Genomic DNA, 120,413 nt, shown 5'->3' with positions numbered 1-120,413 from the left:
AATTATAGTCCAAATTAAAATTAGGGCAAAAATATTTTTAAAATTTTGTATGATTTAATCTTTGAAAAAAAATGGTGGGATTTTCATTTTGATTTCCGAAAATCGTTTTCTATTCTCAGAGAAGGAAAATAATTTTGAAAAAAATTTGTTTGTTTTCTACTCGCAAAAAGTTATAGAAATTTTCTTCTATAATTATTGCAGAACCAAAATCATAGGCTTTTTTTTTTTTTTAATGTTCTTGACAATTTCTCTTATAATACCTTTTTATTTCTCTTGAACTTCGATCCAAACCTAAATCAAACTTTTTTGCTAATATTTTTCTTCTCCATTCTCCTTTAGCCACCAAACCTTCACCTAAGCTTTTTTCTTCACTCTCAAAGACCCTTTTCTTTAACTTCTCTAAGTTCCAGGTTGCCTTAATATCTTCTATGGAGAGAGTATTTTCACCATACATCATGATATCCAGAAAGTGCACACATAAATTTGGTAGGGAGCAATTTAAAATTATGGCTTAGTTTTCATTATCAATTCTAACATCACTATTCTTCAAATCTATAATTAAAATTCATAAATGTGGTCTTTGATGGATGTACTTCATCTGGGGAATGAACAACCGCTTCTTTAAATATAAGTGAATTATAAGAGACTTAATCATATATAGACTTTCTAACTTCAACTATAACTTGGCAATTGTATCATCTTCTGGAACTTTCTAAGTACCTTAGTACCCAAACATAATAGAATAACATTATGCATTTTCTCCGGAAGTTCCTTAGTCTCTTCATCATATATTATTGTTAATAAAACCTTTCTACCTTTAAGCACTTTGGACCATCCTTATTGAACCAACAAGGCATGTATCTTAATGCAGTATAAACTAAAATCATTTTTTGCATCAAACCTCTCAACCTTAAATCTTGTTGTCATTCTAGGCTTAAGATCATAAGCTCTAATACCACTTTGTTATGACAATTGAGGCTTTAATGCATACAATATGTTAATAGAAGAATACAAAGATAAACAATTCATACACAAATGTACATCAGATTTTAACATGCAAGGTTTGACTAGCCACGTCTACATCCATAAAATAAAAAAATCATTCCATTATACTATAGAGAATATTACAAAAGAAAAACTAGACATAACTATTAAGCCCTAAAACATCCCCTGTTTCACTTTTTGTATCTACACCTTGAATTATGAGTCTCTACTCTATCGGGTGTTTCCCATTCTTTTCCACATTTCTATGTACCATTTATAATCTTCATAAACCCATTTCCATCTCATGATTTTTCCCCCTTATAACTTAGAATATTTATAGTGACACTCGTGATAAATTTTTTTGATTATATAAGGGAATCTAATATGATAATGACATCAATATAAAAAATATTCTCTACAATATTATTCTTTACCAAAATATATAAACATATGCTAATTAGGAACAAAAACATATACCAACATCTAGCAATTAGGAATTTGAAACATTTTCCAACAAGGTATACATGCCTAAAACCAAAGGTAAGACAATTGCAGGAAAAGTAAAATGTTTGAAATTGCACTAATCAGGAGTTCACATACCATAAGAAGAACTAAATTTATATCTGAGACGAAAAAATCAAAGATCACAACATCCTGAATAGACTGGGTAAAAGGTTGCACCCTTTCACTTGGCATCTGTTACCGATTACTCCATCAATACTCATGGAGTGTGCTCAGGGTTCACCCACGAGTTTGGTATCACCTATTGATACCTTCATTGATGAACTTGCAAAGCCCGGCCCTATAGACATTTGGTACCACCATTGTTTTAGTCCATGAGCTTCCAAAACATCGGATGAGGATGAGTTCTCGCTAATAGTTAGATATGCTTTTGGAAGTAGATGTACGGGTAGTTGTGAATCTATCCCAACTGCAGCTCTTAATGCACTCCTTATTGAACGTATCTCAGATTCGATCTTCCTATTTCCAAAATGGTCTATATACCCTGAGCAAAAAGGATCGTCTTTGTTCACAAACAGGTTGGGGATCCAAGGAGACAATTTATTAAATTGGTGATGTCGTTCCTGCCACGAATGACCACCCCCAACAAAAGAGATCCCAGCTTTGAAAACATTCTTTGTTGAGCAGATTACATTCTCCAAACGTGGACTGTTGATATTCTTTGAGAAGACCTCAAGAAAGGCGGATTGAAAAGGAAAGTTTTGAGATACTTCTCCTGGGCCATGGATTTTCCAACCAGCATTGCAATGGCCGACCCCAGGGAATGTCCTGCTAACCAAATATTTGCAGGCTCAGCTTCTTGAACAACTTCTTTGACAGCGTCCAGCGCGGGTTTAAAGCGAGAGTTGTCCTTGTGAAGTTCAGCAGTCAAGAGCTTGATATTCAACTTCATATCCTGTTTTGCGGATCTAGATTTGAGGATTGTTCCACGAAAGGCAATCACACACTTTGGGGCGCATTCTGGCAAATTGTTGGGGTTTGTGTGCTTAAATTCATAAACGACACCGTAGATGGATGAATCTTTATCATCTATGAGCACACGTTTTACCTCAAAATGAAAGAAGGACCACCAACGGGAACGCTGAACTTTGGGATCTTGGGATTTCTGGGGATTACGTTTTGAATTGTATGCTCCCTGAACCAGGCTGGCAGCAACTGCCCGGCAGTGATGATTATTTCTCCTGCAATGAGAAATAGAAAATGAATCCTCATATCTAATCTACCCCTTTGATAAATACACAGCAGTTAATTTATCTAGAAAATCTTGTCAATGCTGATCCTCAGGCTACCTAATACACCTTCAAGATGCATGCCGGGGCAGAATTCACCATTTTCTTAATAGGAGTGTTGGTTCGCATTTAAAAACCGGTAATATTACTTTACTTTAGATTGGTTTCTATGTGTAATCAAGCACAAACCCTGAGCCTCACAGATTCAGTTATCCAATTTTCTTTAAGCGTTTGGGTAAGGGTCTCATGGATCGATCCCATTGCTTATTCTCTAATGTATATATTGAAAAATGGTAAAACTTAATGCATTATGTGTACTGAGTATTGTATGTAGGAAAATGGTTGTACCAGTCAACAACAGCGAGCTGTTTCGGTCCTGTGAGGTCGAAACCTTCCAATTCAGGAGCCATTAGTGATTGTGTACCTCTACTGCCCTTCTTCCTTCTGTTCTTGAAAGGAAATATATATATTCTGCAGGGCACATAGGAGAAAAAAAAAATCCAGAAAAATACCAAGATGAAAGGAGTGGAGGTTAATCAACAGATACAAACTTAAAAGGCATGAAACTTAAGCTTTAATGTCATGTGTACCAGTACACTACAGGGAGTAAAGTACCATATCACTAATGATGGGGCCTCCATGGGAATAGTATCGAAACTTATATATGTAAGAACACTAACAATCTAAGCTTTCATTCAGGGGTATGTGCATATATATCCTAATACAAAGAGGAAGGAAACCAAAATACTCACATTATACCAAAAGAGACCTTTCAAAGCCTTAATTTTATGCTTGTTGTCTGCTGCTAGAGGGTGAGATGTCAGGGTTCAAAGTATCGGCCGAGTCCGGTACAACTCGGCCGAGTCGTATCTGCCTCGACACCTGCCGCGACGAGACAGATACCAGATACAGTATAATGCACGAACTCAGCTAGGAATCGGTAAAACTCGGTTGACTCGTCTGAGTTTCCGAGTTAACTCGGTTAGGTTACAAAGAATTTTCAAATTTTATTTCCAATCACAATAAAACATCAGAACATTTTCATAAAAAAAAAAAAAAAAAAAAAAAAAATCAAAGATTGCCCTTTCAAAAGCAAGCACATATTCTGAAATTTTAAACCATCAATGAGAAGATCAAAGAAGACGAAGAAGAAATAATCCAACTCGTGACCCGTTCGGAAATAAGTGGAGAAACCACCGAAGGATGAGGGCATGATATAGGATTTACTTACCTGATTTTCCTCAAAATCGAGCATTACCAGAGGGTGGAGCTTTGGTGTTGATGGTGGTGACTCGTTAAGTGGACTGGATCTTTCACCGGCGACGTCGACGAGACAACCCCTTCACAGTCAGATTGCTTCCCCTCCCATGTTGGGTCTTGCACGGTTGCAAATTTGCAATTGCAGGTGGTGTTGTGGGTCTTGAGACTCAGACTTAAGTTTCCTCCAAGTAGTTACATGTGTTTTATTCGTCTGTCATAGAAGAGATGGTAATACCTTACCTAGCTCTGCAGTTTGGTGGCTAAGAATGTCGGAAAAGAAAATAATTCAAAATTTTGAACCAACACTTTGTCATTCTTGGGAACCCACATCAATGAAATATCAAATATGAAGTGAGCTTAATGCAATTCTTCAAATTGATAAATTATAGTTTTTTCATTCATACTTTCATTCGTTCATGTACAGAGTATATATAGAGGGTAATCACCATTCTAAGAATGGGAAAGAATGATACAAGGAAAGAATGATATAAGGAAATAACAACTAATATCCTAATATCTCAACTTTCCTAATATCTCAATATTCCTAATATCTTAATATTCATAATATCTCAACTTTCCTAATATCTAAACATTTCTAATATCTCAACACTAAATGATATAAGGAAATAATGATATAAGGAAAGCATTCCTAATATCTCAACACTTCCCCTCAAGTTGGTGCATAGATGTCACACATGCCCAACTTGTCTAAAAATTTTGAGAACACTTGACTTGAGACAGCTTTGGTAAGGATATCGGCCAATTGATCTTCTGATCGAATCTTAGGCAATTCCACAATCTTATCATCCAACTTTTCCTTAATGAAGAATCTATCCACCTCGACATGCTTTGTACGATCATGTTGTACTGGATTATGAGCAATATCACATGCGGCTTTATTGTCACAAAACAATCGGATTGGTTGCCTAGATAGGTAACCTAAATCCTGTAAGAGGAGTCTTAGCCATAATGCCTCACAAAGTCCTAGAGCCATACCTCTAAATTCCGCTTCTGCACTTGAACGAGCGACGACATTCTGTTTCTTACTTTTCCATGTCACAAGATTACCACCTACAAAGGTAAAGTAACCAGATGTAGATCGCCTATCATCCACTGCACCAGCCCAATCAGCATCAGTATATACTTCTATACTCTGATGATCAACATTTTTTGCGAATAAAATTCCCTTCCCAGGAGCATTCTTCAAATACCTCAAAATACGCATGACTGCATTCATATGTTGTTCTCCAGGATTATGCATGTATTGACTCACTACACTCAATGCATAAGCAAGATCTGGTCTTGTATGAGCTAAGTACATTAATCTCCCCACAAGTCTTTGGTATCTTCACTTATCGGTTGATACTTGATTAGGCTCAACACACAATTTCAGACCTTCTTCTATTGGTGTATTAATAGGTTGACATCCCGACATTCCAGTCTCCTGTAAAAGATCTAAGGCATACTTTCTTTGAGACAGAAAAATTCCTTCACTTGATCGAGAAACTTCAATCCCAAGAAAGTATTTCAGAGGACCTAGATCTTTCATTTCGAATTCTCTAGATAAATAATTTTGTAGAGCTTTTCTTTCTTCAGGATCATTTCCTGTAACTACCATGTCATCCACATATACGATGAGTGCCGTAATCTTACCATGTTGCTTTTTTAGGAACAAAGTGTGATCTGAATTACTTTGACGATAGCCAAAAGCTCTCATTGACTTTGTGAACCTTCCAAACCATGCTCTCGGGGATTGCTTCAACCCATACAATGACTTCTTCAATTTGCACACCTTCTGACATTGCTTTTCTGACACCATGCATCCTGGTGGAAGATCCATATACACTTCTTCGGATAACTCGCCATGCAAAAAGGCATTTTTCACATCAAATTGTTGTAATGGCCAATCTAGGTTTGCAGCTAAAGATGGTAATACTCGAATTGTGTTGATCTTAGCTACAGGTGCAAATGTCTCTATGTAGTCAATTCCATAAGTTTGAGTGTACCCTTTTGCTACCAGTCTTGCTTTAAATCGTTCAATACTACCATCTGCCTTGTACTTCACAGTATAGATCCAACGACACCCAACTGGCTTCTTTCCTGGTGGACATTCTACGAGTTCCCATGTTTCATTCTTCTGCAATGATTTCATCTCTTCATTCATGGCTGCTTTCCACCTTGGATCAGCTAAGGCTTCCTGCACACTGTTAGGAATAGCTATAGTAGATAATTGATTTACAAATGACTTATTTGATTCAGACAAACGATGGGTAGACACATAGTTGCTCATAGGATATTTGACTTTAGTAGACAATTCAGGTTCATATGTGGGTTTAGGAATACCTCTATTATGTCGATGTGGTAACCGTTTCATGAATGGATCAGGCTCCAAATTAAGAACACCCTCAACAGACGACGATTGGTTTGGTATTTCAATGAAGACATCTTCGGATCCAAATTGTTGACCACTCATATCCAACTCACCCACTTCCTGGTTCACTAGTTCAGATTGTCCAGATTCATCTTCCTTAAAAATATGATAATCATAATCGAGAGTCTGAATTTCCTTATGGTACTCCCCCTGAAGTTCAGACTCAGATGAAAAATACATTGAATCTTCATGAAACACCACATCCATTGTAATATACATTTGTCGAGTTGGAGGATGGTAACATCGATATCCCTTTTTGTGCAATGCATATCCAACAAACACACATTGCAATGCATGGGAAGTTAACTTGGTGCGTTGGTTCTTGTGTAGATGCACAAATGCCACGCAACCAAAAACACGAGGAGGTAGATTTGGGACGGTTGGGGCAACTACGGCATTAGTAAGAGCTTGGAGAGGTGTTTGAAAGTTAATTGAGCTAGAAGGTACCCGATTGATCAAGTATGCGGCAGATGTGATTGCTTCTCCCCAATAAGATATTGGTGTTTTTGCTGCTATCAAGGAAGCACGAACAACCTCTAACAAGTGTCGATTTTTTCATTCAGCGACTCCATTTTGCTGGGGTGTATTGGAACAAGTAGTCTGATGAATGATGTCACGTCCTTCCAAATACTTTTGAAGATCAGAACTTTGATATTCTCCACCATTATCACTACGCAAAACCCGAACCTTTGCATTGTATTGAGTTTCAATCATTTTATGAAATTTTTGAAACAACAAGTTCACTTCATCTTTGGTCTTCATCAAGCATAACCATGTCATTCTGGTACAATCATCAATAAAAGTAACAAACCAACGTGAGCCACTCAAAGTTGGGACTTTGGATGGGCCCCAAACATCAGAATGTATAACCATAAAAGGAAACGGACTTTTATTCAAAATTAACGGAAACGAAGCACGATGACTTTTAGCCAATTCACAAATATCACAACGGAAACCAGAAATATCACTCTTTGCAAACAAACTAGGAAACAATTTTTTTAAATAACCAAAGGAAGCATGTCCCAGACGTCGATGCCACAACCAAATTTCAGACTTTTTCTTCTCCCTCTCAAATCCATCTGCCATCAAGGCTTGTTGCAACTTATTTGAATCCTTTGACTGCAAGTCCAAGTAATAGAGTTTTCCCCGTTTAATACCACAACCAATCGTCTGTCTTGTTTGGATGTCCTTAATCACACAAAATTCAGGCCAAAAAATGACAATACAAGATAAGGCTGTAGTGATTTGAGAAACTGACAAAAGATTGTAATCTAAAGATGGAACAACTAAAACAGAATCCAAATTCAAAGTATCAGTAAGAGTTAAGGATCCTTCCCCAATAACTGGGGTTGTGTTACCATTGGCTGTGGAAACAATTTTTTGTGAGGAAGGTCTAAGGGGTGAAACCTGTCTAGAATCAAAAGTCATATGATCTGTAGCACCAGAATCAATTATCCATGTACTATTAATAACAGGTGTAAAAGTATTTAAAAACTTACCACCATGATCAGTAGCGGCTACCAATGCAGAGGCTTTCTCAGCAACATTAGCCTCTGTTTTTATTTCGGCAACAATTGCAGTCGAGGTTTTCTTGGAATCCTTCTTTCGTTGATCACGATTATTATAATTAATAACAAAGTGTTGATAGCCTAAACATGATCTAAAGGTCCATGGTTCAAACCCTCGGTTCCTTATTGTTTTCCTAGTCATACCAAGAGTCGTTGTTTTGAAATTGTGGGATATCCAGACTGGTGGGACCAGTCTTATTGCAGTGAGTGCATTTTTGAAGGTTGACTTATCAATATTAGGGCTTGTCTTAGGATGGTTGATCGCTGTCGGACTACCATAGCGACAAAATATCCAGGATTTCAGTTCCATGGCTCTGATACCATCTTCAAATTGATAAATTGTAGTTTTTTCATTCATACTTTCATTCGTTCATGTACAGAGTATATATAGAGTGTAATCACCATTCTAAGAATGGGAAAGAATGATACAAGGAAAGAATGATATAAGGAAATAACAACTAATATCCTAATATCTCAACTTTCCTAATATCTCAATATTCCTAATATCTTAATATTCATAATATCTCAACTTTCCTAATATCTAAACATTCCTAATATCTCAACACTAAATGATATAAGGAAATAATGATATAAGGAAAGCATTCCTAATATCTCAACAACAATTACATGGCTTAATTGATCTGAAAATTTCTATTTCCAATTCTTACAACATAAGAAACATGATAGTCAACCTTTCCTTTTCTCAGCAACCAAGTAGAATAAATGATCATTAATTTTTATTTTGCAAGCCGCAACTTTTGGGAAGATGCAGTTGCAACTTGTGAAAGATTTAAAAGACAACGATCACAACCTATTTTTGAGAAGCAAATAATTAATTTGGTTACAAACTTCTTCAATCAATTCATACTTGTTACAAATTTCTTGGATCAATTTATTTTTGAGAAGTAAATTTTGTTACAAACTGTCTTCTGCTGCTTCTTCTTCTTCTTCTATTATTATTGTTATTATCATGTATAAACAAAAGTGCAATGACAAAAAAATACATAACCATCCTGAAGGTAGAAGTAGATTTGTGGAATTGTTCTTACCAGGTATTGGAAACCCAAAAATTGTCTTCCTATGTATCATAACATCGATAGCCCAGCAAACAGCATAGCGTACATATAATAATAATCACATGAATTCATTAGCACAAGAATCTTTAGACACATATACACCAATTGTATGAAAATGTTGGCAAAAATCCGTACTTACCGGTTCACCCACAAACTTCTGTAGATATCATTACACCAAAAAAGAGGATCAAAACCTGGCTTTATCAAATGCTTTTAATCCAAAGGAGGCCTTCCAAAGCCTTCAAATGAGACTTTTTTATATAGTTGTAGCTTCTTTTTTCCATTCCCTTCTTAATTTCCTCGTCTTTTCTCCCTATTTTCCATGATCCTCACAAAGTCAATTACAGGATTTAAAATTTATTGAGTTTTAGCTTCTTTTTTCCATTCCCTTTCCTCGTTCTTACAGGATAAATGATTCTGTCTTCCATTCCCTTCTTTCCTCGTCTTTTCTCCCTATTTTCCATGATCCTCACAAAGTCAATTACAGGATTTAAAATTTATTGAGTTTTAGCTTCTTTTTTCCATTCCCTTCTTTCCTCGTTTTTTCTCCCTTGTACTTTTCCTCCTATTTTCCATGATCCTCACAAAGCCTAAGAGCATTCTTACAGGATAAATGATTCTGTTTTTGTGTTGCTGAAGAGAAAAAAACTATTCTTTGATATTTTGCAGATCATAGAAATGAACATGCATTTTTAACAATCTCTTACATTATTGAACCATGCCATGGTCTTCCTTTATTTTATGAGGTTTGTTATTTCTTAAAATGAGAGATATGGCTCGTAATTTCTTCATCTGTGAAGACGTGTATGAGTTGGCTTATTATTTTCTTGTTTATTCTTTTTTTCTCATCCCAGTAAGAATTTTAAAAAAATTATATTTTATTTTAAGGTGTATTTGATACACAAGAATAAGAATGAAAATTTAGGTGAATTACAATACCAAATGAAACAAAGTAATCAAAATTCTTATAATTGTAAATTAGTTCCCATTAGAGTGATTTTTTTTTATTCCTATTCTAATTTCTTATGAGTATGCCAAACACATTTATTGATGAGAAAGTAAATTGATTTTCTGATCTGATTCTTTATTCTAATATTTCAAATATGTTCTAGATGAAACATAATTGATGAACGAGTCTCTTTATCTAAATACTTGTAGAAATTTTCTTAGAAATTAATGCTATACACGTATTAATAAGCGGGTTTTGCACACTGTTCTCTTGGCTGAATGATATCTAGATTATATAATTTTCCAAGGGCAAACCCAATCTACACACCTAGAAGTCAAGTAGAATAGAAGTTTAAATGAAATTGCAAAAAACCAAAAAAAAAAAAAAAAAAAAAAAAAAACCAAAACAAAAAACAATGTTAAAAACCCCCAACAAAAACAATGCTTAAAATATTTGGATTATATTTAGTCTCCAAAAGCCAATGAGAATATTTTATTGTAAATGGTTATTTTAGCCAGTGAGAATATTTTATTTTTAATGGTTATTTTAGTTTTTATTTCTGAGCAGTTAATTAGGAGTTTTTATTTAGTTAAGTGTGAAAATTAATCTATAAATAAAAGATTATGTAATATTTGAATAAGCGAGAGTTGTGAAAGACAATAAAGGTTTATTTCTTCCCATTTTTTTTTTTTATCTTGAAATTGTGTCTCTCTTTTAACCTTGTTACTTCACCAAATTGGTATCAAAGCTTTCGTATACCCAACGGAACCTACATGGATATGCACCAATAAGATGGTGAAAATGTACAAATCAAACCAAGTGATAAACAAATAAGGGAGGAGACCAATTTAGAAAATGCCTTAACTACCGGTCACTCTAGAGCCATTTGTATAATTTCTCAACATTATCTTGCTTAAAATTGTGTCTCTCTCTTTTAACCTTATTACTTCACCAAATTGGTATCAAAACTTTCATATACCCAAAGGAACCTACATGGATATGCACCAATAAGATGGTGAAAATGTACAAATCAAACCAAATGAGAAACAAATAAGGGTGGGGACCAGTTCAGAAAATGCCTTAACTACCAGTCACTCTAAAGTCATTTGTATAATTTCCTAGCATTATCTTGCTTGAAATTGTGTCTCTCTTTTAACCTTATTACTTCACCAAATTGGTATCAAGGCTTCCGCATGCCCAATGGAACCTACATGGATATGCACCAATAAGATGGTGAAAATGTACAAATCAAACCAAGGGAGAAACAAATAAGGGTGGGGACCAATTTAGAAAATGCCTTAAGCACCCATCAATTCTCTAGACTAGTCATTTGTATAATTTCCAAGCATTGTCTTGTTGAACCCAATCTACACTCCATCCCAGCTTGCATGGTTCAAACACTCTAGCATAACCAAAATTATATTTGGGTTATCAAGAAGAATACCAAGAAAAATAAAACATAACCAAAACCATATTCTTCATTATTTATGTAAAGGGGTAAAAAAGAAAAAACAAAAACAAATATGAAAAAATTGTAAGAAAAATTTATTGAGTTTTAGCTTTTTTTTTTTTTTTTCCTTGATTCCTCATCGTTTTTCTCTTTTTTCTTTCCCCCCTATTTTCCATGATCCTCACAAAGCCTAAGAGCATTTCTACAGGAGGTTAGGTTGGAGAATTTTGAGTGTCTTTTTTTAGAAGTTTCTGTTATAGACTTGTTAATAAGTGGATCTTAGCACCTTTTTCCCTTGCCTGAATATTCTACACGCTCAAAAGTCAAATAGAATATATAGACAACAAGTAACACTCAATATATGGACCCATAAAAAAACCCAGTCCACACAAAGCTAGGATTTATTTAAGGTCTCCATCTAGATTTTGGGAAACCAGAAAGATTAGATGAAGATCTATTAATGATAAATGCTGAAGCACTTTTCATATAAATCGGAGGTCTAGCTGATCTTAATTTCATCCAACAACTCATTAAAGCATATAAAGCTTGTGAGACCAATTCAGAAAATGCCTTAACGACCAGTCACTCTAAAGTCATTTGTATAATTTCCTAGCATTATCTTGCTTGAAATTGTGTCCCTCTCTTTTAACCTTATTACTTCACCAAATTGGTATCAAGGCTTCCGCATGCCCAATGAAACCTACATGGATATGCACCAATAAGATGGTGAAAATGTACAAATCAAACCAAGGGAGAAACAAATAAGGGTGGGGACCAATTTAGAAAATGCCTTAAGCACCCATCAATTCTCTAGACTAGTCATTTGTATAATTTCCAAGCATTGTCTTGTTGAACCCAATCTACACTCCATCCCAGCTTGCACGGTTCAAACACTCTAGCATAACCAAAATTATATTTGGTTTATCAAGAAGAATACCAAGGAAAATAAAACCTAACCAAAACCATATTCTTCATTATTTATGTAAAGGGGTAAAAAAGAAAAAACAAAAACAAATATGAAAAAAATTGTAAGAAAAATTTATTGAGTTTTAGCTTTTTTTTTTTTTCCTTGATTCCTCATCGTTTTTCTCTTTTTTCTTTCCCCCTATTTTCATGATCCTCACAAAGCCTAAGAGCATTTCTACAGGAGGTTAGGTTGGAGAATTTTGAGTGTCTTTTTTTAGAAGTTTCTGTTATAGACTTATTAATCAGTGGGTCTTAGCACGTTTTTCCCTTGCCTGAATATTCTACACGCTCAAAAGTCAAATAGAATATATAGACAACAAGTAACACTCAATATATGGACCCATAAAAAAACCCAGTCCACACAAAGCTAGGATTTATTTAAGGTCTCCATCTAGATTTTGGGAAACCAGAAAGATTAGATGAAGATCTATTAATGATAAATGCTGAAGCACTTTTCATATAAATCGGAGGTCTAGCTGATCTTAATTTCATCCAACAACTCATTAAAGCATATAAAGCTTGTGAGACCAATTCAGAAAATGCCTTAACTACCAGTCACTCTAAAGTCATTTGTATAATTTCCTAGCATTATCTTGCTTGAAATTGTGTCCCTCTCTTTTAACCTTATTACTTCACCAAATTGGTATCAAGGCTTCCGCATGCCCAATGAAACCTACATGGATATGCACCAATAAGATGGTGAAAATGTACAAATCAAACCAAGGGAGAAACAAATAAGGGTGGGGACCAATTTAGAAAATGCCTTAAGCACCCATCAATTCTCTAGACTAGTCATTTGTATAATTTCCAAGCATTGTCTTGTTGAACCCAATCTACACTCCATCCCAGCTTGCACGGTTCAAACACTCTAGCATAACCAAAATTATATTTGGTTTATCAAGAAGAATACCAAGGAAAATAAAACCTAACCAAAACCATATTCTTCATTATTTATGTAAAGGGGTAAAAAACAAAAAACAAAAACAAATATGAAAAAATTGTAAGAAAAATTTATTGAGTTTTAGCTTTTTTTTTTTTTCCTTGATTCCTCATCGTTTTTCTCTTTTTTCTTTCCCCCTATTTTCATGATCCTCACAAAGCCTAAGAGCATTTCTATAGGAGGTTAGGTTGGAGAATTTTGAGTGTCTTTTTTTAGAAGTTTCTGTTATAGACTTATTAATCAGTGGGTCTTAGCACGTTTTTCCCTTGCCTGAATATTCTACACGCTCAAAAGTCAAATAGAATATATAGACAACAAGTAACACTCAATATATGGACCCATAAAAAAACCCAGTCCACACAAAGCTAGGATTTATTTAAGGTCTCCATCTAGATTTTGGGAAACCAGAAAGATTAGATGAAGATCTATTAATGATAAATGCTGAAGCACTTTTCATATAAATCGGAGGTCTAGCTGATCTTAATTTCATCCAACAACTCATTAAAGCATATAAAGCTTGTGAGATTTAATCTAGACAAGTATAAAGGACGTTTGGTCATTTGTGATCCACACCATCCTCATCTTGTTCATCTACCTTTGGCGTTCTACCATTGTCTGTGGTATGCAAAAAAATTTCGAGAACCAAACATAGCTTAAAGAACCCAAATTCTCTATTTGGTTTATCATAAAAATATCAAGCAAAATAAAATATTACCCAATTTATTTAAAAATGTAATTTAATATATTTTTTTCCTCCTTAACATTCTTCCCTTTCACTTTTCCTTCTACTATACTTTTCATGATCCTTATGGGGCCTAAGAGTATTTTCAGAGAATTAATTTTGAGTGTCATTTTTGAAATACTTCTCTTTTTAAAGCACTCATGTGTCATGTCTCCTCGTTTTTCTTATCAAAGATTTATGATATTTGTATACCGTTAAGTTGAATGAGAAGGAATACTTTCTGATATTCTGTAGATTATAAAGATAAGCATGCATTTTAAAGTATCTTTTACATTGATCAATCACGTCATGGTGTTCCTTTAATGACTTTTAAGAGGTTTTCTTCTTCTTACAAGGATAAACACTCATGGATTTGTTTTAAGAATTCATTCTAATAGAAAGAAAAAAAGGAAGCCAATTTGCATTTGGGTGTGTTATAAGTGGAGAGATTTTGTAAAATAGAGCAAGCTTAATCTTGGATTCCTTGCCATCTTCCTAAATCGTCGACCTGATCTTGTCTCATTAACCAAAGATCATTTTCAGCATTTTTGGACCATTATTTTCTTCCATGGACATGTTATCGTTTTGTAAAGCTAGTCTTGCTGGCTTTATTCCACATGACAGAGAGAATTAAAAGGACACCATTTCAATGGCTCTCCCATATCAGTTGATCTCTCACCGTTATTTCCATCCAACTGACCAGCTTTAGGTAGATTCCCCTCGTGGCTTTTAAATCTTGTAAGCAACTTGCATGCATTGCATTGCATGCTTATAAATAACTCCCCTCATTCGAAGGCTTTGCAAGGCTTCCTTTGGATTCGAACTATTTGGTACGAGTAAGGTTTTGATCCTCTTCTTTTTTTCTTACTATGATATTTGCAGAAGCTTGTGGGTGCTCCTTTAAGTATGGATTTTCGCCAACATTTTGATACAGTTGGTGTATACTATGAACTGTTATCATTATGATGTTGTGATGTACGTTTGCAGATTTTTGTGAGTGAGAACGTCTAAATATGAACTTTTTGCTAATATTTTGATACTATATATTGATGTGTATGTGTATAAAGATTCATTGCTAATGTTATGATACATAGAAAGATAATTTTTGGATTTCCAATATTGACGTGGGTTCCCAAGAATGACTAAGTGTTGATTCAAAAGTTTTGATGTTATTCCCATGGAGGTTCCATCGTGCCTTTAAGTTTGTTTCTGATGATTAACCTTCATTTTCGGGATTTTTTTTCTCTATGATTTCATCTTGGTATGCCACTCATTTTCTGGATTTTTTTCGCCTCCTATGTGCCCAGCAGTATTTATCTCGAAACTTGAAAGGGAAGCACACACAGACAAATGGCTATTGAAAGGGGAAATTTCGACCTCACAGGACCCAAACAGCTCACTGAAGTTGACTGGTACAACCATTTTCCTACATGCATACTCATTTCACATAATACATAAGTTTTTCCATTTTTCAATATATACATAAGAATAAGCAATGGGATCGAACCATGAGACCCTTTACCTAAACGCTTAAAGAAAATTGGATGACTGAATCGGCGAGGCTCGGTCTTTGTCCTTGGTTACACACAGAGACCAATCTAAAGTATGGTAATATTACAAGTTTTTAAATGTGACCTAAAACTCCTATAAGTTAATTGCTGTATTTGTGGAAGGGTAGATTAGATATGAGGATTCATTTACCATTCCTCAATATTGCAGGACAAATAATCATCACCGTCGGGCAGTTGTTGCGAGCCTGGTTGAGGGAGCATACAATTTAGAATATGATCGCCAGGAATCCCGAGATCCCCAAGTTCAGTCTTCCCGTTGGTGGAACTTCTTTCATTTTCAGTTAAAACGTGCGCTCGTAGATGATAAAGATTCATCCATCTACGGTGCCGTTTATGAAATCAAGCACACACACCTTAACCATTTGCCAAAATGTGCCCCAAAGTATGTTATCGCCTTTCGTGGCACAATCCTCAAACTGAGCACCGCAAAACGCGATCTCAAGTTGAATATCAAGGTCTTGACTGATGTACTTCACATGGACAGACACCGCTTTAAACCCGCACTGGAAGCTGTCCAACAAGTTGTTCAAGAAGCCGGGTCTGCAAATATTTGGTTAGCAGGACATTCCCTCGGGTCATCCATTGCGATGATGGTTGGAAAATCCATGGCCCAGGAGGGTAAATGTATGGAGGCTTTCCTTTTCAATCCACCTCTCTTGGGGAATGTCCTCTTGAAGATTATCGGCAATCAATATTTGCACGATGCAATGCGCTTGACAGAGACTTCGTGTAATTTTGGGACCTTATTTGTTGGAGGTGGTCATGTGAGGCAGGGACAATATGACCAATTTAATGCATTGTCTTCTTGGATCCCCAACCTGTTTGTGAACCGACACGATCCTATTTGCTCAGAGTATATAGGGCATTTTAGAAATAGGAACAAAGTGGAGAAGCAGTTTGGAGCTGGGATGATAGGGAGGGTTGCTGTACTGCAGCCAACATTGGGTGTATTAAAAGCTGCAGTTGGGATGGATCCACAACCATCCACACAGCTACTTCCTAAAGCATATCTAACCATTAGCGAGAGCTCATCCTCATGCAGTATTTTGGAGGCTCATGGAGTAAGACAATGGTGGTATCACATGTCTCTAGGGCCAGCCTTTGCAGATTTATTAAGAAAGAAATCAATAAGTGATCCTGTCCTCATGGGTGGACCATGAGCACACTCAATGAGTATTGATGGAATAATCGGGTGCTTGAACCGATATAATAAATAAAGAATAGATACCAAGTGAAAGGGTGAAACCTTTTGCCGAGACTATTCAAGTTGTAATCTTAAATTTTAATGTCTTCTGCAATTTAGTTCTGCTCATGGTATGTGAAATAATAATTAGTGCAATTTCAAACTTTCTATGTTTCTTGCCATTATGTTACATTGGATTTAGGCATATACCTTCTTACAAAACTGTCTTAAATTCCTAACTAGTGTGTGCTTATATATTTTTATAAAGAATAATATTGTAGATAATATTTTCCATATTGATATGTCATTGAAATATTACATCTCCTTACAAAATCAAAAATTTATTACAAGTATCTCTATAAATATTCTAGGTCATGAGGGGGAAAAGACATAGGAAGGGAATGGGTTTGTGAAGATTATACATTGTAGCTAGATAAATATGTGAAGAAGAATGAGAGACACTTGATAGAATGACGAGGTTCGTAGTTCAGGGTGTAGACATAAGGAGAGGGAAAAGGTGAAATGTTTTGAAACTTAATAGTTATATTTGATTTCTATCATCTGTAATATTCTCTATAATATTAGAGTGGAATAATATTTTTCATATATGCATTCTAACAAATAACAGTAACAATTAATTCATCAATACAAAAATCTTTAAGTACATATATACCAATTGTACCAAATTGTTAACAAAAATCCATACTGAAAAGTTCACTCATAAACTTCGGCAAATATCATGATACCAAAAAAAGAAAAGGATCAAAACCTTACTATATCAAGTCCTTTTATTCCAAAGGAAACCTTGCAAAGCCTTCAAATGAGAGGAGTTCTTTATAAGCATGCATTGCAACTTGTAAAAGATGTTTGCTTTTCTCACATTCAAGATCCAAAGGCTATCATTCGGGGTTTTCAGTGTTTCTTTTTTGACCCCTACTTGAGCTATGATAAGATCAAAATCAACATAGTTGGTGATGAAAACAATAACAGTAGTAGAACAGCTTTATGTCGTGACTAAGTCCGTGACATTTAGCTCTGGGGATATGGAAAATGAGGAGACTAAAGCAGTGTTTGAATAGAAATAGAAATGTGGACCAAAATGCAAGTTTTTCAAGTTGCTTACTTGGATGAATAGTCTCTAGAGTCCATTTTCCAAGTCCCGTCTCCATGGTCCACAAATTCTTATTTGTGTAAATTCCATTTCCCATGTCTTGTATGTATAGCGGACAACTTGTATGACTTGGAGAGTCCCTATCATATTGATGTAGAAGTCTTAGATGCCAACGTTGTCTAGTTGAACTTGGACCTTGTCTGATTAACCGTATCTTAGCTTACATGGTTCAAATAGTATAGATACATCATCCTAAAGTTTCTATCGCCTCCCTACATGAGTACCAGCAAGCAATAATCGCTCTAAGTAATGTAATGGCTCAAAGCAATGTCTTCTCTATGAGCACATTCTTAGGAAAATAGCAATGTGTTCTCGAGCACATTCATACAAACTTGAATCTACACTTGGTGCTCTTAGTTTTCATTTGAGAATCTATATATAAAGAATCATATCTTAAACCAAGTCCTTAAATCAAACTTCAATTGTCAAATATATAACATGGATATAGGACTTGGTTCCGGATAATCATGAAAGCTAATATGGAATAACGCAATCTCATAGTTATAGCCTTATGACAATTCTCACATAAGTGCATACTCTAATGGTATATGTGACCTATACCTTCTACAATTTTCTACCCTAGACTCATTCAAGTAAAAACTTTTCCTAGCATCACATCAATATCATTGTCATCATAAAAATGGGGAAGAGACTCTCCTCAAAATTAGTACTATGTACGAGTTATGAAGTGAGGATTGTTTCATAGAATTTTGGAAAGAAAACTAAAATGACCACTTAAAATAAAATATTCTCATTGGCTTTTGGAGACTAAATATAATTAGCACCCGCCATCGGTGGCAATGATGACACTATAGTGACTTTTAAATCTTGCAAGCAACTTGCGAAATAATAATAGTAGATATATAGCACTTGGTTTTGGTTTTGCAAGCAAAGTAAACTTTAGGACAATAGACCACAGAAGAATAAAAAACGAAGAAAACAAAAAAAAAAACAAAAATGTGACAATGATACACATTTTGCCCATCAGCTGCTTTTGGTAATCTCCCTTCAGGCATAGCTAGATGTTTGGTGTGCCTTCTTCCTCAATATCCGCCTCCTCCTTTTCCCCTCCATGGTCTGCCTCCCTTAAGAAGAGGTTCTTGATCGAGCATAATTTATTGGCTGTGCCACCTATCTCCATTCGGTCCTTTGGTGATTCCATGGAACATGTGATGCCAATTCGCAATGCTGCAATGCTGCAATGACGCATTCCCTCATTTTACCTCTTTCATCTGCCTCTGCCTCTAAAAGCAAAGGCTGATCTATGACCTCCATGACTCGCGCTCAGGCAAAGACGTTTTCACTAAGTTATGTAGAGTATGACCATCTTGGAACTTGTTATCAGTTGGTCTTCTTCCAGTAAACATCTCCAATAAAAGGATTACATAACTATACACATCTCCCTCAGTGGACACCTTGCCACTCACACCATATTCTGCATATTAATTATGACAAAACATATGTAAAAATTTAGTTAAAATTGGGGAACTCAGACATTTCTAATAATATCACCTCTAGTTGAAATTGGTACCTGGAGCAATGTAGCCCATGGATCCTTTCATTGCATTCGAGCTATTTTGGTCTTTGCCAACACTAGTAGCAATTGTAGTGCTGGAAACAACAGAAGTGATCTTTGCAATACCGAAATCACTGGTATGGCCCATCATATCATTGGTGGTACTGGCCCAGTGAAGGTGCTGGTTAATTTCACAGTTCAAGATTGAAGCCTCAAGAAAATCATGGAGATGACTTGACTTTTTGTCCATGAACCGTGTCGGCTGGGTTCAACTTGATATTGGGTTCTAAGACTTTTACCCTTTATAATTAATGTGAGACACACTTCATATGCCAAGTCTTTCTGGTTTTCATTCCCGTATGGCATGGGCAGTAGTAGCAGTTATATATGCAAATGACTTACTTGACTGGTTGATTGATGACTGGGGTTTACCAACTTTTTCAATGGTTTCTGAAAAACAGAAAAAATGGTAAAATTGTCGTTGGATTAAGAAATGAAACGACAACACATTTAAACAAATGGATGAGAAGCTACGTTGGAGTGCGATATCGATGAGTTTGTTTAATATACTTGGACCACAGAAATGGAGAAACCATGAAGCAAGAAACTTAAATCAATAGGATGGAATTGCTAAATGTTACTAATTATATTTTTGCACATTTTTTTTATAATAAAACAAATTTAATATGTATATTATTATTTGTTTTGTTATTTTTTAATATTTATATAAATTTTGATTAATTTTCATTTTACTAATATTTTTTCCAAATTTTCATTCTATATTTCTAATATTTCTAGATATTTTTGCAAAATCAAACTCTAGACATGACTCATGGATTGTGTCAATCAAAACCTATGAACTATGTTTTCTTTATGATCAAAACCTTTACACTCCCTCAGCTTTCTCCTGAGCCAAACACCTACAGATACTAAGAAAATCATAGAGATTTCTCCTGCAAAGATGCTAAGATTCTTATCTATAGATTCTCACAACATTTCTAAAACCCATAGTACATTATTGTTGGTTTTTTTTTTTTTTAATCTAACATTAACTCTTGTATCCTCTCTTCACTCCATATTTAACTTATTTTCTGGTTGATTAATTACAACATTTATCCTTACATAATCTCCAAGTTTGATCATATCGTGGAGTGAAATTAGGACTTGACGGATGCTCCAATCTTGCTGAATCTTCCTGGAACACTTCCTGCCATTGCTATTCTGTCCACTTGCACCAAGAAAAGGATAGTCCATAGGATATGAGATCCCTCAGTAGGGTGACCAGGAATGCATATAGGTGGAATCAAGTTAAAAAATAACATCCACGAAGTGCTGGTAAAAGCTTAAAGTCGACCTGATAAGGGTCTAATCAAGCGCTTCAACATATACCTTCTGTTTTCTGGCCAATAAGAAAATTTGTAGCCAAGGAGCTCCAATTAGAACAATTGAAAGCTTTTATTTGGGAAAGATCCAAGTTGATAAGCCAAATGTGCTCTGCCTTTTAGAAGGCCTGGCTTTAGAAAAAACTGCTTCCTTAGAATGTGACGCCAAGAAGTTACGACACTGGAACCAATAAACAAAAGAATAACCAACAGTTGGAGGCTACGATATTACTCCTAAAGATCTTTGAACAGAAACACAACTGATCTTGCTCCTGTCCATTTCTACAAATGATGTCAGGGGAACGCTAACAGTAACAGAACCAGAAATCATATCAAAGGTATCCTCTGCAACGCCTTGACTTACAGATAGCCAGTTACCCCCTGCAATTCTTCTTCCACCTAAAAAGTTGATTTCTCTAAATCTGCAAGCTTCAGATCATATGCGACACCCATCTTTGATTTCATAGAAAGTCCCCTTTGTCATATCCAGATAGCTGATTCTACCATGGCACAAAACTTAAATTTTCCTTAGCATGTGGGAACAGAGTCTCCCCGAAGATGGCCACACCCCAAGCAAGAGAAACATCCTGGAAGCACTTTCTTCCAGCCAGAAAATCCCCACTGGTATGTCGTCTCAGATCTCTTCCACTTTTTCATCCTCAATTTTTACGAGGCAAAAACGGCTTTGAAGATCCTGTGTCTAATCTTCTTTGGATCCCTACATTTTATAATACTGACTCAAATCATTATTCTATCCACATGCACTTCAAAAAAAGCATCTTCATATTTGCGAAATTCTTTCAGATACATGAGAATCATCAAACCCAGCAAATCTCCACTTGCTGTCTCCACAACCTCAACTGGTCCGAGTCATTGCTTCTGTAACATAATGTGATGCTGTGTTAGGTTATATATGTAAAAATAACTTTCTTGTTTTATGTTTTGAGTGGTTGTCATGCTTCCATGTGGAGAGATTTACTCAAGTTAAATCTCTTTGCATCTGGTTTGAAATGTAGTGACTGTACAACAAAAAATAGCAGAACCAAGAATACAAAGTGTAAGAAAAAAAAAGGGTCCTCTGTTTTTGGTGGACTGTCTTAACTCCTCTGTTCCGAGGTTTGTTCCCAAGTTCAATTTTTTCTTTCTATAGCCTTTCTCTGTTTCAGGCTGAAACTACAGCCAACAGAATTGGTATCAGAGCAACCCATTTCACAAATCTACCTCTCAATCTAATCTTCAATCCACCTTGCTGTTTCCAATCTAATCTAATCCACTTCTTCTTTTCAAGCCCTTTTATCTCTTAAAGATGCCTCTTGTGTATGGAATTTGAAGAAATTTCCTGTGTTTTGGAAAGGACGGATACTAGGGTTTCTTTTAATCCGAAGACCCAAATCCAAACCTACAATGCAGCTAAATTGGTGATGTTGCTGTGCAACCCTCAATCTTGAAGCAGACGAACCAAGGACTTGAAGGGTAGATCAATGGCCAGCACAAGTGTTACAAGTATGAGTTCTCAACCTTCTTCTATTCCATTATTTGAAGGAGAAAATTATGACTTTTGGTGTGTAAAAATGAAAACATTATTTATGTCTCAAGATGTTTGGGATTTGGTTGAAAATGGTTTTGATGAACCTGACAATGTGATTACATTAACTCTGGTTGAAAAAGATCAGTTGAAAGAATTGAAAAAAATGGATGCAAAAGCTCTCTTATTTATTCAACAAGGTGTTGGTAACAGTATCTTTCCAAGAATTATGAGAGCTTCAAAAGCTAAAGAAGCATGGGACATCCTTCAATAGGAGTTCCAAGGAGATAAAAGAACCCGGTCAGTAAAGCTTCAAGCTTTAAGAAGACAGCTAGAAAATATGAAAATGAAGGAGAATGAAACTCTAAATGAGTTTTCTTCCAAATTTATGGAGTTAGTAAATCAAATGAAGTCATATGGTGAAGAAATTAGTGATAAAAGAATTGTTGAGAAACTTTTGATCAGTCTACCTAACAAATTTGACCCAATTGTGGCTGTGATTGAAGACACAAAAGATCTCTCACTGCTCAGTGTACAAGAGCTATTTGGGTTTTTAAAAACTTATGAATAGAGATTGTTGAGGCATTCTGAAAAATCAGTAGAAAGTGCATTCCAATAAAAAATAAGCCTTTACTCCAGAAATGTTGAAAGGAAACCTATAAGCAATGAAAATAGAAGTGATTCATCTAGAAGTGGCAGAACTGGAGGAGGAAGAGCAAGACGAAGAGATGGAAGAGGTAGATGAAGATTCAACTATGGAAGAAAGTTCACTAACGAAGAATGCCCATCATTCTCAAAGTGTAATATTTGTAAAAGAAGTAGTCATGTTGAAAAAGATTGTTGGTTCAAAGGGAAGCCTCAATGCTTCAATTGTAAAAAATTTGGGCATGTTAAAAAAGATTGCAAATTTAAGAACAATCAACAAGCAAGTTGTGCTGAGGAGAAGGAGGTTGATGAAAACATGTTTTATGCTTGTCAAAGTGCTGCTGAGCAAAAGAATAATGTGTGGTTCCTTGATAATGGCTGCACAAACCACATGATTGGTAACAAAAATATTTTCCTTGACATGGATACAACCATCAACTCACAAGTCAAAATGGGTAATGGTGATTTAGTGAATGTTAAAGGAAAAGACACAATTGGCATCCAAACTAAAGTGGGAACCAAGTACATCAGAGATGTTCTTCTTGTACCAACCTTAGAGCAAAATTTGTTGAGTGTGGGACAGCTAGTAGAGCATGGGTATAAACTTCACTTTGAAGATAATGAGTGCACCATTTATGATAAGGAGCATAGAAGAAATTTAGTGAAGAAGATAAAGATGGAGAAAAATAGAAGCTTTCCAATTGTCTTCAAATATGCTTAAAATGTGGCTTTGAGAATGGAAGATGTTGAAGAAGCTTGGTTGTGGCATAGAAGATTTGGGCACTTGAACTTCAATAGCTTGAAGATGCTTTGTCAAAGGAAGATGGTACAAGGATTGCCAAACACCATTGAAGAAAAGAATGAAGTATGTGATGATTGTGCTCTTGGGAAGCATCATAGACAATCATTTCCAAAGGGAGTCACTTGGAGAGCAAAGAAGGTATTGGAGTTAATTCACACTGATATATGTGGGCCTATGTCTACACTTTCTCGAGGCAAAAACAAGTACTTTGTATTGTTTATTGATGATTTTACAAGAATGACTTGGGTGTTCTTCATGAAGCAAAAATCAGAAGAGTTCTCTATCTTCAAAAAATTTAAGTGTTTTGTTGAAAAGCAAAGTGGTTGCTATATAAAGACCTTAAGAAGTGACAGAGGAATGGAATATACTTCAAGCCAATTTGGTAATTTTTGTGAAGATGAAGGGGTTGAGAGACAGCTTATTGTTGCATATACTCCTCAACAAAATGGAGTAGTTGAAAGGAAGAATCAAACAGTTATGGAAATGGCTAAAGCTATGTTATATGAGAAGGGCTTGCCAAATTTTTTTTGGGCTGAAGTAGTTAACACTGTTGTGTATCTTTTGAACAGATGCCCAACAAAAGCATTATTGAACAAAAATCCGATTGAAGCATGGAGTGGAAGAAAGTCATCTGTTAGACATTTCAAAGTGTTTGGGTGCTTATGTTATTCACAAGTACCAAAGGAAAGAAGGAGTAAGTTGGATGAAACAAGTGAAAAGTGCATCTTCATGGGTTATAGTTCACAGTCAAAGGGTTATAGGTTGTATATATCGAAAACCAACAAGCTGATCATAAGTAGAGATGTTATTTTTTATGAAAAAGCTGCTTGGAATTAGGAAGAAGGTAAAATTTAGAAGAAAACAATTCTTATTGATGAACTTCAAACAAAAACACTTGCTGAAATTGGAAATGGCAGCACTTCAACTTCATTACCTCAAGACTCCCCAAGATCAATTCCATTATCTCTCTCAACTGAGTCTCCAACTTCAAGCTCATCATCACCATCCTCAACTCCAAGAAAAATGAGAAGTTTGAGTGATGTTTATGAGAGATGCAATTTGTGCATTGTTGAACCTCAAAGTTTCGAAGAGGCAATAAAAGATGAAGATTGGAGGAAAGCAATGGAAAAAGAAATTGATGTCATTGAGAAAAATGAAACATGGCAGCTGGATGAAAAGCCAAAAGACAAAGAAATCATTGGGGTGAAATGGATTTATAAGGTGAAATACCATTCTGATGGTAGAGTTCAAAGGCTTAAAGCTAGGTTGGTTGCAAAAGGCTATTCACAACAACTGGGTGTTGATTTCCATGAGACCTTTGCTCCAGTTGCTCGCCTTGATACTATTAGAACTATTATTGCAGTGGCTGCTCAAAAAGGTTGGTTGTTGTACCAACTTGACATAAAATCTGTATTTTTGAATGGAAAGTTGGAAGAAGAGATCTATGTTGAACAACCTCAAGGCTTTGTTGTTGATGGGAAAGAAAACAAAGTTTACAAGTTAAAGAAAGCCTTATATGGTTTGAAACAAGCTCCTCGTGCCTGGTACACTCAAATTGACAACTACTTCATTGAAAATGGTTTCATTAGAAGCAAAAGTGAGCCTACCCTCTATGTGAAGGGCAAAGATAATTCTCAAATCCTTATTGTTGCTCTTTATGTTGATGATTTGATTTTTACTGGAAATGATGAGAAGATGGTTGAAAAATTTAGAAATGAAATGATGAAAAAATATGAAATGAGTGATATGGGATTGTTGCATCATTTTTTGGGAATTGAAGTCTATCAAGAAGAAGATGGTGTGTTTGTTTGCCAAAAGAGGTATGTTGAACATATCCTCAAAAAGTTTGGCATGGCTGATTGTAATCCTGTATCTACTCCTTTAGTTGTGAATGAAAAGTTGAGGAACGAAGATGGAAGGAAGATGGTTGATGAAACTCACTTTAGAAGTCTTGTTGGAAATTTGTTGTATCTCACTACAACTAGACCTGACATCATGTTTGCAACAAGCTTGCTTTCAAAATTCATGCACTATCCTAGTCATTTACATCTTGGAGCAGCAAAAAGAGTCTTGAGATATTTGCAAGGCACGGTTGAACTTGGAATAAAATATTTCAGAAATATTGAAGTGAAACTAATTGGCCATTGTGATAGTGATTGGGGTGGTTGTATTGATGACATGAAAAGCATATCAGGCTCTGCATTCTCCCTTGGTTCAGGTGTTATATCTTAGGTCTCAAAAAAGCAAGGTTCGGTGGTTCAATCCTCTACTGAAGCAGAGTATATTTCAGCTTCATTGGCAACTTCTCAAGCCATATGGTTGAGAAGAATTTTAGAAGACATCAAGGAGAAGCAACATATCTACTTTGTGATAACAAATCTGCTATAGCCATTGCAAAAAACTATGTTTTTCATAGTAGGACTAGGGACTAGGCATATTGCAGTGAAGTATCATTTTATTAAAGAAGCTATTTCATATGGGGAGGTTCAATTGATGTACTGTAAATCAGAGGAGCAGGTTGTTGATATCTTCACTAAAGCATTGCCTTTGGAGAAACTTGTTCACTTCCGAAAGCTTTTGGGTGTAGAGGAACATCACATTAGGAGGGAGAATGTAACATAATGTGATGTTGTGTTAGGTTATATATGTAAAAATAACTTTTTTGTTTTATGTTTTGAGTGGTTGTCATGCTTCCATGTGGAGAGATTTACTCAAGTTAAATCTCTTTGCATCTGGTTTGAAATGTAGTGACTTTACAACAAAAAATAGCAGAACTGAGAATACAAAGTGAAAGAAAAAAAAAAAAGGTCCTCTGTTTTTTGTGAATTGTCTTAACTCCTCTGTTCCCAGGTTTGTTCCCAGGTGTTACTCTTCAATTTTTTTTTCTTTCTATAGCCTTTCTCTGTTTCAGGCTGAAACTACAGCCAACAGCTTCTATGTTTCGCTAAATCCAAATGAACTGTGGTTGTGAAGAGTCTTCTGGTAGCAATTAGAATCTTTTCATTTATAAAGGCAACAGTCTACTTTGAGAAAGGATAACTCATCCAGAACTTTGGACCCATTGATACACGCCCTGCGATAGAATCTGGATGCACTGCCCTCTGACCAACCTGTATACTGTAATTTTCTCGGCAGATTGTCAAGCGTTACAAGGATCAACTACTTCCAACTAAGACGAAGGGTGGGAGCAGTGCATATCGTGTGACCGAACCAATCAAATTCAACAACTTTACTCTCCAAGTCTTTCAAAGGAAATTGACACGGTTCGGATTCTCTTCTACTCGCTATCAGACCAACATATAATTATGCCTAAATTTGCAATACTCCTATCCACAAAACAGGAGACAAACACACGAACTTCCATAGGCTCCATTGTAGACCTTCCACACTAGCAGTATGCCCAATAAATGGATTTGTATGGACTCTCCAGATTGCATTCGATGAAGGTTCTCATAGATATAGTTCTTGGAGTCCTCAGACACAAGCTTTTCAGGGATGAGAGGATCTCAATCAAAGTATGACCACATTCATTGATTCCTTCAACTGTTTCCAACCCAAAACAAAGAGGGGCAATATCCGCAGTAGCATGCCTTGAACCTTTTTATCATGCACTCATATACGCATTCTCACACCCCCAATTCACCATTTAGATAACCCGACGACCAAGCCGCTCAATAATCCAAAAGAAATACATCAACAACACCACTCATAGATGAGACCCAGAACACACCAAAGAACATATTGTCCTAGAAGAATACCAGGTAGGGATATGCAAACTGTCGTGCAGCAAGGGAGGAATGACAGAGAAATAGGGAAATATGCAAACGTAGAAACAAAGACAAAGGAAAACTCCAGAAGGCAGAGAGCGAATCATCAAACAAGAAGTCCCACCTTTTTTTTTTTTCTCTTTCTTTCTCTAATCTTCCCCCCCCCCCCCAAAAAAAAAAAAACTCTACCATCTCCGTAACCATAAAACAATAATAAATAAATAAGTTAATTAAAAAAAAAAGAAAAATAATATAAAAGGAAGATAACAAATAAAAAATAAATAAGTGATTGATAATAATAAAAATAAAAATAAAAATAAATAAATAAATAAATAAAAACTGAGCCACACAAACCATGCAACTATGCAAGTCATACAAGTCACACTAAAATATCTAATGGACCAAATGTGCCTAAGTGACCTAAATGGCCTAATGAGTCTTAAGGGGCTTAGGGGTGTCAAAATGGATCTAAGATGGTACTTAATGGGTCAAGTGTGCCTAAGTGACCTAGGTAGGCCTAATGTGTCTTAATGGGCCTAGGTGGTTTAGGACAGTTAAGTAATCTAAATTGATCAGGACATTGTATAAGTGACCTAAATATGCCTAAGTGTGCTATCCTAAAAATGCACCAGAAAGCTATCCTAAAAAAGAAGGAAAAGTTTAAGTCTAAATTAAGACTGCTAAGAGTCACAATGGGAAGCCGGATAAACCCCTCAACCAAAATCTCCAAGGTAACTAAAAAATGGCAAGTAATATGAGTAGCAATGGGCTACCAAGGAACTACTGTGGAGTACTAGAAGTGAACTTAAAAGACATGTGTTAAAGGAATAAAATGAAAGGTCTACACATATTCTTAAATATTTGTAGCATCCTCATCTTCTTTTATTATTTAACCATTGAAACTTACACAACTATAGTCTTCATCGTAATGCAAATCCATCTCAAAAAATTATCTCGTAAAAATTTTCGTTATTAAATTAAAACTAGATTTTACAGCTATAATAACAAATAAGCACTACGAAACAAATAAATATGATACAACAAAGGGCATTTTACATTCATTGTGTATAATTAATAAGGTAAACGAAAATGATATTGTTAATGCATTATGATGTTTAGAAATTATATAATTTTGTTATTTCATCCTAACTTAAAAAGACTTTATATTCATTACGTCTAGAGTTTGCCTAATGCTGATGAAGTCAATTTCGCCATTTTCTGTAGATACTCTCTCTCTCTCTCTCCATATATATATATATATATATATATATATGGCCATTTCTCTCTCATGTTATTTTCTTAACTGGCCATTAATCCATTCCAGATCATTTTTTCCCGTTTAATAAATATTTCATAAAGACCTGATGAGGCCTCATTTATCTTGCTCAGAAAATTAATATTTTTTGTCGATTATCTTTTCAATAAGGCCTTGTCATTTTCAGTAGTCCCATTTAATACTATATGGATCAAGCTGAGTAGGATGATTTACTGCAACATACCAGTGGATGGCATGTGAAAATGTGCTTGCCCGCATTGAGTTGCCATAGTGGCAGCTGGGTATTTGAATAGTAGTGGTGCCTCTAGCTATAACCTTCAATTCTATCATGGAGTTGAGATCACCCATTGATTAAAGGTTGTATCAGCTGCAAATTTCATTCTTTTTCCTTAGAACAGGAGACGTTGATACTAGTTTCAACATCATGAAACATAATAGTTGTTAGTGATTGTACCATCGATTTTCCTGGAAGAACTAGATAAGCTTGACCGATACAAAGAATTGGCCTGTAAAAAACCAAAGTATTGAGGAGTGCTTGATAATTCAATCTGAAAAGCATTTTAGGGTTATGCAATTCAACATCTTTTGGACATGGAATCAGTGCATGGAGCCATTCCAACAATAAAACTAGCTATGAAAATTGTTGCTTTCAAATACAAAGTAATCTGCAAAGGAAATGAGCATTTTATTGACAGTTTAGAAGATAAAATAGCATATCAGCCAACCCAAGTGTTGGACATGCATCAAACATTAGTCAAACCTGTAGATCAAGGTTTTTGACTTGTTGGTCACAATGCTTTTTATGCACAACTAAAAGAAACAAAATTATTGACACTTTTTGCATTAACCCTTAATTAATATCGATGCCTATTGAATTAAAAAAAAAGGCGCCACATTTAAAGTGCCCAATCTCTAGTAAGGGCCATGACTTGCCCAAATACAAAATCCCATATTTGTTTCTCATTTATGCCCGAAACAGGAACTTTATGTCTGTCTTCTCTCTGACACCCTTTCTTTTGAAACCTAACTTTCCCTTCAACTCTCTCCCTCTCCAAACACTATGACACTTGCTCCCACCTCTTCCTTTTCTTCCCCCTTTAAGCCTTCCATCGGCATACTAATTTCTTGAGTAGCCCGCAATGCCTCTTTCCCCAATACAGAGCACACTAACTGATAGTAATTGATATTTCTGTTGTGTTTGTGTTGTTTTTGTGATCCTCAGTTGGCACCTCTTGAGGAGTTAGAGAAGGCTTTGGAGGCATCTGCAGTAGGTCAACATTTCCTTCAAGCATCTCTATAACTTTTTGCATTGAAGGACGATCGCTGGGCTTCAACTGTATGCACCATAAGGCTACTATAACCATCTTTTTTGCAAGTGTCCGTTCTTCTTCTGTGGCATCTCCCATTTCTATGTTCTTTCCTTCATTGAACTGGTCATAAGCCCACGAAGGGAAGTAAATTTGGCTAGAATGCTCCGCAAACACATTTAAGTTCTTCCTTCTGCCTGTCATTTCCATCAATAGCATTCCAAAACTATAGACATCAGCTTTGTATGAGACTCCTCCAATGTTTTTGTAGAACAGCTCTGGCGCCATGTAGCCCATTGTCCCTCTTGCTGCAGTTAGAGACACAATGCTATGATCGACTGGATACGATTTTGCTAAGCCAAAGTCTGAAACCTTTGGAGTGAAATTCTTATCAAGCAGAATGTTGTGAGGTTTAATATCAAAATGTAGTATTTGCATGTCACAGCCTCGATGTAAGTATTCAATCCCATGAGCCACTCCTAGCGAAATCTGATACATTTTCTCAAAGCTCAAGGAGATATTTCCTTCTTTTTCAGGAAATATGTACTTGTCAAGTGACCCATTAGGCATGAAGTCATACACAAGAGCCCGCTTTGATCCCTCTACACAAAATCCAAGTAGTTGTACCACATTAACATGATGAATCTTTCCAATTGTAGCGACTTCATTGATGAAATCTTGCCCATTAGATTTGGAATTGGTCATCAATTTTACAGCCACCAAATGGCCACTTCGTAACTTTCCTTTGTATACCGAACCATAGCCACCCTCGCCCAATTTTTCCCTGAAACCTTTGGTCATCTTCTTCATGTTTGAGTAAGAGTACCTAATTGGCATTAGCTTATTGTGAGTCTGAATGAACTCCTCAATGGCTTGGTACATGGATAAGTTTCTCCTCCTCCATTTGTAGACCAAAAATATTAACACACATGGAGTCCCAAACAAAGTCCTCAATGCAACAATAAGGCCTGGAAAACAAAATTACAAAAAGTCAGCAGTGAAATTCCATCGATAGTACCATTTGGCTAAGTTAAACTTAGGGTTTTGATTTGTTTTTGTTTTCCTTTTTATTTCCTGCTGACCAAAAAAGAAAATATGCTTTTGAAAGGCTTGTGTTTGTCCATAGGCATTCTACATTTTCCGAACTCATGACATCATACTAAGTTGCTTCTTTTGTTCAGAACTTCAATGAGAAGAATACAATGGGTCTTACCAATGAGTAGGCTTCCATCTTCCAGAAAGCCTGTTCAAAATAACAGAAGAAACAGACAAAATTAAAGGTTATATTGAGATAGTCTATAACAAGAGTTATGGAACGTATTTGGAGATGGTAAAGAATTAATTTTCACCTGGCGCAAACCAACGTAAATACGTCTTAAAATCTGCATCAACATGATAGACGAGGTAAATCATAAATTAAGTTGGAAAAGAAAAAAGGCATGTCATGCTTTCAGCTATATATATTGGTAAAGATAAACGTACAATAAGAAGAAGGTTCGAGAAATTCTATTGAGCCAAAAGCCACAGTAGTGTCGAAACTCAAATCACTTCTATATAATATCTTCTGAAAAACTCAATTTTAGATAAATGAAGGAATTTCGTTTTTGATATGTAGAAAATTTTTAGAGACTAAAATCTCACCCAGTTTAGCACAGAGCGGTAGCCAGCGCCACCAACCCCATTTAAGATCAGTCCCATACAGCAGCCCATCCTGGATGCTTGACAGAGAACTCTTGTCGATCTTCGGGCCACGAGATGAGATGCGAACCACCCTGACTATGCTGCATGAGTCCCTCAAATCCGACACCTTCATGTCTCCAACTACAACATATGAATATGTTTGTATTGAGGACAAAGAAAAGTTGGAAGAACTGTTTTTGCTGCAAAATGGCATGTCCACGTAGAAAGGAGAACTTATTGGTGCTGCACAATCAATGAAATTTATAGCCGTGTACTTATCACGCAGAATATATAGATATTCATCGCCAAAGTTTTCATCATTCAAAGAATGAAGTAGGAGAGAAGAGCAATCATCTTTCCGTAGGGCAGTATCAACAACCCGTATTGTCTGGAGCTTATAATTGATTTCTTCCACATAGTATTTTCTGGAATTTAAGTGTAAGATTGTGCGATTATTCTCACAAGCCAGTTCATACTTGCTGTCTCCGCAGCTCAGTGGATCATCTTTCAATCGAAAAGGGCCCCTCATATCATGAATATTCCCACAAGAAGAATGACAAGCCTTATCATTCAGCTTCGCTCGGCATGTTATGGGGACTAATAGAAGTAGAAGAAGGGCTGCATACCCTGAAAACAAGAAACTCCTCAACATTCCTGGAGATGATGCCCTCTCTCTCCTATTTCTTTTCCCATTTTTATTGGACTTCAAATTGGGAGCAATCAATTGTTCAGTGCCCCATAATTGTTGGTCCACAAAAAGAATTGACTGGTCCTCTAATTGTTCTTCCCAAGAAACCCACAGTCCAATCACTAAAGGCTGAATCAAACACGGTCACATGCTGCCGAAGAAATCATGACTTGATCGGTCAGTCAAGCTGTTCACACCATAAAAGTAATGAAACATTAATGATGGTTGAAAAGTCATACACGGTTGTTATATAATGCAAACAAAAAGTGAAATGTTGTGGAAAATGCTCTCATTGAATTTGATAGCGCTCTTCAACGGCTTATGCTTGGAAGGGGACCAAAGCGTACGCGTTTTCATTACATTACACTTTAAGATGGAAATGGGCATTCATAAAGGCAATGGAACAATGATGGTTGTTAAGCTATGTTTAGGCAAAGGGAAAAAAATGCCGCTAAGGCCAATTACTGTGAGCTATGTTTGTTTCAGAGTCTTATAAAAATCTGGAGAATGCCAAAGTTATGTCGGTTTGTGATTACCGAAGTTATATTTGGTTTTCAGAAAATGAATATAAGGAAGAAAAAATGTTAAAAAAATATTTTCTCTTTGATGATATTATGAAAAATATTAAAGAAAATTAAATATTATTAAAATTAATTATAAAAAAAATATTTTAAAATTAAAATAAGTGAAATAAATTTAAATAATATATAAAAATAATTTATTAATTTTAAATTTATTATTTTTCATTTTTTTTCTTTATGATACTCGGCTTTCTTTTCCCTTTTTATTTATTTTTTTTTTTTTTTCTATTTTTCTATTTTCTCTCAGATTTTGTGTGAATCAAAGATACCTAAAGAGTCCCTTTGTTGAGGAAAGAAAAGTTATTCCATGCCTCCACTGTATCTGAGTGGAAATTTCCTTTTTCATTTTATTTTTCTTTCTCTGCACAATTAAGAGATTGAAGAGAGGGAGAACCCCGAGTCATAAGGCTTCTGCACAGGAGGTTAAGGAGCTCTACTCCCAACTCCAAAAGATGTGTAATTCCTTGAAAATGGCACTCTCTCTGTCTTCCTTCTTGTTTGTTAGCATCTTTGCAGAGGTTGATGAGTGCAAGGAATCAAGATGCGCTGTCCAAGGTCCATCCATTCGGTTCCCATTCTGGCTTAAAGACCACCAGCCAGACCACTGTGGCTACCCTGGGTTTAAGCTATCATGCTCAGAGAAGAATCAGACCATGCTACACCTCTCACACTCAGTAAAACTTTTGGTGAGAAAGATAGATTACAAATCTCAGGAAATTCTTGTTCATGATCAAGATGATTGCCGTCTAACACAGTTTTTAATCCTCAATTTATCGTCATCTCCTTTCCATTTTCTACAAGAAAAACAAGTAGACTACAGTCTATTTAATTGTTCATCAACTAAAACAGACTCAGAGTTTCAGCCAGTCCCGTGCCTTAGTGTCCCCGCTTACCCAGTTTATGCTGTTACTTCCTGGGATCTTATCCGTTACTTGAACCTATCTTCTTGCCTCAAGATTCACATCTCACTCCCATATCAAACGCTTGAGCCGGAAAATCTTTTTACTATGAATTGGGTGAAACCTATGTGCAAGAGCTGTGAAACAGAAGGCAAGAAATGCAGACTGAAGAAGAGTAGTAGCGAGGAACCTCACACAGAATGTATCAAAGGTACTATATTTTGTCAATATCCTGCTTTTGTTCACCTTTTAAGCAACTTTTTACTGAAACAATCAGTTTTCCATGTGTTTGTTATAGATCATACCGGCCAAAGAAATGTCATAAAAAAGATACTTGCAAGGAATTTTTTTATTGTTGTGTTTGGTTATTAGAAAATTTGAGTGGCATAAAAAAAAAATAAATAAATAAATAAAAAATAAAAAAATTAAAATTTATATTTAAAGTTAATAAATTAATTTTATTTATTACTTTATATCTATTTATTTTATATAATATCTATTACAAAAAATTAAGTAATTTGAAAATGCATAGATTTTTAATTAATTTTAATTTCTTTACATAAAAATGATTTTTCTCAACATTTTTTTGTTTTTCCAAAACCAAATAAGCATATGTTTTCTTTATATCTTGAAAACGTAGTGGAAATAGAAAATAGTAGTAGAAGGGAGGTAACATTTTCATTTTTTTTTTTTTTAGTATTTTAATTGTGGGGAAGAAATAAGGGAAAACAAAAATGCTATAAAATGTATACATTTTTAAATTCCTTAATCGATGATGATTGGATCTCAATGACGGGTCATGGAAAGAACAATCCAATGCCTAAAATCTAGAAGGGAGAAAATTAAAGCCAAATCACAACAACAATAACGGTAATAATAACAATAATAATATATAATAATAAATCTGAATTTTAATTGTTTTGTTGCTTAAATTCTATAAACATTAAAAACTAATAATTCAATGTCTTTTGCAGGTGCATCAAAAACACCAATGGTCACAGGTGATTCTCAACTCACTCCTATATTTCATCTAATTTGTCATGAGGACTAGGAAAATGAAAGTTTTCAACTTTGCCCTTTTCCCTTTTTAGTTTCTACGAAAGTACAATTTTTATTTTTCATTTATGCAGGTGTAACGCTTGGTTCAATTTTTCTTATGCTTGGAGTCATTACGCTCTATCACAAGTATAGCTCAAACAAATTAGAAAGAGAAAATCAAATGAAGATTGAAAAATTCTTGGAAGATTACATAGCCCTCAAGCCGTCAAGATATTCTTATGTTGATGTTAAGAAAATTACCAATCAATTTAAGGATAAATTAGGAGAAGGGGGTTATGGGATTGTGTATAAAGGAGAACTTTCTAACGAAGTTTTTGTTGCAGTCAAGATCCTTAAAAATTTCAAAGGAAACGGAGAAGAGTTTATCAATGAAGTCGAAACAATGGGTACAATCCACCATGTCAATGTGGTTCGCTTGGTTGGCTTTTGTGCTGATGGATTTAGGCGAGCTCTTATTTATGAGTACCTACCGAATGAGTCGCTAGAAAAGTTCATATTTTCAACAACCTTTAAAAACTATTCACTCAGTTGGGAAAAGCTTCAAAATATTGCTCTAGGTGTAGCAAAGGGAATTGAATATCTTCATCAAGGTTGTGATCAAAGAATCCTCCATTTTGATATCAAACCCCATAATATTTTGCTTGATCACAATTTTAATCCAAAAATATCTGACTTTGGCCTAGCTAAATTGTGTTCTAAGGAACAAAGTGCAGTTTCTATGACTACGGCAAGGGGAACCATGGGCTATATTGCTCCAGAAATGCTATCTAGGAATTTTGGGAATGTGTCCTATAAGTCAGATGTATATAGTTTTGGAATGTTATTACTTGAAATGGTAGGAGGAAGGAAGAATATTGATGTTACAGTCGAAAACAGTAGCCAAGCATACTTCCCAGAATGGATTTATAATCATTTGGATCAAGGAGAAGAATTGCATATTCGAATTGAGGAAGAAGGAGACACTCAAATAGCAAGGAAATTGACAATTGTGGGACTTTGGTGCATTCAGTGGTATCCTGTAGATCGTCCTACTATGAAACTTGTGGTTCAAATGTTGGAAGGAGAAGGAGAAAGCTTAACCATGCCTCCAAACCCCTTCACTTGCACCCGGTGAGAGCAAGCCTAAAAGATCTCTTGGATAAGAGTTCACAATTATTTGAGAATTTGAATGAATTAAAGAAAATATATCTATGGTTTTACTATTAGCTAGAGTGTGTAATGGGGATAAAAATAATGTAATTCTTCATTAAGTTAACTTTTCAATATTTATTGTGATTTTGGATCAATTTTTGTACAAGATGACATTGTTGCTTCTGCTGTTTGCATTGGGTTAAGGGTGGCTAAGATAGAACCTTAGTGCTGCACACTTCACAGAAAAAATTGTTGGCAGATTTGTGTGTGTGACAATTACGTACTATTGCCCATGGAAAGCGTTCCCTGAGTTTAGTATGATCCCTTATAATTCTTAGTTGTTCCATGTAAGGCCGACCATGATCTAGCTGCTACCCTAATTCTTGGAGGGGAAGGGAGAAAGCCTTATATCCAGCTCAAAGAATTTGAGATGTATGTAGACCTTTCAAATTTTGAATTGTAATGTTTTTCTTCTTTTTGAAAAAAAAAAAAAAAATCTTGAATCAATTTAAGGTAGTTAGCTTAACTACTAGCTACATATTCTGGTTTCATTAGTTTGGATCACTCATTTATTCAACTCTTGGGCTCGACATGTGAAATCCATGGAGTCGTCATTGACCTTTCGGTCTAGGGTGACACTAATGAATTCTCAACCCATTGGAACTAACAAAAATATCTTGAGGAAAAAAAATTTCTGACATAAATATGTTAATAGCTTACTTGCCATGACACTTACTATTGAATAAATGCATGAAACCAATTCACTTTTGGTAGTGAGGTACAAGTCCATGTCCCTAGTTTTTATTTCATTTTATTTTTTATTAGACTTAGGCCTTTCATAAATACATACATGTACATATTTAAACAAGGTTTTATTGGAAATTTAATTAAAAATTAAAATTAATTTACTGAGCAAGATGTCTGAGGCCTCAACAGCTCTTTATGAGCTGTTGAGTCCTGATATAAAATGAGCAATTCCCCATATAAATTTAGCAGCAGTATTTTCCCCATGATTGCTTTCAAGTTCGACAAAACCATCTTGGTCAATGATTCAGAAACCCTAATCTGCAATATTGTTGAGATATTTGTGATATTATCTTTTTAATTAATTGTGAATAATCGTTCTTCTTTGCAGTTCTTTTCCTGCTGGAAAGCAATAGCTTATCATGGCCTCATTGTGCACTGATCCCATCTATTGAGTTTGTCTGCCATGAAAATAAAAAGAATGTTCAATAGAGATAACTGTTGGAAGAGAATTAAAAGAAATCCATTATAACATTCATCATTCATTCTCACCTATTATACAAGCCCTTCTTTATAAATATTCATATCTAACAATTACTTGTAAATATAAGCTTTTATAAAAAATCGAATAGGACTAGGAATATTAATCAAGGACGTGGGTTAGTTAGATCCACACCTACCCTTCCCAAGCATCCTAACATAGTTGAAGATGGGATTAATCATGATGAGAATGAGGTGATGAAATTTTCTAAATTCGACCCTTAGAGATTACCTACAACTACCCATGGCAAGTGTCCTTTCTTATGTGATAATCCCTTATAATGCTTAGTTGTTCCACACATAATGCTAGCCATGATCTAACTGTGACCTTAATTCTTGGAGTGGAAGGGGAAAACCCTCATATCGAGCTCAAAGAATTTGAGATAGTATGTAGGGCCTTCCAAGATTTGAATTCTAATGTATTCTTTATCTTGAATCAATTTAAGGTGCTGGTAGTTAGCTTAACTACAAACTAGCTACATTTTGGTTTCGTTAGTTTGGGTCATTCACTTATTCAGCTCTCGGGCTTGACATGTTGAAATCCGTGGTGTAATTGACCTTTGGGTTCAGGGTGCCTCACTAATGAATTAATCTCAACCATTTGGAATTAACGAAAGTAACTTAGAGGAAAAAATTCTCTCTCACATAAACATGTTGCTAGCTTCCTTGCCATGCCACTCATTGTCGAATAAATGCATGAAACCAATTCAATTTTGATGGTGAGGTGCGAGTCCATTTCTCAAGATTTCATTTCATTTTATTGTTCATTAGATTTAGACAAACCCTATCTTTGACAACAACTAGTTTAAATTGAAGCTCGTAGTTAAACCCTTAACTTAAAAAACGAACACAATTAATATTTTACATACTTCGCCTAAACAAAGATCGATAAACATATTCAAGAATTTGAGAGTGGAGATCTCCCTACTGAATCACAGTATAGATGATCCTCACCCAATATCGACTGAGAAAATGTTAAGGTTTTAGAAGCATTTATAATTGTTCTTTGCTTATTAAGGGATGAGGCCGCCTACTTGCCCAATATAACTCAGTCCAGCTCGATATGGATCATGTTAAGTATGGTGACTTGTGTGCTTGATCTTTACTGGTTCTCATCTTCATGTTCCCTCTCGGCTGGTGCCCTACTTTACTGCAACATACCAGTTGATGGCATGTGCGAATGTGCTTGCGCACAATGGTTGTGACAGTGGCAGCTGGGTATTTTAATAATAGTAGTGGTTTTTGTTATTTATCTCAAAAAATTAATTTTCTGAGCAAGATGTATGAGCCTCATCAGCTCTTTATGAAATATTTATTAAACAAAAAATATTTTTGATCTGAAATGGTTAAATGGCCAGTTAGGAAAAGGATATGAAAGAGAAATGTCCATTAAAAACAAGTTCACTAATGATATCAAGAAGGGTTCATTATTTTTCATTAGAGGGAGATTATCTACAGAAAATGCTGAAGTAAACTTCATTGGCTTTATGCAAACTCTAGAAAGAGAAACTAATAAGGATCGTTCCATTGCTTCTTGCCTTTTTTCTTTGGGGTTCTCCCTTTCCTGAAAAGACTCCATTTTCCTTACTCCACTTTACCTTTGAACACGGTTTCGATTTTCAGTTTCTCAAAACTATGTCCCTAGAGTTAAAATAAAATGCAGTGCAGTATTTGCTTTCGTAGTCCCAACTGACCCATGGGCTAGGCTGGGCTGGGCTGGGCTAGGCAGGGCATGGCTAGCTAGCTTGGATTTAACCTAGCCCAGGCCTTTTGAGGCCTAGTATGAGGGCCTGATTTAATTTGGCCGAGGAAGGAATTTTGTGAACAAATATTGAATAAGTGTATTATTGCTTATTTTATCCTTTGTTGAAATATGTTCTATTAGCATTTCTTTGAGTAGTTTTGATCTTTTTTTTTTTTTTTTAATTTCTATCTAATAATATTTTGTTAGTTTATGATATTTTCATCTCCTTATTCATGACTAGTTAGGTTCTAGCAAGTTATGTACACTCACTCAGATTTGTGCAGTAATTGTTGTTCAAATTGCAGCTCAAATTGTTCACCCTACACTTTCTTGCACTTGAATGTTCAAACATGGGAAAGACTAGTTTGAGCAGTACTCAAGTTCAACTCAATTAAGGAAACGTTCTATTAGCTAGGGTCTGTTGATTCAATACTCCATTGTGTTTCCTTTTTCTTTCATTTTTTAAGTGGTCAAACGTACCCAATGATTTCAATCCAATCCCAAGAAATTAAAGCATTCCACTTTGTTTTGAATGGAATGGATTTGATGAATATTATCTATGTGAACAAATTAAATTACGTAAAATAAAAGGCAAATACTTAATGATAGTTCCCATGTTTTCCATGTTGATCGGTTTGGTATGAATTGTTTTTCTTTGTAACCACACTAACTTGATTAAAAAAAAATTGAACCCATGGGGAGGCACTAGTTAAATTGAAGCATTGTGTTTTAGAGGGAGCTTATCATTAATGGTCGTACATTCACATCTTCGATTAATAAAAAGGATCGATGCAATTGGCTTCTTGAGTTTTTTAACCCTAAGTGCCCTAATGGTAACGGAGAATAGACTACTCAAACCATTGCCAACATTAGACTATATACTTTATAAATCTATCAAGAGATGGAACTTAATTGCTTCCAAGATAGCAAGCTAGTGCATCTCAGAATGGAACATCACAATATTACATAGATATGCGTCTTAAAAGGGATCAATAACCCTAAGTCATTCAAACATATACTATTACAAGACAAGATAGGCAAGTGCATGTAGTAAAAAATTACCTTCCATCTAAACTAATTGTATCCATGGCATTACATGAAGAAATTGGTTGTACTCCTTTTGGATTGTTTATTTGATTCTCGATTAACATTTCCTCACAGGATAAAGTAGGTTTGGGAGGCATTTGCAAGAGTTCGACTTCACCTTCTAGCATCTCTAATGCTTTGCCCATTGAAGGACGATCTGTAGGCTTCAATTGTATGCACCATAGTGCAACTAATACCATTTTCTTCACTGATTTCTTTTCATCCTCAGTAGCATCTCCCATTTCCATGTTTTCTCCTCTATTATATTTATCATGAACCCATGATGGAAAGTATATTTGACTTGAGTGCTCAGCAAATGCTTGAACATTCTTCCTTCTTCCAACCATTTCCATTAACAACATTCCGAAACTATAAACATCAGCTTTATAAGAGATGCCTCCGATATTTTTGTAGAACAATTCCGGAGCAATATATCCCAATGTTCCTCGTGCTGCAGTGAGAGACACAATACTTTCATTTGTTGAATATAATTTTGCAAGGCCAAAGTCCGAAACTTTTGGTGTAAAGTCTTCATCAAGAAGAATGTTATGTGGCTTGATATCAAAGTGTAGAATTTGCATGTCACAACCACAATGCAAATATTCAATTCCTCTAGCGATGCCTAATGCAATCTTATACAACATCTCCCAACTCAAATAAACTGAATTTTCTCTTTCAAGAAAGATATACTTATCAAGGGACCCATTAGGCATGAAGTCATATATAAGAGCCCATTTTGATCCATTTGCACAAAATCCAATGAGTCGAACCACATTCATATGATGAATCCTTCCGATAGTAGCAACTTCATTGATGAAATCTTCTCCATTAGCTTTAGAGGTGGCCAACACTTTTACAGCTACAATGCTACCACTTTGAAGTTTTCCTTTGTATACAGAGCCAAAACCTCCTTTTCCTAGTGAAGTCTTGAAATTATCAGTCATCTTCTTTATCTCTGAATATGAGTACCTAATTGGCTGCAGATTTTTGTGATTTTGCAGGAATTCTTCAATACTATCATCTAATGATAAGTGTCTCCGACGAAACTTGTAGATTAAGTAGGCAATGAGACACAATATTCCCAATGCAGATCTTCCTCCTATGGTTATCTCTAAACACAAATCAAATGTTAGAATTGTTACATATATTTAAAATAAATGAGTTGACCATTATAAGCAAAGTTCACAATTTTATGCATTCGACTACAAAATCCACTAAGTAAATCATTATATGATAACCTTGTGAAAGAATCCACATAAGATAGCTACTATAGTAATCACTTATTCACCTAAAAATGAGGTGTTGGGAAATTAACACTCAATGCAATCATTTAACTTTGTTGCTTGGAAGTCTTGCTTGATTGAAGAAATGGGTGAGTGTGGTGAAAGAAATCAATTTCTTTGGTTGCACAGGACTGGTAGTGGATTTGGGGGCATCAATTCCAATTCCTATTTTAATTTATTTATTTATTCATTAAATTTAAATTGAGAATATCCAAATTCAAAAAAAAAAAATTATATATATGCACAACTAAAATATATATTTGAATTTATGGAAGTGGAAATACAACTCGCTTCCATTTTTGTACAAACAAAATGTAAAGAATTCATTAGTTCAAGGGAACAAATTTGGGAATCAAGACCTACAACCGATGTCATAGTGTAAGAAAAATAAATTAGAAATGTTCAGAAAAAAAAATTAAAAAAAAAAACAAATGAGAGTAATTTGTAAAAATTTTCTTATATTTGGTTCTTCATGAAAAAATTAAAATTATTAAGGAATACACTTTCATTCAAGTTTCCTCACATCTTGTAGAGGTAAATATTAAGGAAATTACTTTAACATTTCCTTGGTACTTAACTTCTTTTTTTTATTTATCCTTTTCCTTAAGGATTTCCATATCCAAAAGCATAATCATGTTATTTCCATTTTTATAAGGAACTAATAATTGAGAATTATAGGAAACCTTACCAATGTTGTGCAGAATCCATCTCCCTATAAAATAAATAAACTAAATTAATATACTATTAGAGTTATTATAATAATATTACTATCACTAACAGTGACGGAATTATATCCAAAACTAAAAATATATAACACAATAAAAGGAACTCTTAAAATCATACCTTTCTCTAGAACATCAGGATCGAAATAGTAGGAACGGTAGGGATAGTAGGAATAGTAGAGTTCCATGGAAGCCTTGGGGTGATAAAGGCCTGGAAAAAAATTTCCAAGGATGATATCAATTGAGTTACGAAACCAAGAAAATAATGTTAGTTATAGAATATTTGTAATAGTAGTTTGCAAGAAAACCAATTATTCACATTCGAACATGTATGAAAAAGAAAAAAAAAAATCTAGTTATTAAATAAATTGCACAATCAAATTTCCATAATATTAGTAATTTCCTAAAATTGCATATCATTTAAAAAAAAAATTGTAATCTCCTCAATTTTTGTTCTCATTCAGAATGGGGGAAAGGAAAGGGAGTGAGGAGATTTCTAATGGAGATAACAAGCTAGCTCAAGGGTACAGAAAACCAAGTTGTCTTGGTTGCATATAATTGGAGCTCCTGAATGAAAAATAATAATTTATTTAAAAAAAGATAAAGATATTAGATTCCTTAGAAGGTAATATTAATTAGGAGTCAGAATTTTATGGCTTACAAGAGAGCTTCAAGTAAGGCCTTGTCTTATTTTACACAACTAAATGATTGAAACTAGTACGTAAGTCTGACCTTGCATGTGAAAGAGCCTCTTCAACTTCACTGTCAATAAGAGAAAATGTTGAATATTATTATAAGTAAAAATAGTGACTATAAAATTATTTAAGGATAGTCTTACCATGTCCGTCAAACAAACTCCACAAGTTCCCTGTCAATAAGAGAAAATGTTGAATTAAAAATTATTATTATTATAAAACATGGGGACAATTGATTTAGAAGTGAAAATAGTGACAATAAAAACCCAATTTATTGAGATCTGGAAGAGCCTTACCCAGAAGATACAACAGACTGTAATAAGCAAACATCAGAAACCCTGCAAATAAAATCAAAGAAGTAGAAATAGTTATACATTTGAACTGCAAAATATCTTTCTCCGAAATTGCATCTGAGTATTGACTTCTTTCTTTCTTACCTAAAATTTTTTGCCCGACTTGCCCGTGGAATGAGTAGTCGCTGCAGTTGACGGGCGAATATGAAAGCTCAAGCCCCATAAGCAGATTTTCTTGCAAATTTGACATTGAACGATTACTGGGCTCTGAAACCCCCTTCCATATTTGAGTAATAACAGTCAACCCAATGGTGCATGAATACTGAATATTGTCCCTCACCTTCAGGGAGTCCCCCACCAGTGCATAAGCATATGTTTCCGAAGAAAATGAACTGCCATTGTTGCTGTCGCAAGGAGTGATTTGAACGTAGTTATCAGCGTTGATTGGCCTTGTGCAGTTCATGAAAACTACAGAATTGAATTCTCTATGCGTATCATATGGACATGAAATTTCACTCAATCTCAAGGAATAGTGAGGATAGGAGAAACAGTGGCCCTTTCTTACTCCAGGAGTCACTATCCGAACCGTACGGCTATGGTAGTTGATCTGGGTAACATAGTATTTCCCATATAAGATTGTATGGTTGTTTTCGCAAACCAATTCAAATCCAGGATCAGGGATACGACGACAACTGGATGGATCATGTTTTAATCGAAAAGGATACCTGATTGGAATATCTCCACAAGAAGAGTTGCATGCCTGATTTTCGGTAGAAGCACAGATTGAAAAGAAGTAGAAATGGAGTAGTAGAAGGCCTAATGCCACTAGTTTTGTTTCTCTCATCATCATATACTTTGAGAAAGGAAAGAGAGGATGGGGGACTGATTGTAACTGACTGTACTAAGCTTTATAGGAAGATATTCAATTGCTAAAAGCCTCCACCAAGTTATAGCTGTCAATTAACCTGCTCTATTGGCCATTATATTAGATTTTAGGCTTTTGAATCAAATAAGTGGGTTAGATATCTGAGTTTTGGTTAATTAAAAGTATGAGAGCTCTACTTAGCAAGAGGTATCAAGTTATGATAAAGTACTTTTTCTGTGAATTCATTTATGTAAAAGATTTAATTTTTGTATTTCTATTTATTAAAAAAAAAAAAAAACAGCCATCCCTTTTCAAGTATATTATTAATGCACACTGCATGTATAATACGTACCTTGCTGTCATATTAATTTGAGCTTTATATTACTGAATCTATGGTGGTGCGAGTCATTATATTTCCTTGAAACAATCATCAGTTGCCAAGGCACCAAAGCATTGAAATCCCAAGTGCAGAAGGTCTGCGCAATCTTCATAGATGAGTACTCCCTTGAAAATTGTTGTCCTTTTACATTTTTTCTTGCTTGTAGTTGAAATTGATGCAGAGAATGGAGTGAGCCAAGATCAGTGCACGGTACCAGCTAAATGCAGCCCTCAGGGTCCGCCCATTCGGTTCCCATTCAGGCTTAAAGGCCATCCAAAGAACTGCGGATGTCCGGGGTTTGAGTTGTCATGCACCGGAACTACTAATCAGACCATGCTAGAGCTGCCATTTCCAGCAAAGCTCCCAGTGGAGGAGATAAATTACACAACTCGGGAAATTCGCGTCCATTATGAGGATTCTTGCCTTCCTCCGCAGCTTATGCTCCGTTTGGCTTACACTCCCTTCAAATTAGTGGATGAGGTTCCTGATGTTGAGCTCTACACCTTCTTCAGTTGTTCATCAGATAAATCAGAATCTCTGACTCAATACACTTGCCATATTTTTGGTGGTACCACAATTTATGCGGTGCGTTCCGATGATGATCTTGGTGACTTGGATCTATACTCATGCCAAAGGATCGACAGTGTCGTCATACTACAAAATAATTGGGAAAATGCCTTTCATTTGAACTGGACAAACACAATATGTGGGGACTTCGAAGCAGAAGATGGGAAATGCAGGCCCAAAAGTAATAGCATGAAACATGAAACAGAATGCATCCACAAACCCCGCAAACCAGAAAAAGGTATCCTACTCATTACCTTTCACGCGAAAACATACTCATTCGAGTTTAGCTTCTGGAAATTTTGAAAATTTGGCTTTTGTTGTAGACAATTATCTAATTTCAAAATCTAAAAAATGGAGAAAATAATTCATTACATACATAAAAGCCAAGAACTTCATTGATTTACTTATTCCTAAGTACAATAATTAAACTAATAACTTTATTATCTTTTACAGATGCACCAAGAATACCGGAGCTGGTTGCAGGTGAAGTTTTATATTACTTTTTTTTCCCTTTCTTTTCCCTTTTTATTGGGACTAAAAAGGGATGAATGTTTGCAACTTGGTGTTTCTAAATGCAGGAATAATCCTTGGTTTCCTTTTTCTTGGGTCAATAGCATTTGCACTCTACCATGTTTATAGCTTAGACAAATCACAAAGAGAAAATAGAAAGAAGATCGAAAAGTTTTTGGAAGATTATAGAGCTCTCAAGCCCTCGAGGTACTCATACGCTGATATTAAGAAGATCACCCACCAGTTCAAGGATAAACTAGGCCAAGGAGCTTATGGAACCGTGTATAAAGGAAAACTTTCAAATGAAGTTTTTGTTGCAGTAAAGATTCTCAATGACTCTAAGGGAAATGGGGATGAGTTTATCAATGAAGTGGCAACAATGGGCACAATCCACCATGTCCACGTGGTTCACTTAGTTGGGTTTTGTGCAGATAGATTTAAACGAGCTCTCATCTATGAGTTCTTACCGAATGAGTCTCTAGAGAAGTTCATATTTCCAAAAAATGGCAAGAATCATTCACTTGGTTGGTTGAAGCTTCAAGATATTGCTTTAGGCATAGCCAAAGGAATTGAGTATCTTCACCAAGGATGTGATAAAAGAATTCTCCATTTTGATATTAAACCTCATAATATTTTGCTAGATCACAACTTTAATCCTAAGATCTCTGATTTTGGTCTAGCCAAATTGTGTTCCAAAGAGCAGAGTGTAGTTTCTATGACTACAGCTAGAGGGACGATTGGCTATATTGCACCAGAAGTGTTATCTAGGAATTTTGGGAATATAACCTATAAATCAGATGTTTATAGCTTTGGAATGTTGTTACTTGAAATGGTTGGAGGAAGAAAAAATATTGATGTTACAATGGAGAAAACCGGACAAGTATATTTTCCAGAATGGGTCTACAATCATTTAGATCAAGGGGAAGAGTTACATATCCGAATCGAGGAAGAAGGAGATGCAAAAATAGCAAAGAAACTAACAATTGTGGGACTTTGGTGCATTCAATGGTACCCAATAGATCGTCCTTCAATGAAAGTTGTAGTTCAAATGTTGGAAAGAGAAGACAATTTAATCATGCCTCCTAATCCTTTTACTGCTACAGATCGAAATATGGTCAAAGATCGAATGAGAATAAATACAAGCAAGCCACCAAGACCTCTTCCTGAAAAAGAGTTGGAAGTTATCACAGAATTAGAGTGAATGGAGAAGTTGGTCGATTTATTATTATGATTTGTATTTTCAATCTAGGAAGATGATTCTTAAAATAAATTCCAAAAATAATTAGGACTTATTATCAAAAAGTAATTAGTAATTGCTTTGTGTCTTTGTATTATGATGTCTTGTAAGATGTAGTATATAATAAATTACTTTGTGTTTTTGTGTAATGATGTCTTGGAAGATGAGATATATAATAAATTGCTTACCAAGGATGATGAAATGATGTTTTGATTGGAAGCATTGTGTTAGTAAGGAGAAGGATGAACCATCTTAGTTTTCTTATGATTGTACTCTTATTCTTCTCCCTTTAACCTCATGTAAATCCATAATTCTTCTCTTTGTGGTATAATGTATTATCAAGATCCCAATATATATAAAGTGGATAGCAGTTCATCTTCATGTGAGCTTTTCAAACTATTTTCCTCTTTATTTCTCGTAGTATATAATTTAAGTGTCACATGATAGTTTGATAGACTTAATGAGTGGGTGAATATGTATGTTCGAATTTTATACTTTTCACCATTGTTAGAACAATCAAATAAATTGTAGAATGTGTAAGAGGGACACAATCTACAGAACAAAGTTTTTTCAAACTTGCAAGAAGCGTTTTTTCCAACTGAGTAAAAAGTATACAAAGGTTTCTTATTTCCCACTTCAAAAGGGAAAATATGTATGTCATGAACATAATAAGTACAGTTTAAGTTTATGATTAATCCAACTGTGATCAATCTTTGTAAAAATTTAGGTTTAAGCTTCAGAGAAATTTCACCATCACGTGAATAGAAAAAGTACATCCACCAACTATAGGAAGGATATTCAAGTCTTAAGGATAAATCTACGTTAGCTTTAAAAAATGCTTCCAAAGTTCGTAACTGCACTTGCTTTAATCTGGATATAAATTAGTGAACAATCATATAAATGTAGCAAGCACTTCGTTTGCCATGATTGCTCCGGCTTTCATTGCCAAGTTAAACTACACCATTATGAATATATAGGAAAATGCTAAGATATGGTAGTGATATCTATGGAACAAGAGATCCAAACTGTTGAAACATGTATGATGAGATCTAAATCATTGAACAAAAGTTCAAATGAATGAGACCAATTAAAGTTCAAAAATACACATAAATGAGGTTAAAATACAAATAATGAGATCAAAAATCGTATATGTAACATCATCTGAGTTATGATATCTTTTCGATATATACCAAAAAGCCGCCTTCAATCATGTAGTATAAAAGACGTTCTTCAACTTGGAATACGCAACAAAACCATAACCCTAATATGCAATTCTTTTAAATGGTAAGATTTATGGTGACATTTAGTTGCTTTGCAATTCTTTTCCCGCTGGAAAGCAATAATGTACTGATCCCATGTATAAAGTTTGTCTCCCATGAATATAACAAGAACGATCAACTTTGCATAGTCCCGACAAATTAACATCAATCAAGCAAAACAGGACCATGGTGCAATCACTAAGACCTTCAATAATTAAAGGTCTCAATGATTTGCTAGTGGAAAGCGTACAAGTGGACAACTTATGCCTTCCATGGGAGATATTCCATGTCTTTTTCCCAGGTGATGAAACTGGAAATGGAAGTGAAATTAACGATAGATGATGAAATATAACAATTATTTTTTAGCTATCATTCACTTTGAAAGTGAGTGAATTATTTAAAAAAAAACAATTAGATAGTCTTCCATTAAAGAAAGTTGATATCAAACCTTTATTTAATACTCTATCTTAACTTCAAAATTTTAATTATAAAAATAAAATTAATTAAATAAAAATTTTATTTATAATTTAGGTTTTATTTTATATAGCAAAGACTTTATTTTAAAAGACGTTCAATTTCAATTTTAAAAAAGATGTATTAGAAGCGGATTTTCACTTTTATGACCTAAGTTTAGTTGTTAGGAAAAAAAAATACACTCAGGACAAAAAAGAAAGACCAAAAAAAACCGAAAACGAAAATGGAAAAAGGTAGCTGGTTATATTGGGGTTTGAAGTAATATCCTTGAGCTTTAGCACCACCAAATTTGATCCAAAATCCATAAATTGTTAGATATGGGACCAAAGAATCCAATCAAGGCCATCACTAAATATTCTATGTGCTATGTTGGCCATGATTGAGCTAAATCTTACTCTGCAGATTATTTCCTTTGGGATCACAACCATTTTTCACAATTCTACCTTTAGAATAGCTCCACGTACTGATTCCATGTACAAAGCATATGTTTGCCAAGAATTTAAAACATGTTCAATCATAACCTCAGAGTGCTATCAAGACTAATTATCGAGCACCCCACAAAGCTTTGCTTTTGGTACAACCACTACTTTGTATTAGTCAAGCTTATCTAGTTCTTTCAGGAAAACCCATGGTATGGTCACGAACCGCTAAATAATTAATACTTTTCATGCTATTGAAAGTAACCGTGTCTCTTGTTCTATAGAAAAAGAACGAATTTTTCAGATAAAGCAACCTTTTATTTAACAAGTCATTCAATTCAACTCCATTATAGAGATTCCATAGCCCTTCCCACTGAAAAGTTGTTCCACTCCCTTTCCCCTTTAGAAAAAGATAAAGATAAGCTTTAAATGAAATTCAGTCAATAATTATGTGAAGCAAAGACTGATACTAGCTAATTGGCCATGGTATTTATTGCTGAACATAAGAAATGTACAAGGAGTTGACAAATCCAATTCAATATTGCTTGTTTACGTACCCAATCCATATATAAATTTGTAACTATACATAAGATGGACAATGCAAGTTTAAAGATAAATCTAACTTTAGCTTAATGTTTCCAAGGTCATAACTGGACTTGCTTTAGTCCTAATATAAAATGAGCAATTCCATAAATTTAGCAGCAGTATTTTGCCCATGATTGCTTTCGAGTTCGACACTGCATCACTATTATGAATATAAGATGTTCTTCAATTTGGGATAAGCATCAAAACCATCTTGACCAATAATTCAGAAACCCTCATCTGCAATATTGTTAAGATATTTGTGATATTATCTTTCTAATTGTGAATGATTGTTCTTTTTTGCAGTTCTTTTCCTACTGAAAAGCAATAGCTTTTCATGGCCTCATAGTGCTGATCCAATGCATGAAGTTTGTCTGCCAGGAAAATGAAAAGAATATTCAACTTTGCATAACTTCATATCAATGAAGCAAAACAGGAGCATGGTACAATCACCAACACCTTTAATAATTGAAAGTATCCATGATATAAAGTTGAACAATCAGCTAGTGGGCATACTGTGCCTTTGTCTTTTTCCCAGGTGATGAAACTGGAAATGGAAGTGAAATTAGCAGTCGATCATGAATCAAAAACAATCTTTAATCACTAGGTTACTCAAGCTCTCCATGATAGAGATTTCTTTATATTTTTCCACTGAAGAGGTGTTTCAATCCTTTTTCCCCTTTTCATAGAAGATGAGCTTTAAAAAAATATCGCATACAGTGTTTCGATAGAATTAAAAATCAGTCAATTATTTGAAGAAAAGGCCATGCTGAACAAAGAAAATGTATAAGGAGATGATGAATTAAGCAAACCTCATTTGTTATAAAATAAATAAATAAAAATAGGGAGGCTACTGAGGCATTTGCAAGAGTCGAGTGCCTCAGAATAATGTCTGGTACATTGCAAATGGAAGGACTGCTTATGGGCTTCATCGGTATATAGGGTTGGACCTCAGCCCAGCGAGCCCAAGTCAGTCGAGCCCAATATCATCCGATTGATCGAATCTTCAAGCTTGCTCTTGGCTGCTAAATCATGGTAGCCAATAAAATATGCAAATGTATATTGTGTTGTTAAGGTGGCTGCCCAGTGTTTCAACAGTAGTGGTGGTGATGGCTGGTAGAGAACTTTAATGATATTGAAACTTCTGCAAATGTCTTCTAAGTCCTTCCTATATACAACAGTATTGTATGTTTCCATATATGTATGCAATAGTCTAATGTTTTATCTTGATTCACTTACTTGGCATCCTCGAAGCAACTATACATGTAATAACATATCTCTATAGAAGATTGAGTAACATTCTAGCTCCCTTGCCCTTGAAAGTTCATAAATAATATTTTGCATTTGCCTTGTAGATGTTATGATATATCTACTTGCAAGCTTCATATTGTAACTCTATATAACATATGGTTGATTGGCTTAGATGTAATGATTTATATTCACATTGTAATATCGATCAAGTTATGTTTAAAAAATTGGAATAGAGAATGGGAACGAAAAATCTACTCCACTTCTCATTGAATATTAATGTGTTTGACCTATTCTTTATAACGATGATAGAAATTAAAATCTAACGCATGCTCATAGGAGCTAAATTTCAATCTTATCAAGATTTTGATTTCTCTTTTACATGATATTATGATTTACTTTCATTATATATTATCTTATTCATTTTCTTATTCCCACACAAAATTGAAAATATGTATTTAAATCTTAAAACCTTGTATTAATCAACCCACCAACCAAAGTCTAGTAGAGTGGTACTCTTCTTAAAACAAATGGCATAGCAACGGTGACTATTTCACTCCTCAATTGTTTCAAGGAAAAAAAAATCTCCTTCCTTGATAAAAATAAATAAAAGGAAAAAGGAAACTATAGCTACATCACCAATTTTTATCCACCATCCAAAATGGCGTCTTTGCTCTCATTAAATATATATACATCATTAAGATTCCCAGCACCATCACTAGCTCTCCTCCTTTTGTAGAAACAATGTAATTTTGGTTCTCAATGATCAAAACCTTAAATTATGTAAGGGCTTCCCACTCAATGTTGTCAATACATGGGCTTCAGGAAACCACCATCTGAACAGTACTCGTGTCATCATTATCTCATATGCCAAGGTCCAATCATGGAAACCCAAAAGTCTTTAGCACTCGTTATGCACTTAATGTGCATTAAAAGCAAGCATCATGGCACCCTTAGCTCATGCATCCTTGTGATTCACAATGTCTTCATATGGGTAATCCAATTGCTCCCATAATAGGAGAAAAAAAACCTATAAAAGGAGCATAAAAAGATAAGAAAAAGGGGCATTCGTTTAGCACTAATTTTATAACAAGTTAGTCGATATCTCCATACAAACTTAAGAATGGAGCCCTAGTAGCCTACAAAGGACTCTGCACTTACACGTTTGTTCTTTTATGGGTCCTAAGAAGTGATTGTAAGCAAATAAAACGATAGAACACAAACAAAAAAAATGTCATCCATGGAAGCATATCACAAGACATCATGGTGTCTATCTTTAGTATATCCATTGTTATCAACCTCTATTAACACCAATCCAAATCATAGGAAATATATAACCAGCTCAAGGTCTCACCCATACGTTAAAGTCACTAAAAACTTTAACATAAGTTAAATATTTTCTCAAGATTGATAATTCATACAATATAGCAACTTTATAAGGTCATGACTATCCAATAGTCAATGGTATTATTTATCATGAGTCTTGTTTAATGTGTAACCATACACATTAATATAATCACCATGGAAACCTCATCCTAATGACTAAGAACAGTCATCTCTCTTAAATTAGGAGATACCACTTCAATCTCAAATAAATTGTCTAAGTTTATGAACTAATTAATCATCTACTTACAAAAAACTCATAACTTAAATATTTCATATAGGTGTTGATCTACCCTAATCATATATAATATAAGAGATATCAAACCTAAATGTTTAGAGTATAATGCATGAACAAGATAGATAAATTGAAAAATTATAATCATATTATAAATAATAAATTCATTTATTATTACATCATGTCATGTTTTTAAAGATTCTATCTTAACATAGAAATGTCCAAGATGTTCCCATGAGCATCATTATTTATGAAAATATCTAAGGTGTCAAGTACAAAATGGAAAATGTGAGAAAACGAAGAATGTACAAGGTAGAATATAATTAGCTAGTTAAGGAATGTGTTTAATGCTAAAATTGAGCCTAAAATGATATTATTGCCCTCATTACCATGCAATGCATAGCATTAATTAATCTCTTTGGGGCAACAATCATGGTGGTGGATTGGAAGAAAATGGGATAAGAGAGACAAGTAGAACAAGAAGCTTCAGGTTTAAAGTATGTTTGGCAATGAGTCTCTTTAAGGGTTTTTTTGCTTTAGAGAATGTCTATGGTGCACTTGTTTGGGAAATATTATGAGTTGATACCTATGGGCTTGTTTTAGGCTTAGGCTTCTTTTTTCACATGTAGGCTTGCTTATTGATGTTTTGTTTATTGTGTCTGATGTGCTTTGTTTGTTTAGACTTGGTACTATGGAGTATTTTACTTAATTGTTGAGCATAAAATTTAATGTTAGGAGCTTGATATTTTGTTGTAGTAAATTTTGATAAAAGTTAGATAAATATTTAAGGCTTTTTTTTTCTTTTTCTTTTTTTCTTTTTTTTTTTTTTGTCTTTTTTTGCTTAGTTACATTATCGCAAATTTAGTTGTGGTGATATTTATTATATTTAGTGAGCAATATTTATACTATTTTTCTACAATTATTTGTCAAACCTGTATGCATTTTTCATATAAATTCCAATCCCCTTCAAAAATAAAAAATATCTTCTGATTCCAATTCCCTTTGGGATTTTTCAAATTTTAGTAGTAGGATTGAAATCAATAAAAACTTTTAACTCCAATCAAAAAGCATAGTTTTATGATGAGCAATATTTATGCTATTTTTCTACAATTATTTGAACCTATATATATTTTTCATATAAATTTCAATCCCCTATATATATATATATATATCTTCTGATTCCAATTCCATTCCCTTCGGATTTGTCAAGTTTTAGTGGTTGGATTGAAATAAATAAAAACTTTTAACTCCAATCAAAAAACATGGTGTTGAAAAACAAAAACAAAAATGAAAAACTTTTAACTCATAACAAAGCACTACTAGAAAATAAAAACATTGTTTTAGAAAATGGTTGTTAAACAAATAAAAGAAAAGCATAAAGCATGGAGGTGCAGGGAATCGAACCCTGTGCCTCTCGCATGCGAAGCGAGCGCTCTACCATATGAGCTACACCCCCACTCACATTATAAATAATTTATGTAATAATTAAGTATTAATAAAATCTATAGGTAACATTTCACAATAAAAGGATCAAGTAATTCATTTGAAAACATTAAGTCTATTTTGACTCATAAAAAGTTTGAGAGAAAATGCAAAAGAAAGAAAATAGATAGAAAAAAATAAAAGAAAAATAAAAACATATTTAAAGTTAATAAATTGTTTTTATATCCTACCTCAAATTCATTTCAATTATTTAACCCTTCTATATAAAAGAGCAAATAATTTAAAAACATATAAATTTCTCATTAATTTAAATTATATTTTACTTTCTTTCATATTTTCATAGTAAAACTAAACTTAAGAAAATTATTTTTTTAACATATTTTTTTCTTTTTATAGTATTTTCTAAGAATCAAACATAGCTCAAGGTTCTTTCGGATCTTACAAAAGTAGATAAAAATAATAAGAAAGTGACAAATGTTAGAGAAATAAAAAAAATAAAAATAACATAAATTAAATTTAATTCATTTTTCCAACATATTTTGCTTCAAATTTATTTTTCACCTTTTTCTTCTATGAAACAAGAAGGGAAGTATGTAAAAGTACATAAGCTTTTAAATAGTTTCTCTCATTCTTCAACATAAACTACATAGAAGACCTTGAAGTACTCTTTCCTAGTTTTTTTTTCTTTTTTTGAGTAATACTTCTTGTGATCTAAACCAAAAGTAAAATAATATGTCCAAAAAAAAAGGGTGGTGGGAACTTTGTACTGAACACTTTTATCCTCATTTTGATCTATTAAAATAAAATTTGAAGCTGAGAGGTTCATTCACAGCCAAAAGAGCCGATCAAGAACCCTACCAATCTTCTAAAGTTTGCCAAACTCCAATGGCATTTCACTAACCCCCACCATAAGACTCAATCAATGAGGCCCTCTAAAACCTCACCTACCAACACAGAGTATTGAACCAAACATTAAAACCCTGAGCCCCTGACAAGAGCCTTAAATTTAGATAAAGGATAAAAATCCCATCACTTCTCCCATTTAAAGAACCGTCCTGTATCGACTCATATTCTCATCAAACTAAGCACCCTGTTCAAACAAGGACCACCATACAAGGTGGAGGTGGTGGTGGTGGTGGTGGAGACGAGGCAAAGATGGGCAAGGCCATCAGCGGCGAGTCGATGGTCGAGGTGGAGGAGCCATTGAGTCCGGCGGCACGTTTGTTCCAAACGCGACAATTTAATTGCTACATTATAGCAATTATCGGGTGCAAAACCGTGTTTAACTCTCATGTCATCAAGGCGGGCTTGGAGCATACTTTGATTAAGCATCCTCGCTTTTCTAGCTTAATGGTAAGGTCTAAAAAATAGTTGTGTACAACATTTTGCATTTTTGCATACTTGGCTTTTGCCTTCATTGGCATTGTGATCAGCATATTAGGTTATCATACTCGTACCATGCATATAAAGTATAGGCAGATAGGTGTATGATTTCTGCTTTCAAAAAACATATTTTTTGTTTTTGAAAACAAGAAAAACAGCAAGACCCAAAAAGGAAATTTGCAAGTTCTTTACAAAAAAAAGATAAAAATGAAATCAAACCAGTCCTCAACACATACAGAAGACAAACACAAAAAAAGTAAATAAAAAAATTAGTCTATGATTTCATGTGAAGCAAGTTTGGGCATTAACTTATCACTTAAGAGTGTTTTTTCCACTGAATAAACAAAAACACTTTCACTAGATACCCTTTGGCTCCTTCACATTATTTGTGCTTTTTTGAGCGGTATGACCTTGAGGCATAGGGGGTTTCCACAAACGATAGGGTAAATGATTTAAAGCAACGGAAGGTGGTGACAATAGAGTCATTGACCCTGCAGGCAATCTGGGCCATAGCCATTTTTGGGTTTTGGATTGCTCTGCTGCTGCCTTAAATGGAGGCCATGTGTAGCAGTCAGTAGTACGTACGTACTGACACAATCTTTATTTAGCGTTTAGATTGAGAGAATTTTCATTAGATTTCATTAATTTTAAGTGATGCCAAGTGCTCAGCAAGATTCAATGCAAAAAACAATGATAAATAAATAAATGTGAATATTAATATGATATGTCACTCAATATATGAGAAAACAACTTACCAAAAGAAATTTAAAAAAGTCTTTTAGGGGTTAAATAGCTTTTCATGCTTAGGAAGTACATGATTTATTATTGTTTTTAAAACATTTTTGAAAATTAGTTTTTAATAACAGTTTTTAAAAATTATTTTTTAATATTTTATAAAACAAAAATGAAAAATCTATTTAAAAATTAAAATATTTCTGCTTTAAAAATAATTTTTATGTTTAGCGTTTTATTTTTGAATCATTTTATATATTTGTATAATTATTTTTTAAAAGATTTCAAAAAATAACTTAAAACAATTAAAAGATGTTTTTTAAAAACACCATATTTTTTGTTTTTGAAAACACCTTATTTTCTGTTTGTGAAAACAGAAAACAATTTTTTGGTTTTCGTGTTTAGTTTTTTTGTTCTTGAAAATAGTTACCAAATAGTAATTAAGTTTCTTTTCTTTTTGTTTGACATTTAAACTATTTTTTAGAATTGTTTTCAAAACAATTACCAAATAGATCTTTCCATTCCGAACTTAAAACACAATATCTTTTCTTCAACTCATGTCTTTCTAAAGATTTATTTATAACTTTAACTACTTAAAAATGAATTAAGCAAATTCCTCGTATCAAATTTATCAATCAACAATATTTTCCATCTTTTCAATAATAATATTTTTGTTTGGAAATTTATATATATATAATTACCACCTCTACTCACTTTATTATTTTTCATATGTATGAAAAAAGGTTGCTGATAAAATGGGTGGTGAGATGAGATGGATTCGGACCAAAGTAAATGTAGAAGATCATGTTATTATCCCAAACGTGGATCCAAACATGGGCTCACCGGACCAATTTATTGAGAACTACATATCAAATATGACGAAAACCTACCTAGATGACTCTAAGCCCTTATGGGATATTCACCTCCTCAATGTCAAGACCTCTGAGGCTGAATCTACTGCAATTTTTCGTATCCATCACTCGATTGGCGATGGCATGTCAATCATGTCGCTTGTCCTTGCTTGTACTCGAAAAACATCTGACCTGAACGCATTGCCTACTATTCCAACAAAGAAAAGGCAGCGATCAAGCAACTCAGGCAGATTCATCAGGTTGGTGTCATACATTTGGTTTGTGTTACAAGTGATATGTAACACATTGGTGGATGTTGTTATGTTCATTGCAACAAGTGCTTTTTTGAGGGACACTAGAACTCCACTCAAAGGTGCACCCGGGGTCGAGCTCAGCCCTAAGTGGTTCGTGCACAAGACGATCAGCTTGGACGATATAAAGCTAGTCAAGAACGCCATGGACTTGGTTCGTCTTTATATCATATCTTTATTTTTATGAGCTTATATGATAAAGAAGTTCAAACCCAATAATTTTTTTTTTTTTTTTATAATTTGTATAGACCATTAATGATGTAATCCTCGGAGTAACACAGGCAGGTCTTTCCCGATATCTCAACAGGCAATACGGTGAGTTTACTTTAGAAATGTGATTAACAAAATTCTCAAGATTTTAGTACCTTTTGGAGCACTTAATCACAATACTAATTCTTTTTAAGGTAGGACAGGTGAGGGTAATGCAGAAGAAGATGCAGCAAAGCAAAAGAGAAACAATCTTCCGAGAAAACTCCGATTCAGGGCAGCCCTTATCTTCAACATCAGGCCATCCATGGCCATTGAGGTGAATCATCTTCTGTGATTTCAACTATAAACAACTGGGAAAAAACTGGCTTATACTTCAAACCATGCCAAATTTTGCAGCAGTAGTACTCCCACCACTGACTGGTACTTTTACAGGCTTTGGCTGATATGATGGAGAGGAATTCCAAGACCAAATGGGGGAATTACATCGGTTACGCCCTCCTCCCCATCACCATTGCCCTACGCGATGACCCGTTGGACTATGTTCGCGAAGCTAAAGCCATGGTTGATCGAAAGAAACGTTCCCTTGAGGCCAAATGCACATTCCTAAGTGCCAAGTACATAGTAAACTTACTTGGAGCTAAGGTATTAACACACATTTTTGCAACAAAAGATTACTTGCTAAGTCCACACTTCTCTTGACCTCAAATCCAGCCTGCATAATTCAATAACACATTCAAGTACCGGTAAATGTAATGAATCCCGTGTTGTTTCAAATGCTTTCGAGCCGAATATCTTGCTACATAAACATTTTTCTCGCATGCTGAACAGGTAGCTGCTGCTATATCATACAGAGTCATCAGCAACACCACAATGTCCTTCTCAAACGTGGTTGGTCCGGTGGATGAAATTAGCTTTTACGGCCACCCCATGGCTTACCTTGCTCCCAGTGTTTACGGTCACCCTCATGTAAGCACTTGTATGGAGTATTAATGCCTATATATGATCTATGATTAAGGCCTAATAAGTGCTTTACTTCATTAATTGCAGGCATTGACAGTCCATTTTCAGAGCTATATGAATATGATGACTATCAGTTTAGCAGTGGACCGAGACGCAGTTCCTGATCCTCACCAGCTCTGCAATGATCTAGCGGAATCGCTGAAGCTCATTAAGGATGCTGTTGTGAAGAAAGGACTCGCTCAGGAGAGTGTCCAGCGGTGAGAAGGGACTTAGGTAGGCCCAGAAAACTAAACCAAAATTGACCAACATATAGTCATCCTTAATGGCCTTTATATGTGCTCCTATTGTAACATATACTTGAATATCGGATCAAAATGCCTAGAAATCCCCCTTATGATCATGTAGTTTCTGCAGATCAACATTGCTTATGAAGATTTCACTAACTAAAACCCGAAAAATAAGCGAAAAGGGAGTCGATCCTAACAGCCATTATCCTCGTATTGTCTCGATCCCGTTAATTATCTGCTCTTGTAATATTAAGCTACCAACTTTCTTAAAAGCATGCAAGATATAATGGTTGCTATGCTCATATTATACTCAAATTTTAGATCATTAGGTGCAGGCTAGATATAAGGTAATGTCCAAGAAATACCGAGAAATTTGATGACAGGATAGTTCACCAACAAACTGATTAGTCATTCTTCTTGGCCATGATGCTCAAAATCATTCTCAGATATTCGATCACTATATACTTGTATGCAAGGTAATCTCTAGAAAATGCCTAGAAAATACTCATTATGGTCAGGGTTGGTCAACAAAAACCAGTAATGAACACAAAAAATGAACCATTCTTAATGGACACCATGGGCATATTGCAAATTAATTCTGAAATTTATATGTTGGTATTGATGGACAATAATAAATAATCTAAACATGCTATAAAAACCATTAAATAGTAATTAGATCATAAACGGAATTATAGACAAATCGGAAAACATACCTCCCGTCATTGTCATTCTTCATGTTAAAATGTGTTTTGCTATTTTCGGGTTTCAAGTGTTTCTAAACCTTCGCAATCTCTACTTAGATGGTGTTTTGAAAAACTGAAAGAGATTGCAAGCTTAGGGAACCTTACCCATTAATGTTCTGCCTTGTTTTAAAGACTCTCTCCATCACCGAGTCTACCTGGAGCGTGCACAGAACATGGGTAGTGATGCGAACGTGGTTCCGAGCATGAATCCTCGTTCCTATTGATGGAATAATGTGGACCACATTCCGAATCACGTCTTTGGTTTATTACCGAAGATGCAGGAGAAATAAAATCTCAACAGGTATGCAAGGAAATGTCCAGCAAATGCCTAGAAAATCCCCATTATCTCTTAACCCTGAATCCTTCCCAGAAAAAAAGACGCCTCAACAAACAAGTCAACAACAATTTTAATGGCAACAATGCTCCTATTATACTTAAATTTCAGATCATTATACGCTGGTCTGGTATCAAATTTCTGGGAAATGACCAAGAAATCTTCATGTTCATGTAGTTTGTGAGCACTAACAGTGCTCATGACCGGAGTCAATCAAGACGACCCACGAACAAAAATCAGGTGTTTTTTTTTTTATCTGAAAGTGAATTAAGTGTTTTTATAATGTTTCAGTCAATATATTACCTCTCATATTAATCATATAGTTCGACAATGACGCGAAACTCTCCATAGCTAACACATATCTATATTCTTTAGAACAAAAAACAATTTCCTAATTCGAAAGCAGTTTTTTTGAGTATTTATTCTAAAAATAAATTGTTTTAGAAAAAATTTGAGTTGTTCTTTAGTATGTTTTGTATAATGTTTTAAGTAATAATTAAAAATATGAATAATATTTTAATAACTTTTATATTTTATATAAGTGTACATAATCATGAAGAATAAATCGATAACATAAGGACTTGTGTGATAATTGTTTTTTAAAACACTTCTTACAAACAGAAAACTATTATTTAATTTTTGTAAAATAAAAGTTTGTTTGAAAACTAAAATATTTTTAATCTATTTTTAATATTTTTAAATATATTTTAAAAATAATTTTTATATCTAATATTTTATTTTTAATCATTCTATATGTTTATATAATTATTTTTTAAAACAATTCTCGAAAACAAGTGAAAACAACATAAAATAACTAAAAAAGATGTTATTTGAAGACACCATATTTTATATTCTTAAAAACAAACAACAAAAAATAAAAAATAATTTTTTATTATCAAACAAATTTTCCTTCTTTTTTTTTGTTACGGGGAATAGAAAACTGGTTTTGGAAACAATTACCAAACAACCCTAATTTTTCATCCATAAGTTTCCAAATAGAATTCTATTTTTGAAAGCAACTCAAAATTATTTTCTAAAAAATCCTAAATCATTTTTTAAAGTAGTTATAAATAGAAATAATTAACAAACAATATATATGGAACATTATTAAATGATTTTAATTTTAAAGAATATAAAAAAGAAAAAAATTAGAGATTTTATGTAACAATTTCTAATTTAAGAACATGTTTAATAAGGTTTTTATTTTAAAAACACATTTCATAAATTTTTTATTAAATTTTTTTAAAATACCTATTCTAAAAAAACAGGTTATTTTTTAAGTTTAAGGTGTTTTTTTGAACTATTCTAAGAAAAAAAGTTAAAACTATGGAGGATATTTTGAAAAGTTTTATATTACATATGAGTATGTATTACCTTTATAAAGAATAAACAAACAAAAAAAATCATAACTTTATTCTTAAAAACAAATGAGAACTATTTTCAAAAATGGTTTTAAAAAAGTTATTTTTTGATAAATTTTCCAAGATGTTATCAAATAAAATGTGAAAATCTTTGTATCAAAGGGGTAACACCTGAACAGGGTGAATGGATAAAAATAAAAAAATTTAATTCATAAGTTGAAGTTATTTACTTAATTTAACTAAGAAAATGATTTAAGCCATTTTAAATCAATTGAATTATGCATGAGAATATGAATAAACAATAAAATTACAATCATATACAAAATAATCAATTTTACATAGGAAACTCTCACACTAACTGTGGAAATAAAAAAGTTAAAAAATTATGAGGTTTAAGGCCTCTAATCTAATAATCTACTATATGATATCAAAATATATAGATTTACCTAATATTTTTACCTTAAAACTTACTTTCTAGTACTTATGCTTTGATCCACGTCTAATGCTATAGTGAATTCACCTTAGCCTCAAAGACCTCAACCTCAAAGAGGATGCAGGTTTTTTCAACAGTTTAGAATTCAATTGGTAAATTTTTTGTTGAGAGTTTGGGAATGATAGGGCAAATTGGGTTGATTCTCTCTAATCATCTAACCCAAAAAAATGTATATATTTAGGTAGGGTATATATATAGGCCTAAAGGCCTAGAGGGTTGAAAATTGAATTTTCTTTTAAAAATAAATAAATAAATCAATTTTCCAAAATTTAATTAAAAAAATAATTTAAAAAAAATATCAGTTTCCTAAAAATTAATTAAGGAAATAATTTTCTTAAAAAAATGTCAACTTTCTAAAAATTAACTAAGAAAATAATTTTCTTAAAAAATAAAATATCAACTTTCTAAGAATGTGTTTGGTAGTAATTTTAAGAAGTATTTTTACTATTTTTTATGTTTGAAATATCAAAATTTTCAAGTATTAAAAATGTTAGAAACACTTCTTAAAATCACTATCAAACGCAGTTTAAAAATTAACTAAAAAAATGATTTTCTTAAAAAATAAAATCTCAAAATTATCAAAAATTAATTAAGACATTTTACCTCAATTTAAAACTTTAATCCAACCTTATCTTATTAAAAAAAACTAACTTGCTTTTAACAAATCTTTTCAAACTTACCTATAAAAATCAGATTAAATGAACAACAACCTCATATCTTTAATGGAAAATAAGTCACTATAAATCTTATATGTTAGAATAAAAGGAAACAAAATTGCCCATAAAAGTATCTTAACCAAATGTATTTTAATATTTATGAATGAAAAAACCAAAAGTTAGTAATATTTTTTAATTTTAGTATTTTTTTTTTAAAGGAATTAGTATTTGGAAAAAATAAAAATACTTTTAGCCATGAAGTTTTCACATTTAATCGTATTCAATTTCACTCTTTCTTGAACTTTTTAAAACAATCCAAGAGTTAGATAGGGATAAATGGGAAAAGTGGGTTTTAACTCATTAATATTTTCTTATATGGAAAAAAGCTTCTCAATTTTTTTAAATTAATATTATCTTTATTTATTACAAAATAATTTAAAATACATACACTTTTTAATAAGTCATATAATTATTCCCTAAAATAATTTTTTTACTTGTCATGTCATCAACAACAATTAACAATTAGACTCCTTCATGTAAATGTTTCTCTTTCTTTTAAATATGTTTTTTTATTATTATTTGAATTTTTTTTTTCTCTAAAAACAAACACCCCTAGGAAAAGTTGAAATTTTTCTTTTTCTCCATAAACAAGCATCTCATAGCAACTCTCATAGTATATATGAGGTAGTTTGAAGAGTATGGATATTAGAAGTAGTGAAACCCTTGTGGATTGGAGATGAGTTTGAGTTTTATCGAGAATAAGATTTATGGTTTTTCCTATGGTCTCTTTCCAATGTTTTTTTATTAGGACAAGTTGAGGTGAATTTCAAAGACTTTAGTTGTTTGGGGCATTTTATTTGTTTTTAACTTCATCTTCAATTCAATCGATGAAGGGTAATATATTGTTGTTTTTAAAAGGTAAATAAATTTGAGTTACCTATCGAATATTTGTTGATGGAGAGAAGGAAAGAAAAGAAATTCCTACCAAGTTGTTTGTTTTTGGAAAAAAAAAAAAAAAAAAAAACTCAGTTGATGATCATAATAGTAATAATAATAATAAATATTTCTAAAAGGAATAAAAACATTTACATGAATGAGTCCAATTAGTAATCGGTGTTGATGACATGACAAGTAAAAATGACATTTTATGAAATAAGTATATGAAATAATTATATGACTCATTAAAAGATGTATATATTTTAAATTATTTTTAAATAAATGAAGATAATATTAATTTTAAAATTTTGAGATTTTTTTTCATATATTTTCATATTAGTGAGTCAAAACCCACTTTCCTTGTGATAAAATATAAACATAAGAAAATAAAACAAAAAAGAAAGACATTAATTTTTAGTGGAAATTAATATTTCATTATATTTTTAGTTTTAAAATTTTTTTTATGTATTAGTTATATTTTTAATTGTTATTTTATTTATAAAAAAATTTAATTAGATGTAGAAAATATATATATATATATATATCAAAGATTAGAAAATAAGTCAAGAGAAAGAGATTAAGAGTGAGTTTTGCGATGATGTTAAGAAGTGATACTAATATTTCTAATATTGGAAAGATAAAAAATTTAAGTGTTAACAATGTTAAAAACAATTCCTAGAATATCTATCAAACATACTCTAATTTTTAGTTAGAATTAATATTTTATTTTTATATATTTAATTTTTAAGTATTTTTTTTAATATCTTTATCTTTATTTTCTTACATTAATTTAAAAATTAACAAAAACTATTACAATGGCATATACAGTGTAATTTATGTGACATTAACTATTTTATTTTTATTTTTTTTCATAATTTGTAATCTTGAATTATTTATTTGATTTATTTGAATGTGTGGATTTCATCTTATTATTTATTTATTTTATTTTATATTTTTTTCTCCGTTCCTCACTATTACTATTTTTAGGTTATTAAGAGTGCGTTTGATAATAATTTCAAAAAATATTTTTAACACTTAAATGCTAAAAAATTTTAAGTATTAAAAAAGTTAGAAACACTTCTTAAAATTACTATTAAACAGATTCTTAAATTGTATTTGATAATAATTTTATAAAGTATTTTTAATTTTTTTAACATTTAATTTTAATTTTTTAAGTATTAAAATGACTAAAAACACTTTTTAAAATCATTAGTAAACACACTCTAAATTATTTTTGTATAATCTTATCTTATTTTTTATTTAAAAAAAAAGGAAAAAAAAAAAAAAAACAACCTTAGTATCACCTGTTTGATATAACAACTAACAAGATCTAGGACATAGTAGCGAACTGTAGAAGTTTCTATGTGTATATATACACTGAAATCTTGCTTCCGAAGTAAGTTTCCAATCTCACAAGAACCCTAACCCTAACTCTTACTCTGTTAGTGTTGAATCATGGCGATAATTTCCGAATACCAGGAGGAGGAAAGACCTCCGTCTACATCCACATTCAATGGAACTCTCGATCATTCGAATCCGCTGGAGTTTCTGAGGTCGGCGTTCCTGTTTGTTTCTCGGGAAACCGATTTCTTCAAGAGGGAGGCAGCGGAGAAGGAGGTGGCGATGCTGGCGAGGGGGATCAAGGAGGAGGAGAGGAAGAAGAAGGCGGAGGAGAGGGACCTGGAGGATAAGGGAAAGGCGGAGAAGCGGCTGAAGGAGACTAAGGTGGAGCCTGAGAAGAAGGCGGAGAAGGCGGAGAAGGCGGAGAAGGCGAAAGAGAAGGTGGAGGATTTGAAGGCAGAGGAGAAGGAGGGAACGCAAGGTATATGTATCAATTTTTTCTCTTTTTCTCTGTGCTTTCTTTAGTTTAGCAAGAAAAATAAATTTTTTTCCTTTTTGAATCTAGAAGATAGAAGATTGACTCAACTATGACAGTTTTTGTGATGTTTTGTATTCAGTGTTGTATGTGGTGAAATTTCTTTTTGTTCAGAAATTGCAAGAGACTGTTCTGACACAAGAATAATTGTAATTGTGCTGAAATTTCTTCTTTTTCTTGTACAAGTTTTTTAAGAAGTTGTGTCCTAGTTTTTCTGGGATGAGAGAACCTACAAAGAACAAAGATCGATTTTTTGTAATCTAGAGAATGCTAAATGGGGATAAATGATTGGACCTGAGGTCTAACTTAGATTAACTTTAAAAATTCGTTATTGAAATGTTTTCGTTTTGTTTAAATAACTGCAGTTTACGAGATGTCGTTTTTCTTAGATAGAGTTTAGATAAATTCAATTTATGGGAGAATATCGTGGAACTCAACGGCAAATAAGCTAGAATCCTAGTAGAAGCTATAATCTTGAAAGAAAAGGGGTGATGTTTTGCTTGATAATGGGGAAATTATTGTAGGTTTTATATATGAGGAGGGCGTTGGAAGCAAAGGAATCAAAAGAACAATTGATTTTAATGTTGGTGAAGGATGTGATGTTCTTGAGATTTTGTGGTTTTTTTTTTTTAATTATTATTATTGTTTTTGTTTGTGGTTATTTTGTTTTGATGGGATCTTGTTTTGGTTGGTACCTATGGGAAGCACCATCCAAAAATGATTTGGAAACAAGGGAAGGTTTTCATAATTTGTTTTGTTATTCAGATTTGTGCTTTTTTTACAAGTATCTCAAGAATTCATCTCTACTCTGTTTAGTTGCTTTAGTTGCTTTTGAATTTGAAATAAAGAAAAGAAATCAAAATTTTGAATTTTATGTTTTTCATTATTTAAGAGGTTTCTTTGGTTTGAGAGCTGAGAGAAAAATGGAGTTTCTTATGATGAATGAGGATTACAAGGGTCCTTGAGTCCTGGTTCAAGTAGTGAAGGGTTGGGGAGGGTTTGTGGGAGGTTCCAAGTCCCAATGGGGATGAAAATTTACCTATCAAAAAATAAAGAAAAGAAAAGAAAAAATAAATGAGGATTGGAAGGAAAACTTTTGAGGTTTGTTCTTGGATGTCTACCTTTTATGTTCAGAATACCTATCCAAAAAAATGTTCAAAATGGTCTTAAAGTTGGTTCTTGCTCTTTTTTGTTCATGTGTATAATTCTGCTCACCAATTTCTTCATATACTTGGAACATATTTGTGTGTGTGGAGGTGGGGGGGGTTTGGGTTGGGTTACCGGGTTGGTTGGGGGGAGGACCATCAATTTGAGCTGGATATTAAACTATGTCTGCTAAAGTTTGTGATGACCTATGGGTTTGAGGTGCAACTGTTTTTTTGAAATCTGCATTAAATGTGAACTGTTAAAAAGACAATGTTTTTTCTTTCTATCCTTTCTTATCCGCACAAACACCATTACTTTTTGCATCACTCTTATTTTGTTTCCTTTTTCCTGTTTTTATTTAAATATGTAAGCAGTTCCAAATAAAGGGAACGGCCTTGATCTGGAGAAGTATTCCTGGATGCAGACACTGCAAGAGGTTACTGTTACTGTGCCAGTCCCTCCTGGAACCAAATCAAGGTTTATAGTATGTGACATAAAGAAGAATCATTTGAAGGTTGGGCTTAAGGGCCACCCTCCAATAATTGATGTGAGTTTCGGTCGCTTATTTCTTCAAGTCTAGTAATATTTCCTAGGGCCCTATTATTATAACTTTTTTTTCATTTCTTACTCTGCTGCATTTGGATGGTTTTCATCTCTGATTATGTGTTCGCAAAATGCTTGCAGGGAGAACTCTCTAAGCCTATCAAGCCTGATGATTGCTTTTGGAGCTTAGGTATGTTATACACTGATGTATATGCAAGTTGAACAATGACTGAATTTACATATTAAGACATGTAAATCATAGATAATAGCTGATAACAACATTTGCGAAGTTTATAGTAGTTCCCAGAAAACATCCAATAAATCAAGTGGATGGGGAATCATTTTAGTGCTGTGTTTAGTGTGTGCTAATGGAGTTCCATTACAATTACAAATATCACATATTCTTTGGTTGATACTTAGCCAAGAGCTAGGATGTAGCATTGAAGTTTTCAATTGTTTTAATTCAGAAACTTGCTTTTTGTGCTTAGAGGATCAGAAATCCGTCTCTATCCTGTTGACCAAGCATAACCAAATGGAGTGGTGGAAATCTTTGGTGAAAGGCGATCCTGAAATTGATACCCAGAAAGTTGAACCAGAGAACAGCAAGCTGTCTGACCTTGATCCAGAAACCCGCCAAACTGTGGAAAAGATGATGGTAATGCACTGATGCCTTGTGTCTTTCCACTCGGTTAAATCATGATTATTTCCTCTTTGCTTTTATTCATAAATGAACTCGGCCTCCTCAAGTCTCTTTTATTTAACTGAATCTGTTAATTATACAAAGCCAGGTTTAGTTACCTATGAATACCTGTTAAATTTAGCCTTTAGATATATGGTCAAGGATTTACCTTCTTTTTTTCCATGCAACCTTTCGGCTTTAAGGAAACTTTAACTCCAGAATAAGCAGTTTTCAAATTGCACTGCTGGTCTCTTATTCCTACTTGTGATCATATTCAGTCATGAAGACGGTTTTTCCTATGCTATTCCAGTTTAGCTTTTCGTTAGGTTATGTTTGGTTTCTGAAAAATTTGAGGGAAAATATGAGGGAAAGAAAATGGAGAAGAAAGTGAAAAAAAAAAATTAAAATCAATAAATTATTTTTATATATTACTTCAATTTCATTCTACTTATTTTGTATTTTTTAAAGTATAGATCAAGTATGAGAAAATAAATTTCTTTTATTATTTTTTATCTTTCCTTGGTACGTCTGAAAACCAAACATTCTCTCGACTTGTGGTTACTGACCCTGCTCACTCTTTGAGCAGTTTGACCAGAGACAGAAAACTATGGGACTTCCAACAAGCGACGAGATGCAGAAACAGGAGATTCTAAAGAAGTTCATGGCTGAGGTGACGACTGACTCTTTTTTCTCCAATCTATTTATCTGATTCCCCTGTTGATCACATGCCAGCCATACCCGTTGCCTAACCGATTCTTTTTCTTCTTTGCATCCTTGCAGCATCCGGAGATGGACTTTTCCAGGGCAAAGATTTCATAAACAGGTAAGTGTCAATTAGCATCTCTTTGTGGATGAACATCATGTGGAAGTCCCTTTTTTCATATGGTAGAACATTGTTCATATGGGCTTGTGAATTCTCAAAAGGATTACATAATTTACTTTTCTTTTTTTTGTTTTGTTTTAATATGGGATGTTTTCTTTGTCTATGAAGAACCGGTCTGATTTGGTTTCTTCACCTAAGTTGGGTGAAGAGGAATGCTAAATTAATTTGATCTTAATTTCTAATTCTCCTTTATGCATGGAGCAACAAATGTCCATGTGTTCATTTCTATTTTTCTAAGTACGAACTCATGTTGAAATCAGCAGCCATAGATGGTTTCATAGCCCAGATTTCGTAAGTTATTGGATGCTGCAGCCAGGTGGATTTGTTTCGTTCATTATTTTTGTTTTTAAAATTAGAAACTTCTGTATAAAGGAAAATATAATATTTTGTAGAAAAGAAATATAGATTTATTTTATATCTTCAAAAATCACTTTGCAAATTAAAGACCTCAATTTTTTTTCAGGTCGAGAGTCGGGTTTGGGTTGAATGAGTTGGGCTTGGGCTTGGGTTGAATTGAGTGAGTTATACAGCTTGTGGGCTATAGGGATTATGGCTTTTTGGGCTTATGGGCTGGGCCTGGTTGAGTTATCCCACTCTTTCAGCTTAGAAGATGGATTGGACTTAAAGCAAGCTAAGAAGAATGAGATATACCCAGGTTTGTAGGCTTGATCTCATAGAGAGTAATTTTAGTATTATCGTTTTAAGCTTAAATGATGAAGCATGAGAAACAATTTAAAATTAACTATACGGCTTACAATTTATCCGAACTCATTTCAAGTTTTCAAAAGTCATATTGAATTTTTCGAGTTTTCTTTAAATTTTGAATAATCAATATCTTTAACCGTATTTGTAATAATCATCAAAACTCGATTAGGAGAATTGTTAAATTAATATATTTTATTAATGACCAGATGGAAGTAAGCTTGCGGTTGACAATATTTCTATTCTAAATACTTTTAATGAAAAACTTTCTTTAAAAGTGTATGATCACCAATTACGTTCTCTTGTTAGAAACATTATAATTATTTTTAAATTTTATCAAATATTTAATTTTTTTAAAATATTATTTTATATTAAAAATATTTTTTTAAAATACTGCCACACGGGGGACAAGGTGTAAGTGGAGTTATCGTTACATTTTTCTTTTTTTCTTTTCCCATGCTCGCTATTGATATTTTCATTGTATTAAAAAGTAGTAATAAAATAAAAAAAACCCACACTCTTGGTTAGCATCAATGGGACAAATCCAACTCAAAAGTGAAATTATCTTCCCCAAATTATTTACCCATGACTTCTATACAACATCTCCTTGTCGACACCCTATTCCCCATAGAATATGCCTCCAAAAGGGGCATCAATAATTTGTTGTGTGCCATAAGCCAATAACTATAGCCCTTCTCGAAGCTATTATGATGGCCCAAGGCCAGGCCACTTGCGAACTTGAAGTTGACCCAGGGTCAAGCCCTTATTCCAATCATACCTACCTTGAGGCCCTAAGTCACATATAATATGATGGCTCTAGAATCATAGACATCCCCACAAACTTCCCTTTAAATAAAGGCAAAATCACAATAAAAAAATAGGCCCTATATTTTGTCCTCCATAGGCTAAGGGGCTGTTTGGCCCAAGCCGTTTTAGGGGTGTCTCCTTGGTGGGAATCCATCAACCCAATAATGAGTGTGTGAATGACAAATCTCACCTTCACTGTCACTTCCCAAATGTGTCCTGAACAGCACCCCACATAGGGACACGTGCCCTAGAAATTGTCAGTTGGGTCAGCCTCAAATTCTCTTTTCATAGAAAAGTTTATGGGCCCCTTTCATTTTCGGAACCAACGCTCCACTGTTCTCTTCCATGGCATGTCACAATCCCATACTGCTAAGCTAGAAAATGACCTAATTTTTGGTTGGGGATAGAAAGTGGTTTGGAATTGTTTGATAGAATTATTTTTTAAAAAATTTATTTGATATTTTAGAAAATAAAAGTTTTTTTCTATTTTTAATATTTTAAAATATTTTTTAAAAACAATTTTTACCAGTCATACTTTATTTTAAATTATTTTCTATACTAATATAATTATTTTTTTCCCTTTTTTTTTGTTTTTTTGGGCATAAAGGTGTTCAAGTTGAAATTGTATTTTCAATATAATCATTGCAAATGTAATAAGGTTATGTTGACGAATTTTAGAGTGTTACGTCATGTATTTGGTTCTAAAAAATTGTCAAATCTAAGGAAGTTCAACATCTTCGATTCTTCTTATATTGCTCTTAACCTTTTTCTTTTTCTTTTTTTCTTTTTTTCTTTTTTTTTTGTGATAACTAGAAGTTCTACCAAAGATATGAAAAGTTGATTTTAAGTTTTGATTTTTATTCATTCTAACTTGTGAATAATTGAAAATAACAACTGTAGTCCATATACTTTTTTTTCTCTCTCACGTAACTCCAAATCATAAAAAGAGTTAAATATAATAATAACAAACTCATTATGCAACAGGGACAACTCGACTCTCGCAAGTTTGACAAAAAGCTCAACCTGGATACCTCTGTATGATACAATAATATTGATTGAGACTTCACACTCCAATAATAACTACTTTAAAAAAAAATATAAATAAAAAAACACAAAGTAATTAATCATAAAACCGATAGAACTATTTCATCCAAATTTTTTATTAACAATAATTGCATTAAAAAAAAAAAAGAAGCAATCAATCATAAAACTTCACCCAATTATCCGACCGGCAATTTCTGAGCTTCATAGAAGTTAAAATTGGATGGATTCTTGTGGCTATGATTCTATGAATGACCCTAAGGTCACTTTCAATTTCATTGGATTGTAGACATTTGAGCTAGTGTGATCAAGTGTGGAGGTGGTTTTCTTACCAAATGGCCAAAACCCAATTGGGAAAAGTTGTCCTAGAATGAGTGAGGTTCATTGCATTATTAAATTATTGTCGCAATTTTGTTGTCATTTTCAATCTTTTCTAGGAAAAAGATCACCAATAAGGACAGAAATAGGGTGATTTGGTGTTTTGTTTTTGTAGGGATTTTAGTATTTAAGTTTTTGCAAGTTGAATTTTAGGGCACTTCAATCCCAATGAATTGGCATAAATTATTGCCATTTTCAACTCTTTCCTCTTGTACACTAGAGATAGTTGCAAATGACATATGTCTATAATTTATGAGGTGCTTCATGAAATCATTGGGAGAAAAATAAAATAAATAAATACATAAAAATTGAGGAAAATTAATATTACCCATTTTTTCAAATTCATTTATTTTTTCTCCAACATAAAAAAAATAAAATAAAAATGAAAATTTATAAATTTTTAAAATATTTTTTTATCATATTTCTTTTCTTTTTTTCTTTTTTTCTTTTTTTTTTTCAAATTTTCCTTGATGAATCACATAGGATAGTGGATACCTCCCCTTTCTTCATAATTTTTTATATTAGAATGATTTTTTGGACACCCTTGAGTTTAAATTTTTTATATTGTGAATTTATTATTATTATTATTTAAAAGGAACTTAAAAAATATAGACACAAGAATATTATATCTTTTGGCTTTGCCCAACAAGTCCAAGACAAGGAAAGTGACTTCAACAAACCCTAATCTTTTTAGCACAAATTCAAAGGAGTGCGTGCTAGGTGGGTCATTTTCAACCCTTTTTCATTTTCATAAATTCAATACAAAAAAATACAAAAAAAAAAAAAAAAAACACTTGTCACATTCACAAAATTCCAAATGGCATGGGACATTTTCTCTCAAGGATTATTCTCCATGTAGGGCACCCTACTCCACAAGGCATTTTTTTGGCCTTTGTGACATGCCCTAAAATGGACTTGAGACTTTGCATCTTCAATTTTCCATGGATGACATGTAAAATCATATTCTTCGTCCAAGTCCACCTCACCATCCCCACCCCACTTAGAGACTCCATTCATGACGTGTGCAATGCCACTTGAGCCGAGAAAAGCACAGTATATGCCAAGACGTCGAAGTTTTTGCACGCTTAATTGAATTATTGTCGACTAATCAAAATAATTAAGTTATAAGAAAGAAGACGTATAAGATTTTGACTCTTTTTTATAAAATAAATAAATATATCACCCCAAAAAAACCAATATATATATATATTCGATATGTATTTATTTTCAAAAACAGTTTTTAAAAATTATTTTTTGAATCTTGTAAAACAAAATTTTATTTAAAAACTTAAAATATTTTTAAATATATTTTGAAGATAATTTTCATTTCTAATATTTCTTAAAATAATTCTCAAAACATAAGTAAAAACAATATAAAATAACTAAAAAGAAATTATTTAAATATATCTTTCTTTTTATTTTTAAGAATAAAAAATAAAAAATAGTTTATATTTTTTTTTTTGAAAAAAAAAATCGTTTTTAATAACAATTTCTAAACCCGACCCATTTTCATAACATAATCATTGGAAATTTAGAAAGAAAAAATATTAAGGAACACTATAGAAACACGTGGCATTTAGACAATATGGGTCATATCAATTCCTAGTACTTCCATTGAGGCCACTCAAAATTTCATTCATGGGAGAGTGATCATACAATTAGCAAACTTACTAAATTTATTTTCTATGATTGAAAATCAAGAGTGATGTGAACAATTATTAAAGAGTTGAAATTATTTCCACATTATTACTTAAATTTTGTCTTATTTGATTCAATACTTCCTCTACACGTGCCGACGCGTGGCCCCAACCAAATTATAATTCCCATTATACCTTTCTTTTCTTGAAAGTAAATTATAGTTATCATTTCTATTTTGAAGAGTAGGTTTGTACTTTTTTTTTTAATACGAGTTATATATTCAAGCGTAGAATTTTTTTTGTTTTTTTTGAAGTAAATTAGAATCATAATTTCCGTTTTAACGAGCAGATTTATAAAATAATAATACAATTCGTATGCATTAAAATAAACTATCTTTTTAGTTGATTAATCATATAATGACTCGTACCCAATTGTACAGTTATTATCAAAATCCTCATTGTCCGTTTCTAAACCCTAAAAGGGTTTTATAGCGTTAAATCACGTTAAAAAGATTAAAAAGAGTTCATATTTATGACTTTATAGTTCTAAATTTTTTTTCTTTTACCTATTATAGGATATTACAAACATCTTCTCATAAACATTATGACTTTGTTGTATCCTTTGAGATCATGAAACCAAAAAATGAAACAAACCCCCACATCAAAGTTGATGGAAATCGTCTTTAATATTATTTATAATTACTCACATCCAATCATATAAATATTATCCTATTTGAATCTTCAATGAGTTTTTACAACTTTAAAATAGGTATATAAAATTAAAAAAAACTCATACTTTTATAATTTTAATAACTTTTTTCGATATACGATATCAGACATCATAAAATATATACATGTATATAATAATTATGTTGTTTTAACCTATTATATTAACTTTTTTGTCGTTTTCTTAATCGAACATGATTTTTTTATTATTAAATGATAGTGAAATGAAATTACATACAAGAAATGTAACTATTAAATTCTTTTTTTTTTTTTCTAATTAAGTTTATGATTTGAAATACTCATCATGATAATTATGATTAACTTGAATTTATGTGGGTTTTTCCGTCTTTTTTTTTTCTTTTTTCCTTTTTTCCTTTTTTGGGGTTTCTTGGCTCATTGAACTTCACATCTTGGGGCCATCTCCACTTAAAACGATATCAATTTTAGAATTACTTTTGTCAATGTCAACCAGTTAGAAGCCACTCTCAAACCCTCCCTTTCACATCACTTCATGTAAGGCTCCATAAGAATCCAAAAAGTTTCTTGAAGTTTTGGCCATGAAAGGGCCAATGAGGGACCCATGTCCCAAAGCAAGTCCATTCCAATTCATCTCCAAGTTAAAGATGACTATGAGACAATCCCATCCAGCTGTTTTTATTTTTCTCTATTTAATTTTTGGCTTTGTTTCTGTGTGCTTCTTTGGCATCTTTTCCATTTTCCCTTCAATTCTCATCCCCTTACTCTACTTTCAAGCCCCCCCTCCCCCCCAAAAGGCCAAAATTTCCCCATACACTAAAAGAATTACAAATAAAATTAAAATAGAATTTTTTTTTTAAAAAAAAAAACCAAATAGTATGGAAAATTTGAGAAACTTAAAGAAATGTCTATTTAATTCAAGACCTATATGAAGTGGAATGGGCCAAATGAGGGTAAGAAGGGCACATTCTTTTGAATAAAGAAGTGGGCACTTTTTTTTTCTTTATTTCTTTTTCTTTTTTAATAATAGTAATAATAATAATAAAAAGGCCATTTGGATGCCAAGCCCATAAAGGAATGACTTGATTCACTCCATCTCTTATATTATATTGTGAGAAATTTTAGGTCATGCACCCACCAAATGTGACAACCAAATTATGCCAAATGGAAGCATCCCATTGGATGAAATGTTGACACAAAATATCAATTCATGTCTCTAAAAAGTCCATGGAGGTTCCATTCATTGAGGTTCCAAATGGTCCTTTTTTTTTTGTCAATTTTTTTCCTCCTAAATTTTCTTTTTCCTAATGTGGGAATTTAAGGTTGTATGCATTGTTCAATAAGCCAATCCCAAAGTGACCATTCTTCATTACTCATTGCCCAAAAGTGGGCAATGGGCATATACCCTATTCTTTCTTTCTTAAGGGTCAGTTGAAATTCCCTTCATGCCTTGCTTTTTACCCACTTTACAGCCCATCTCCATATTCCTCCCATTCATTTTCTTTCAAACTTGAAAGCTATTTGACCTTACCATAATTAAATCATTTTTATAGTAAGATCCTTAGAGCTTAGTGGGCTTGACTATTTAGGGCAACATTTCACATTCCTCCTGAGACATTGACTGGATTCAAAATATGTCACACCATTTTTCAGAATCTAAGCCCAAAATTGTAGTGGTAAAGTCTAACACATTTCTTTTATTTTGGGTATTTTAGTAGTATTTATTTTTAGTTTTATTCTCAAATATTTTGTTTAGATACAAAATATTAAAAACTTTTATATTAAGTCTGAAGTCTGAAACCTGAAGTCTGAATGAAACTTTTGAACCAAATTTAAACTTATTCAAGCTTTCAATTGAACAAAAAAAAAAAAAGAAGAAAAAAACCCATTAATGAAAATATTAAAATAGAATTAACTTAACCAACAATTAGTTGAAATTTAGTCATTTTAATTTTTTTGATAATTTTTTGGTTTATGGGCTTTTTCAATTGAAAAAAAAAAGGTTTTAATTTATATATGGTAAAATATTTTTATTAATTTTCAATCAGTATTTTTCCAATATTTGAATTGAATCATCTACACTAAAATTTCTCAAAAATGTAACTAGTAAGTATCCCATAATTCCAATTCCAAATGAGACTTATTCTTTTACTTTATGCTTTGAGTTTGAGAAAACGACAAAGTTTGGATGTAGTGTGACACTTTATAAATATTAATTTTTATAATCCAAATTGCTATTGTGGAGGAATAGGCCTCACCACATTGAAAGAGAATTTGAATAATTTGATCAAATTGGAAGACAGAATCTTTCTTTGTTTCACAGCTCTTATTTATTTATTTATTTTTTGAGAGAAAATTAAAAAATAGTTTCAAAATAATACATTCTATAACTAGCTTACATCTTGCATGACGTATGCCATGCATGGCATTCTTTATATAGGAAGAACATATTATATGGAAAATATCTCATTAATTTAAAATCTCAATAATTATTTGAATTTGAAAACAATTATAAAATCTTATCCATTGAGATTTTCATTTTTGTAATTTTGTTGAAAACCTAAAAATAAATAATATTTTAAAGATTTATAAATTTAAATTATGTCTTGAAGTTGGGTCTGAGTGTCCAAGTGGGGTTGACTAGATCCGATTCGACAAAAGAGAGAGATAGAGAAAAAGTTTTTAGAAGTTGAAATTGTCCTTATATAATAATTAAAAAAAATAGATATTTCTCCCTCACTCTCTCTAAAAAAAGGTTGAAAGAACACGTTTTTACAAGAAAGTTTTTTCTCTTAAATTTTATTATTTTTTTCCTGTAAATAAGAAGTTTAAGACATTTGTGCTGTGAAATAAAATAATTCTAAAATTTTTATAGTTCCATTCAGAGAATTCATTAATGAGGCAACCAATTTGGATTTCAAACATTTCAGAAAGTAACTCGAAACCTTTTTTCTGGCATTATAATAGCCTTGTAAACGGGTAGAGTGAAACACCATAAAAATTTAAATAATTTAATTTAAAAATTTTAAAATATAATTCACCCAATCACTTCTAGAATACTAATACCCATATATGAAATATCTGATATAATTTAATTAATTTGACCTCCCAAAAATACATCCATAAAATGAGGGTGTATGATCCCTCTCATAACTTGGCAAATCTCAATCACTAACTTTAATTATGAGATTAGGTTGAGGTACTATCATATATTATTTCTTAAGCAATTTAGAGAAAAAATGTCCTTTGAGAATGTTCAAATCATATCCCCATATTCTATTAAATTGTAGTATGCAAAGTAGACCAAATTTCCTCCTAAGGTGAAGGCATAACCAGATCCTATTCAAAGAATAACAACAAAACAATAATAATTTATTAATTCTACCTAACACAAATTTAATAAGATAGGGAAATCGTTATCTCACAATTTATTTAATTTTTTTTTATGTCGCTATCTTAGAGTACACAAAATATCTATAAGGGTTAAATGGAAAGTTAAACTTTTAAAACCTCTACAGCTATAAATTTCATCCATTAAATATAGTAAATAAGTCAAATCGATTGTGAAATCATTGTCTATTTTTTTACAACACTATCCTATAATATCCTATCATATAATAATATCTAAAGTTGTTGGATTATAAAATTTGAATAGATCTTGTTGCACTATGTAAGATCTAGTTGGTGGTAGGGGTTTAATAGCCTGATGTTCTTGAAAAAAAATATTTATTGAATGATGAGTTTGGGTCAATTGTATTTTTAACTTTTTTACGATTTAAGGTTTCATTTTAAAGAAAAAAAAAATAAAGTATGAATAGTTTTCAACCGTATAACTCTTCTACTTCACTTGATTAATAGATTATTGAGTGTTGATATGCTTCATGAATGTAAAGATCAAATTGATGATCAAATCACGTTAAAAATCTCACTTTTTTTTTTCTATTCATGTGTGTGGTTTAGTTAAAAAAGTTAAAATATTTTTACAACTAATGTGAGATATCACAATCACAGTCCATGTAGATATATTGCTTTCGTCATGTCCTATAAAATTCCAAAACCAATAAGATAGACATCCTTTACGGGATCAAACAAATTCCCACAATAGGGTCATGGATTAACTGCTAGGTAGATATGATGTTTGATTAACATCCTTTGTGAGACCAAATAAACTCTTACATTGAAGTTAAAATTGACTTTAATATTATTTGTAATGATTTACTTCTAAGCATTCGTCATGTCCTATAAAATTCTAGAACCAATAAGATAGACATCCTTTACAGGATCAAACAAATTCCCACAATAGGGTCATGAATTAACTGCTAGGTAGATAGAATGTTTGATTAACATCCTTTGTGAGACCAAATAAACTCTTATATTGAAGTTAAAATTGACTTTAATATTATTTGTAATGATTTACTTCTAAGCATATGAATATTATCTACTTCAAACACAGAAAGTGTTTACTACTTTAAAATGCATTGACAATGGTTAAGAGAAGCTTATACAAATATGGTGTCCGAAACGTTTTCCTTATTCACTGTGAGGTATTACAAAAAATCTAAATATAAATCAATAAATATGATAAACAAGATATTTTAAGTCGTGTTTAGAGTTCATAATATGGTTGATTGAAAGTTTCTTTCGTTATATCAATATTTTTTATCAGTATAAATTACGAATTTTATTCTTTCGCGTGTCAAAATCTTTCAATGGGTTATAATATCAATCTTGAAGATATTGGCCAACATAGTTTGATTTGAGAAATATTAAACTCCTAAACAACCTATACAAATTTTTATTCAAACACTAATGATTCTAGATAAGTCTAGTGGAATCATGGGACAATACCATTTAGACAACCTTTATCTTTCTTGGTGGGTATTAAACTATAGGTTATAATAAGAAACATATTGCCATTGGTCAATACACTTTCTTTAAAACCTTGTTTTCCTTTTTCTCTCTCTTTTCATCATTGAAAAGATTTGTATTTTAATGGGTTGGTAGTATTGCTTTACTAAACTTATATTTTGGACTAAATAATACATATATTTTAATTGAGATCAATGCATGCTTAAACTTATAGTATAATTTCATGATAGGTTATCAAAGCTTTATCAAATTTAGAGCAAAATAAATTTTTGTTATTTCACTTTGAGAAAAAATGCAAAAGAAAAATGGCTAAAAACAGTAATTTAGTATATGGATTTTATGCCTTTAATTATTTTTTGTAGTAATTTTTTTTAACTTGCATGGCATTGTGACTTTGCTCTTCAACAATTGTTAGTTAAAATAAACTTATTGCTATCACCTCTACACTACTTTGGTCAACTTTAATGATTATGAAGATATTAATCTTAATTTTTTTTAAATGTAAGATAATAGTGATAATAATCATAATTTGAATGGAACTAACGAGAAGAAAATGATGAAAAAATATTTTTTTTGATCTTAAACATTAAACTAATAATAAAATAATAAGCATGCTCTTTTTTATTTTATTTTTTTCGATATTGTATTTCGAATTGACACCTAATCGATAAGAAAATATTATATAATTATTATAAGATAAGATAATAATATGCTAGAGTCATATCATCTAAACCATTATCCATCTTAAGTATGCACTTACCAATAATATTAACGTTTATACTACAATATCATCATTGTTGCATTTAGGAGTGACATTTGTTTTAGTTAATAATAAAACACTACATGTCTTAGAAGCACGAGGTGATAATACCTGGATGTCTTATCACTTGCACCACCATTCTTACTCACTCAATGCTACATGCTTGCAACCATATTGGTGGCTATTGCTAGCACTATCTGATCCCTACTTCGATGACATTGTTATCTTCAACCCAATTCATGATGGAATATTTATAGTATATAGCATAAATGTCTCAAGGGTTATCTGGGGTGGGGTGAAAATTTTTGCTCTATAAGAAGGTCTTAAGTTGCACCATTACTCAGCTCCTCTAAACAAGATGTACAAGAATACTTTCTAAGTCATTTGGACTTTAACTTAGTTCTGGTTTTTTGTTTTTTTCCTGTTTATTTTGTTCTACCAAAAAGACATAACTTTCATTTTCCAACTATGGAGTTAAAATAATCAAATAATGCAACAAAAATCCTTTCCCATTTCACATTTCACCAAGTCATCTCTCAAATATGACCAAATTACTTTCTACCAATCAAACTACTTTCACTTTGGTCAAGCCAGCTTGATGAAATTCCACCCTATCTGCCCTAGGATCCTCAGGTGTAGTATGAACACATTGCAATTGAGCTAGCCCTGACCCAACTTATTGGACAAGAAACCAAAAAAAAAGAAAGACAAATAGTAATTGGCATCCACATGCATAGGAGTGAGTGTGGGACTACAGCACTCGAATGGGGACAAACACTGCCCTGCCCACAAACATGTCCATTGCTTTAGGTTTGGTGCATTCACCTATAAATTAGAAAAAAAAAAGAAGATATATTAAAAAAAATTCATTAAAGAAATTAAAAAATGAGCATGATGAGAGACATGAGGACAGTGCATGATACATTATAATATGATGATGTCCTTTATGCTTTGTCCTCATTTCATATTACACCCAAAAAGAAACCCTTTTCTTTTCTTTTCGGACCTTTTTTTTTCCACACATTTATTCATTTTTTATAGCATCATCATACTTATTTTTCATTATTATAAATTCTCTCTCCTAAGTCGAATTCCCAAATATCATGTTCTCTCTCTAGCGTCTCTCTCTTGCATTACTGCGTGCCTGGTTCACTCTACTGCCCTGCTCTGTTTTTGCTCTGTTTTTCTCTATCTTCATTAAAGCTCTATGCTTGTAGAGAGAGGGGGAGAAATGTATGCTGAAGCTGGGCTTTTGTATCCTTATTTTCAGTGCTTTTCTCAGGAGCTCCAGCAGCTTGAGGAGTTTTGTTTTTCACAGAAAACTAATGCTTCAATGGTAACCATTTCTCTTTTTTGTGTGTGCATTTTTTGGATTGGTTTGAAGCAGTGTGGAAGTTGATTTTTTGGGTTTAATGGGAATTTGGGTGTGTTTGGATGGTGGGAATTGTGGAAAAAGTGAAATGGAAGCTGGGTTTTTGAGGTGGGTGTTGGGTTTTTTTAATATGAATGGGTTTTCTTTTTTGATTTCTCGCAATTTCCCAGTTATCAAACAGAACATTTGGGTTTGTGGGTCTCTGTTTTCTGCTGTGATGCTGTGAAAATCTGCATCAGCTTATATTTTCTTTGTATTGTGATTAAATTCTTGCCGACTATTCCTGTTCTGATCTTGAAAAATCAAAATTTCTGAAATTTTTTTAATTATTTATGTCGGTTGCATTTGTTGTATAGCTTTTGTGTTTGGTTGCTGAGAAAATTGACGAAAAGGGCGGAAACAAGCAAAGAAAAGAAAATTTTGGATCTTTTTCTTTTTTTTATGTGGTTTTGGTTTCCAGAAAATGGAATCCAAGATTCAGAGTTTACTTCTTTTCAACATTTTCACAGCAAGTAAACAAAGCATAAATGGGAAACCATTAAAGTTCTCTTTTTCTTGCTGGATCTGGAAAAAAAAAAAGTGTAAAGGAGAATACAAGTGGGAAATCATTTCACAGTCATATGAGCCGTATTGTGTAATCCTTTTTCCATTTCCTTGAATTTCTGATGTCAACTGGGAATTGGGTTTTCACTTTTCATCACAATAAAAAAAGAGTTGAGGAAAAGGCAAAGTTAATTCCCACTTTATTGCTAAACACACACAACATGAGTTTTTATTGATGGTGTGAAAACCATATTTGTAAAAAAGGAAAGGGAAAAAAAAGGAAAAAACCCCGTGAAAAGCTTGTAGTGGAGCTTTGCCCTCATTGTCAGTGGTTGATTTTCCAGGAAAAGAAATCCTCCACTCTGAGTTGTTAGGTGGATTAGTCATTTGGAGAGTGTCCTGAAGGTAATTGGGTTGCATCTGTTTGCTAAGAAGGAATAGTGCTTGGAGATATGAACTTAGAGCATGTGGAAATTGTAGAAACCGAAATTGATACACTAGGGATTCTCTCATGCTTGCCTTTTTTTATATTAGGAATTTTTGGCTAAATTTGGGTGGCTCAAAGTTGTGAATTTTTTCAAATATATGTGGAATTAGTTGACAAATGTGAGAATTTTCCCCTTTAGGGTAACTTCAATTCATTTGGGGTTTGTTATCTGAATCCAGTCTCAACCCTATGGTTTAATTTTGAGGCCATTGAGCTGTGTTTAGCCAACTTGACCTAACTAAAGCTGAATACAAATTCCATCATGTTGGATGAGGCTCAAATCATGCCTTGTTACTGTTGCATCTGTTCATTTCAGTATTCTTAGGGACTGCTTCAATTCAAGAAGTATGTGAATTCCTGGAAAAACTAATTGGTTGTTTCCCCTATATATATAGCTGTAATTCTATCGAAGATCCCCAAACTGAAACCAATTCAGGCTGACTAAATCTAGCTGAGGTTTGTCTGGTTTTAGTCCTTACAAACCCCCTGGTTCGGGTTTGAGGTTCATGTGAAGGATTTAAAGGTTACCCGCAAAATATTTTACGCCCCTTCACAAGGGGAGTTCCTATTTAGTAGTTGGTTTGCATAATCAGACGAGAGGAGAATTCTAATACTTTTGCATCCTGTTTCATTTATAGTTTCAAATGGTTCCAGTTATTTCTGGGTCTTAGATACATGTTTATGTTTGTATTAGTTTAAGAACTTGATTCACTGATTGCTCCTGATTTTCACAATCTATGACTAGAATCATCATGAAATGTTCTAGTTTACAATGTTTTGGTACTTGTTTTCCCTTTTTCTTTTTTCCTGCCTTACATCTTGGTATTTGTTGATCTTGTTCTTGTTTCTATGTTCCTCTCTGATGTAGAGCCACCTGGCTCAGATGTCCACCATAATGGAATATGACCTGGGAGCAGAAGGAGATCTGTTCAAAGCTCCGGAACCCATCATTGAAGAACCAGTCATGGGCCTTGATCCCATGACTGCAGCCATGTCGATGATACCTTGTGGGGAAGATGTCATCTCCCCACAAGGGCTCAAGGTCTCGGATATCGAATCAATTCAAAGTGAGCAGCTTTTGAGTGAGGTTTTCTATGAATGCAAGAAGGATCTCTTGGCTAAAACTGTAATAGAATCACCACTCTCTGAGGTCCTGGATATCAAGATTCCGGTTGCAAGGATGGGAGAGACTCAAGCTGCAGAGGAGAAAGCACTTTATGAAGGATTGTTCCAGAAAAGTGTCAGCTCGGGGTGTTTAAGCTCGATGGAGTGGGTCAATGGGACTGCCATGAGGCCGAACTTTCTGGACTTCCCTGGAATGGACTTTGGAGCTGCTTATGGGATGCGGAGGGCATTCAGTGACGGAGACATAAAGGTCAGACTTAATGGTTGCTTTGCATTGATCTCGGTTTTGTTTGTAACCGTTCTAGTAGTTGCTTTACCGTTATCTCTTGATTTCAAATTCTAGTCTAGGTAATTGAATAGAGGTCATATGAGTATTCATGGCTGTAGGACCTCAGGTACTACCAACTCGATTTTAAGAGAGTTGGTAGCGCCTGAGATTCTACAAGTGGTATCAAAGCTGAGGTCACGGGTTTGAACCTCAGGGGTGTCGCTGAGGGGGGAGATTGTTGGCAGATCAAAGAGTTGGCTGCGTCTATCAACTCCCCTTGTGTTCGCCGTGGACGCTTGGGTGAATGCACTATAAGGGTAGGGTATGCGTCTTTCCTAACAACAATTACTTTTAAGAGAGTTGGTAGTGTCTGAGATCTTACAATGGCTTCTGCAGCCTAGATGCTGATCAATTATTTTCAAAATGTCCTACAATGGCTTCTACAGCCTAGATGCTGATCAATTATTTTCAAAATCTAGTTCATGAAAAATAATGTTTTCTCTGCAAAACCCAAAGCTATTGTTTTGGCTCAATATTTGGTTTTCTGTTCTACCCAGTGTGACTGCCAAAATCCAAGTTTTTCCCAATTGATCACTGAGCATTTATTGGCTTTGTAACGAAGCTTACAGACTGAGAAATGTTTAGATGTTTCTGGCCATTTCAACAGGATGGGGCTGAGTCATTGATTCTGAGTTTTTATGACAGACACTCGGTAATGGCCATATGAGCCTCATTCGAACTCCTCTCGACCATCCAGTTGTTGTCAGCAACTACACCCCCACTGAAGATCGCCAGAAAAAGCTTTCCAGATACAGGAACAAGAGGACCAAGAGGAACTTCGGCCGAAAAATCAAGGTAAAACAATAACCAGTTACTGTTTCTATACACTCAGCTCTAGGGTTTTATCTGGGGTTTTAGGACAAACTCAAAGAGACTAAAGTAGGCCAGCCTATTGCCACCCCAAAGCACATTCAGTAAAGGATTAGATCATAGACTTGCTCAGATGGTTCTGCAAATAGCTGACATCCTTGCATCCCTTCATTGTTTTCTTTCTCCAAACAATGAGGCGAAAAACCCAACCATTTTTGCAAATTCAAGTCTTACCTAGCAATGATTTTTTACATTGTGATTATTCCCCTGGTGACTGATTTTCATTTGAGATGACATCCATGGTTGACAGGACAAATTCTGTTTTCTGACCAAGAGACAAGCAATTTTTTAACTGCTAGTCCCCACCACAAGGCACGCGTGCCTGTTATTATCAATTCAACAGTTCAGTCTCTTGGCCACTAGGTGGCTCAGATTCTTCACTGTAAAACTCAAGCTATCATAAAATACCGAATTTTCTTGTCACTCCACCCTTCATCTTCAACCCCATCTGCTCATCTTTCTACCCTCTTAGCCATTTTTCACTTTTTCGCTGTAGGATTCAACCCAATCAGCCAATTCCACTGATGTATTTCTAATGTTATTGTATCATTTCAGTATGCTTGCAGGAAGGCGCTGGCTGACAGCCAACCAAGGATCCGCGGAAGGTTTGCGAAGACTGAAGAACTGGACATGACCAAGAGACAATGACTAGTATTAACTGCAACTCCAGGAAGAAGAAAGGTTAGGAATGAAGAAGCGAAAAGAAAAAGAAAAAGAAAAAAAAAATCCGGAAAAAAGTAATGAAAGAGATCAGTACCAGTGTAAGCCTGGCAAATAGAGTTTGGTAAGAGGCTATAAATATGTTGTAGTGAATCAGAATAAGCCAGACCCCTCTCCTCTATCTCCTCTATAAAGGAAGGGACCCTTTCCAACACTTACAAACTGGTTGTATCTGTCACTAGTTGTAATAAAATCTCCTCCTCTGTAGAACTGAAAAAAAAAATCCCCCACTAGAGGTTGTACATAGGGTTTGTTGAATAAGAGGGGATGTGAAAACATTAATGTACTTGTTCATATATGTGTTATGAAATAACAGTATTGTAGTTTCTTTTAAGGGAGGTGGTTTTTTTTTTTGTTTTTTTATTTATTTATTTTTAAATATTTTATTTTTATTTATCTTTGTGGGTTAACCCATGGACTAACCCTCTAAGTCATTTAATTTTATTTAGGAGTATGTCATGTAAATTTTTATATGATTTGTAACATTCATAATTCATGTATTGGTTTTAAAACATATTTTAAATACACTTCAAAAATATATGATTTCCTTTTCTTTTTTATTCATCAATATCTAAATTTGGGAATGAAAATTTGTATTTCTGAAAATAAAAATTATGGTTTTATTTGGTAATTATTTTTTAAAACCGTTTTTGAAAATTATTTTCTAATGTTTTATAAAATAAAAATTTGTTTGGAAATCTGAAATATTTTTAAAAATAATTTTTATGTCTAGTGTTTTATTTTTAATCATTATGTATATTTATATGATTATTCTTTAAAATAATTACAAACAACTATAAGATATTTTCTAAAAACATCTTAAGAATATAAAATAAAAAATAATTTTTGGTTGTCAAACCGACATCTCTAATGACATTGTTTTATGTTCTTAAAAACAAAAAATAAAAACTCTAAAGACACTCTATTTTCTATTCTTAAGAACAAAAAACAAAAAATAGATTTTGGTTGTCATACGATATTTCTAAAAACATCTTATTTTTTGTGCTTGGCAATAAAAAACGAAAAATAGTTTTTGAATGTCAAATGCGTTTTCCTTATTTTTTTTAGTCTAAAGAATAGAAAATTATTTTAGAAAATGGTTGTCAAACAAACTCTACATTTCCCAAAATAAACATTATCAGTATCTGTTGACTTTTTCTATCGTTATGTTTTATTAAGAGACATCTAAATTCAATAATGTAAATGACATTTTCATAAATAAATTCCAATATTATATTCCTATTTTAGTATTTGGTTAAATTTAGTAATTTCATATTAAATTTTATTCTTATTCTAATATTTAATTATCTTAAAATTTGATTATACAAATTGAAATTAAAGCTTTCGAAATAATCTTTAAGAAATTAGATTATATTTATAAATAAAGTGAAAAAAAATTCATTTTAAAAGATGAATAAAAGGAAATCAAGACTTACAAATTTATGTCCCTCCTAAGTGTAATGATCTCAGTTTTGGATATGAGAGAGTGATTTTCTTTACGTTACCTTTTATCAAAAACAAAAATTTCAGTTACTTAATAAATTTCGGTTACTTTCAAATTGGGCTGCTTGCAGGCCCAGTAAACGGGCCTAATGCAAAACCAACCCAATCACAAATATAAGCCCATTTAGTACCTAATAAACTAAATCCAAGGAACGCAGTTGAATTTTGCAGGTTTGACCCTAGATTTGTGTACTTTTCAATGTAAATTTACTAAAAACACCCTTATTCACAAGCAAACTAACTCCACTTAATGGGACTACATGGTAAAAATGATCCATCGTCCCACAAATATTCCTCCATCCTTCCATCAATCCCCAGGAATCCCCATGAGATTCATGAAATATTAATACACAAGAGCTCCTTGAACCCAAAAAAAACTAAAGGATTTGTCGAGCCATGATCATATACCAAAAATCATATTCCTAAACTATACTATATAATTTTAGTATATAGTTTATACAAACAATTTCTTTTAAATACAACTCTCTCCCTCTCTCCCTCTCTCTCTCTCCCTCTCTCTCTCTCTCTCTTCCTCTTTCTCTCTCTCTCTATATATATATCATCGGTACTTTTTTTCCTTAATCCTCCTTACGAAAACCCACTTTTTCAACTTAGAAATTTATTCGACTCTTCCTTCTACGGCATCTTTTGGATTGGCGTAGCTCTTCTAGCATCGATCATCATAGAGCCCGAAAAATGGTAGAAGGGGGCCCTTTTTGAGGCTAACCTCGTCTCCATGCCCATATTTTCCAGCCCTGAGAAGCCCCATCTTCTTGGCTTCTTCTACATGTGTATCAGAGCAGAAACCTCTTACCTTTCTCCAAGCCCATATGACAAAATGTACCAATATTATAATCGGTTTCCTAGAAACCCGAAAATTGGTCAAATTTGATCATAAACCACCTGATGACAAATTGTTGAGAGGATTTGGGTCGTCATGTGTACAGAATCAGTGGTCTAGTCTAGCTACCGTGATACCACGCATTCAGGGAGCTCATGGGCTTGTGATCAGACCATTTATCGTGCCAAAACTTTTCCGGTGATTTATCGGTAAGATGAAATGACTCTTTTGTCCCTAGCCCCGTCTCCACTCCATTACATTTGATATGGGTGCCTCTGTTAAGCCCCCTTCTTCCTCCTCGTTTTCTACCCTGTCTCTGATGTCAAAAGACTTCCCACCATCAGCACTAGATTTTCTTTTCCCTGTAACTAAAGTCAAAGTATAGCCTAAAATGCAACTAAATTCTCAGCATCCAAACAGGGGAAATAACACAAGATTCAAAATTCATAAACCCATCTCAGCACACCCGCGCCAACCTATTACAGCCCAAAATGCGACCAAAAAACACTAACCCGAGGGAAAAATCATAAAATTTCAGCTCCAAACTTGCAGAAATATTCAAATAAACTTCTATATTTCTGAAACTTACCCATGAACAATCTCAAATGCCACCCAAAAATCTCTTTTAGCATTCCGAGCTTGCCGGAACCCGAAAATTTCAGAAGATTGAAGTCCTAGGAGTGAAGATAACGTAAAATCATACGTTAAGAGAATGAAATTGGGCAACATTGCATTGAATTATAGACCAAGTGATTGATAAAATGAACTTAAATGAACAAGCTACTGAAATTAAGTTCTCCAAGCTCCCACCCTCAAATCCAAAAATTCAAAAATTCAGAAAAAAAAAAAACAAACCCAACAATAAAAAAGGAAAATTTCTTTTTTTGTATTTAAAAAATTTCCATCTCAAATTATTTTCCAACTTTCTTGGAGCTTACTCATCGCTCTATCTGTCTGCAATCAAAGCCATGAAGACAAGGCCATAAAACCAACTAAGACTCAGACCATGGCTGAACCAAATGGTCACCATTGCTTGGTCTCTGACCACCTAAGGCTTAAGTTTTTAGCTTTATACTAGGATAAACCGCCCAAACACCACCTCTTTCTCTTTCTCTTCAACTTTCTCTCTCTGAGATTTCTGAAAAAATTAGGAAAAAAATTGAATATTTTTTTGGAGGGTTTTTTTTTTTTTTTTAATTAGTATAGTTATAATATATGTATTGATGGAATTTATTTTCTCTTTCTCTTTTTCTCTCTCTTCTTCTGCTTCTTCTTGTTCTTCGTCTTCTTCGTCGTCTGGGGTGAGATCCCTATTTTCGATCCCGCCCAACAGCATTTTTCTCGCGTGAATTTTCGCGGGGAAGTTGACTATTGTGGTGAATCTGGGTCGCTGGTTTCTGGGTCGGAGGAATTGTGGAGAAATTTTCTATGGTCTTGGAGGGTTGGTTTGGGATTAGGGTTTTGGGAAATTTGGGGTTTTGTTGGGAATTCGAATAGGATTTGGTTAGGGGGGAACAATGATAATTAAGCGCAATTTGAAATCGAAAATGCCGAGTATGAAACGATGCAGACTCGGCCACTCGGCGGCGGACGACGATGAGTCGCCGGCGGCGAAGAAGAAGCGTAAGATGAATGGGTATTTCCCTCTGAATCTGCTCGGGGACGTCGCCGCGGGGATAATTCCGTTGAGCGGGTACGGCCTTCAACGGATATTCGGCGGTCACGTCGGAGATGTGGAGGCGTCGTGGTGCACGGAGATTTCAACCTGCGCCGGCGAGGTGGTGTCGAAATCCAAGGACGGAGACGGCGTGGGAGCTATGAATCGTGCGGCTCAGGTTCACCGGCCGCCGCTGGTGAGGACGTCAAGGGGACGAGTTCAAGTACTCCCATCTCGATTCAACGATTCAATTCTTGATAATTGGAGGAAAGAGAGCAAACCCAATGCTCGTGAGATCATTCTAGATGAGGATTTCGAACCGGAAAAAGAAAAACCTTGTTCGAAAACCCCGAAACAGAGTGTGAAAAAGGGGCTAAATGAGGGTAAATTTGGACACCAATGTAGAAAATTCTCGGCATTGTGTCAAGAAGACGGGGATGAAATGGGGTATGTTGGGTTTAAGAATGTTGGTGCCAAGAAGAAGTATTCCAGTTCGCGCAGTTCACTTACTTCTCTGCATGAGCAATTGGCAGAGGTCGAGCGGTATCCAACTGACGAAGTTGAGGAAAAGTTCGGTTTGGGAAGAGTCGATAGAGAGAGTAAAGGTGGTAGTAGGTTAGAGGAGTTTATTTCAGGTGATATAGTATGGGCAAAGTCAGGGAAGAAGGATCCTTTCTGGCCTGCCATTGTCATTGATCCAACCTCGCAAGCACCCGGGCAAGTTTTGAGTTCATGTATTGCTGGCGCAGCTTGTGTAATGTTCTTTGGCTATTCTGGAAATGGGAGTCGAGTGAGTTTTAATTTATATATTGAAGTTGTTCTGGTATTTATGGGCTTGTTTTATTTTGTTAACAAGAATATGATTATTTATTATGATTTTTTTTAAAATGATGACAAGCAGGATTATGGGTGGATTAAGCGTGGGATGATTTTTTCATTCATAGATAATGTAGAAAGGTGTGTAATTGTTGGATTCATGCATAGATTGTTCTTTTGTTATTAGAAAGTTGTTTTTTTGTTCATGTGATTAGGTAAAACCTGTTATGTTCAGGTTCCAGGGACAAAGTGACTTGAATGATAATAAGCCCAGTGATTTTCGGACAGCTATAGAGGAGGCATTTCTTGCAGAAAATGGTTTTATTGAGAAGCTGACAGAGGATATAAATGTGGCTTCTGGGAAACCCAATTATCTTGAATCCACTAGAGGGATCCAAGAGGCTACTGGTTCGAATCAGGATCAAGAATGCGATTCTCAGGACCAGGCAAGTGGTGTCAGGAATTTTTTTCTTTTATTGTCTATTTGTTTTATGTGGAAACTTTGAAATGTGCAACGTAATTATGTTTGACATGGCATGGGTTTGGGTATTGTTGGATGCATCTAGCATTTTGTTTTCAGACATGTATCCAACAACAGTGTTTCAGTGAAGGAAGAGTGGAACAAATTCCTAATTTACTGTAAGTTCCCCTGCACTGGCGGATTTAAGTGGGGCTCAGAGGGGGCACATGCCCTCCCTGGAAAATAAAAAATTTATCTTGCTTTGATTCTGTAACCTCAGTTTAAGAGAGAAACAAAACACCTAGTGAGCCAAATCTTGCTTTTTAACTTATTTTTGCTCCCTGAAATTAATCTCTTTCATTTTGGCCCCCCTATATCTCATTCCTGACTCCACCCATGTTCCCCTAATCAGTTTCTTAATCTCTTTCTCTTTTATAGGATTGTTTGAGAATGAATGAGATACCCCTTTCTAACAAGGTAGGTTGCATTCAAAGAAGACAAGAATTTCCTTCATGTAGAAATGGGGGACTATGTGAACTATTTGACACTTGACTAGTTATCCATGTCACCCCATCCTAATATTTAATTATTAGATGAATCTATTGCTTAGCACATACCTACACCTAACATGAGCTACCCAGTCTCACATATCATATGTTACGGCAGGAATGTTTGAGCAACCTTCCCAAAAGTATTAACTATGAGACGACATTTGTAGAACTAAGTTTAGTAATGGATACTGGGCATGATGATGGGCTTTTCTGTAACATTGTGGTTTTAACTTGTGGATTAAAAGTAAAGGTTTTTTTTTTATTGATCTTTTTTCTGTTGTTGTGAAATTGGTTCTCTCAACCTTTAGTTTTCATCCAATGTAGTTTCTCTCTGCAGGATGTATTTAGGAAGAAGGACACATGGTCTTGTGATGGCTGTGGCTTGAGAATTCCTCTTAAAAGTACAAAGAAAATGAAAGTTTTGACTCCTAAAGGCCGTTTTCTATGTAAAACCTGTGATAGGGTCTGTACTAGTTGCTTTTTGCGGTGGTGTTCTTTTCATAAGCTCTCTATTCTGGATATTCTGTATTGTTAATGAATATATGAATTCTTGTTGCAGTTGTTAAAATCCAAACAGTATTGTGGCATATGCAAGAAGATGCAGAATCAATCAGACAGTGGGACTTGGGTGGGAGTCTGACAATCCAACTAGAGATTGCGATTATTTTTTCTGTTTAGAGTTAGCTAATGTTGTCTAATTAATCTATTGTTGGATTCCAACAATGAATCAGGTGCGCTGTGATGGTTGCAAAGTTTGGGTGCATGCAGAGTGTGGTAAAATTTCCAGTAAACTTTTCAAGGTTGGCTCATCACAGTTCCATCTCCAAACATTATTCTTTTGTTTTTTGACCACAACCACTTATCATTTTTAAGTGCATGAAGGAAAAAATTGTAGACTTCTCTGACTGAATTATTTCTTTTTTTAGAATCTTGGGGCTACTGATTATTACTGCCCTGCTTGCAAAGCAAAGTTTAATTTTGAATTGTCAGATTCAGAAAGATGGCAGCCTAAAGTCAAGTAAGTCTTTTTCTATCTTCCTTTTTTTCCTTTCCTTATTTATCTATTCATTTTTTTGCTTTCTATTACTAGTTCATTTGCCAGCTATGTAGCATTCAGATGCGTATTGGATGTTTAACAATGGTAGAATTTTCAATACAGATGCAACAAAAACAACAGTCAATTAGTGCTGCCTAACAAGGTTACAGTTACTTGCTCGGGTGTGGAAGGCATATATTTCCCAAGCATTCATTTGTAAGCATCAATAATTTTGTGTAGGCTATATCTCCTTGCTTTTTAATACATACTTATTTACTATCAAAAATTTAAAAAAAAAATTGTGTTGGCTGCAATTTTTCATAGGAAAGAAAGAATTTTTTTTCCACTCTATTGAGCTTTATTTCATTTTTCCCCTCGTTTATGTTTTGATGGAGGGAGCTTTTTACCATCACTGGATAGTGTTAAATGCTTAGCTAGCATGTTGATCTTATTTCTGAACATAAGCCTGTGCTCAAACCTGAAAGAGAATGTGCTGATTAAGTTTGAAGTCATAGTCTCATCATCTCATAACCTGATTGAGCTTGTACACGTATTTCTGAATCCAACATGCTGATGTATTTAGTCAATCCTCCTTACCCCAAGGGTTTAATATCTCCTTCAGCAAGCCAGCATATGCAAACAGATTATTATATAAGTTCCTCCTGTTCTTTCTTATTTCGCCTTGTTCATTGGTTACATGGGTTTGGGATTTGCAACCTCTCCTGATGTCATACACTTGTTTTGTGGCCCTGGGGCCTCAGGTGGCAAAATTTGAGATGGGGGCGGAGGGTTCCTGATTTGATTCCATGAACCCACAGAAAATGTTGACCATAAAAGAATGAGCTTGACTACTTATTTTGTAATTAGATATTCTATTTGTTACAGTGGGCTATTGCCAAATGGAAAATCCAAGAATCTATTCCACGAGAATTTAGCAATTGGAATCTCTGTTGCAAGCATGCGTTAATTCCCAATCCAAATGGGGATCTGGTCGTCCCCCCACCCCTTAAAACTTTTGATGGTGATACTTGTTGCCTTGTTATTGGAATTAATGAAACTAAGACCTGCAATTTGACATGGGGGTTTCACATTAACTGACCTAGTTATGCAGAGCTCCTTATTAATTAGTTGGATATAGAATCCACATTAGAGGAAACCATTTTAAAAAAGAAAAGAAAAATCTATTTTGGAGGGGATACTTTTTTTTTTTTTTTCTGTAATATGGCTGTCAAATTTTATTGACATAATAACTGGGGAGTTTTGTTTTTTTTTGCGTCATAGTTGGAAAATATTACATTAATTAATATAAATCTGCTTTTGCTCTTTTCTTGGAATCACCTTTAATTTGGCTTATAATAGTCCCTTGTGGTGATTTCATAGTTATTTTCAGATATGTGAGGTTTGCTTTTGGAGTCTGAAAGTATCTGGATTCTAGGATATTTGGCAGACAATTCAGGAAAGAAATTGAGAATACTGTTATTGCTTTAGAACTTAGACTACATTTCTTTATTATGAATTTTGGCAGAGTGGAAATTGAGAGTACCAGTGCATGTTTGTAACTTTGTAAAGAATACTGTCATTGCTTTAGAACTGAGTCTACATTTTTTCTATGAATTTTGGCAAGTGGTTTGAAATTGCTGATTTAGCTATATGAGAAAGTTGGGGATAATTTGAGAATTATTTTTTAGCAATGATTACATTTAGACATGGATCATAGAAATAGATAATTGCTTCTATTCCTTTCTATTGTATGTTTATATACACATATGTTATTGTTCAAATAAGATTGATCAATGGGCTTCCATTAACTTCATATTTTCTTTTCTTTTCAGAGTTGTGTGCAAGTGTGGGTCATGCGGGATGGAAAAGCAATCACTTACTGAATGGGAGCGTCACACAGGTTCCAAAGGGAAAAATTGGAAGACAAGTGTTAGGGTAAAAGGTTCCATGTTGTCATTGGAGCAATGGGTTCGTGTTACATTAATTTTTTTTATTGCTAATTTTATTATCCCCTGTAGTCTGTCTAAGTATGCTTAAATGCATTTCTTTTATGGAGAAGAGTAGCTTTGTATATTAGTAACTTCTCCATCAGCATTTGCAAATGTCTTCCTCATATCAAGTTCTGTTGCAAACATAATTGGAGACGCTATTATCTTGGTAAAGGCTTAGTCTTGGATGTAGCTGCATGAAGTCTAATGTTGATTCAAGAGGAATGGGGAACCACTAGGTTTTAGATGAAACTGTTGAGAGATTTTTTTCCCCCAATAAGATGGAAATCCTCTAGGCCTGCTTTGAAGGATGGGGAAAATTTTGGATGCACAACCCCTTGCCCTAGAACCATGTATTTGGTAGAGCTTAGTGCTCGAAACTGAGACCTCTCATATGGGAGTTGGAGCATCTTTCAGTCGAGCCGCCTGTGGGGGACTGGAAACTGTTGGGTGAACAGTTCATCTTTTCCTTTCTTTTTTTGATAAGCACATGACACATTTCATCTTTTTTTGTTCATTACAAATTATAAGTGATTATCTTAGTGATTAGGGAAATGTTTCATACTCTTCTCTCTTACCTCAACCCCCTTTGCTAGGAATCTTGCATTCTCATATTAATTGGACTTCTAGGCCTAAGGGGCAAGGATAAATTATAGGGGTGTTTTGTGTAATTTTATCGGTTAGGGTTTCTGTTTTCATGCAGAGATATTCTCTCTCATATTCTTTTGTACTCTTATGGTTGATATGAATTTCTGTCTTCTCGGTGTGAGAGAACTTGCTGAATAAGTACATTTTTTGTTTCTTGTGTATTTTCTTCTACTATGATTGCATATAGCCCAAATTGTACTGATTTTCAATATATGGCATCGTACATATGTGATTTCCAATACAATCTTATTTGACTGTGCAGATGCTGCAAGTTGCAGAGTATCATGATAATAGTTTTGTTGCTGTTAACCCTCCTAAACGACCTTCTATAAGAGAACGAAGACAGAAGTTGCTTACTTTTTTGCAAGGTATAGGTCTTTTATTATGCATTTTTAATATTGGACATGATGGTTCTTTTAGCTGCATTTGCAGCAGAGATACTTTAGAAGTTGCTGTCACTGATGAATCAACTGATTGCATTCCTACTTCCGTTGTGACAGAAAAATATGAGCCTGTTCATGCTAGGTGGACAACAGAACGATGTGCTGTATGTAGATGGGTTGAAGATTGGGACTACAACAAAATTATTATATGCAACAGGTATTGTCAATTTAGATTATCTTGTGTCTGAGTAGCTAGTTTCATAATGGTCCTTTAGCACAATAACTGAACATATTGCAGAAGCACAATGACTTGGGATCACCATTGTAAGCGTCCAATGAGTTTATTAGGGTATAGAGGTATTGCAATCTCGTAATTTTGGATTGTGTGCTGTGTACATGTTCCTAGCATGTTGACAGTCTTCCTGCTTCCCGCTACTGGTCCCTTCAAGTATGTCCTAGCAGGGGTGAGTTGGACAGAGTCCTAACCTCCAGCTTGTTTACAATAGTGGCAGCTCTCAAGACTTCAATGAGGTCTTCAAATGCTAAATAACATAGTGGATTAGATGGCTTCAAGCATAGTTGTTAAAAACTTATAATACAAGATGTGAAACAATGATGCAATACATTTTTAATGGAAATTGATATGCATTGAAATATTTAATTTCTTATAAGCAAGGATCGAAATGTCGGTTTTTTTGGCCGAAATATCAGCGAAATATTGGATATCGACGGGGTCCGAAACAATATCGGGTACCGATTATCAATTGGCTAGAATTTCGTGGCAAAATTGCCGAAATATCGGTTCGAAGGTGATATACCGGCAAAAAAAATCGACAAAAAATCGTCGATTTTTTGAAAGTTTTTTTTTTTTTTTAATTTATCAAATTTTAAATGATTTATTTTTATTATATCTTTTATTTTAAATTTAATATATTTTTTTATATTTTATTTAAAAAAATTACTATCACTTTACTCTTAATTTTATTTATTTATTTATCCATTTAATTTTAAATGTTTTTATTTTAAAATATTTAAAACATAATTATACTCAAAATTTGCTACAATATAAATTTTTTTAATGAAGTCCTAATATTTTATAAATTAAAATTAATTTGATAAGATAAATTATTAATAATTTTAATTATTTAAATAAATTAATATTAATAGAAAAAATTGTCACCACATATTTGTAATAATATTTTACAAATTAAATTTCAAATAAAATATTTTATATAAATCAATTTAATTTTTTATTTAAAATGTAATAGAACATGTTTTAATAAAAGTATTTTAATTTTTTTTAAAATAAATGAATATAAATATATTAAAAGAATTTAAACTAATTTTTTATAAAAATTTGATAAATATTATTATTAATAGTACTTATATCAATTATACTTATAAAATAACTTTAACATTATATTTTTTCTTATTTTATAATTTTTTAGAGTTTTTTTCAAGCATTCCCATGAATTTTGAATAATTTTCGCTTCACCGATATTTTTGTCAAAATATCCACTGATATTTCTCAGATGTTTCCAATATATCTATAAAATCTAAATACCGATATATCTGTATTTACCTATATTTCAAACCTTGCTTATAATTGTACTCTTATGATATTTATATGATACATGATATGATATACAGTACAACGATACAATAATACATCCAACTTCAACTTCAACTATTTTTCATAATTTTTAAGAAAAATCAAATTTAATTTAATTTTTTAAAAACGTTGGTGTATTAATTGTTTAAAATGTACAAAAAGGTTAAAAATCTATCATAAAAGGGAGTGAAATAGTTTAAATAATCCTACATAAAAAAAATTATATTCTTGTTGTCAAAGACAATATTGGAAGTTAAGTAAATTTATTCTAACAATAAATATTGCGGAATTTTTATTTGAATAATTAGAATATGGACATTGAAAATAATGTTAATTGATGAACAAAATATTTTACTCAATATATTATTACTATTATTATTGTTTTGATTTTTTCTTTTCTTGGTAGAGAAAGAGTGATGACAAACATGAAAAGTTAGAACATATGTAAGTACATATGCGATGTTATAATTTGGAAATAGAAATCATATCTAACCAAAATGTTTATTTTTATAGATTTTATGATAAAATTGAATATATATTACAATATGGTTGCCCTTGAGGCTTGACTCAAGTGGTAAAGGATTGTTTGTGGGAGGTTCCAAGTTCAAGTCCCATTGGGGATATATATATATATATATATATATATATATATTACTCTATAGTTCATGCTTCCAATAGATAAGTATATTTATGCATGTTTTTTATTTATTTATTTTTCATTATATAAAAAAATTTACGATACGTGATACAAAAAAGTGGAAAAATAATACATGATATATTTTACGAGTTAATGACTATGGTTTTAGGTTATTGATAATCTTTCACATTTTATATCTCTTTGGTGGAAGTGGAACCCATGCAATATTGTACTTACTCCAAGTCTTCTGCTTTCACACCCATGTTTTGCATTGTATTATTATTATTATTATTTGATAGGTAATGTGTTGCATTGTATTATGAATGCTGAATGCTGAATGCTGAATGAGAGTCTATGTATCAGACTCTCCTCTCTTATTGTTGCTTCAATCTTCTGCCCATGTAGCTGTTAAACCAAAGAATTTTTTTTGTTGCCTGGAGATTTTACTTTTTGTGTACTCCAATAACACTAAATGAATTATATTACTTTTTTTTTTAATTTCTATACCAGATGTCAAATAGCTGTCCATCAAGAGTGTTATGGGGCAAGAAATGTTCAGGATTTCACTTCATGGGTTTGCAGAGCATGTGAAACACCTGATGTTGAGCGGGAGTGTTGCCTTTGTCCTGTAAAAGGTATGTTCCCAAGATTGAGAGGAATCTCAAGTTATAGAAATGTTAAACCTTGACTTGCTTGTCATTTATATTTATGCAGTTTTATAATGAATAATGTTTTCTTTCTTAGCAATGCCCGGGAAAGGATGCTTTGTTTGGTGGTGTCATGTCAAGAAGTTTTGCCATTTTCCCTTTTTTGCCCTCCCTATGTAAAATCTCCAATGTTTTTAGGTTGATCCTAACTAATATAGATGTTACTTCAACATCAAAGTTACATAGTCTCTTTGCTTTCTTCCCTTTAAAGATGTGTATAACTTATTCTTCCCTTTAAAGATGTGTATAACTTAGTTCCAGAATTTCTTTCAGGAGTTTCCTTTGGTTTGGAGAGTTTAGTTACTCACAACGAAGAACATTCTTTGATTTTTTTGTGGTTAAATTTCTTTCTCTTAGGTGGTGCTCTAAAGCCAACTGATATTGAGACATTATGGGTTCATGTCACTTGTGCTTGGTTTCAACCTGAAGTTTCTTTCTCAAGTGATGAAAAGATGGAGCCTGCTGTTGGCATCTTGAGCATTCCATCAAATTCTTTTATAAAGGTAAAGCAACTGTTTTAGCTGCTAGTCACAACTGCTTCAGACGTGTTCTTATTCATCTGCTTTGTAGGGGAAAATCTTGGCATGTTTCTCCCCATTCTTTATTCTTTATTTCAAATTACCTAAAAAAATGGAAGTTATTTTGAGAACCTTAGGTATCTATTGGGGATTGCAATCTTTAATTTATTACTATTATTATTAGTTTATATTTTAAAGTACGATGCTGTAATATTATCTTGATCTTCTTTCATTAGGATATAAATCAAATATTTATGAATATAGTTTATCATTAGTTTCAATAGGAAATGATGACAATGTTTAAGAAAAACTCATCCATAAAAAAATGTGAAGGGGGACTCTTGTTTAAAGCTGAAGAGTGAATTTCTCTTTTATCTATTTAAGCAATGTAGAATTAAGCCAATGGAAAAGTCGAAAAGATTATCTAAGAATGCATCATGTGAGCAATTGTGAATCTGGTTTAGTTAATCTCATTCTAGTTTGAAAATGTTAGCATGATGTTTAATAATGAGTTGGTTTTCTTGCACATGAATCTTCAGCTGATGTGATCTGGTTTGCCTTGTTTTCATGAAATTCAGATTTGCGTAATCTGTAAGCAAATACATGGTTCATGCACACAGTGTTGCAAGTGTTCTACTTACTACCATGCAATGTGTGCATCAAGGGCGGGGTATCGTATGGAGGTGAGATGCTCATTGCTGTCTATTTGTAATAACATTTTTGGTTTAAAGTACTATAGTTTAAAGAGTACTTCATCTCAAAAAGAAGTGTCTTGAATTCAGAGTTGCCGCATTCCTTTTTGTTGTCATACTTTTCTATCCCTTTATTTGATCATATTTTGTGAACCCGGGGTACATTTTGGTGAAAGTCTTGGAATTGATGGGAAAAAGGAAAAACTTGAAAAGGCATGTCAATCCTTGGTAACAAAGCTTGTAAGGCTTTGGTGGTGTTATTGGTGTTACTATGTATTCTTGCTTATAGTTTCCTTCTCTGTTTGTATCCAATACTTTGGGTAGATTCTCCTGCAGATTTCTGCCTTTTTTTCTTTCTTTTTTTTTTTCCCCATCATATCGTTGATCTATCTGTAAGAACTGAAGCTTTCCACAAGTATATTTGGGACATTGTTTCTATTTGCATCTTGAAGCTTGGCAGTGATGTGTGCATAGGCACACACATTCTGATTCCCCAAGTCTTTCATATGCTACTCCATGAGCATTTAATGGAAGTTTATCAAGTGTCCATATGTCATCATATGATAGGAATATCAGCACCCAGTATGCAAATCTGGCCTTTGGGTTTATGTTCTTTTACATTTTAGGTTTAGAGAACTCTGCATAGCTTGTTGAAACTTTTATTCTGGGTCAAGGCGATGATTGTTCTGCTGATCAGTGATTGCATTTTCTTCATGCCTTCTAATTGCAGTTGCACAGCTTGGTGAAAAATGGCAGACAGATAACAAAGATGGTTTCATATTGTGCTTATCACAGGTATTGAATCCTTACACGTGAGTGAGAAAATATAGCTTTCTCACACTCACACATGCACATGCACATGCACATGCATGCACACATAGACACCCTAACATGTTGGATGTGATGGGTTCATGTGCTGATTCAACTCTACCTTGTGTTTTTCACAACCTAATCAAGCTTTTCTGTTCATGGTTTTGTTTCTGGTGCAGGGCTCCAAATCCTGATACTGTTTTAATCATTCAAACTCCCCTAGGGGTTTTCTCTACCAAAAGCCTCATCCAAAATAAGAAAAAGTCCGGTTCAAGGTTAATTTCATCCAACAGGATAGAACTTCAACAGATTCCTACAGTGGAAACTGACGAGTTTGAGCCATTCTCTGCTGCAAGGTGCCGGATTTTTAGAAGATCAAAATCAAATACTAAGGTACCTCAGATGAAAGTTATATATTTCCTCGTCGCTTGCAGTTTGCTAGGTTCTTTCATTGTTAGCCCACTCTTGCATCTAAATAGTTACATATGCTGGCCCTGCACCAATTCTTCAATTGAATCTATCCTATTTTGTTGCCCCTTTCTCATTTTTCTCCAATTTTATATCACATGCTCTTTTTAGAAGTTCTGAACTAAGACTTTTCTATCAATTTTGTGCATGTCCTTGTCTGCTGGTGATAAATTGGATACCACTTATTCCAATAGTTCAAGCATATTGAACTGTTTGATCCTTTACCTCCTTTGACCGAAGCCCTTCATTGAACGCTTCATTAATTATTCAGTAATGAGAAAAGAGCTATTAGTTATGCCATTCATATTTCGATTTGATATTTATATATACTCCTTTACTTGGTAAAGTTCATTTGTGTTTTCTTCCATGTTAAAAATAACTGTAATGGTCACAATTCCTGCTCCCTCAAAACCATTATAAGTTATTTGTTTGGTTGTGATTTTTTAATGAATTATTTTTCATTGTGGTATAAAACGGGCCTCTTTATTTTCTCATTTGTATCTTTTTCTGATTGCTAGAGGACAGTAGAAGAAGCCATTGCCCACCAAGTCAAGGGCCCCTTCCATCATTCTTTGAGTGCAATAGAAAGCTTGAATTTATTCAGAGTAAATTCCTTCTCTTTGTTATACCACATCTAATCCATTGTCCTTTCCTCCATTCAATCAAATAGAAATCACTATAAGGGTGACGCGTGGTTTTTTCTTTTCTTCAAGCAGGAAGTGGAAGAGCCTAAAAATTTTTCTACTTTCAGGGAACGGCTTTACCACTTACAGGTAAATTTTCATCATTTCTGTTCAGCAATTATCCTCCTATCAACTTCTTGGATTGACGATTTTTTTATTTTTTTTGTATGCATTCATACACAACTCCAGAGGACTGAAAATGATAGGGTTTGCTTTGGTAGATCTGGAATACATGGGTGGGGCCTCTTTGCACGACAAGCTATTCAAGAAGGAGATATGGTACATACCCTGACAAGTTCAAATTACAGAGTTTCTAAAGAAATTTCTTTGTTTCTTTTTTACCCCCTGAAGGTTAAGGAATGATTCTTGAGTTCATTAGCCTCATGGGGCCTCTAAAAACTTGATGTACTTTGTTTCAAATGGTGGTCAGAAACAAAAAATGATACCGGTCATTTCATGAATCTAGAAAATGGTCTTAAAAATGTAAAGAAGTAAACTAATCTAGAACAGTATTAAAGACACTATTGACTCATGTCAAATCCAATTTAAAAGATAATAAACCATTCTATTTCAAAGGAGCTCTCAAACGTGTTGATGAATGCCTGTTCCATTTAAGATAATGTTGTAGTCATTTATGCTCCTTTTTTCTGTACACATACTCTTAGCAAAACAGTTTCTAGTGATTACTACTGCTTGTGGATACATGCCCTTGTTTCTGATTCAGTTTTAGTTTCTTTCTCTTTTAAGGATTTTCCTGGGCTGGATCTTTGGAAATGAGCTGAGTTAAAAATAAAATTTTAAACCAATGTGTGTTTGTCTATAGGTTCTTGAATATCGAGGTGAACAAGTGAGGCGCAGTATCGCAGATCTGAGGGAGGTGCGCTACCGATTAGAAGGAAAAGACTGCTATGTGAGAATCTTTCTCTTCTCGACTTTCTTTGAGTTCTAAAAAGACCACCAAAAACAACCAAATTTTTTGCATTTCCTCTTCTTTCTTTAGAGCATTAAAATAAATTGATATTGTTGTGTTTGCAGCTCTTTAAGATCAGTGAAGAAGTGGTAGTCGATGCTACAGATAAAGGAAACATTGCCCGCCTAATCAACCACTCAGTAAGTCATTCTTATCCACATCAGATAGTTTTTTGTTTAGGTTTGTGTCCCTCCTCCAATAGTTCCAACTACCTGAACAGTTCCTGGCAGCTTGACAGTTGAAAAAATAATAGGACAAATGATTCCTCAGACTTAAACTGAATCTGCCTTGTTGCTTTAATTTATATGCATTTTTCATTAATCCAAATTATGTTTCTATGAAACAGTGTGCCCCCAACTGCTATGCGAGGATCATGAGTGTGGGTGACGATGAGAGCAGGATTGTTCTTATTGCTAAGACCAATGTTGCTGCTGGCGATGAGCTAACGTATGCATCTATCTCTGTCTCTCTCTCTCTCTCTCAGTGCATGTGCTTTGTGTCATTTAATGGAATTTTCATAGACAATTAAACAAGAGAAAAATGGTATGTTTTGAAGTCCTTTTGCAGATATTAATTTTGTTTGAACACAAAAAGCAAATTTGAAGCTTGGGTGACATTTTTCTCAATTCTTGTTTAGATGTCAAACAAATTCAGACTTCAGATAAAAGAAAACATACACCGGCCACTACATGTTTAGAGTGTTGTGATAAACTATGTATGGGGTTGTGTTTGCAGGTATGACTACTTGTTTGATCCCGATGAGCCGGACGAATGCAAGGTCCCCTGTTTGTGTAAAGCTCCAAACTGCAGAAAATTCATGAATTAGGTATTTACGTATACACACACAACACTCCATTGTTTCTCCGCAAGGAACGCTAACCCCCTATCATCGCCTTCTCCGAAGGAGTTAATACACAGTCGTCTTGCTAATTCTGCTTTCTTCTTTCTTCTTTCTTTTTCCTCTCTACAATGAGCCTGTATTTTATCTTTCATTTTGTTCTCATAATCTTTCAAGCTTTAATAAAAGCTATAGATTGGTCTCCAGGCATTTGTGTATATATTGATTCCAACATCCTTCTTAATATATTAACCTCATTTTCTATTTTCTTAGATTTTCTTCCCAGCTTTTTGAGATTGGGCATTTGCATGGACCAAGCACCGGGCCAGCCTTCCTGGGCTGAATATTGGGCTGGGCCTTGGACAAATCAGATTCATGTTTGGGCTTTAAGAGGCATTATGTTGTCTAACTTGCATGGCACATGCATTTTTAAATCTCATGCATACAGACCATTATGCATGCATCAAACAGGAAAGACATGAATACCCATGGATGAATATGTAGTTCAATTAAAGATTTTCTTTCTTTTTCCCAGGAAAATAAAATTGACTAATTGAAGGGAAAAAAAAACTGAAAACATGGAAATTAAAAACTGATTATTCATCAAGAATCAATCAACATGCCAAAGGTCTCCAAGAGCATGAATCTCAGCCCCACTACAAAAACTGATACTTCAACAAATCTCCCAAGGAAATTTATGCTTACATTATATTAATTTTATTTTATCAAAAATAATTTTCGTAAAATAAAAGTAGTTTTTATTCTAACACAGACCATGGTCGCCTTCCCCACCTCCACAGTCGGAGCCACTCCGCCGGAGGAGCCACCGCCTTCAGCTTCTCATTATTATTATTATTCACTTTGTTCTTCTTCTTGGGTTTCTTGTCTTCATCACTCGGGTTGAACTCTTCATCGTTCCTCGGCTCGAATTCTTGATCATCGCTGATTTCGATCGCCAACCTCTGTCTCCTCCTATTCGATCTCCGGGGTTTCTCTTCTCCAATCTGCGTGCTGCTTGGTTTCCTCTCAGAATTGATTTTACCCATCTCCTTCAAATCTGCCAGAATATCTCCCTCATTCAATGTCCATGGCTCCTCTTCTTCATCATCCCTGATTCCACGCTGATTCAAACTCTGGTGTTCCTGTTCTTCATGGCGAACTCCAATCTGCTCCATCCTGAGTTTCCACCGCATGTCCAACTCATCATGTAAGAATTCCATAAGAGTTTCGAGATCATTTTTCCTCCGCCTCCGAGGCTCTTCTTCTTCCTCAATGCTCAGTTTACAGGTTCTTCTTCGTCGTATTTCTCGGGCACTTTGTCTTCTTCACCCCTTTCTTCAATCACTAACGTTCCATTCCTCCTATTCATGTTTCTGGGTTGTTGATGATCTTCTTCCAGAAAAGGCCTCTTGAGAGCTTTCTCTCTCATTATGCGCTCTCTCTTTTCCTTGCCTTCAAAGCACTCCATGCAGTCTGGGTAATCCTCCTCCGTATCTTCACGTGTAACAAATCTTCACAAAAGCAAAGAATTATTTGAGACCAGTTCATATGACTGTGAAGCTTTTTTCCACTTCAGTGGGCTTCCATATTTATCCTAAGCAATTAGAATCCTTCCCTTCTACTAGCTGTTGGAAATATTTGATTGATAAATGACATATCTAATTATTAATAAAGAAAATAAATAATTTCAACATTTATCCTTAATTTAATTATTAATATTTATGTATTTATTATTAGTTTGAATTATAGTAGGAAATAGAGTTTGAGATTATAATAAAACTCAAATCTATTTGTAAATAAATATTTATCATCATTAATGAAAAAATCACCGAGCCCAATTGAACCTAAAATATAACTAAAAAAAAATCAACATTTGTGATGGGATAAATATAAGAAATTCTCGTATCCTATTTTTTGAGACGAGTCCTACACCCTCCACATTATCATCTCTAAGTAAGTTTATGCATGATTTTTTTTTTTAATAAATAAATAGGAGTTTAATTTAGAGTTAAATTCTTACTTGGAAGTGCTTTAAGAAGGTGAAAATTTTATTTTAATATTTTTTAACTAGTTTGAGAAAAGGAAAAAATGTTGAAGTCCTTTACAAGCAATTATTTTATAATATCCCTAAATAATTTATTTCATATTTTCATATCCCTAAAATTCACGTATTTAAGCTTATAATTCCCCTCAATAAAATTTTACCTTTTTAAACTTTTATATTATTAAATAAATTACTTAAATTCAATTTATCATTTAAAGATGAAAAATATATCAACATTACCATTTATTATTTTTGTTAATTCAACTTACAAATATTAAATTCTTAACTCTACATAATCACATTAATTTAATCTTTATTAAATGAAGTTAAATCCACCTAAATTATAAATTCCATTGAGAAACCAAGCATAAAAAGAAAAAGGAAAAATATAACATTGACACGCACCTTGATGAAGAGTCTTTTTTATTGTGATTTTAGAAAACACATTTAATATTTCTAATACTTAAGATTTTTTATCATTTAAGTGTTAAAAATGTTATAAACGTTTTTTAAAATCACTTCTAAATACAGTTGAATAGACTTGCAGAAAAACTCTTTGACTTAGAGGAGGATGTGCAAGACTGATGAAGTGAGCCACTTCCTAGTTTCGATTAAACAAATAAAAAGGGAGTTTTTAACAGAAGAAGAGAAGAAGATGTTTTGGGAGGAAGGAATGGAAGCGGAGGTCGTAGACTCGTAGAGCCCTCCATTCTCTTCAACACACTCATAAAACCGCCATAACGGCTACATCTATATATTCACAAACAAGAACTGGATCGATGTTGTTCTTAGGCTTTCTTTTTTTGAGTTTTTTCAAGGAAAATTTGATTTGTCCTATTTTTAGTAAGTTGGGTCTTTTTTTTTATTGATTATTAATATTATTGTTATTATTTTACAATAGTTTAGTAGTTTAGTTTAACTCAAATGTGCCTCCTTAAAGCACTTCTATGGAGGATTTTTTTCAACTCTAAATTAAACCCTTATTTATTAATTAAAAAAATTAAAAAAATTAAAAAAATTCATGCGTAAACCTATTTAAAGATGATAATGCGGAGGGTTTAGGACTCGTCTCAAAAAATAGGATAAGATAATTTCTTATATCTATCCCATCTCAAATGGTGATTCTTCTTAATTTAGTTATATTTTAAAAAGTAATTAAAAATAATTTAAATATTTTTGAAAGTTTAATTTAACTCAAATGCAGCTCCTTAAAACACTTCCACGTAAGATTTTGATATCTAGGACAACTAGTAGAGGGGAAGGTTTCTAATTTCTAATTTGTGTTAGGAAAGGTTTCTAATTTCTGTCTGGAAAGGTTTCTAATTGCTTTGGTTAAATACGGACTAAGTGAAGGGGAGAAAAAAGCTTTCACAAAAATAATTTGTTTGGTTCTCTGCTCTTGTGAAGATTTGGAACAAGCGAAGATATGGAGGGGGAGCATCCAGAGCGCATGGAGTGCTTTAAATGCAAGAGAAAGCGCTTAATGAGAGAGAAAACTCTCAAGAGGCCTTTTCTGGAAGAAGAACCCAGAAAGAGAAAAAGATCAAGGAATGGAACGTTAGTGATTGAAGAAAGGAATGGAGAAGACCGAGTACCTGAGAAACTGAGCATAGAGGAAGAAGAAGAGCCTTGGAGACAGATGAAAACTTATATTGAAGATGAAGAAGACCAAGTATCTGAGACATTCAAGGAAGACGAGAGGCCTGCGGAAGAGGAACCTGAGAAACCAAGCATAGAGGAAGAAGAAGATCCTTGGAGACCGATGAAAAATTTTGTCGAAGGTATTATTGAACATTTACACGATGACTTGGAAAATCAGTGGAATCTCAGGATGGAGCAGAATATTGGAGTTGGCCTTGATCTTCCGAGGGTGGAGATGGATGAAGGTGAAGATCCTCCTCCAGAGCTCCCGGAAGATTTTAAAGTTCGCATAAGGGAGATGAATGGCACCCATCCGATTCTGGTTTTAGAGAAGCAGTTATTTAAGACTGATATAAACAAAGGTGAAAACAGATTATCCATGCCCTTGAACCAAATCCGAAGGGAGTTCTTGAGTGAAGACGAAAAGATGAGGGTGGTGGAAGGAATGCAAGTAAAACTCATACAACCATCTCTGGAAGAAACTACAGTAACCTTCAAGAAATGGAAGATGAAGGAAAGTTGTCATCTTTACGTTTTTACAAGGGAATGGAAGTTGATAGTAAATGACAATTCACTTGAGGCAAGAACTCGAATTCAAGTATGGTCCTTTCGGGTTGGGTCCGAATTGTGGTTTGCTCTTGTTAGGGTTAACCCATGAAAACACGACAGCAGCAATGGAGAAGCTGAAGATGGGCAACATTGAAGACATTGAAGACCTGTTTTTTTTTATAGAGTTTTTGATAAGAGTATTAGGGTTTTTGTTTATTATTCATGCAATTACCTTTAGACTATGAGTTTGTTATGCATGTTTTTCATCAAGGATTTCTTTCCATGGATGTATAAATTTCATGTTGGTTTATCAATTAAATGCATGGATTTAATTAAAGTGGGGAAAAAAAACTTCACAATTATATGAATTCTTCTTAAATAGTATTTTTGGTTGTTTGCTATTGTGAAGATTTGTTGCACGTGAAGGATTGGCCCTTTATGATATATGGATATGTATATTATGTATTTTAACTTAGGATTAATATATTTATAAAAAATAAAGCAAATAATATATCTCACCGTTTATCTTATCTCATATTTGATTGAACATATGATAAGATAAGCGGTGAAATAACTTATCATATTTCATCACCAACCAAACATGGAATATGATGCATTTTCCTTTCTTTATCTTACCTCATGTTGTGTCACGTCAACCAAAACATGGTTTCCGTGGGATTTCAACTTTAAATTAAACCTTTATTTATTTATTAAAAAAAAAACACCATGCACAAACTTATATAGAAATGATAAGTTTAATTTATATAAATATATTATAAAATAATATCAATATATGTACTATTTAATATAGAATAGACATATCCATATATCATAAATTTATTTTTTGTATTAATTATTTTGTAAAATAAATTTTTTTATGATAAAATATAATTTATGGTTAAAAAGAACTCAAAAATTTATAAAAATATATTATAAAATAATATCAATACATGTTTTTTTTTAATACAGTTTTTTATGCATGTTTTTCATCAAGTATTTCTTTCCATGGATATGCAAATTTCAATTTGGTTTATCAATTAAATGCATGGATTGGGCTTGATTTCGGGGTTCTCTGCAAACTCGTCCCAACCGAACCTAGGTCCAGCCCTTAATCTAGGATCGTCTAGACAGGCCATACATTGGATTGGGCCTGTTCAGCGAGGCCCAATTGGTATCGTCCTCTTTCCGAGGGAGTGGGTTAGGGTTTGGGAAATTGAAAATAAAAGAGAAAAGGAGGGTTTAGCTTCGTCTCTTCGTCTCTTTCCGAGGGAGTGGGTTAGGGTTTAGCTTCGTCTCTAATTATTAATATTTATGTATTTATTATTAGTTTGAATTAAAGTAAAATATAGAGTTTAATCAAAGAAAAAAATTCTACTATTAGTTTGAATTAGAGTAAGAGATAGAATTCAAATTATAATAGAACTCAAATCTATTTGTAAATAAATATTTATCATCATTAATGAAAAAATATCGAGCCCAATTGAACCTAAAATATAACTAAAACAAATCACCATTTGAGATGGATAAATATTAGAAATTCTCTTATCCTATTTTTTGAGTCCAATCCTTAACCCTCCGTATTATCGTTTCTATATAATTTTATGTACGGTGTTTTTTTTTAATAAATAAATTAGGGTTTAATTTAAAGTTGAAATCTTATAGAAAAGTGTTTTAAAACCATGTTTTGGTTGGCGTGAGATAACATGAGATAGGATAAAGAAAGGAAAATGCATCATATCTCATGTTTGGTTAATGATAAGATATGATAAGTTATTACATCACTTATCTTATTCTATATTCCACTTATCTTATCATATGTTCAATCAAATATGAGATAAAATAAACGGTGAGATATATTATTTGCTTTATTTTTTATAAATATGTTAATCCTAAGTTAAAATATATAATATATATATCCCCTGGATTATAAATTTATTTATTTTTTTTCTATTTTTATTTTTTATAATAAAATATTTTATGGTTAAAAAGAACTCAAAAATTTATAAAATATATTATAAAATAATATTAATATATGTATTATTTAATATATATATATATATATATATATATTTCAAATAACATAATATAAAAAAATTATTAGAATGTAATATAATTTTTATTTTAAAATTTGAAAAATAATATATATTCTATTCATTTATTTTATAAACTAAATATAAACGTGATATAGCATGTTTTATTTTTTATTGGTTATCCTAATTTAAAATATCATATTTATTAAATATAATATTAAAAAATATCACATCCTATTAAAACTCATGTAGTAGGATATATCCAATCTAATAAGAAATAATATTTCAAACATATTATATATATATATATATATATATATATATTATCCCGTGAACCAAATATAATAAGTGTAGGATTGGAGAATTATTTTGACTTTTCCTCCACCAATCATTGCCTTCGCATAGAACATCTCTAAAAATTCCTCGTGGAAATGAACTCCTGAGGTCCTGGTGAAGGTCTGCCACCCACATCGTTGATGATGTTTGGGGAACAAGCCAAAGATCAAGAATGAAGAATCAAGAAAATTAACGAAAATCTACAAACTGTTTATTCATCAAGAATCAGAAACTCTAAGAACAACCTTTGAATGAATGAATGAAGAACAATTGCATGAAAAATTCTAAGAATATTGTTGTTCTTGAAGGTGGTATAGCATCAAGTCTACTTAGCTGGTATTTGCAGTGCTATAGGCTTGTGCTGCCACCATCTTCTTCTCCTCCTCCTCCTTAAACCCTAACGACAGCAAAGCACAGCTTGGAATCCATGTTCCGAAAGGACCACACCTGGACTACGGTGCCTTTCCAGAGTGCATTTCTCTCGACAACATTGACCCAGTTCTTGTTTGCGAAGACGTAGTTGTGGCCCTTTCCCACCTTCCACTTCCTGATGGCTATGTGAGCGTGTTGAAGACAAGGCTCTACAACCTCCACTTCCATTCCTATTCCTTCCCCCAAAAACATTCTCTCTTCTTCTTCTGTTAGTATTTCTTGAATGGGAATCGGCAAGTGGCTCCCTTCATCAGTCTTGAACATCCTCCTCTCCATCAGGAACTTCACACTCCTTCCACCCATTTCTTGGATGTGATTCTTCAACTCCTCCGGCATTTCCGGCAGAGAGTCTTCAGCGGTTGGTTGCCTATTAGAATTATTCGATTTCTTTGGCTCCCATTCTTTTTCATCTTTATTTTCACCCACCAACTTTGCTTCCTTCTGGGGTTTCTCTTCTCCATCACCAACTGCATTCTTCTCATTCCACCGAGCATCCAATTCAGGTTTCAAGACTTCACAAAGTACATCGAGCATATTATACAGGGGCTCTTCTTCTTCCACAGGCCTCTCTTCTTCCTCGTATTTCTCAGGTGCTCGGTCTTCTTCATCTTCGGTATAAATTCCTATCGGTCTCCAAGGCTCTTTTTTATCTACGCTCAGATTCTCAGGTTCTTCCTCCACAGGCCTCTCTCTTTCCTGTACTTTGTCTTCTTCGTCCCTTTCTTCCATCTCAGGTTCTTCTTGATCTTCTTGCAGAAAAGGCCTCTTGAGAGCTTTCTCTCTCATTAAGCGCATCTCTTTTCCATGCATTCACAGCTTTCCATGCATTCAAAATCAAAACAAGAGTCTCTGCAATCCTTCACCTCTAACAAATCTTCACAATAGCAAAAAACCAAAAAAAAAAAAAACTATTTAAAAAGAATTCATATAATTGTGATTTTTTTTTCCCACTTTTATTTGATAAATTATATATATAATTATTTATTTTAATTCCAAACTTTGATTTAGGTGGTGTTTATTTCTTGGCTTGAATAAAAAAAAACTCAAAAATATTTTATTTTTCTATTCAACTAAAAGTAACTTATTCACATCAATCAGTATAATTAAACTAAAATTATTGAAAACAAATTCACTAATTGTGTGACTGAATCTTAAACAGTGAGCTTAAATTTACTAAATCTTGTGATTTTTTATCTCCACAATTAATATGAGGTTTTCTTGGTAAAAAATTATAAGTTTTTTATATACTTGTTTGATTTTGGAAATTTTGTTTATTCTTAATATCCAACATATTTAAATTAGATTAATATTTCAAACCGTAAAAGAGTTACCCTAATAGATATTGGGTTAATATTTCAATGCTTATATTATAATTTCTAAAATATATCAATTCACATAGTATATTAGTTAGTGAAAAATGATTTAATTATTTTTTTTTTCTTCCAATGCTATTTTCTTTGAAAGATAAAAGATTAAAGATTTGTAAAAAAATATTTTGGTAGAATATGAAACATATCTTATTTTATTTTTAGTTAATTTAATAACTTTTAATAACTTGTAAAGAAAAGAGATATTATAAATGCTTTAATACTTGAATTCACTTAGAATAAAAATAAAAATAAAATTATAATTTTCACTAAATAAAACTACTATGAATTGAGGGTTGATATTTGTATTAAAATAATAATTAAAGGAAAATAATTAAATTTTTAGGCAATGATATATATTAATTAATATCTAGAAAGTAGGAGATATATTTGTAAAGGAGATAACTTCTAGTATGAAAGTAATTATGTGATTAACTATTATCAGCCCATAGAATAGAAGGACAATATGATTGTAATTCCACAATGGATGACATTAAACCCAAAAAAAAAATATCAATGACTAAAGTTATAATTAATCTCCAAACTCTCCACTACAAAATTGGGTGTTTCCATTCTTCTTCATCTTTGTTGTGCTTTCACTGGTTAGCCTTAATGAGAGCACACCAAAATTTTCAATTTTTGAAATCTTCGGGAAAATCAACTCCACTGTGGACCATTCGTCTTCGCCGAATTTCCAACTCATGGGATAAAATTGCAATAATACTTTTGATATGAAGTAAAGCGATATTCATATTATCATTCATCTCTCTTATCCCAGTCTTGAAACCTTCAAGAAGATCAATTGCAATCTGCTTCATCCGATGAATTTCCATCTCATCGGATAAAATTTCAATAATACTTTCCATAAAAATTCTCCCACTTCGCTCCTTTTCTTCATCATGGTTGATTTTCATCCGTCTCTGGGCCTCCTCTTCTTCCTCTATGCTCAATTTCTTAGGTTCTTCTTCCACGAGCCTTTCTTCTTCCTTGGATTCCGGTTCTTCTTCTTCTTTGACAATGGGCCTCTTGAGACCTTTCTCTCTCACTAAGCGCTTTCTCCTTTGCGAGTAGTCATTGTTTTTGTAACCCTTCATATCTTCACCAGAGGAAAGGAATAAAAAAACTTATTCAAAAAGAATTGTGATTGTGGGGTGATGCGCTCCACTTCACATATGCTTCTATATGTATCCTTACCAATTAGAAACCTTTCCTAACACAAATTAGAAACCCTATTTCCCCGTTATAATAGCTATCCTAAATATTTGGTGGAATCATGCTTAGAGATGAAATAAAAATATTAATGGTTGATTTAATTTTAAGTTAAACAAATCCCTTTAAAATATTGAAATTATCCTTAATTTTTATAAAATTAAAGTAGTTTTTAAGTCACCTTCCAAGACAAACAATCCTTAAAAACAGGATAGATTAATTCATGCATCATCAATAGGGGAATCCATAACTAAATTTTTTTCTTTTTCTTTCCAGGAAAATAAAAAGGAAAATTAATTAAAAGTACTACAGACTGTTTATTCACCAAGAATCAACCAGCATGACATGGCTAGATCTTCACTTCAAAAAATGATACCGGAACAAATCTTTCAGAAAACCCCAAAAGAAGAAACCCAAAGAATATTAACCAGTGAATGAAGAACACTTTGCATGAAAAAACCAGAATATTATTGTTGTTGAAGTCTACTTAGCTGGTATTTGCAGCACCTTCACACACACCTCCTCCTCTTCCGCCCAGAATCTTCGACTCCAATCTTAGAATGATTCGAGTCTTGCAATCTTGGGGAAGTCTCCGTTTTTCCTAGCTCCTCTTCTTCTTCTTCATGGCCGACTCCAATCTGCTGCATCCTCCGTTTCTTCTCCATTTCCAACTTCTCCCATTCCAATTGAACGATGAGCCCAATATTACGTCTCCTAATTCTCTCCTTTTCTTCATCATCGCTGATTCCCATCCGTGTCTGAGGTTCTTCTTCCAGAAATCCCCTCTCGAGAGGTTTCTGTCTCATTAAACGCTCTCTATTTTCTCTGCATTTTTGTACAGCCTTTTTTAATGACTCAAGATCAAAAGAAGGGTCTGAGTGGTCATTATTTTTATCATCCTTCTTCATGTCTTCCACTCTAAGAAACTTATCCCTCATCTCCTGTGGAATCTTAACAAGGGCAAAGAAAAAGAAAGAAATTCTTAACTCTACGTAATCACATTAATTTAATCTTTATTAAATGAAGTTAAATCCACCTAAATTGTAAATTCCATTGAGAAACCACGCATAAAAAGAAAAAGGAAAAAAATAACATTCACACACACTTTAATGAAGAGTTTGTTTGATAGTAATTTTAGAAAACACATTTAATATTTTTAATACTTAAAATTTTTTATTATTTAAGTGTTAAAAATGTTAGAAACGTTTTTTAAAACCACGTCTAAATACAGTCGAATAGAGTTGCAGAAAAGCTCTTTGACTTAGAGGAGGATGTGCAGAAAAGCTCTTTGACTTAGAGGAGGATGTGCAAGACTGATGAAGTGAGCCACTCCCTAGTTTTGATTAAACAAATAAAAAGCGAGTTTTTAACGGAAGCAATGGAGAAGATGTTTTGGGAGGGAGGAATGGAAATGGAAGTTTTAGACTCGTAGAGCCCTCCACTCTCTTCAACACACTTATAAAACCGCCAACAAAAGGAAGAAAAATAATGGTTACAACTATATATTCACAAACAAGAACTGGATCAATGTTGTTCTTAGACTTTCTTCTTTTGGGTTGTTCGAGGAAATTTTGATTTGTCCTATTTTTAGTAAGTTAGGTTCTTTTTTTTTTGATTGATTATTAATATTGTTATTATTATTTCACAATAGTTTAGTAGTTTAGTTTAACTCAAATGTACCTCCTTAAAGCACTTATATGGAGGATTTTTTTCAACTCTAAATTAAACCCTTATTTATTAATTTAATTTTTTTTAAAAAAAAATTAATGCTAAACATATTTAAAGATCTTTAGGACTAGTCTCAAAAAAATAGGATAAGAGAATTTCTTATATTTATCCCATCTCAAATGGTGATTCTTCTTTAGTTATATTTTAAAAGGTAATTAAAAATAATTTAAATATTTTTGAAAGTTTAAAATTTAACTCAAATGCAGCTCCTTAAAACACTTCCACCTAAGATTTTGATATCCAGGACAACTAGTAGAAGGGAAGGTTTCTAATTTCTAATTTGTGTTAGGAAAGGTTTCTAATTTCTGTCGGGAAAGGTTTCTAATTGCTTAGGTTAAATACGGAAGTCTAAGTGAAAGGGGAGAAAAAAGCTTCACAAAAATAATTTGTTTGGTTCTCTGCTCTTGTGAAGATATGGAGGGGGAGCATCCAGAGCGCATGGAGTGCTTTAAATGCAAGAGAAAGCGCTTATTGAGAGAGAAAACTCTCAAGAGGCCTTTTCTGGAAGAAAACCCAGAAAGAGGGAAAGATCAAGGAATGGAACGTTAGTGATTGAAGAAAGGAATGGAGAAGACCGAGTGCCTGAGAAACTGAGCATAGAGGAAGAAGAAGAGCCTTGGAGACAGATGGAAATTTATATTTAAGATGAAGACCAAGTATCTGAGACATACAAGGAAGACGAGAGGCCTGTGGAAGAGGAACCTGAGAAACCAAGCATAGAGGAAGAAGAAGATCCTTGGAGACCGATGAAAATTTTTGTCGAAGGTATTATTGAACATTTACACGATGACTTGGAAAATCAGTGGAATCTCAGGATGGAGCAGAATATTGGAGTTGGCCTTGATCTTCCGAGGGTGGATATGGGTGAAGGTGAAGATCCTCCTCCAGAGCTTCCGGTGGAGCAGAATATTGGAGTTGGCCTTGATCTTTCGAGGGTGGAGCTGGATGAAGGTGAAGATCCTCCTCTCAGGATGGAGCAGAATATTGGAGTTGGCCTTGATCTTCCGAGGGTGGAGATGGATGAAGATGAAGATCCTCCTCCAGAGCTTCCGGAAGATTTGAAAGTTCGCATAAGAGAGATGAATGGCACCCATCCGATTCTGGTTCTAGAGAAGCGCTTATTTAAGACTGATATAAACGAAGGTGAAAACAGATTATCCATGCCCTTGAACCAAATCCGAAGGGAGTTCTTGAGTGAAGACGAAAAGATGAGGGTGGTGGAAGGGATGCAAGTAAAACTAATACAACCATCTCTGGAAGAAACTACAGTAACCTTCAAGAAATGGAAGATGAAGGAAAGTTGTCATCTCTACGTGTTTACGAGGGAATGGAAGTTGATAGTAAATAACAATTCACTTAGGAGAAGAACTCGAATTCAAGTATGGTCCTTTCGGGTCGGGTCCGAATTGTGGTTTGCTCTTGTTAGGGTTAACCCATGAAAACACAACAGCAGCAATGGAGAAGCTGAAGACGAGCAACATTGAAGACATTGAAGACCTGTTTTTCTTTTTCTTTTTTTATTTACTTATTTTTAGAGTTTTTGATACGATTATTAGGGATTTTTTTATTATTCATGCAATTACCTTTAAGACTATGAATTTGTTATGCATGTTTTTCATGTTGGTTTATCAATTAAATACATGGATTGGGCTTGATTTCGGGGTTCTCTGCAAACTCGTCCCAACCCAGCCTAGGTCCAGCCCTTAATCTTGGATCGTCTGGACAGGCCTTACATTGGATTGGGCCTGTTCAGCGAGGCCCAATTGGTATCGTCCTCTTTCCGAGGGAGTGGGTTAGGGTTTAGCTTCGTCTCTAATTATTAATATTTATGTATTTATTATTAGTTTGAATTAAAGTAAAATATAGAGTTTGAATCAAAGTAATTAATTTGAATTAGAGTAGGAGATAGAGTTCAAATTATAATAAAACTCAAATCTATTTGTAAATAAATATTTATCATCATTAATGAAAAAATACCGAGCCCAATTGAACCTAAAATACAACTAAAGCAAATCACTATTTGAGATGGATAAATATAAGAAATTCTTATATCCTATTTTTTGAGATGAGTCCTACACCCTCTACATTATCATCGCTAAGTAGGTTTATGTATGATTATTATTTTTTTAATAAATAAAAAGGAGTTTAATTTAAAGTTAAATTCTTACTTTGACGTGATTTAAGAAGGTGCTATACTAAATTCTCTTATCCTATTTTTTGAGTCCAATCCTAAACCCTCCATATTATCATTCCTATATAAATTTGTGTATGGGGTTTTTTTTTTTTAATAAATAAATAAGGGTTTAATTTAAAGTTGAAATCCTATAAAGAAGTGTTTTAAGACCATGCTTTGGTTGGCATATTTGGTTGATGATGAGATATGACAAATTATTACATCGCTTATCTTATTCTATATTCTGCTTATTTTATCATATATTCAATCAAATATGAGATCAGATAAATTGTGAGAGATATTATTTGCTTTATTTTTTATAAATATGTTAATACTAAGTTAAAATATATAATATACATATCTAATGTATTATAAATTTATTTATTTTTTATATTAATTATTTTATAAAATAATTTTTTATAATAAAATATAATTTATGGTTAAAAAGAACTCAAAATTTTATAAAATAATATTAATATATGTATTATTTAATATATAAAAATTATTCTTATATATTTCAAATAACATAATATAAAACATTATTTATAATTAAATATTTTGATCATGAATATTTTTATATTTTTTTATAATAAAAAATTATTTAGAATGTAATATAATTTTTATTTTAAAATTTGAAAAATAACATATATTCTATTTTATTTTTTTATTCATTTTATAAACTAAATATAAACGTAATATAAAATGTTTTATCGATTATCCTAATTTAAGATATCATACCTATTGAATATAATATTTAAATATATCATATCCTATTAAAAATGATATTGTAGAATATATATTTTCTAGAGACATATTTCAAAATATATAGATAATAAGTGTAGGATTGGAGAATTATTTTGATTTTTCTAAATTAGTCTTGATAAACGGTCATTTTCCAAGGATTATTTCGACTTTTCCTCCACCAATCATTGCCTTCACACAGGACATCTCTAAAAATTCGTCGTGGAAATGAACTCCTGAGGTCCTGGTGAAGGTCTGCCATAGTTGGCCAAAATCACTGGAACCCACATCGTTGATGGTGTTTGGGGAACAAGCCAAAGATCAAGAATCAAGAAAATTAACGAAAAACTACAAACTGTTTATTCATCAAGAATCAGAAACTCTAAGAACAACCTTTGAATGAATGAAGAACATTTGCATGAAAAATTCTAAGAATATTATTGTTCTTGAAGGTGGTATAGCATCAAATCTACTTAGCTGGTATTTGCAGTGCTTTAGGCTTGTGCTGCCATCATCTTCTTCTCCTCCTCCTCCTTAAACCCTAACGACAGCAAAGCACAGCTTGGAATCCATGTTCCGAAAGGACCACACCTGGACTACGGTGCCTTTCCAGAGTGCATTTCTCTCGACAACATTGACCCAGTTCTTGTTTGCGAAGACGTAGTTGTGGCCCTTTCCCACCTTCCACTTCCTGATGGCTATGTGAGCGTGTTGAAGACAAGGCTCTACAACCTCCACTTCCATTCCTATTCCTTCCCCCAAAAACATTCTCTCTTCTTCTTCTGTTAGTATTTCTTGAATGGGAATCGGCAAGTGGCTCCCTTCATCAGTCTTGAACATCCTCCTCTCCATCAGGAACTTCACACTCCTTCCACCCATTTCTTGGATGTGATTCTTCAACTCCTCCGGCATTTCCGGCAGAGAGTCTTCAGCGCTTGGTTGCCTATTAGAATTATTCGATTTCTTTGGCTCCCATTCTTTTTCATCTTTATTTTCACCCACCAACTTTGCTTCCTTCTGGGGTTTCTCTTCTCCATCACCAACTGCATTTTTCTCATTCCACCGAGCATCCAATTCAGGTTTCAAGACTTCACAAAGTACATCGAGCATATTATACAGGGGCTCTTCTTCTTCCACAGGCCTCTCTTCTTCCTCGTATTTCTCAGGTGCTCGGTCTTCTTCATCTTCGGTATAAATTCCTATCGGTCTCCAAGGCTCTTTTTTCTCTACGCTCAGATTCTCAGGTTCTTCCTCCACAGGCCTCTCTCTTTCCTGTACTTTGTCTTCTTCGTCCCTTTCTTCCATCTCAGGTTCTTCTTGATCTTCTTGCAGAAAAGACCTCTTGAGAGCTTTCTCTCTCATTAAGCGCTCTCTCTTTTCCATGCATTCACAGCTTTCCATGCATTCAAAATCAAAACAAGAGTCTCTGCAATCCTTCACCTGTAACAAATCTTCACAATAGCAAAAAACCAAAAAAAAAAAAAAACTATTTAAAAAGAATTCATATAATTGTGATTTTTTTCCCACTTTTATTTGATAAATTATATATATATATATATATAATTATTTATTTTAATTCCAAAATTTGATTTAGGTGGTGTTTATTTTTTGGCTCGAATAAAAAAAAAACCAAAAATATTTTATTTTTCTATTCAACTAAAAGTAATCTATTCACATCAATCAATATAATTAAACTAAAATTATTGAAAATAAATTAACTAATTGTGTGACTGGATCTTAAAAAATGAACTAAAATTTACTAAATTCTGTGATTTTTTTTATGTCCACAATTAATGTGAGGTTTTCTTGGTAAAAAATTATGAGTTTTTTATATACTTATTTGATTTTGGACATTTTGTTTATTCTTAATATCCAATATATTTAAATTAGATTAATATTTCAAACGGTAAAAGAGTTACCCTAATAGATATTGGGTTAATATTTCAATGCTTATATTATAATTTCTAAAATATATCAATTCACATAGTATATTAGTTAGTGAAAAATGATTCAATTTTTTTTTTTTTCTTCCAATGCTATTTTCTTTGAAAGATAAAAGATTAAAGATTTGTAAAAAATATTTTGGTAGAATATGAAACAAGTTATGATCTTGTTTTATTTTTAGTTAATTTAATAACTTTTAATAACTTTTAATAACTTGTAAAGAAAAGAGATGTTATTATAAATGCTTTAATACTTGAATTCACTTAAAATAAAAATAAAAATATAATTATAATTTTCACCAAATAAAACTACTATGAATTGAAGGTTGATATTTGTATTAAAATAATAATTAAAGGAAAATAATTAAATTTTTAGGCAATGATATATATTAATTAATATCTAGAAAGTAGGAGATATATTTGTAAAGGAGATAACTTCTAGTATGAAAGTAATTATGCAATTAATTATTATCAGCCCATAGAATAGAAGGACAATATGATTGTAATTCCACAATGGATGACATTAAACCCAAAAAAAATAAAATTAAACCCCAAAAAAAAATATCAATGACTAAAGTTATAATTAATCTCCAAACTCTCCACTACAAAATTGGGTGTTTCCATTCTTCTTCATCTTTGTTGTGCTTTCACTGGTTAGCCTTAATGAGAGCACACCAAAATTTTCAATTTTTGAAGTCTTCGGGAAAATCAACTCCACTGTGGACCATTCGTCTTCGCCGAATTTCCAACTCATTGGATAAAATTGCAATAATACTTTTGATATGAAGTAAAGCGATATTCATATTATCATTCATCTCTCTTATCCCAGTCTTGAAACCTTCAAGAAGATCAATTGCAATCTGCTTCATCCGATGAATTTCCATCTCGTCGGATAAAATTTCAATAATACTTTCCATAAAAATTCTCCCACTTCGCTCCTTTTCTCCATCATGGCTGATTTCCATTCGTCTCTGGGCCTTCTCTTCTTCCTCTACGCTCAATTTCTCAGGTTCTTCTTCCACGAGCCTTTCTTCTTCCTTGGATTCCTCTTGTACTTTGTCTTCTTCATCCCTTCCATTAATCACTAATTTGGGTTCTTCTTCTTCTTCTTTGACAATGGGCCTCTTGAGACCTTTCTCTCTCACTAAGCGCTTTCTCCTTTTCGAGTAGTCATTATTTTTGTAACCCTTCATATCTTCACCAGAGGAAAGGAACAAAAAAAACTTATTCAAAAAGAATTGTGATTGTGAGGTGATGCGCTCCACTTCACATATGCTTCTATATGTATCCTTACCAATTAGAAACCTTTCCTAACACAAATTAGAAACCCTATTTCCCCGTTATAATAGCTATCCAAAATATTTGGTGGAATCATGCTTTTTTTTTTTTTTTACACATTATATTATTTTAATTTTATCCATAATATAGAATTTCTAATTATTTTTATTATTATAATTATAATAGAGATGAAATAAAAATATTAATGGTTGATTTTTAAGTTAAATAAATCCCTTTAAAATATTGAAATTATCCTTAATTTTTATAAAATTAAAGTAGTTTTTAAGTTACCTTCCAAGGCAAACAATCCTTAAAAACATGACAGATTAATTCATGCATCATCAATAGGGGAATCCATAACTAAATTTTTTTCTTTTTCTTTTTCTTTCTAGGAAAATAAAAAGGAAAATTA

At 33.3% G+C, this 120,413-nt stretch overlaps 13 protein-coding genes and 1 non-coding gene across 25 annotated transcripts; 8 read left to right on the top strand and 6 right to left on the bottom strand.

The window, feature by feature from the left end:
- Positions 1–1,458: 1,458 nt before the first annotated feature.
- On the bottom strand, positions 1,459–9,243 carry LOC117934062 (GDSL esterase/lipase At4g10955-like). 2 transcript variants are annotated; one of them, XM_034855660.1, is made up of 4 exons: positions 9,210–9,243; positions 9,044–9,072; positions 3,084–3,206; positions 1,459–2,687 (listed from the first exon to the last, which is right to left on the bottom strand). In XM_034855660.1, the coding sequence occupies exons 3-4, from the start codon at positions 3,143–3,145 to the stop codon at positions 2,135–2,137; spliced, it is 615 nt and encodes a 204-aa protein (XP_034711551.1). In that variant the 5' UTR covers positions 3,146–3,206; positions 9,044–9,072; positions 9,210–9,243; the 3' UTR covers positions 1,459–2,134. The 2 variants fall into 2 exon arrangements, with proteins under 2 accessions (XP_034711551.1, XP_034711552.1); XM_034855661.1 differs by lacking the exon at positions 9,210–9,243 and adding an exon at positions 3,967–4,255 and having other exon boundaries at positions 9,044–9,073.
- A 5,513-nt stretch (positions 9,244–14,756) lies between these two features.
- LOC117933980 (GDSL esterase/lipase At4g10955-like) lies at positions 14,757–17,020 on the top strand. Of its 2 annotated transcripts, none has more exons than XM_034855569.1 (3): positions 14,757–14,926; positions 15,407–15,508; positions 15,816–17,020. In XM_034855569.1, exons 2-3 carry the CDS (start codon positions 15,447–15,449, stop codon positions 16,825–16,827), a joined length of 1,074 nt encoding a protein of 357 aa, XP_034711460.1. In that variant the 5' UTR covers positions 14,757–14,926; positions 15,407–15,446; the 3' UTR covers positions 16,828–17,020. The 2 variants fall into 2 exon arrangements, with proteins under 2 accessions (XP_034711460.1, XP_034711459.1); XM_034855568.1 differs by having other exon boundaries at positions 14,757–14,932.
- Positions 17,021–19,039: 2,019 nt separating this feature from the next.
- LOC117933434 (putative receptor-like protein kinase At3g47110) lies at positions 19,040–19,685 on the bottom strand. Its single transcript, XM_034854788.1, has 3 exons — positions 19,553–19,685; positions 19,291–19,456; positions 19,040–19,217 (listed from the first exon to the last, which is right to left on the bottom strand). Exons 1-3 carry the CDS (start codon positions 19,683–19,685, stop codon positions 19,040–19,042), a joined length of 477 nt encoding a protein of 158 aa, XP_034710679.1.
- Positions 19,686–29,595: 9,910 nt separating this feature from the next.
- LOC117933548 (rust resistance kinase Lr10-like) lies at positions 29,596–32,620 on the bottom strand. Of its 2 annotated transcripts, XM_034854963.1 has the most exons (4): positions 31,883–32,620; positions 31,591–31,623; positions 31,455–31,484; positions 29,596–31,209 (listed from the first exon to the last, which is right to left on the bottom strand). In XM_034854963.1, the coding sequence occupies exons 1-4, from the start codon at positions 32,571–32,573 to the stop codon at positions 30,101–30,103; spliced, it is 1,863 nt and encodes a 620-aa protein (XP_034710854.1). In that variant the 5' UTR covers positions 32,574–32,620; the 3' UTR covers positions 29,596–30,100. The 2 variants fall into 2 exon arrangements, with proteins under 2 accessions (XP_034710854.1, XP_034710855.1); XM_034854964.1 differs by lacking the exon at positions 31,591–31,623.
- An 864-nt stretch (positions 32,621–33,484) lies between these two features.
- On the top strand, positions 33,485–36,353 carry LOC117933550 (rust resistance kinase Lr10-like). The gene is made up of 3 exons (XM_034854967.1): positions 33,485–34,300; positions 35,064–35,090; positions 35,220–36,353. Exons 1-3 carry the CDS (start codon positions 33,643–33,645, stop codon positions 36,260–36,262), a joined length of 1,728 nt encoding a protein of 575 aa, XP_034710858.1. The 5' UTR covers positions 33,485–33,642; the 3' UTR covers positions 36,263–36,353.
- Positions 36,354–40,186: 3,833 nt separating this feature from the next.
- On the bottom strand, positions 40,187–44,339 carry LOC117933547 (probable LRR receptor-like serine/threonine-protein kinase At1g29720). Of its 2 annotated transcripts, XM_034854961.1 has the most exons (7): positions 43,531–44,339; positions 43,390–43,431; positions 43,237–43,266; positions 43,131–43,160; positions 42,520–42,609; positions 42,365–42,388; positions 40,187–41,504 (listed from the first exon to the last, which is right to left on the bottom strand). In XM_034854961.1, exons 1-7 carry the CDS (start codon positions 44,234–44,236, stop codon positions 40,366–40,368), a joined length of 2,061 nt encoding a protein of 686 aa, XP_034710852.1. In that variant the 5' UTR covers positions 44,237–44,339; the 3' UTR covers positions 40,187–40,365. The 2 variants fall into 2 exon arrangements, with proteins under 2 accessions (XP_034710852.1, XP_034710853.1); XM_034854962.1 differs by lacking the exon at positions 43,131–43,160 and having other exon boundaries at positions 43,531–44,338.
- A 305-nt stretch (positions 44,340–44,644) lies between these two features.
- LOC117933549 (rust resistance kinase Lr10-like) lies at positions 44,645–47,138 on the top strand. Its single transcript, XM_034854965.1, has 3 exons — positions 44,645–45,435; positions 45,651–45,680; positions 45,776–47,138. Exons 1-3 carry the CDS (start codon positions 44,745–44,747, stop codon positions 46,906–46,908), a joined length of 1,854 nt encoding a protein of 617 aa, XP_034710856.1. The 5' UTR covers positions 44,645–44,744; the 3' UTR covers positions 46,909–47,138.
- A 6,789-nt stretch (positions 47,139–53,927) lies between these two features.
- Positions 53,928–54,000, bottom strand: TRNAA-CGC. The gene has a single exon. It is a non-coding gene; the product is annotated as a tRNA-Ala (tRNA).
- A 1,085-nt stretch (positions 54,001–55,085) lies between these two features.
- Positions 55,086–58,834, top strand: LOC117934001 (O-acyltransferase WSD1-like). 2 transcript variants are annotated; one of them, XM_034855588.1, is made up of 7 exons: positions 55,086–55,340; positions 56,846–57,418; positions 57,513–57,579; positions 57,678–57,790; positions 57,907–58,116; positions 58,303–58,440; positions 58,522–58,834. In XM_034855588.1, exons 1-7 carry the CDS (start codon positions 55,143–55,145, stop codon positions 58,693–58,695), a joined length of 1,473 nt encoding a protein of 490 aa, XP_034711479.1. In that variant the 5' UTR covers positions 55,086–55,142; the 3' UTR covers positions 58,696–58,834. The 2 variants fall into 2 exon arrangements, with proteins under 2 accessions (XP_034711479.1, XP_034711478.1); XM_034855587.1 differs by having other exon boundaries at positions 57,669–57,790.
- A 5,771-nt stretch (positions 58,835–64,605) lies between these two features.
- LOC117934206 (protein BOBBER 1) lies at positions 64,606–69,113 on the top strand. 2 transcript variants are annotated; one of them, XM_034855848.1, is made up of 7 exons: positions 64,606–65,066; positions 66,641–66,813; positions 66,951–66,999; positions 67,298–67,464; positions 68,075–68,158; positions 68,269–68,311; positions 68,835–69,113. In XM_034855848.1, the coding sequence occupies exons 1-6, from the start codon at positions 64,700–64,702 to the stop codon at positions 68,305–68,307; spliced, it is 879 nt and encodes a 292-aa protein (XP_034711739.1). In that variant the 5' UTR covers positions 64,606–64,699; the 3' UTR covers positions 68,308–68,311; positions 68,835–69,113. The 2 variants fall into 2 exon arrangements, with proteins under 2 accessions (XP_034711739.1, XP_034711738.1); XM_034855847.1 differs by lacking the exon at positions 68,835–69,113 and having other exon boundaries at positions 64,607–65,066; positions 68,269–68,579.
- An 11,249-nt stretch (positions 69,114–80,362) lies between these two features.
- Positions 80,363–85,046, top strand: LOC117934109 (zinc finger protein CONSTANS-LIKE 1). Of its 3 annotated transcripts, XM_034855726.1 has the most exons (5): positions 80,396–80,414; positions 80,538–80,603; positions 82,538–83,044; positions 83,768–83,917; positions 84,548–85,046. In XM_034855726.1, the coding sequence occupies exons 2-5, from the start codon at positions 80,601–80,603 to the stop codon at positions 84,638–84,640; spliced, it is 753 nt and encodes a 250-aa protein (XP_034711617.1). In that variant the 5' UTR covers positions 80,396–80,414; positions 80,538–80,600; the 3' UTR covers positions 84,641–85,046. The 3 variants fall into 3 exon arrangements, with proteins under 3 accessions (XP_034711618.1, XP_034711616.1, XP_034711617.1); XM_034855725.1 differs by having other exon boundaries at positions 80,371–80,603; XM_034855727.1 differs by lacking the exon at positions 84,548–85,046 and having other exon boundaries at positions 80,363–80,603; positions 83,730–83,837.
- Positions 85,047–88,283: 3,237 nt separating this feature from the next.
- LOC117933884 (histone-lysine N-methyltransferase ATX4) lies at positions 88,284–102,802 on the top strand. 4 transcript variants are annotated; one of them, XM_034855454.1, is made up of 23 exons: positions 88,284–89,503; positions 89,615–89,670; positions 89,765–89,975; positions 90,878–91,003; positions 91,100–91,168; positions 91,272–91,340; positions 91,467–91,558; positions 91,700–91,792; positions 93,409–93,544; positions 94,475–94,580; positions 94,713–94,812; positions 97,355–97,479; positions 97,909–98,054; positions 98,648–98,752; positions 99,492–99,556; positions 99,751–99,964; positions 100,558–100,644; positions 100,756–100,812; positions 100,912–101,001; positions 101,546–101,632; positions 101,758–101,832; positions 102,039–102,139; positions 102,428–102,802. In XM_034855454.1, the coding sequence occupies exons 1-23, from the start codon at positions 88,574–88,576 to the stop codon at positions 102,516–102,518; spliced, it is 3,231 nt and encodes a 1,076-aa protein (XP_034711345.1). In that variant the 5' UTR covers positions 88,284–88,573; the 3' UTR covers positions 102,519–102,802. The 4 variants fall into 4 exon arrangements, with proteins under 4 accessions (XP_034711345.1, XP_034711344.1, XP_034711348.1 ...); XM_034855453.1 differs by having other exon boundaries at positions 100,753–100,812; XM_034855457.1 differs by lacking the exons at positions 101,758–101,832; positions 102,039–102,139; positions 102,428–102,802 and having other exon boundaries at positions 100,944–101,001; positions 101,546–101,625.
- A 486-nt stretch (positions 102,803–103,288) lies between these two features.
- On the bottom strand, positions 103,289–103,998 carry LOC117933433. Its single transcript, XM_034854787.1, has 2 exons — positions 103,816–103,998; positions 103,289–103,729 (listed from the first exon to the last, which is right to left on the bottom strand). Exons 1-2 carry the CDS (start codon positions 103,996–103,998, stop codon positions 103,289–103,291), a joined length of 624 nt encoding a protein of 207 aa, XP_034710678.1.
- Positions 103,999–106,000: 2,002 nt separating this feature from the next.
- LOC117933431 lies at positions 106,001–106,873 on the top strand. Its single transcript, XM_034854786.1, has one exon. The coding sequence runs from the start codon at positions 106,001–106,003 to the stop codon at positions 106,871–106,873; it is 873 nt and encodes a 290-aa protein (XP_034710677.1).
- Positions 106,874–120,413: the final 13,540 nt, after the last annotated feature.

Source organism: Vitis riparia, chromosome 16, assembly GCF_004353265.1.
Source record: "Vitis riparia cultivar Riparia Gloire de Montpellier isolate 1030 chromosome 16, EGFV_Vit.rip_1.0, whole genome shotgun sequence".
Lineage (NCBI taxonomy): Eukaryota > Viridiplantae > Streptophyta > Magnoliopsida > Vitales > Vitaceae > Vitis > Vitis riparia.
Note: the sequence above shows the minus strand (reverse complement) of the source record. Positions and strands in the feature narration are given on the sequence as shown.

Bases quoted from the DNA above. Each gene is read 5' to 3' on its own strand.
- LOC117934062 (XM_034855660.1), bottom strand. From the start codon at position 3,145: ATGGCTCCTGAATTGGAAGGTTTCGACCTCACAGGACCGAAACAGCTC. The intron at 2,688-3,083 runs GTACAACCATTT...TTCTCATTGCAG, and splicing joins CAGCTCGCTGTTGTTGACTG to GAGAAATAATCATCACTGCC.
- LOC117933980 (XM_034855569.1), top strand. From the start codon at position 15,447: ATGGCTATTGAAAGGGGAAATTTCGACCTCACAGGACCCAAACAGCTC. The intron at 15,509-15,815 runs GTACAACCATTT...TCAATATTGCAG, and splicing joins CAGCTCACTGAAGTTGACTG to GACAAATAATCATCACCGTC.
- LOC117933434 (XM_034854788.1), bottom strand. From the start codon at position 19,685: ATGGGCCATACCAGTGATTTCGGTATTGCAAAGATCACTTCTGTTGTT. The intron at 19,457-19,552 runs GTACCAATTTCA...ATTAATATGCAG, and splicing joins CATGGGCTACATTGCTCCAG to AATATGGTGTGAGTGGCAAG. The intron at 19,218-19,290 runs GTCATAGATCAG...GCGTCATTGCAG, and splicing joins CCTGAGCGCGAGTCATGGAG to CATTGCAGCATTGCGAATTG.
- LOC117933548 (XM_034854963.1), bottom strand. From the start codon at position 32,573: ATGTTGAGGAGTTTCTTGTTTTCAGGGTATGCAGCCCTTCTTCTACTT. The intron at 31,624-31,882 runs GTGAGATTTTAG...ATGTTGATGCAG, and splicing joins ACCGCTCTGTGCTAAACTGG to ATTTTAAGACGTATTTACGT. The intron at 31,485-31,590 runs GTGAAAATTAAT...TATTTTGAACAG, and splicing joins TTTACGTTGGTTTGCGCCAG to GCTTTCTGGAAGATGGAAGC.
- LOC117933550 (XM_034854967.1), top strand. From the start codon at position 33,643: ATGTGTAATTCCTTGAAAATGGCACTCTCTCTGTCTTCCTTCTTGTTT. The intron at 34,301-35,063 runs GTACTATATTTT...TGTCTTTTGCAG, and splicing joins TCACACAGAATGTATCAAAG to GTGCATCAAAAACACCAATG. The intron at 35,091-35,219 runs GTGATTCTCAAC...TCATTTATGCAG, and splicing joins AAAAACACCAATGGTCACAG to GTGTAACGCTTGGTTCAATT.
- LOC117933547 (XM_034854961.1), bottom strand. From the start codon at position 44,236: ATGATGATGAGAGAAACAAAACTAGTGGCATTAGGCCTTCTACTACTC. The intron at 43,432-43,530 runs GTAAGAAAGAAA...TTTTATTTGCAG, and splicing joins AGTCGGGCAAAAAATTTTAG to GGTTTCTGATGTTTGCTTAT. The intron at 43,161-43,236 runs GTAAGACTATCC...TCTTATTGACAG, and splicing joins GAGTTTGTTTGACGGACATG to TGAAGTTGAAGAGGCTCTTT.
- LOC117933549 (XM_034854965.1), top strand. From the start codon at position 44,745: ATGAGTACTCCCTTGAAAATTGTTGTCCTTTTACATTTTTTCTTGCTT. The intron at 45,436-45,650 runs GTATCCTACTCA...TATCTTTTACAG, and splicing joins ACCCCGCAAACCAGAAAAAG to ATGCACCAAGAATACCGGAG. The intron at 45,681-45,775 runs GTGAAGTTTTAT...TTCTAAATGCAG, and splicing joins AATACCGGAGCTGGTTGCAG to GAATAATCCTTGGTTTCCTT.
- LOC117934001 (XM_034855587.1), top strand. From the start codon at position 55,143: ATGGGCAAGGCCATCAGCGGCGAGTCGATGGTCGAGGTGGAGGAGCCA. The intron at 57,791-57,906 runs GTGAATCATCTT...GTACTTTTACAG, and splicing joins GGCCATCCATGGCCATTGAG to GCTTTGGCTGATATGATGGA. The intron at 58,117-58,302 runs GTATTAACACAC...CATGCTGAACAG, and splicing joins TAAACTTACTTGGAGCTAAG to GTAGCTGCTGCTATATCATA.
- LOC117934206 (XM_034855848.1), top strand. From the start codon at position 64,700: ATGGCGATAATTTCCGAATACCAGGAGGAGGAAAGACCTCCGTCTACA. The intron at 66,814-66,950 runs GTGAGTTTCGGT...AAATGCTTGCAG, and splicing joins GCCACCCTCCAATAATTGAT to GGAGAACTCTCTAAGCCTAT. The intron at 68,159-68,268 runs GTGACGACTGAC...GCATCCTTGCAG, and splicing joins TAAAGAAGTTCATGGCTGAG to CATCCGGAGATGGACTTTTC.
- LOC117934109 (XM_034855725.1), top strand. From the start codon at position 80,475: ATGCTTGTAGAGAGAGGGGGAGAAATGTATGCTGAAGCTGGGCTTTTG. The intron at 80,604-82,537 runs GTAACCATTTCT...TCTCTGATGTAG, and splicing joins AGAAAACTAATGCTTCAATG to AGCCACCTGGCTCAGATGTC. The intron at 83,918-84,547 runs GTAAAACAATAA...GTATCATTTCAG, and splicing joins ACTTCGGCCGAAAAATCAAG to TATGCTTGCAGGAAGGCGCT.
- LOC117933884 (XM_034855453.1), top strand. From the start codon at position 88,574: ATGATAATTAAGCGCAATTTGAAATCGAAAATGCCGAGTATGAAACGA. The intron at 94,813-97,354 runs GTATTGTCAATT...TTTCTATACCAG, and splicing joins AAAATTATTATATGCAACAG to ATGTCAAATAGCTGTCCATC. The intron at 101,633-101,757 runs GTGAGAATCTTT...TTGTGTTTGCAG, and splicing joins TAGAAGGAAAAGACTGCTAT to CTCTTTAAGATCAGTGAAGA.
- LOC117933433 (XM_034854787.1), bottom strand. From the start codon at position 103,998: ATGGAGTGCTTTGAAGGCAAGGAAAAGAGAGAGCGCATAATGAGAGAG. The intron at 103,730-103,815 runs GTAAACTGAGCA...TTACATGATGAG, and splicing joins AATACGACGAAGAAGAACCT to TTGGACATGCGGTGGAAACT.
- LOC117933431 (XM_034854786.1), top strand. From the start codon at position 106,001: ATGGAGGGGGAGCATCCAGAGCGCATGGAGTGCTTTAAATGCAAGAGA.